This window comes from Tympanuchus pallidicinctus, unplaced genomic scaffold (genome assembly GCF_026119805.1).
Source record: "Tympanuchus pallidicinctus isolate F22 unplaced genomic scaffold, pur_lepc_1.0 scaffold5, whole genome shotgun sequence".
Lineage (NCBI taxonomy): Eukaryota > Metazoa > Chordata > Aves > Galliformes > Phasianidae > Tympanuchus > Tympanuchus pallidicinctus.
The window spans coordinates 61,970,645-62,114,823 of record NW_026294769.1 but is presented as its reverse complement, the minus strand read 5'-3'; the positions used below and the strand labels follow the sequence as shown (position 1 = coordinate 62,114,823).

At 40.3% G+C, this 144,179-nt stretch overlaps 3 protein-coding genes across 6 annotated transcripts in view; 2 read left to right on the top strand and 1 right to left on the bottom strand.

Annotated features, from left to right (window-relative positions):
• The window catches only part of RAD21 (RAD21 cohesin complex component), a 23,342-nt gene extending 20,126 nt beyond the window's left edge, over positions 1-3,216 (top strand). For all 4 annotated transcript variants that reach the window (XM_052703632.1, XM_052703633.1, XM_052703634.1 and 1 more), the window contains one exon: positions 1,395-3,216. In XM_052703632.1, the coding sequence (XP_052559592.1) occupies positions 1,395-1,586 (192 nt within the window). In that variant the 3' untranslated portion in view covers positions 1,587-3,216. The remainder of the gene's footprint in view (positions 1-1,394) is intronic.
• A 25,523-nt stretch (positions 3,217-28,739) lies between these two features.
• On the bottom strand, positions 28,740-32,205 carry UTP23 (UTP23 small subunit processome component). Its single transcript, XM_052703652.1, has 3 exons — positions 32,000-32,205; positions 30,082-30,256; positions 28,740-29,223 (listed from the first exon to the last, which is right to left on the bottom strand). The coding sequence occupies exons 1-3, from the start codon at positions 32,185-32,187 to the stop codon at positions 28,846-28,848; spliced, it is 741 nt and encodes a 246-aa protein (XP_052559612.1). The 5' UTR covers positions 32,188-32,205; the 3' UTR covers positions 28,740-28,845.
• Positions 32,206-43,043: 10,838 nt separating this feature from the next.
• EIF3H (eukaryotic translation initiation factor 3 subunit H) lies at positions 43,044-124,080 on the top strand. Its single transcript, XM_052703648.1, has 8 exons — positions 43,044-43,201; positions 65,455-65,611; positions 107,353-107,520; positions 108,965-109,064; positions 110,481-110,630; positions 118,281-118,401; positions 121,073-121,205; positions 123,821-124,080. Exons 1-8 carry the CDS (start codon positions 43,082-43,084, stop codon positions 123,916-123,918), a joined length of 1,047 nt encoding a protein of 348 aa, XP_052559608.1. The 5' UTR covers positions 43,044-43,081; the 3' UTR covers positions 123,919-124,080.
• Positions 124,081-144,179: the final 20,099 nt, after the last annotated feature.

Sequence of the window (144,179 nt, the reverse complement as noted above, 5' to 3'; positions counted from 1 at the left end):
CCCAGTGAGATGGGAGACAATATCAGAAAGCTAAAAACAAGGAAGTTTATGGTTTGATGTAAAGATGGAGTAGCAGGTGAAGTGTAGTTGATTGCACAACCGAAGCAAAATAGGGAACTCGTTCACTGCTTCCCACCAGCAGGCAGATGGTCAGCTGTTTTCCAGTGTAGTAACGCAGTAACTCGAGACACGTCCCACACTCCCTTCCTTTCCCCTTATCCCCTAGATTTAATTCAGCATGAATGTATGGTATAGAGCATTAGCTGATATTCCATATCAGTTGGGGTCAGCTGTTGTGGCTTTGGCTACTTTTAATATCTTTTGCATTTCCCAGCTTTCTTGCTTTGGGGGAAGCATGAGAAACACAAGGCCTCGATGCTGCGCAAGCACCGCTTAGCAGCAGCTGAATCATTGGTGCTTTATCAACCTGTTTTGATCACAAATTGAAGACATGGCACCAGATGAGCTGCTATGAAGAAAATTCATTCTGTCCCAGCTAAAACCAGCTGTCAATTTAAAATCATTTTTAAAGTGGACAGATGTTTAGTTGGTAATGTTCCTTATTTTTTTTCCTCTGTTTAATCATGGATTTCTTACAAGAGCTTCAGAATTTGCCTTGAGCCACATCTAGCTTTGTTTGATTGTCTCCTCCATGTGCCCAAAAAAGGATCAGACTGGATAGCTGAAACGTTAAATCTGTAATGAGACACAAAGTTAGGACCTGCTTAATATGAAGTAATTTCATTTGGCCAGCTTAGTATCTTTTCATCTCATAGATATTCCAAAGTAGATGGCTCTGTTTTAAATTGAAGATGTTAGTAGTTGTTCTAGGCTGCATCCTTTATATTCTGGCCAAGACTTTAAAAAAACAAACAAACAAACAAACATAAACAGCTTTTGGATACTTTCTTTCAGACAAAGAGGATTTTTAGAAATAAACAGGCTTTCACCCAGGGAAAATGATGCCTCTTCACAGAACCTGAGCTCCTGAATTACTTTTTGAAACAACAGTTCATGATTCTGTTTGGTGTTATTTTCATTCTGAGAGATACAAATAGAAAATAGTTGTTCTGTAGTTGAAAAAAAGAAAAAAAAAAAAGTAAGCCACTGGCTGCTGCTATCCAAAGGCTTTGTGTAATACTGCAGTGCTTCTGCAATATGTGGCCTCAACACTGTTGGTTTTCTTTTTTTTTCACCCATTTTGGGGCTCTTAGCAGGTTTCATTTAGGTAAGATCTATGTGCAATTTATACACATGTTGTAGTGTCCCTGCCCAGCGTTGTGTCACAGTCCTTCCTGGCATCCCTCAGATGATAACAAGCAGAATCTTGCCAATTGCTATTCATGCTTGTATGCGTTTTGTAAATGTGCCTTATCGATGTTTGTGTTTTTCAGAGAGCTCTTGCTAAGACTGGAGCAGAATCCATCAGTTTGCTTGAGCTGTGCAGAAATACAAATAGAAAACAAGCAGCTGCAAAATTCTACAGTTTCCTGGTACTTAAAAAGCAGCAAGCTATCGAGCTGACACAGGAGGAGCCTTACAGTGACATCATAGCGACCCCCGGTCCCAGATTCCACATTATTTGAATGGTCAGACACAGCAGAGCTAGTGTTTGTTCACTAGTGCGTACGTGTATTGCCCCTTCTGTAGGGCCCTCAAGACCATCGCAGCAAACTTAGATTTTATTGTCTGTATAAAGTCCTCGTTGGGTTTTCTGGGGGGTTACCTGGGTTTTGTATTTTAAATCGACCACTTAAATTTTTAGTGAAACTGCTGGGGTGGGAGGCTTGAGTTCCAGCTGCAGAAACCAGGCAGCTCAAGGACCCGGATGAAGATTGTGCTAAGAATGCAGAGCAGATGTGTGCAATATTGGTGCATGTAATGTTTGAGTATCATGACAATGTCTTACTATCATTTGACTAGTTAATTCAGTAGTGATATTTTAAAACCTCTACAAGTAAACCTGAATGGCCAACCTATCATCTGGTTAAAAACTGCCAAACTTGTCTAAAATGTTCGGTCTGCTTCTCATAGTTGTGGTTTTTTCCCCTTCCTTAGATCTCTGTGCATACTGTGGGTCTCTTACAGCTGCCAATATGAAAGGTAGTGCCTGATACGTCAGCTTGCTTTGTCACTGCATTTTTGCAGTCAGATTTTTGTAGCCCTTGATGCTAAGGGGAAACGGGTGTCTGTGGAAAGCCCTTCCTGGGAGTGACACCATTGCAAACATGAAAGGACTGAACGTGTGTTAAGCATTTTAGATGAAACGTAACTTTCTACTTATCACCTCATTACGGTCCACTACTGTTAATGGCTAATTACTGTTAATAAGCATCAAGTGAAAACTCTAGCCATTTCATTTAAACCTTCTAAGATATCAAAGTACTTTAGGTTTGTTAGAGCTGTATATAAACTCCAGACTTTTTAAAACAAACTTCTAGATTGTAAATTATCTGATTTTTATGAAGCAGGCTTACAAGGGTAAGGATAAAAAGTTGAACAGATTGCCTCTGTAGAGGTATGACATTCACATACCACCTGTACTGAAAGGGCAACAAGCTTGAATATACAGTGTGAACGGGCATAATTCTGCTTAATTGTGTAGCGTATTAATGACTCTTTGGATATATTTATGGTTTTAGTATTGATTTTCCAGTAATGCACACTCCTGTGTTCCAAACATTTTATCAGATTTGCAAGAGAAGTCCCATTTGGTTTTACATACAAACAATGAAGCTTTACTGTGAGATCAAGTAGTACCAGAAATTATGTGAATATATTGATTATGGAAACCTGTCTTAACTTTTTTTAGGGCAAAATTATTCACACTGAAGGTTCTGGTTTTAATGTGGGCACTTTGTGGTATAATTTAGGGACTGAAATTTCAGTGTATACAGAAGTGTAAAATTATGTGAATGTTTAAAAAAAATAATAATCTGCGACTCCATGATGATCATGTTTTAATAATCCTTGGAAAAGTTAATTGTATAAAATTACTGCAGCTTTATTTTCAACATGATGTGCCTGTAAAACCATGGTTTTCCCCTTTGTAAAAAGAAACATTGTAGATAACTTGAATGTTTAATTATAGAACAGGTCATTCGTTTCTCGTTACACTTTTTAGTCTGGTTTTGTTGCTTTTCAAGGATGATATTCTTGAAAGTAGTTGATGCTGTTATGTATAACTTTTCTAATAAAAGTTGTGTTATAAGCTGTGATGTGTGAGCTCCGTATGTTCTTTGAACACCTTTCACTTCTGTGAAAAGCAAGGACCTTGTATTGCTTATTTTGGTATTAGGAGTGGAAGTATACTGATAGAGCTGCTGGAGAGATTTAATGCTTGAATGTGCAAATGGATTTCCTATCGTTAGGAAGGAGAACTGACTTCAGTGGCCATCCTGTGGTTTTGTTCAGGCGCTCTATGCTAGGAATGTCTGTGGAAAATTAGAGGAGGCTCCATAAAGTGATTCATCTCCATGCCAGTCCTTTCCGAATGCCAGAACGTTTCCAGCCTGAATTCTTTTAGCTCTGCAGTTCTCCTTCTTCTAGAATTGCCTCTGTGAATATGTCAGTGCTTCTGAAGATACGTGGTCCTTGTAGATCCAGACGCTTGGATCCAAGCCTGTAAAAGCAGCAGATCTCCTATGGAGTCCCTCAGGTTACCTGCAGAGCTTATGCAGAACCCAGGGTAATGAATTCTGTTTGACTCATGCTGTCTCTGGGAACTGAAGAACCAGCCTGGATCCAGTAAGGTAACTTCATCACACAGAAGTGACTGTACTGCTTCTGAGTTTCAGCCACCTTTGGAAGCAACGGATTCTGTTTGTACTGCAAGTTTGCAGGCTGGCCCATGTTGAGCTAGGTTGAGTAGGTGTGTGTGTGTGCAGCTTATCTGCACTGGACAGTCAAGAGTTGTTTTCCATTTCTTTGACTAAAGCGCTGTAAGGAGGAGATACTAAAGCATGGGACCAGAATGAAAGGTGGCTGCTCTGGGGTTTTCTCTGGTTTAGGTTTATGACATCTTTGTCAACAATGTTGCACTTTATTGCACCTCTCACTCACTCGCTCACCACAAATTGATTTTACAGAGATGTATTGCTGGTGATACTAAACATAATCTGAAGCAATCTTTGCAAGCTCTGCTTTGTAGTGCAGAGGATTTGTTACGTGTTCAGCATTATTGAACATGGCCTGCATGTAATATTGAGAAACAGATTTCTTGGAAAGCAGGTTTCACAATAGTATAGAGATGACCTATTGAGCAAGGACAAAGGAATGCTGATAGACAAAGCAGTTGCTCTGATATGAGCATTTGTTGTATCTCCAAGAGATGTATCTTCCTGATCTCACTGTGCAGATGTGCACTGCAGCAGTGCTGTTGTGCAGCATTACTTTGTTTCTCTTTACGAAGATACTGGAGTATTTAAAACAGAATCACAGAATGGCCCAGGTTGGAAGAGACCTCAAGGATCATGAAGCTCCAACCCCTCCATCACATGCAGGACCACTAACCTCCACATTAGATACCAGACCAGGCTGCCCAGGGCCCCATCCAACCTGGCCTTGAACACCTCCAGGGACGGCGCATCCACAACCTCTCTGGGCAGCCTGTTCCAGCACCTCACCACTCTCTCTGTAAAGAACTTCCCCCTGACATCCAACCTAAATCTTCCCTCTCTCGACTTAAAACCATTTCCCCTTGTCCTGCAGTTATCTACCCTTTCAAAGAGTTGATTCTCCTGTTTGTAGGCTCCCTTTAAGTACTGAAAGGCTGCAATGAGGTCACCCCGCAGCCTTCTTTTCTCCACGCTGAACAAGTGCAGCTCCCTCAGCTTGTCTTCGTAGGGGAGGTGCTGCAGCCCTCTGATCATCTTTGTGGCTCTCCTCTGGACCCTAAAACAAAACTCCCAAAGCTGTAATCTGCCTTTTCTTACAGTTACTCTTCAAATAACAGTTTGAACAATTTTATGAGTCAACCAGTAGCATTCAGTTGGCTTTTTACCTAATAAAAACTACTTTCCTCGCTGTTTAGTGAGCAGCAGCATCTTCTCCAAGTACTTCTCCAGTCTTCCTACATGGAACTTAGGCATGATTGGTACCCTTGCTTTAAAATGTTCCTTTCTGCTTTATCGTTCAGGCTGGAATGTCTCCAGCTTGCTTGGCTACAACAGTTCCTTTCCCTCACTGGTGCAGAACAGTGCAGTGAATGCCTTTGTTACTGCTCTGTCTTTGCAGGCAGCAGGTTTGTTCTCTCTAAATCTGAAGTATTTACAGCAGTGCTTACTATCCACACACTGCTCTCCAAATTACTTCTCTCTGGTGGGTAAAAGGAAAAGTAGTTCATAAATCTAAGGGAAACATTCCTGCAAAGGGATTCGGTTGTAAAATTAATTCTCTCCTTGCGTGTCTGACCACCAAAGCAAAGACTGCTTTGACCATACCTTGTGAGAGCTGTTGTTGTTCCAAGTGGGTTGAAAGGAGGAAAGCGAGGCAGGGAGTGTTACCTACATCTGAAGAATTAAATATCTCTTTGCAGGATAAATGCAGAGGACTTTTTAACTCAGAGAATTTCAGCTGATTTTTAACATTGCTAAAAGTATTGGCTGAAAGTATCATTGGAAATCACACTTCAGTTGCTAATTAAAGCACTTTAAAATCCTGTTGAGTGGCAGCTGCCACGTGCAACTTTGCTGTGGGAACTTTGTTGGAGTCACTGGGATAGTATTTGGGATGTTGGGCTGAGCTCATCTTTCATAAGCCCTTCCTTGATTGCTTATTTAGCTTTGGCCTTGTGCACTGGTATTGTTCTACACCTGCAGCTAAAGGAGGTCAGCCTTCAAGAGGCTGTTTTCCACTCCCTGTTGCCATCCAGCTGCTGTGAATGTGCCTCTTTGTGGTGGTACATAGGGAACATTTTGGGGGGGAAGCTCTCAAGTGTCTACTCAAGAACTCAGTTCACATTCTTCCACATGTTTTTAACCATTTTTCTTTCCTTATACCTAAAAACAATAGCCTAGGTTCCACACTGTGAACTCTGCCCTGTGTGTATGTCAAAAAGCGAGAAGATGAGGAAATAGATTATCTCAACTCGCACAGAAAAAAGGACAGGACTCTGCTGCTAAACTGAGAGTGAGCTGAAGCCACAGGGGAGATAAGAACAGGAAGTAGAAAACAGAAGTTTTCCCTTGCTATTCTCACAGGAGCTCTTCTTACATTTGTGTTACTTGAAAACGTTACGTGCATAGAGTCCAAAAAACTCCAGAAACACAGCTAGGAGAAGATGTTCATTCTAGCCAAACGTTAATGTTAATGTTGTGTTATAAGTCAAGCGCCAGAAACTTTCTGGGAGAACACACCCTCCAATTTCATCTGGCCCCAGCTTTTTCCCAGCAGCCAGGAAGGAAACAAGCAGTCGTTTGGCTGCCATGAGTCGGCTCTCTGCATGTTCTTTCCCTGCTCTCCCCCTTTTCTTGCTTGCCCAACTTTTGTTTTCAATAAAAATATTGAACATCAGAACACAGCCTGAATCTAATGCTGAGTAATTGAGGACTGTGCGGCTGACCTTTAATCATGGATGTTTATAAACGTTGTTTGACATCGATCAAGAATGCTTGCAGTAAGAAATACTGAATTTGCTCCTGACGCTTAACATTCTTCTAGAGCAGATGGGGGCTGGAAGCCAGTGTTGTTCTTTATGTGAAGGGCTCTTCTCTGAAGTAAGTTGCTCTGCTGCCTTCTTGGAGTAGCTCCCTGTCTTGCAATGCCCAGGTACTGCTGGCAATTAGTTGTACCCATCATCTATATTTGGGGATGGTAGAAACCATTCAGGATAAAGCCCACCAATAGAGATGTGTTGGTTTTTTTTGCTTTTCAGCTGGATCAGTTCCTACATGCTCCTCGCTGGGCAGCCATACAAAAACCTGTGCCAGAACAACGCAAGGAGCACCAGGCGGGAGAAGAGAGGAGGGAAGGGGTGAGCACTGCTTTTTTAGATGACTGTGCCAACTTTACATGTGTGTTAAATTAGCCTCAGAAAAGTACTCACTGTCATGCTATTTGAATTCAGGAGTCCCAGCACTGGCCACTACTGGCATATTGATATGTCTACCATCAACTGGTGGAACGCCATTAATATTCTGCATTTTTGAGGCAAAAGTTGAAACTTGGGATATTTTTATGACAGAACTCAAGTCCAACCTGTGCCAGACAATGCATCTGTGCTTCCTATTCATTTCATTCATCTCATATACAGTCCCCACGTTAATTTGGAGTAAGGCAGAATCAGAGTCAGCGTGCACTGCCCATCAGATGCTGCACATCGCAGTGGATCAGTGACCGCAGCAAATGGAGGGCGATACTTTAAACCATCCCACTGCTGAGCGTTCTGAATGACAGAAAATTCAGGATAATCTGTTGTTGTACAAATGAAACTGCTTCTCATGTTCCTTGACTGCAGGACTGATCTCCAAAACAAAAGAAATGCTGATGTTTCAGGAATAAGAAACCACAGTCAATGTTGTGAGAAAAAAAAAGGAGAAGCAGTTCAGCATTTGGATACAAAAGCTGAATTTGATGCTTAACATAGGAACATTTCTCTGTTAGGTCAAATAACGGATGGGAAACTGAAAATAAGCAAAATGGATGGTTTTGAATTTTGTGATCGTGTGAACACAAACTTGCAGCCAGTCCTGATGAAGCTGAGGGAGGCAGCAATGAGCCAGAAAAGGCACAAAAAGATTTGCTATGGTGGCTGCTCCTTAGCAACGCAAGCCACAGCTTTTCTCAATCATTTCTCAAGGCTGAAATAAGTGCAGAAGACACCGGGTGCTTCCAGTGCTTAGTTTCATCTTCACATCTGTCAGAAGTAGTTCCAGTTGGTTTACTGTGGCAGTCTGCTCCCTGCAGCACGGATCGAGGCTGGTATCTCTGTCGTCTTTGTGCTGAGTCTGTGGAATTGCACAGCAGCTATGCAGAGCTGAAGAGGTAGTACTGCTGTTGAAAAGGTTTCAAATCAAACCACTGAACAGCACACCTGCTGCCTACACAAGGAACGAGGAACGTATACAGAACACTTAACCCACTCCTGGCTGGTCTGTGCTGGAGCAGCACTCACTCACCCCCTCCCCCCCCCCCCCCCCCCCCCCCCAGTCCTGGTTCTGTAGTTTCTTTGGCAGTGGTGACACAATCAGCAGAGCACAGCAGATGTCAAACAGTTTTTACTGATTACCGACAAGTTTCTTTTGATAAAGCCCAGCTGAGTGAGCAGTTCCAGCTCTGGTGCACAACTGCAGTGGGTATTTTTGATGCAGCCCATCCTAGGAGCCAGCACACTCTGTCCAAATGCCCAGAGCCATTTCTTCAGGGAAGTGGCAGATTGCTCCCAACATGCAAAGCCAGGCAAGAAGGCTGGGCCTACCTCAGAGCTTTAGATCTGCCTAAACAGGTTTGCATGTATACTTACCTAAATTGTTTTGCATTTATGGCACCCTTTGTTCTCATGACCCAATGCGTTATGAAAAGCTATTCTGGTTTGGTGTGATGTGCAGATCATTGACTTCCCCAGGGAAATGCAGCCACCACTACAACCAGCCAGATGTGCTGGGCATATGGGCAGTGGAACTGTATGGTTCTGAAGCCCTTGGGGTGGACTAACAGTGAGAGGACTGTGGGTTTGCATCCCACAGAAGGGGGAGGCAGAAGGTCCACCATCTGTGAGGGGAATGCAGCAGGGGAAAAGCAGTTTAGCTGCTTCCGTGACACCCATTTGAATGTCATTTCCAGGAGCTGGGACGGGGATGTGATGAAGACATCTGCCTTTTCAGAAGGCTCACAGGTGCAACCATGAATGTGTTTTATCTCTTTGTCCTTTCCTCAAATCCTTCCTCTATTTCTATGGTCCCTGAGATCCAGTTTTTCTGCTGTAACTCATTTTCTTGCTTAATTTCATGTCCAAGACTTTTTCTCTCAAAGGACCAGATTTCTGGATCCAAGGGTTCCTGTGCTTACTCCCAAGAAAATCATTCTGCATTGGAAAGTAAAGCACACCATTACCTTAAAAGAAAATAATACATAGAATCATAGAATTGTTAAGGTTGTAAAAGACCTCTAAGATCATTTAGTGCAATTGTCAACCCGTTACCACTGTGCCCACGTCCCTCAGTGCCACATCTACCTGTTTCCTAAACACCTCCAGGAACGATGACTCCACCACCTCCCTGGGCAGCCCGTTCCAACACTTCACCGCTGCTTCTGAGAATAAATTGTTTCAAATATCCAACCTGAACCTCCCCTGGCACAACTTATGTTTGCCTCCCCTGGCACAAGAAGCCATTCCCTCTTGTTACTTGATAAAAGGGACCAATACCCATTTCACTACAATCTCCTTTCAGGGAGTTGTAGAGAGTGATAAGGCCTCCTCTTCTCCAGACTGAACAATCCCAGTTCCCTCAGCTGCTCCCCATAAGATTTGTGCTCCAGACCCCTCACAGCTTCACTGCCTTTCCCTGGACATGCTCCAGGGCCTCAATGTCTTTCTTGTACTAGGGCCAAGTGCATGATCAAAACCTGCATGCTGGACAGAATAAAGACACAACTCATTGATTTCAGCGATAACCTCCTCCTACCTCCTAAGCGTGGTATTTCCATTTTTATATATTAATATCTGGTTTTACTTAACAACTGAACAGTAATATTTTTAACTTATCACTTTTTCCTCACAGGAAGATGAGATTGGTTACAATATGCTTGGACACATGGCAGTGCAATATGTGTGATTGTCATCTGAGATGAAAACGGGCACACGGTGTTCATGTCTTTGTCTGGTTGAAGGAGACAATACTGTTTGAGAAACGTATCAGAGCTGTAAGATTCCTGTGGTGTAATGGCTGTGGCTCACACATTATTTCTGAGTTAGATAAAACCTGGCCTGAGCACTGTGCTGCCAAAAGAGAAAACGTATGCTCTGATACTGTAGCCTCCAGTTTGATATGGAGCTGCCAGCTACTGTGTTCCCTGACAGCCACACACCTGTGGTTTGCCCGCTCCATGGGAACTGATATTTTCCACAAGACGCAAAGTATGTGCAAAGGTTTCCACCTGAGCTGCAGTTGGCAAGTTGCCTGCAATATGAAGTGCCCAGTTGTCTTCCTCTCCAGCAGAAGAATTTCCCAGCCTGTCCTACTAGAAAGCCTGGTCGGGGCTGACCAGGGTGAAGCTCGTGTGAAGAGAGCCATCAAAGTGGTGAAGGTGCATACTCGGCCTTCTCACCCCTGTATTGCGTTGACTTAAGTATGTCCCAGCTGCAGGAAGCCAAAGCTCTGTTTCCCTTTACCTGCCAGAGGGAAAGGAGAGCAGTAAGGTGGAGAGAGCACTCTGTTAGGGTTAGGGACCATGTCACTTGGCCAAGACTTGGAGTGGAGTATGAGGACAAGGCCTATGGAGATGGAGGAAAAACAGTCTTTATGCTTTGTAGTAGGAAAGTGAAAACTATGCACTTCTAAGAGAAGTCTAGCTGGTTTCATCTGCACATCGCACTCATACAGATGGGAGTAGGGAATGCTTGCCCATGGCTGTCTTCCAGCTGCTACAATGAGTAGCGACTGGCTTTAGATGCAAAGGGCTAGCTTAAACTGTTACGGTAAGTTTGGTACCGGCATTTACAGCAAAAATAATGTTTTAAAGATCATTGGACCAGCCCGTCACAAGCAGTATTATTTGAAAACTTCAGCTTCTAATTAATGCTGTCTAAAATCATTCTATTCTGAATACAGGGTAGAAAAATCCAATTTAACTGAAAGGTACAGCAGTGAGGTGTTACGCATTTGAAGTTTGATTGCACAACTAATTAACTTATAATTTGACAAGTCATCAGTACCATACGAAGTCTGCACATGTTTAAAACCTTCTTCTATTAATAGATCCTTAGGTCCCAGTTAAATGTAGTAGAAGTATCTAACATTCAAACCAATCCCTTGAAAGCTACAATTTCTATGTATTTTTAACTCCAGTCACCTTAATTAGATTTTTTTTTTTAAGGCTTACACTTTAGAAGCACCATAAAGTCTGGTAGGTATGAGTTCTTGATGAAAGCCATGTAGTGGTGGCAGAAGACCAAGAAATTAAGATTTAAAGGAGTTAATTTCCTGCTGACTGAAGGTTGTGTATGAGGTCACATGCATTTATCTTCCATCACAACCCTGTATTTCCTTCTGAAAGGGGAAGGGAACACGTCTCCATGGTACATCTGCACTGATATTTTAATCTGGGAGGGCATCAGGGTAAAAGAGGAGCTAAGAATCTAAGTGATCCAGAGAAGGAGCTTTAATTCTTGAAATATTTAAAAAATTATAAGATGAAAGCTGCCCATAGAAAAATTTCTGTCCATGCTGCCATGGAGGCACCCAACCTATTCTTTCTGTGCCTGCTCTCATAGAAACTTTTTCCACAAGTCACATTCCTGAATATTCTGTTAATGAATCTGCAAATGTAGTCACTTGGCACTCCGTTGTTTTTCTCTGCACTGGCAGTTTGTTGTTTCTTTCAAATGTTCATCTGGCTCTGTTTTGCTTAATCATGGTGTCTCCCAAAGGTCTGCACTGATGAATTTCTGCATTCATACCATATGCTTTCTTTGCCATGGAGAAGTTCAGTTGTATAGCAAACAGACTTTGAAATTCTTTCTATTCCCTTCCTCCTGTTCCCTTTAATCTGAGAGGTCTTGTTGGCAGAAAGGTCTTCTTCCACCCTTCTCAATAGAAGTAGTCCATATCACAATTTGGATCTGTGGCAACACTTTGAAAGGAATTGCCTGTTCCTTCTAGGTTCATCTTTGTTAACCAGCTTTTTTTGGAGCCTTCATTTGAAGTCCCAAAGGCCAAGATCATCCACACACTCAGAAAGCGGTGACAAAAGCAACCAGACTCCTACTGAAGGAGCCATGCTTTTTATTTACTGCCAGGTGTGCTGGGGAAGCAGTGCTGCTAAGCAAGGAGAGGGCTCTGAAGGGTTTAGGAGGCTCCAGGCAGCTAGAAGATCGGCACTGAGCACAGTCCCTTGGGAAAGGCCAAGCCAACTGCCCTAGATATAATGACAGACAGCAAAGGAAATCACCCTACCTCCTTGGCTGATAAAAACAACCAGTAAGAGCTGATATTCTAGATGGAGAATTTAAAATCTCATTAGCTATTCTCCAGTAAGGAAACAGCCCAACAGGGACAGTTCTTCATGACAAAATCCTTAGAGGTCTATTTTTCCCACACTTTCTTTTGATTACTCTCACTCCACTATCATAAACTCCCATACTGGGGCATTTCTGACAGAGAGGTGCCATCAATAGCAACTCTTAGCTTAGTGAAGTATCACAAATCCACCTCCAATAGCATAAAGGATTTCCCTCTTTCATTTTCCCCATATGAATACCATGATACAGTGGGAGCAACTTTCAAATCATGTCCCAGTTTTTCAGAATCCTCTCAGATTGTCCATCAAGTTAAAGGTGTACATAGGCATTTTCTCATCCAGGTGCATGCAGGGCATATTCCCTGGTACAAGAACCTATCCAGTGGTTGCAGCTCTAGGACATATGAAAAAACCTGGTGCATTTGGTCCTAAGAGAAGCTCACTCCAAGGCAGCTGTGTTAGGAGATCTGGGCAGGGAGCCATTTGTGCTGTCAGCGCACCGAGCACGACGTGCACCTGAAGGGTGGAAACAAGATCAGTGCTGTTGACATACACTGGGGTTGGTGACATTGTGCAGAAACACAGGAACTTGGAATGGCTTGTGTTGGAAGGGATCTTAAAGACTACCTATTTCCAACCCCTTGCCAGGGGCAGGGCTGCCACCCATCAGCTCAGGCTGCCCAGGACCCCCAGATCCGTCTGGCCTCGAGCACCCCCAGGAATGGGGCACCACAGCTTCTCTGGGCATCCTCTGCCAGCACCTCACCACCCTTGAAGCAGAGAATTTCCTCTGAAGAGAAGAAGATTTCATATTGGTCCGCAGCACTGAGGTGGATATCTCAAAACACTCCTGGTGGTCAGAGTCCCACTAAGCAAGTCCCACCACAGCTGAAGGCCACTGGTGATGTCCTGCCCTCACCTTTTTAAGTCCACTTTGACTGAGAAGAGCACTAGCTGCAGTAAATAGCATTTTGTTCTGAGACATTAACTATCTTTCAGGCAGTGGTATCAAATCTTAAGTGACTATATAGGCATTGCAAGAAGAGTGGAGGATAAGACTATGGTTACATATCCAAGACATCAACTCCAGTTTGTTCACTGAAGTTAGAGCTGCTGTATTATTTTACAGCATTTTAAATGTTCACAGATGTTTTTCATATGCGCTTTTTCTGTTACTAGGGATTTTCTAGTTGTATTATTTTGTTTTCTTTTGTCTAGTTTTACAGCCACTTCCCAGTGTTCAGGATGCTTTAATATAAACACTGGGCTCACCTGTAGGATGTGCCCTTATAACTTGGCTGTCAGTTACACAAGCTCAGATTTTTCACCAGCTGGCCAGACTTCTTCAAGCAGACCAAAGAATGTTGCATTAATATATGGGAAGAGACTTAATCTACTTTTATATCCATTTTCAATAAAACACAATTTTCTCTGAAAGATCTGCCTAAAACCTTTGTCTCCCAGCTTGAAATATATCTCTGAAAGTAATAAAATTTTCCATTACACCAGCAAAGTAGTTATTAAATTTTATTTCTGCGAGTATCAGAATTTCCTATCCCTGGAGGGATGTCTTCTGTGTATCACTGCGAACCTGATAAATGAAGTACAATGAATCCAACTGATGTCACACCATCACAGCGGGGTTATTATGAAACGGGGCAAAAGTGTCTTTACAGAAAAAGGCTTTTATGTTCTTAGGATACTCGGAAAGCTCTTGCAAAAATCAAGACAAACTGTTTTACTCCTCTATGTGAACATGACGGTTCGCTATGTACTTCAGTTATTAAGACAAAAAAAACCCTGTGATGGATGACAAGACTACATACAAAAATAACAGAGCTAGGTGATAAATCCATAGTGCATCTTTTATCTACTTTCTAATACTCCATCACATTGGGAGTTTCTCATTTAAGCCTCCTCAGCTGTTGCTGTCTTCCTTTATGGTGGTGACGGGTGGATGGTTGAACTAGATGATCTCTGTGGTCTTTTCCAACCTTAATGATTCTATGATTTGGTGATCTTGTGTTTTCCATTATTAAACTCAGACTGTAGAACAACAGAATAAGTGTGGTATCTTGTCACATGAAACAAAAACTGGCTGAAATGGAAGCTGTATTGAAGGCAGTTATTTTCCCATTGGGTCCAGTTCTTCCATCCTGGGCTGTGGGACCTGGGATCCTGGGCTCCACTGGAGATCGTATTCCACAGGGTTGGCTCTGTGTCAGTGCTTTTTGGTGCTGGGACGGACAGAAATGGTGTAGTGGCTGCCCACACATTTGGTGTTTCATGCTCTCCTTATGCTTCACTGTGCCAGAGAAGTTTAATAATCGAACTCTGTTAACCATCCAAGACAGCAGCCAATGATCCTCTTCAAAGGATAATCATCAGCATAATGGTTTAACACAAGACTAACAAGTGACACTATCAGAAAATATAAAGCTGTTTTGTCAGGATTAAAGGAAACAGTGGATGCTTCTTGTGCTGGGAAAACACAGCTAACATCCAGACACTATCATTATAAGGCCATGTAAAACTGAGACGGTATGCGGCCATATAAACTGAGGCAGGGGAGGTTTAGGTTAGATATTAGGAGGAAGTTTTTCACACAGAGGGTGGTGAGGCACTGGAACAGGTTGCCCAAGGAGGCTGTGGATGCCCCATCCCTGGAGGCATTCAAGGCCAGGCTGGATGTGGCTCTGAGCAGCCTGGTCTGCTAGTTGGCGACCTTGCACACAGCAGGGGAGTTGAAACTAGATGGCCATTGTAGTCCTTTTCAACCCAGGCCATTCTATCATTCTGTGATTCTGTGATTCTATGATTCTATGATTCCATGATTCTATGTGCCAGTTGGGTCGGTTAACCCATGAGGTGCCCTTTTGTTTTATCTGGCAAGGGTTGGGGGAACCCAGATTGGGCCTCCTCATCTGACACATGGCCTATACCAAGAGTTTCTCCTTCCTCTGAAATAGATATCTACCAAACACCAAAAGTGGATGGAACTAGAAAACAGCAGTCCGGAGGAGGAAGATAAGTTCTTTATTTTTTGCTAATTGAACAAGATAGATGGAAGAGGTGAGTTATTCCCATGCTAAAGAAAGGCAAACAACTTGCTGGTCAAGGAGAGAGAACTGGCTGTTGCCCAGGATCACAGCTCAGCACAGATAGCCACGTGTGTTTGCTTTCCCAAGAGTTCTCTTATGTTTTGTTGTCCTATTCCAGCTGCTGTCTGCTGGTTGTTTCCATGCTCAGAAATAGGGTCAGGGCCATTCTCCTCTCAAGACATTTGACGTGTTAAGAAAGGCACCTAACAAAAACCTGTCCTTGAACCCTGCACTCCAGATTTCTTTTAGTCAGGTTGCTCTACTCTTTTTTCCCCAGGTACCTGGGAAAAAAATCTTCTGCAGTAAATGCATGCAGCTGCTCTTAAAGAGCAAAAACAGAATCATAGAATCACAGAATGGCTTGGGTTGGAAAGAAGTTTAAAGATCATCCAGCTCCAACACCCTGCTGTGGGCAGGGATGTCACCAACCAGACCAGGCTGCCCAGGGCCCCCTCCAATCTGACAGATATTGGATCCTTCCTTAAAAAACCTCAGGCAAACTGGTATCTCCCTCTTCCACTCGGATGTGACAACAGTTTCACTGTGGTGGGGTCTCTGACACTCTCTGGATGTATCTCAGTTTGACTTTGTTAGAAGCAAAAATAAATTGCTTTTGGTGCTGCAACATGCCATCCTGATATACAGACACTTGAGATTTGTGTGTAGTATGGTGACTGGAGATGCCTCTGGAAGAAGTCTCTCCGGTGTTAGAAACAACAGCAGCTCCCTCAGAAAAGGATTAGGGGATGTAGCAGTCTCTGGGGAACAACAAGATAGGCTTATGCTACCATTGCACAGGGCCCAGCCCTCCCTTTGCTTGGGAGCAGACCTTGGGGGTGCATGGGGCAGGGATGGGTCTACTTCTCTCCAGTACTCTGCTGCCATCTTGAGACCCCCAGCCCCAGCCCACACCTTGAGTTCTGATGCCCAGCACCAAGCCAGGGCTACCTCAGTTCTTCCATTATTCCCAAAATTATTTGCTGGACTTAGGAGAGGAGAGCTTGGCACAGAGAGATGCATAGCAGATAGCACAGATCAAGCCAAGGAGTAGAGGGGATACCTCACACCTACTGAGTCGTAACCAGAAAAAAACATCACGCTTTCCCCTCTACAATGTGTGCTGGTTACAGGGATATGCAGCTCAAATTGTGATAGTAGTCAGGAATGTTGTAAAATCCATTTGCAGGTCACATCTCACAGGCAGGCAGGCTGTCATCAGCTCTGTTCTTGCCGTTTCATTTCCACTCGCTCTCATTCATGTGGAAAGATCCTGGAGCGCCTTGGGCTGCGATCTGTTCGGTTCTATTTTTGGCTGTCTCCTTGCTGAAGGAAGGTGATTTCTCACATGTGCTTGTTTTCCAATTATCACTTGTTGAGACGTACCCCCTGGCCACATTACAAAGAGAGTCAGGTGGCAAGCACATATTTACAAGTCTTTATTCTAAGGCACAGGGTTACCTTTATTGATCCAAGCTTTGAATTGAAGCTGCAGGGACTCTCTGGAATCACATTTCTCATGGCTGAGTTGATCCATCCTCCTTCCCCTCAGAGGATTAAGTATCTGGTGTACCTGTGTGTGTGACTGGAGGAAGGAAGGTCCGCTGTGTAAGGCTTAAAATAACTAGCTGTATCCTACAAGATGCTGCAAAGATCCCATTGTATGTGATATTAAACAGGCTTTTTTGCAGCTACCACTCACGCTCTGCACACCACGCTGCAACCCAGCTGCTTCCTTCATCTCAAAAGCTTAATCTTTTAGGTGAGGAACATTAGTTTGTAAAGCACTTTATCAGGAAAGCACAGACTTACAAGGGGATGAGCGGGTGAGCCAGCAGAGCAGTGGCCTTTCTGTTTGCTCTATCCACTAACAAGATGCACAGGATTACCTTTGAGCTCTCTTGGCAGCATAAGTTTGAAAATTGGAAAAAGCGTGACGATAAATGAAATACTCCCGTTAGCAGAGAGCAGATGGACTTGTTTTGCATGAAAAATTAGCTCAAATATTGACAGTATTACAATACCACATCCAATACAGGAAAACAAAAGTGTTCTGCACCAGCTGCTGGCCAGCCACACAATGGTGAGAGCAAAGCCACCGTCCTTCCCACCATCCCATGTCCCAGCCACCAGTACCCAGTGTCACCAGTGGAACTGTGCTGCAGCAGCCGTGCTGGCAGTGCTGCTCCCTCCTGCATGGCTGTGTGGGAGCAGCGTGGAGTAAACACCCAGCCACCAGCAGCCCTGCGTCCAGAGAGATCCCAGAAATGGCACAATTCCCTGTGAAGGCTGCTGAGAGGAGGGGATCTGTTTTGCTGATGCTGTCAATGTTTCATGGCTCGTAACCTTTGCTTTTTTTTGGCAGCCATTCTGTCCTTTGCACCAATGTGGTCAGCAGCTGTCTATCCTCCTTGAAACTCGAACAAATTTGACATTTTCCTGCAGTTTCTATTTCTTTTGTGAGTAATTTATCCCAGGGTCTGGGATCTCTAGTGTTTCTACCAGCTGTTTTCCCTTTCCAGCTGTTTACACCCATCTGATGGAATGATTTCATTAGAGCAGCTTCAAGCTCACTGCACTCAATTGCCCAGATTCTTTTACAAGTCACTGAGATGCAGTTCATTTTTCTTGCTTGTAGTTCTGAAGACTGAAACTGAGCTGCACCAACATTCCGTTACATGCTAGCTGTTTCTTCTCACTTACAAACACCCTACTTCTTCTAGGCAAGCAAGACACTCGTTCTCTCCCTTCTTTATATGCAATATTAGAATTAGAAAATCAGATCTGTGAACCGACTGATAGAGTTTTTAATGTCTTAGTTCACATGTTCAGCCTGTGGTAGTTTGTTTTGGCTCTGGTTCATACCAGAAAAGTAAGGGATATAAATACGATAACTGTAAGGCCAGAGAAATGGAAGAGAGAAAACATATTTCTGAGAGTACCAGAAGGATGCAGAAGGCAAGGGTAGGAGCTCTCTTTCTAAAACATAGAGACAGTAAAAGCAGAGGTCCTGCACTTCGCTTTGTACCCAGTACTGGAGATTTCCATGAACAACAGCTAACAGAAAGCATGCAGGGAACGACACAAAAACTACAATATTGCTGCAAAAAACCTGGGCAACTAATTGCAAAGTTCAGTAATTGCAACTGCCCCAGACAGCTGGGATGGAAAATGCCCCTAGAAAGTATGATTACTCTCTCCACCAGAGGCTTTCTTCGAAATTCCTGTACACTAAGTGGACTATTTCCTTACCAAGCATGACAGAAGGCAAAGCTGATGTAAGGTGCTGTCTACGTGTGAACTGTAGCCATTACTGAAAGACACTCTCCTGAATGGTCTGACACATGGTACTCAGTCTACCAGTAAGAACAGTCGTTTTATCCATGCCTAGATCATATTCCTGAGCAGTTTCAATCTGTAAGCATTGAAGTTAGAAATAATTACATGTTTTAACAGTGTGTTTCTGGAAAAATAAGTAGCATGAGAAAGCAGTCCTTTCTTCCAGTTCTGCTTTGTTTTCTGTGCTTGCTTCTGTGCCATGTTTGCTCTCCACGTATTATGTGAAGAATTCATACTAATCTGAGAGAAGAACCAAGAGGCATGGAAATACCTTGTTTTAAATTACACCTACCCTTGGGCTTCTGACCCATGGTGTAGTCTGACAGAATAAACTGAAGTGGTTGATTTTATTTAAGTGGATTTTCTCAAAAAGAATGAGCAAGAGAGTTTACTCATAAGGCAGTGAGGTTTAGCCCACTCCAGTTTTGCCAAGTTAATTAAGAATGGAACAACACAGTGATTACATCAGGGTTCCAATTAGGGCTAAATCAATAAACCAATGGGTTCAAAGCGTGATATCACTAAATTAATGCAGCAGGTAATCAGACAGAAATACAAGGTTGGCAATGCAGGGAACTGCCTTGAGCTAGCCCTGCTTCAAGCTCTATTGAAAGCAAGAGACAAAATTCAAGGAAGAGCAGCTTCCTACAGCTGCAGGCTGCAGTCCAACCAGCGCATGAAATATTTTATCCAGTGAGGAGTCATTTTGGTTTGAGGCCCATGCCAAGGAGACGTGGTAATCCCGTCCCGCTTCATTTTAAGGAAGAGTTTAGAGAGTTTGGAGAGCTCTCCACTGTTCGTCTTCGTGCTCGGCTGCTGCTAGGGTTATCTCTGAACGCCACGACTGTCAGAAACTTCTCAGAAAAGAATCAAGACTCCTTCCATGAGTTCATTGGCTGTGATGCAGACAGGAGCCCAGTGCTGCACCACAGCTTTTCCCACTCCCCAGGAACTTGTTCCCACCAGCAGAAGGCCAGGCGATGCCCAACCTGTCTGCCTGGGCAGCTCCTCCAGCAGTTATTGCTCATTTTATTTAAAGCCCCTTTAAATTCAAGCTTTCCTATTTCTCAGAAGAGAGGCTGCAGGCTCTTTGGTATGGATGCAGCTTTCTGGCTGCACCGCCTTTATCCAAGCAATTTCAGGGGAAGAAAGGCTGCAAAGCCAAGCACAATGCTACTTTCCAAACACTTCACGTATTTGCTTCTCAGAGTGCAAGGAAAACAAGTGAGTTTTTATCTGTGCAGATTCAGTTCAGGCTTCACCAGTGAAGTTCTGAGAACCAAATTCTTAAAAGATGCTTTGATGCTTACAGATATTGGCAGTTGACTCATAGGACATTTAGTACTGTTTTTTATGGTTGATCTGTAAACTTTTCAGTTGCTAACTTTCACTCAGACCTGTGCCCTCAAGAAGTTTAATGCCTAATAAGTGGGTGCAATGACTAAATGAAAAATTGTTCTACGGGCTTTCCAGTGCTTACAAAATATCTAGTATTAAGCAGCCAACTGCAAAGTAGCCAAATAGATACAGGGTATCTTTCTCTACACTTACCCATTTTGAAGTACTGTTTCAGTCTAGATGGTGACCAATAGTTAAACATGGCCTTAGGAATTTTTAAGGGCACTATCATATACTCAAGATGCAATACTATTTTCTGTCATGGGAAAGTTATCTTTGCTTTTATTTCTTTGTGTGTGACATAGGGTAGAGAATTATGCCGCTCTCGTCCATCTTCAAAGGCACATGGCATTACAAGGGAGAGAGGGCCAAGCCTCTCTTAATCCAGATGCCTCCACACCTGATGCAGCACCGTCAGCAGTAATCCATCAATAATCCCTGTCCTAGTGCAGAAAAGTTCTTGTGGTCACCAGACCACGCAGAACTGTTGGAATGGCCAAATGATTTATTCCAGCTGAAATCATTTTTATTGTGTGATGACTGGGAGTGAAGCCTGTAGAGCATAAATACATCCTATCTGGCAGCCCAGTCAGGGCTTTACCACGACTGGGTAACTCCTGAGGCAGGCAATGATCTCCCTGCCATGGACTTCTACAGGACAAGTGAAAAATATGAAGAAAGTCTGGTGTGTTGTACTGAATTCAACATAATTTTAATGAATCAAAAATAAATCCATGATAAATTCATTAAGACTTCTCCATGGGGCTTCCAACCGACATCCCACAGCCAGGATTTAAGGGTCCTGAGACAAGACCTAGACGTTTTCCCCTTGGATGAGGCCCAGGGAACATACTAGCAAGATAAATGCACATGTCTCTTCCCATCTCTTTTCCTCCTCTGTAAAACATTTAGGCTTAGATCTTCCCTGGAGATAAATTGGCACAGTTTCACTCACTGCAGTCGAGCAGCAATGATTTATGGAGGCCCTATGCATATTAAATCACATCAGTTATGGCAGAAACAGAGGGAATATTGCAATCCATGCTCCCTTCTGGCCCATCACATCCCCTTCAGTTCCTGGTGCTCAGCTGAATGGTGTCCCTGTCCTCAGCTGAAAAACAGACTCTTCTTATGTTTTCCCACCCACTCACCTGCCTGTTCCTTCTGGTCTGGGGACATAAAGCCCCCTCTGCTCCTGAGGGAGCAGAGCTGCAACCCCAATTTGGGTAGAAGTTCAGTGCCCACATGCCCACCTTGCACAAGTCAGCCTGGTCCAGCTTACCTCATTAGCACAGGCAAATTCAAGGCTCCATACAAGATTTTGGGGTTTGCATTAGCAGACCTCTGCAGTAATTAATACAGAGGGCCATATGCTGATTCTGCAGAGCCCATTAATCACTTTTGCTGAGACACAGGGAGTGTTTGCACAGAATTCTCAGAGATTATCACCCTGGCTCCGGGATTTGTCACACTGCATTACAAATGGTGTTTTAGTGAGCTCCTCAGGTCCCAAAGGGCCATAACCTGTCTGAGGCAAAGTCAAATGTTGTTGAGCAGCAGAGGTTTCCCAAGAAGGAGCTTATCTGTTCCAGATTGCTTGGTTATATAAATAAGACCTTGATATGAGATAGAAACACAATTAATTCCTCAAGGACTACATTTGATAATGGCACTGAAATTAATCTTCAGTGGCAGAAATAGCATTTCAGGGAGTCTAAGTAAAAGCCTATAGAGACATCCATTCTTCCACCAGAAACACTAACTTATTTTCCCTTTTAAAAGAATTATTTTGCTATGTTTTTATCTTTTTAACCTTCTGATACTTCCTATTTCAAGGTATTTTAACAGGGGCTAATGAGTCTGTGGTTTTCCTGCCTGAGCAGCAGGCTGAGCAGATTACCAGCTTTCAGATCCGCTCTCCCAGTCAATCCCAACCTGGCAGCAGGAAGAACCAAGTGTGAATTAGTTGCCCAGCACCACTGGGGAGCTCATCCAAGAAGAGATAACAGGTTATCTCCTGGGGTGGCTGAGAAACTCATGATTCTCCAAAGAAGTGCTGATCACAAACCCACTCCTGCACAGGTTTACCAGCCAGGCAGCCAGTGAGGATGATCAGAAAGCTAAGAGACTGCTGAACAGTACATGTTTTCATGGGTATGCTATACATTTCTCATCTGTTTGTTCTGTTCCCAGATACCCTGCTGAAATTCCATTGTCTCAAGTTTTTATTAAAAGTAAACTTAGCAACTAGATAAACTTCCTTAAACTTAGAAACTGTTATTGTTATCAATTAATTTTTTAGGCTAGACCATCTTTTCAGGATCCAATCTACTTATATGTGTAAAGGTACCTTTTGCACTCCCCAAACTTACAATCCCCACCTGCTAAGTGTCAGCTCTGTCCAACTCACAGGGGGATGAAGATGCAAAGGCCATGAGGATCTGGCTTTGATGCGGAGATGTTGGTGTAGAAGTCCAGCTGAGGAGAAGCAGTGCTTACATCACTCAAAAATACCAAACTGGTGTTGGTTACTGCATGGTGGAAGAGTAGGCTGTCAAGAGAAATGTGACCAGGGATTGAATGCACAGCTTTGGCTCAATGACTGTGAAAATGCTGAGAAAACAGAACAAAACAAAACAAATAAAAAATGTGATTAAAAAAGCACAAATGTGAAAATGCAAAATTATGGCTCGAATCTTCCTCAGTACAGTGGTGCCACATCTGTTCGCAGTGGAGGTAGGTCTGTGTACAGTAGGAAAGTAGCTGAGAAAGCCATAATGAAGTCAGAAATGTAGTTTTAAAAAGCATACATGAAAGAAAAGTTTTGTTATTAAGAAGTTTGGTGATAATGTATTTTGAGCAATCCTACCACCTGCAGCTTGAGTCAGCTAGCTACTTCAGAGACTATTGGAAGGCACAAGCGAACAGATGGTGTGTTTTTGACACCATCAGGTAGTGGGCAGTGAATATTAGTAAACTGGCAAGTATCCACTAAAAATTATTCCAAAGCAGATAATTAAATAAGTTATAAATAATGACAAAAAGAAATCTCACAGTTGAAAAAGGAGTGAGGGGAGGAAACAACATTTTTTTCAGATGAATTACACAGCCACATTTCTTACCTTCTTCTATCCTATTACACATAGAGACCAATTAAAAATCTAATTAATTAAACATCCCTTAGCTATCCTACATTACTGAAGCTAATTATCTGACATTTTGATATGGTCAAGCATATGTAATAACAACGTTCTACTTCATATTAGCATTAAGAGACAACTACAGACTTGAAATCAAGATCTCCGGTATCACCAAAAGCCAGACAGGAACAAGACTGCTGATCAGCGCCAAGGAGTGATTTGCACAAATGCCATATCCCCATTTTACTTTCACTCTCTTCAGTGCAGAAGCTTGGCAGGCCTGTTTGAGCTCTGCTTGTATCCTAGTCACTGATTTCGGATTTCTTGGGCAAATTTCTCTCTGGCTTAAACTTGACCTCAATTGTATTCTTCTTGTTTAGGACAGCAAGAGATCTGTCTTTTTTTCTATACAACATAAAAAGGAAACACTGCAACTTTGTTAGCATTCTACCAATGAAGCTGAAACCTCATACCATTCTTTTATATGCATGTTAATTAATAAAGAATATCTCAAGTAGACAAGCAGCTCCCATTCTGAAAACTCACTGTGGGCACTGAGAAATGAGATCTGTAAGTAGGACAGAAGTACAGTCAGAAGAGTTGGAGGAATAAGTCTATTCAGATAATCATCTAAATTCTACAGTCTATCAATCATTGAGTGAAGACAAGCCTCATACCATAGTGTTAGTTCAGTAGTCAGTTGACTTTTGTGTGCTAGTGTTCACAACCTCTGCAGAGCCCAGGATCTCAGGGAAATATTTAAACCATCACTGCACAGGCAAGGAGCCAAGACACGTCCACAGGTAGAGGACATCCATGGGCACAGAGCTCAGGCAACTGAGGAGAATGTGACAAAGCAAGAGCTGAATGCAGAGCTCCTCTTCTCAGCTCCTTTTCTCCCCTCATGAGCTGTAGGCTTCACACCAGGCTGAAGAAGATCCTTCAAAGTGGAAAAAAAGATGAAAGAAAGGAAAAATCAGAGCTTTATGCAGCCACGAGTGGCATGGGAAGGGTGAGTAAGGAATGACTGTGTAATGATTCATCCATTATATGGGCTTTCTGAACAGACAAGAAAAGATATTTCTAACAGAACAAGTTGAAGCTGTATAACTCCTTACTGCAGAAAATAACAGCAGCAAAATGCTAACATGGTCTGAAGAAGAGACTAGACAAATTAGTGAAACCAAAAGCTATTGTGTGCTGTTAAAACAAAATACTTCTTTGGGGTCAGGAACTTGCTAATAAATTGTGAGGAAGTCAGAAAGTAATCTCGGGAAGTACTTCAGAATTGTTTTATCTATTTTCATCCCATCCCTGAGGAACAGCTTTCGGTTGCTCTTGGTGATGTGATGCTGGGCTCAACAGATTTTTGGACTGACTTGGACCAGGTATCCTTATATTCTTAGGAACTGGCAGAGAAATTAGAGACGGAAAGAGGGAACCAGGAAAACTAGACAACTACAAAACTGTTTTGTCTTTTTTTTCTGCAAAACGTTCCAGTCAAAATGGGTGCCAATTCACAAAGTAAAATACTTCCACATTATTTCTCCATGAAAGCCGGAAAGAGAAACCACCCCAAAGAGTCAAACCAGTAGCATCTTTGGTCTCCATGGTATGAACATGGCAAAAAGATCATTGTGGATCAGTCAGAAGACAAGACTGCAACAAAAAACTTCAAAATCTCCCATGGAGTTCCTGGAAGATAAGACTTAAAAACGCATACCACCTTTTTGGTCATGATTTCCAGAGCCAGAAGAGCCTCAGTGAATCCCAGTCTCCCACTGCCAGTACCCCTGGGAGAAGTGGTGGCACAGCTAAGGCTCCTTCTGGCCACAGGATCTGCCTGCTGGGCAGTGAGCCACAGGAAGCCTCAGGCTGCCTCTGCAGAAGGATTTGGCTGCAAACCTGCCAGTGCTGCAGAGAGTAACTGAAAAACCATAAAGGCCAGGCATGTTTGGCATGGGAAGATGTATGTTCTGTGGGAACTGCATTGATGCAGGACCTGTGGAACTGCTAGCCAGCCCAGCTCCCTGTTCTGAAGGTGCAGAAGCCGAGTCAGAAATGGCCGTGCCATTTTCCTAAGGGAATTCAAAAGAATTCAGAATTTGTTTCTGGTTTATTACTCTGTTCCCTACTCACAACGACAGCTCAGCCATTTGTAATTCATCTTTCACTAGTGACCAATCCTTTCCACAACTTCGTACCCAGAAACCTTCATGTAAATTTTCCTCTCTTCCTCGGTTTCTTTTAAACCCCAGTGACTAATCTGCCGTCTCTTCTCCCGTCTCCTGGCTCTGGGTTTTTAGCCTGGCTCTTGTTAGCTGCCTGGTTGTTTCCCTTTGCCACACTCGGAGCACAGCTGCACACTCCCCCTCTCAGCTCAGGAAGAAATCCGGCAGTGCAGCCCCTGGAGAGCCCAGCCTGTCTCCTCCTTAACAAGCTGAAGCAACTTCTGCAAATGACAGACTCCCTGGGCTGGCAGCTGAGTTCTCCGAGAAAGATTTGGGACTCAGAGCGTACAGACATAATAATCACCAAAAATGCATCACCCCTCCACCCCAGTCAGTCCACCCCTCACCATCAGGCATCGTCTCTCTGCCACTCCTGGCGTTCTGGGTGCAAAAACCTCGCTTTCTGTCATCTTCTCTCCACGCACTGCAATCTTTCTCTCTGAAATTGTAAATGATAACACCTGCAGGGGCTCTTGTTTGTTCATTCCCCGTATCTCTGCCTGCTCCCTGTGTGAGATATTACGCCCACGCGGAGGTATGAAATATGCTGCAGCTTGTTGGGAAACTTCTGTATGAAAGATGCAGGGAGTATAAATAATGGTGCTGCTCTGACATTCTTCATCTTGTGTCTGACAGAACGTGTTCAGCAAACTACAGGAACACGCAGAGGCTGATGGAGAAGTCATTCATGCCTTATCACTGCAGCTGAAAACAAACGAGCAGGACTGCTCTGGACATCCCATTTTCCTTTCAGCATCAGCACGCATTTATTTTTCAAGTCATACTATATTCATATTTACTTTAATGATTCATAAACGTCCCAGGTTCCAGAAGCTTCTAATTAACTCATCTGTTTAGTGTTGTTAACACGCTTAGGGAGTGATTTATTGTACAATACCAGACCACACCAGCATATAAATCCAGCCAATTGAATTGGCAGACAGTCCAGGTAAATATCTTCTGCTGCTGCGAGATGAGGCTCTGTCCTAAATACAGTATTAATGCTCTGCAGACTGTGGCTGAAGCATTATTTCTTCTTCTATTACTGTGCACATGCAGCATACACTGTACTCAGCAACACCGGTTATCTGCCTCTTAAAAAAAAGATTTAATGAGGTACTACATAGGGTGGAGGTTATATAGTAACCCTGTCTGAAAAAAGAGCAAATCAATAAGCCCAAAGAAGTTTTCTCTCAAGCTCCTTTTCATTTACCTCTGGCTTTCTGTGGCTTTGAAGACAAAGCTATTCTCTCTGACATACTGCAGCAAAATGATCCTTTATTAGAAAAGTCACTCTGGGGACACTCATTCTGGAGATATGGTCAGATCACCATTTATTACTCTGATAAACAAGGGAGTGGGCCTGGCCACCACAGCTTGGGGCAGAACGTGCAGCTCGAGCTCTTATAACAGATGGAAGCAGCCCAACAGATACCTCCACAGTGGTGTTCTACACTGCGCCTGGGGATGCTCCCAGTGATCTGCACCCTCTAACATCATTAGAAGGACTCCAGCACCATGTGCAGTTGGACCAGTGAGCTCCATCAGACCACTGCTAGGGCCAGTGCCATCCCCTGGGGCAGCTCATGCACCAGCTCAGACCATGAGGACCAGCAGGGCTGGGTGCTACAGGCTAGCTTGAGCATTACTGCATTAGGAATATAAACAAGCCTTTCAGTTTGGGCCTGGTGGACCTGTTTTACTTGGAAACATTTTTTTTTTTAATCAAATTTCAAAATGTTGTGATTGCCTCTGCTTGCTGCCTGGGCAGGAGCCATCCTCCAGAACTGAGAGGTGTGTTATTTACCTTGCCGGTGGAGAGCTGCAGACAAATTTTATAGCTTTTCTCCTAAGACCTCATTCCCTTCTCATTCCCAACGGCAATATCATGACTCAGTCTGTGTTAACAAAACACTAAGGAAACACAGGCAAATGTTTTTTTAAACTTCTTTAAGTAGGAGTCATTAGAGGACTGTTAAAGTATTATTTCTGCAGTAATTATGTTAATTTTTTTTTGTCTGCCTATAGTCTTGTATTTAAGTTTTGTGGTCCAACTGCACTGAAAGGCACTATTGTAAGAAATTGTGGTGCATTTTCTGCCTATTTTTTAAAACAATATTTACAGTAAAGCTATTATTTTTAATTATTTTTACTCAGAGTGGGATTTGGAAGTTGAACCATCTCTGATGTCAGCTCCAAATTCTACTTTCAGCAATGCTTTCTGGAATTACGTTTGGGAGGGGAAAGAAATACAAGCAACACTAGAGGAGGAATGTGAAACAAACTACATTGTGCCCAAACAAGTGAAGGAAGAAAGGGGACAACTTGCAAAAGGTGATACATGAAGGAAACAAGCTGCACAAAGGAGTTCCTGTGACTTAGTAGATTTCTCCTCGGCACTCACTATTAGTGATCACTGGAGGAACAATAACACAATGAATGTGACTATTTCTGATCTTTAATTGCAACTTTCATCTTGAGTACAGTAACCTTCCTTGCTGTTTCAGTTTGTAGCCAGTATTGAGGTGCACACAGCCTCTCATTTTGAACAATAAAAGATCTGGTGCATCCTTAACACCGTGCTGTAAGCAGAGCACACTGGTGTACCCCTCGTGCATAGGCTTTAGGGAAACCTGCAACTCCATTGCCCAGGCTGATTTCTTAACCTCCACGAAACAACTGCCTCTGCAATTTGAAAAGGCAACAGAAAGAATCATATGTTACAGCTACACAGAGTTATGTAAGTACTTCACATATTTAAGAATCTGTGCAGCAGTACAGGAGTCTCCTCATCATTAATCAGTGGGCTATCTCTCAGGACTCCTCCACAACAGTGCTAAGCTGTGATGGCATTAAGTGCAAGCTGGAGGATCACTTCAGCATTTTTAATTTGTGTTCTTCTGATTTAAAATAGGAGAATAAAATAGAATTAATGATGAGGCTATAATAGGTCAGGTATATCAATGAAATCACATGCCCTACAAGATCTCCATAGTAAACATTGTGAACAGACATATCCGTTCCTATGTTTATATAGGAGTTTATAAAGCTTATAATTTAGGCTGGCAGTGATTAGCTGAGGTCACCCAGTCATTCTGCAAGTTAACTTTTGTAAAAAAGCAGCCCTGCAAACAACACAAGTAAACAGCATACCAAAAACCCATACAAAGCCCAAGAAACATGTCTAAAAATTGTTAATTATCACGTGAGCACTCTGGCAGGAATCAAGATGCTGTAGAGAATAATGGAACTTGAGGGCTCCTAAATATATTGTTGCATGCCCAATTTCTAAACAACAGAATAAATGAAGACAATAACCTGCGAATGTTGAAAATGCAATAATAAGCAGAACCACCTCATAAAAATAAGTTTTAATATAAACAACTTAATTTCAGTTATTGCAAATTAATCCCACTCTGTGCAGAGATCAACCAGCGTCCTGCGTTGTTCACAAAGATGGGTTTATTCTTTCTCATTCTTCTGCACTGACAGCACAGTTTCTGTTTTAACCCTAATTCGCTTTCTTCTTCTTTTCTTCTTTTTGGCAGGTTTCTGGCTCTCCTGTGTCTTCTTCTTCTTCTTCAGACAGCTGAGAGGATTGGGGCCACCTGCCTTTTTACGTTTTCTTCTCTTTTCAACTTCTTGCTTTGCTAGTCCTTCTTTTTCTTTAAGTTGTACGATGCTTTGTTTCTGGTGCTCTGGAACAAGCTGACTGGTCTGCAAGGTTTGAACAAATGCCAAAGACTTAGGAGAAGGTTTGTCTAGCACCATAGTGTTCTGAATAATAAAGAGGAGAGGAATGCCAGCCTTCTTTTTCACTTTGTTTGCTAAATCCTGGTCCTGTAAAATTAAATACTTCAGTCAATATTTTGAGATTAAACAGCATTTGCAATTCAAATGCACCTACTTTTAATACAAAACTATAAAGATAAATTACATTATGAAAAAGATAAGAAACTTAATCTACTAGATATACCTGGCAGGCTCTTTCAGAACAATTTACATTAAAATTTTCCTCCCTCTGATAAGCTGTACTTTGTTGGAAAATATGTTGTTTCCTTTTTTCCATGCTTGTGTAAGCCTACATGGATTTTTTTGAGAAATGACATTTTATTTCACTCCATAACAAGATATTTAAAACTCTTCGTATCATACATAAGTAGAATAATTCTACTGTAGGCCACTGAATATATTGCATATGTTACACCTACAGTCCCAAGAGTAGACCTAAGGAAAAAAGAACCTTGCTTATCTTATTTGTACACAAGTTCTATATTCCTTAGATATGAAAAAAATAATAATAAAATCACTTAAAACTGCACTTCTATGGTGCTTTAATTCTAAATTCACTTATCAGACTACCGTGCACAGCAGTATGGGACAGGAGACGCACATGGAAGCAATTTGCAAGCTGACATTCATTACTTTTTTTCTTACATGTTACTAGGTAGTTGGTATATTTTCTCCATTTTCTGCTATACTAAGCAACGTGCCTCTTTGGTAAAACAAACAGGTTGTTCAAATAATACATAAGATTCCTATTTTATAATTAGCAATTACGTTTTAGAGTGAGGAAAGCTTTACAAGACTGATTTCCACAAACTATACACGAATCTCATAACCCAAATTTCAATGCCCTTACATATCAAAGGATCACACCAATTGAAATGCAGTTGCATCTCCCATGAGCATTTTTACCTGAGTAGCCACAAAGAAGTGATGAGGGTTGCCTTCCTCAACCATGGAAAGTAAACAGGCCGAGCCGCTCACAGGATCCTTGTGGTGAGAACAGCTTCGAACTTGAAAACTTTGGGCAATTAATTTTGCCCCATACAGTGCTTTGCCCAGTGATTCCAATTCTTTCAGAATGCATCTAAAACCCAAAACAGTGATTTCTGAACAATGAAATAACCACATTTTTTTTCAATAGCAAATGGTTGATGGTATGAACGATGCCACTCGTTCAGGCTCTGTGAGCTACAAATGGCACCCAGTAATCTGAGTGGAGTAACCAACCCGAATGCTTCAGCGACACTTCCTTGGTTCCAAACAAGATTAACCACTAACAAAAGTAAGTTACATTAAATGGATTTTAAAACATTTCTTATCAATGGCACTGATAAGTCTTTACTTTTATGCACATGAACTGCTACTTAACAAATAAAATTACTTGAATTAGCATAAATTGATTAAACACTACATGGAAGTTAAACTCTGCATTAGTATCCATCACCTTGCTTTAGGCTTATGTTAGAAGCCAAATGACTCAAGCAAAAGGAGATTCTCCAAATGATTAAAAATCTGGGATTTTAAGTCTCTACAACCTCCCAATTAGACAACAAAACACAAAGCTGAAGTCCTTCTCTTAGCACAGCTGACACGGGCAGGCACAGGATGGTGTAGCAGTGCACAGTGAAGCTATCTCAGATCATAACTGGGCGAAACTCAGGAGAGAGCAGGTGATGAAACACTACTACATGTGGAATGCAGTAGGAATGTACGGCCTGATCTTCATGGCCTTTTCCAACCTGAGCAATTTTAGGATTCTATAAATGGCCTCAAGCTGCATCAGGGGAGGTTTAGGTTGGATGACAGGAAAAACTTTACAGAAAGGGTTGTTAAGCACTGGAATAGGCTCCCTAGGGAGGTGGTTGCACCGACATCCCAGGATGTGTTTAAAAACCTTTTGCATGAGCTGCTCAGGAACACGATTCAGCAGAGGGTTGTTAGAGTTAGGGTGGTGTGGTTAGCTCATGGTTGCACTCAGTGACCTTTAAGGTCTTCTCCAACTTGAGCGATTCTGTGATTCTATGATTCTTGAAACACAGCTTCAAGGATACGGTACTGCAGCAATTCATCCAATTGTGCGTAACAAAGTACTCTGCATCTTTTACTTACTTTACTATGATCTGAGAAGTAACTGTAAGATGTTAAACAAAACTATTTTTCTTTCTAAAGTTTAGCCTTTGGGGAGAGTCTTTATGGAGACTTGAACCTGTTCTTTTTATTGTGTTCCTTTTCTCCTGACCAGAGAGCAAGGTTATTTCCTTGGGAAAGCTCTGGCCATGCCACAAAGGTGATTCCTCATCAACTCAGTGTGCTGACAGCAGAAAAAATGAACCTGTTCAGCCTCTCTACGTCCAAACAGGTAAAAAAGATCCACTGATATTGGTTACAGAAGGGAAAAAAAAAGTGACATTTAAACATGACTGGAATACAGTAACTCCCAAACCTTCTAAAGCTAAGGGCATGACTTGACAGCTTCTTCTGCTTAGAAGCATGGGTCAGTTCTGCAGTGGAATCGTGTTTAATTTTTATCCATCTGTATAAATCTTCCTGATACTTTCAATACTCGCCTCCACGGCGGGCAGCTTCAGGCCTCCATCACTTGATGGAACAGCACAATACACACATGCCACCTCCAGAAAAGCAGCTAGTTACGAAGGAAACTCGCTTCCTAACGGAAGCTCACCGCAGCCCGGTGCCTGAACACCCCGCCCCACAGCCATGGACCCCCGCCCGGCTCCAACCCCACCTCCCCTCCAGCCACGAGGAGGTGCCGAGCAGGCGCCAGACGCCCTACGCACGCGCAGTGCGGCCCCCGGACGCGCAGTACCGGGTGGTGCAGAGCTGCGTGGCGCCGCCCAGATACCCGGGCAGCTGCTCGCGGATCTGGATCTTGTTGCGGAGCGCGGCGTGGCAGAACGTGCCGTCCACCAGCACCTGGAAGGGCTCGCGGAACTGGAAGTTGTGCCTGTAGAAGCCCATGTTCTTCTTGGCGTGCTTCTGCCGCGTGATCTTCATGGCGGCGCCGCCGGAAGCCGGGCGGAGGGGCGGGGCGTGCCGTGCCGTGCCGTGCTGTGCCGTGCCGTGCCGTGCCGTGCCGTGCCGTGCCGTGCCGTGCCGGGCTCCCGCCCTGAGCTGCCGGGGCTCTGAGGAACGCTTCTTTTTTTTCTCTTTTTTTCCTTTTATTTATTTATTTATGTATTTATTTATTCTCCTTTTTTTTTTTTTTTAATTATTTTTTTTTAATTATTTTTTTATTTTTTTCTTTTCCTTTTTCGTTTCCCCTTTCCCCTTTCATTTGCAGTCCCAAAGACTTCAACATTAGTGTGGCACAGTCATGCGTTGCTGTACTTTTCTCATGCAGAATTATTCGGTGCCCACTGACAATGTTAGGCTATAGTAGGTATATCTATGTTTGAAATGATTTTTATTCGTGGCAAATAGAGAATTTAATTTCATTGTACTGTGCAGAAGCAATAATTCAGACATTGCACAGACTGATTCTGAGCAGACAATAAGTGGCAGTGAGAAAACTGAGCTTCACTCCTGTATTTTGGGCAGGCAAAAGGGATGGAGTGTCTCAGCACCATAAAAATAATCAGACAGAATGGATCACAGAACCACAGAATGGCCTGGGTTGGAAGGGACCACAAAGATTATGAATCTCTAAGCCCCCCTGCCACATGCAGGGCCACCAAACTCCCCATTTAATACCAGACCAGGCTGCCCAGGGCCCCATCCAACCTGGCCTTGAACATCTCTAGGGACGGGGCATCCACAGCCTTTCTGGGCAGCCTATTCCAGCACCTCACCACTCTCTCTGTAAAGAACTTAGAGACATCTGGTTCTGCACAGGTATGGCAGGAGACATCTTAATGCCAGGGACAACTGAATTGCAAAGAAAACGTGTTAGCTCTGCGTAAAACGGTTGTTCATAGAATCATAAAATCACTAAGATTGGAAAAGACCTCTATGATCACCAGTCCAACTGTCTTCCTATCCCCATCATGCCCATTAAACTATGTCCCTCAGTGCCACATCTACATAGTTCTTAAGTATCTCCATGGATGGTCACTCTACTACCTCCCTGGGCAGCCTGTCCCACTACTTCTGTGAATAATTTGTTTCTAATAGCCAAGCTGAACCTCCCCTGGCACAACTTGAGGTTGTTACCCATTCATTACCACCTGCAACCTGGTGGTTTTTTTTGTTAGGAGTGGGCATGGGGAGCATCTGCCTCCAGAAAGAAGGGTTCCTTAGAGTTAAAAGAAACTGAAAAATAATGCAACTAATTACTAATCTTGAGTTCTAAAGCTTAAATGGGAGAAGTGTTTACAGGATGAAAAGTGTGAAGAGCAGGTGATTGAGAGTAAGATATGTGTTATGGCTGTGCTGCTGGCAGTATTTTGCTGTCATTATGTCCTTTCCAGCAGCATTCAGGGAGCAGTTGCATGTGTTCATGAGTACCCTGGGCATACATGGGCACATGCCTTATGCTATGGGCTAAATTATATGCTGAATTTGTTGTTCTTTATTAAGGTTGATTCATGTTGCTGACCTATTCTCATACTGGCTTGGTACCCCAATTCCTCTAATTACATGGTCTCATAATTTAAAAAATCAGATACACTCAATAAGACTCCAGAGCAAAACCTTATTTGATTAGGGTTTATTTATTTTTAAAGCTTTTTTTTTTTTTTTTTTTTTTTTTTAAACCAACTTAACTGCCAAAGACAGGCAGTTATTCCTTATTAAGAACACTTTACCAGAACATTGCACACCAGAGGTATCAGCTAGAATGCCGAATCTGCAATGATAACAGCTGCTATTACAAAATGGAGATAAAAAGAAAAGCAAGTTAATGAGTTTGAACTAGTCATCACTTTGAACTAAACACAAAGTAAGATGTAATCCAAAGTTGGGTGTTAATACCACTGTAATGAGGTATTTCCCCCCTACTCAACTGGTAAATAGCATGATCACAGACAAGTTGTAATGCAGTTGGTATGTGAAATGCGTTCAGAAGACAAACAGGTGAAACTTGAAACTGACTTCTTCATTTTGCAGAAAACAGCATGAATGGTGTCACTGAATCACAGAATCATTAAGGCAGGAAAAGATTCTAGGACCATCTGATTTGACCATCAATCCATCCCAACCATGCCCACTAAGCCATGTCCCTCCGTGACACATCTTCACCTTTTCTGAACACCTCCAAGGCCCGTGCCAATGCCTCACCAGTCTATCTAGGAATGTTTTTCTAATAGCCAACCTGAACCTCCCCTGGCCCTACGCCATCTTATGATAGACTACTTGCAATACCGTTCAGTAAATAGTATTTCTCTTCTGAGTAATTCCTATAGGATATAATTTTAATGTATTTTAAATGTTAAAAGTAGTATCTGTAAGAACATCAACTTAGTACATTTTTTCTTCAACATTTTGTTTGATATTTTGATAGTATTTTGTGTGTAATAAAATCCATCATTTTCCTTTCAAAGTCAGTTATTTTATTATGTCCCTGAAATGTGTAGAAGGAATATTTTAATAAGAAACTTTAGGATCTTATGTGAGCTGCTGAATGCAGTGGTCTCTGACAGCTAGAGATTGTTCTTTCTTGGCTGCTGAAGTGTACATCCATTGGATATCCATGTGTGCTGGCACAGGCACCATGCATATAACACTACCAGAAATCATATGGAATTTAAGTACAGCAAAGTTCTGTACCCCCTTTCTAGCTGATCGCTACTGAAATTCACAGTTCACACTCACATTCAGAGATCCCTCAAAAAATGGCATGGCCTTCCAGTCCATCTGACAATTATATGTGGGCCTCAGGTTATATGTTAATTATATGTGGACCTGTGCAGGTCCGAGGTCTCTGCCTTCTCATTGCCTAATTCAACTTCAACCTTGCTCCTAGATTACACATACACAAGATTTAATTAATGTAGGACAGCAAATACACCCATTGCTCTCTAACACACTCATATGTCCCCGTCTCTCTGTTTGCTGGCTGTATCTTCTGGCCTTGTGAACTCTAGCTGAGGCACGCAGCTTTCATGTGCAGCACCTGCTTACTCCTATATCCACTCTGATCCATATGAATGTCAAAATTTAGGCTGGTGCTCTGCAAGGTGGCTCTGCACAGTCCCTTTAAAGGCCCACCAGTTTGTAGCTGAAGAGTTCTGTTCTTCACTCTTGTGTTTGTTACCACCTGCTCAACTGGTAATTTCTGTGCGTCTGTCTGTGTGTAACATTTTTATTTTATTTTATTTTATTTTATTTTATTTTATTTTATTTTATTTTATTTTATTTTATTTTATTTTATTTTATTTTATTTTATTTTATTTTATTTAAGTGAGCGTTTGATTGAAGATCTAACAGACCACTTGCAGTAACAGTAGACTGCCTACCAGAAGAAGCATCATCGTGGAAATGAAGATGAAAAGAGAATGAGAGGTGCAGAAGCACGACCACCATTAACTGACAGGAAAACAGCTCCTTGTTTTTGAAAGACATGAAACAGAATTTGAAGCGTGGCACTCCTTTGTCTGAAATGCAGGCCTCAGAAAGAATACTGCCCTACAGTTCTAATCTAAAAAAAAAACAAACCCACAACAGTTCCTATTACTTTTGCAATAATGTTTATACGCTGCGGGTAAGTATTTATGGAAATAACTATATACAAATATACAGCATTTATGAAAATAAGCCATCACACTGTAGGAGATCTGTATATACAAAATGTGAGCAGGGCTTGATACCGACCTTCCCAAACCTAAGCAATGATGAATCATAGGAAATTGAGCTTCACCACTTGCACACAAAATTACTTGCACCAGGAGAGCGTTAGCCCTTTTCAGAGAAGGCCATCTCTTGGCATAAAAGAGTTCAACTCTTGATTTGAGATATGAGGTAAGGCAAGAGTAAACTGAAGTAACATGAAATTGCTGTGACATGTGGATTACTTGAAGCTATAGCTGTTCTTTAACTGTTCTGGAGCTGTTCTTTATCAGAAGAGCTTTGATGTGGGCCTAATAACAAAGATTTGCCTTAATAGCTGGCACTTGGCAAATGAGTGTAGCTTGGCAAGGAAAAGATCTCAACTCCCGATTCTCTCAGACTTGTCCTGTGTCAGACCTTTTTAATCTGAATGTGTTGCTCCCAGGCAAATGTTGTGCTGTGCTCAGTGGTTATCTGCAGTAAGTCCTAGCACCAGACATGCTTAGATACAAAAAATGAGTTGATGTACAAAAATGAAAAATTACGATAAAGAAGCATACAACAGTAAAGCATTGTTGGAATATATGTGAAAATACTTTCCTAAGTGTATTTTAGAATTTTTCTGACTTATATGGAGGCCGCAGAAGTTTCAGCAGCATTTAATATGCTAAATTGTATTTGTCAGAATGTTTATTATTCATTGCTGGCTGCTCCTTTCATCACCTTGGGGCTAGTTTTGAGGTTTTGAATTTTAACCTTCATCACATAAATTCATCTTTTACAGTACTTATTTTTCTATTATCTCCTGGGAATGCAGCATCTGGATTTCTAATAAACATGGCAGTGGCAATACTGGCTTTTCTTTACAGATTGGTATGAACTCATCAGATGATAATTGTATATGTGATAAAGCTTTCAGAACCTTACTTCAGTACTGTTACTGTACTTCTTAACTAGAAATTATTTCTGGGATAAATATCCTAACTACCCATCACAGGACATCCTGCATGAACTGCCATGTGAACTGTATCATAAATAGTGCACATTTAATGCAGAAGTTAGGATATGTGCTGTCACTACATTCTTGTGGCTTTCATGAGTAAGAAAACGAAGACAATGGACATCTATATAGGCTTTTAAGTGACTGCTTAGAGGAGCAGATACATGGAGAATGCTATGGAGAACAAAGATGTCACGGGAAACTTTAGTTTTCTTCCTAGTGCTGTAAGAAATTATAGTACAGGAAATAGTGAGATTCTCCACAGCTTCTCAAATATTATACCAGTCTTTTTAATTTTTTTTTTTTTTTGACCTTGAGCTAGATTTTTAGGGGTGCTAAATAAAATCATACCTCAGTTAACAAAATCTTTCATCTTTCTGAATAGATACAGTGATACACATCAGTTCGGTTATGCAGCATTTTTGGCTGATGAAGCTCATTAAGATGTACATGCTAAACAAATGTTTTCATGCTGCTGTAAGTACACACAAGGGCATCCTTTGAGAGCAGCCTTTCCTCCCTGCACTGTTCATCAGGATGTGCACTCATTAGTTACCATTCTGCTCGATGCGTGACATTGCAACAGTGGTTCCCCTGCACTTGCAGAGCTTGTAGATGAGACTGAGGTAAAGTGTGATAGAAAAGTGCCAGAAAAATAGGAAGTCTCTGGTACACAGAACTGGAATGTAACACTAATTTTATGATACCTGACATAATAGATAGGTGAAGGGAAAGAAGGAAGTGATGCTTTAAAGCTCGTCTCTTGAGCACATGAAGCTGTCCATTCTCATTTTGAGCAGAGCATCCCTCTCCCCCTCTTAGTTTTCTTTCTGATGGAAAGTAAATCCATTTATTTTCATTTGTTTCTTTATGTCTTGTTCTCCATGGAGAAGGTTGTTTTGTGTGTGACAGTATGTGTGATATTGAAAATCAGAAGGTGCACCACTTGATTACAAAGATGGGGCTAAACAAATTGACATCAAAAGGTGAAATCATGTGGTTCATTTCTTTCATTTCTTCTCTCAGATAAGAAATTAATTTTATGGCCCAAATTCTGATTTGCGTGAGAGAATTCTGTTGCATGAGATACTAAGAATATATTCTCAGCCTTTAGTTGATATAATTAGAAATCAGTTAATTGGGAATAGAAAAGTAGAATCTTTAAAACTTGGACATGAATGATATATATTCCCCATACTTGCCCAGTTTTCTAACACGATCCTACCGTAAGAGTTTGGTTGTGCTTAGCAACTTCGAGGAAATTATTGCAAATAACTATTTTCTTTGCTTTACAATGATGGGAAAATAGATATTAAAAAAAAAAAAATGCAGAGAAAAAGTTGAACAATGGGAAGAAGAAAAGTCCAAAGAGAAGTGCTCATAGTTTTTAAATATTTCCCTCATGTGCACATGTACCTTATAGTGCCCATGATATCTGCCCCATATTTTAATGCAATGCTTTTACATTTATTCAAGCAAGTGCTAAAACGTTACCTGTTTAAAAGCATGGCTAAAAGCAAGTACGACCTCTGAAACCTACGTGCTTCATGAAAAGAAATTGAATTTTCAAAGCTCACATTCTGCCCTGAAGTTTCTTTATTGCATTTGATGTTTGTCTCCAGGGGTTTCCATGTGGTTGCTGCCCCCACCTTTACAATTGTTCTATTACTGCTGAACCTTACTACTTTCTATTCCCTATTCCAATAAAAAAAAAATCCAATAAAACCATTTCTTCACGTTGATTCTCAAGAAGAAAATTACAAAAAATTACACAATGCTTTCCAGCATCGGCACCAATAACATCTTTTAAAATCCCAATTTGCCTTGTGACAAATCCTAGTACTTAAAAGTTCTTAGACACAAAATGCCCATGCGATCATATAATCATGTTCCAACATTTACAAACATTTAACATCACTCACAGTAAGCACTGTCTGAATATTTGACTCATCAGAAGATGATTATTTATCAACGACACAGAAACTTGTTGATGCGCATGCATACGCATTCAGAGGACTGGCCTCAGTGAATTGCGTCTGGTGAAGTGATTTATGTCTGAAGATGATACCAAGTATATGAATGAACACATGTATTCTTAGGTTAATCACTGTCTTTTTCAAGTTTATTTCAATAGCTGATGCTTGGATCATTGTCAGTGCTCCCTGAAGAATGTGGCATGTTAGCAGCAATTTGTCTGGCCCAGGTTATACCTCCTGTTTGGTCTTAGAACTGAGACACCAAAAGGGGAACAACAGTGCCCTTAGATGACTCATGATCACATAAAGGCAAAATGAGTCAGGGGAACACATCTCAAACGACCACTGAGGGTCACTGAGGGCCACGTAATTCTGCTGAACAACTCTGCGCAGGCACAGATGGCTGGGGAAAGAAGACAAAAGGGGATGGAGTATTCTACTTGATTCATTTGATCAATATGTAGGTAGGTGTTCTGTATTGAAAAGGTGGAGTAATGTAGGACAGTATGTATACATAGCTTGCATGAGCAAGAAGGAGATGTGCTTGACCTGTAGATATAACCCATCTGACACCCAGCACAGAAACAACAGTCTCTCCTCTCTAAACATATTGTGTGTTTTGGGAGTGCACGGCTGTTAAATAGTAACAAAGAGAGGCTGGAGAATTCTGCCTTATTTATCAGCAAGATAATTAGCTCTCTTATTTATCAGCCAGAGGTGTTGCATTTCCCTTAGAACTGAAATGCAGATGTCACCAGAACACAAATGGCAGAAAATCCAGAATTACATAGGATTTACACACAATTCAGCTTCCTGGAGCTGGAGGAGGTGTGTGAAATTGACTTTACGTAGCACTCGGTGCTTCTGAACATACAGGTTCCCTGCCTCTTTGATTTCTCCCCATGCCACGGAAGAAGGCAGTGAACAAGACGATGGGTGGATGCTTGGCCAGGGTCAGTGCAGGCATGAGGGGCTTTCTTGGATTGTCACCCTCCCTTATGAGATATGAGATGGTGTGTGACCATGAGGCTAATGTTGAGACGAGAATATAAGAAAGGAATTTCAAAAGGAGGAAAGACACCGTGCCATTTGGCACGTGCAGGAATTATGGAATGAGCTTTGCACTTGAATGTAGGGACTAAGTACAGTCTTGTGTTCACTGCAGTGCTCCCAAGTGCAAGCCTTACCTTACAAGGGAAAGATGCTAGATGGTTACTTCGCTTCTATGTGATATACTCACTTTCTAAGGCAGAGTGGGTATATTACATGTAATGGCACACTGAAAAAGGACAGCAATATACTCCTATGTGCCAGCTGCCTGTATGCTGTGGTGTTTGGAAATTTAAGCCTGAATACTTCATCTCTTCCAGAAAACAGCCTTTCTGAACTTGAGACTTCTGTAAGGGTGCAAGGTATTAGAAGATAATTTTAACTGGGCGTTAGGAGAATCTGTTGCCACCAAGCTGAGGAGATTATTTTAATACAAATGGTTTCTGTTTGCAGATAACAAATGTTGTTTTAGGTGATTATAGCTATTAATGCAACTTTGCATTTGGGGTGCTGTTGACTCTTAGTGCAAGTACAGACTGCTATATGTGTATCCTAAGTGATTCTTTTGTATTCCTGTACACTTTGTGATAATGAAATGAAGGTATTCATTATACTTCCAAATACCTGGAATTGCTCAGAGGGTAGGGAGAAAAAACACAGAATTCAGACACAACTCATTAGCCAAGTGGTAACAAGTCATTGCAGGTTGGCTGATCTCTGAAACTATTCATGTGAATGGTCTTAGCCTGAAGCGTGTACAAAAGTAATCCAAGTTGGTTTAGCCCTTAAGGTAAAGTCAGTCTGACAATTTGGAAGGGATTACATCTTTGAAGCCTTAATCAGATTATTTACATTTAGCAGCACTTGTTCTGCTCATAGCATTGATATGGTGCAGCAAAGCTGTGGAGGCAAATGACACATCTGAATTATATCAAGGTTTTTATTTAAGTGGGACTGGAGAATAAAAGGGCTTTGTTTGGTTCCATCTGCCTTTTGACTTAGAGTATAATTTAAAAATGACTAATGGAGTTTGTGCACTACTTGAGCTTTCTAAATTATTTTGTGATGGAAGTCTTCTGTTCTGTGGTTTTCCTGAGTAGCTTGGGCAATGTTACTAATTCTTTTTTCAGCTTGACTTCCTTTTTATGTTCTCTTTTACAATAATTCAGTATTTTCAATGGTGAATTTCTCGTGGCCTTTAGCCTCTCATGATCTGAAGAGTTCTAAATAGAAGGAAGTTGATATTTTTCTTTCATTTTTCACATTAATCATAATTAACCAGATTGACTGAGTTGTTCTGGCAGTGCACTAAATGTGAGCTCTGTGCCAGTCTCTAGAATAGGGCTATTTTGGTGCCCACAGCAACTCTTTGAACATATTGATGATCCGTGCAGCGGATTTTTTTTTTTTTTAAATTAAATGGAATTTTTGTTCAATATAGGCAGGAATAATGAATCACATTTGTGTTATTCAAGTAGTTTTCATTCCTTCTCAGTTTTCAGGTCTCTATGAATTTGCCAGTGGTAAAGCACAGTGTGTCTACTGACAGAAGGCGTGTTTTTTATTTTTAAATATGCTTTGCCAATACCTTTGAAATAGCCCATAGATTTCTAGGAGTCTGTAGGCTGGCCCTGAAAACCACAGTATTACCATAATACTGCTTTCTAATCTTAATTTTCTGTAATCAAAATCTATTTGATCATATGTGTAAATTAAATCTGGTTATGCAAGTGTATATAACAGTACTGTGAAGCATTTATATTCAAGCAATTAATTAATTTTGTTCTCTAGAAAAACTTCAAAAGACAATGCTAGTGGGAGTCAGCAGTCATGGGAGCCTGTGAAAGGTAGGACTCAAATCTGCAACACCTAAACGATGGTTGAACTCATTGGTCACAGGATACTACTATGTAATTTGGGGTTGCTGTTGCATCAGCCTCTGACCAGTTTTTCGGAGCAGTGCCCTTAATCCAGTGTGCACACGCACACTTCAGTTTCTTTGGAGCACATCTGACCTCACTAATGATGTAAATTTTAAATGGGACTCTCAATCTCCATTTAACAGCTTTTCCTCTGGGAAATCTAAAGTGGGCCTTATCTCACCCAACTTTATACATCTACTGTGAGGAGTTCAAGGCTAAGTTGGGCACCTAGATTTCTCATCTCAGTCCACGCAGATCCAGTCAGTGATATCAATGGCATTTAGGATATGATTTCCCTGGTGGGTGTTATGTTGTAAGCGATTCTTTGCTTGAATCTGTTCCAGCCCTCATGCAAGCAGCTGGTAAGGATCATTCTGTGTGATGCTAAGGTCATTTTATTGGAACGAACGCTGGGCATGTGTCTGCTGGAAAATGCAGATACACCTTGGCATTGGCATTGCAAAATAAGTTTCCCTGCCCCACTTAGAAATTACCATCAACCACATGATTGAAAAACTTCACAGTGAATTCCTACGAGATCACGCATTTGGCACAAGATCTGGAGAGGTTTTGATGTTTGGTCCATCTACTTTTCACAGCCAATTTCATTTTTCAGAACACGAGGGCAGGGTTTGGCGTACTTTAAAAAAAAGCATCAAATGAAAAGCAGCAATTGACTTTTAGTAAATCACTGAAACTCTCAAGCACAAAACGAGTTGCTGCTCCTTCAGGGTTTTACTTCTGTCTAGGGTCAGGATTTTGTATCCCAGCTCAGCACGCCGAGCTGTTCTTTATGCTCAAGACGGGCACTCACGTTAACTGCATAGTCTGCTTTTTCTTTTTTTTTTGAAGTAAAGTCCTAGGCTTTCACATGCATTTTCTCCCAGATTTCCAGTAGAAGGAATCTTCCCCCTCGGCAATAAGCGAGTTTATTAGACATAAATCCCCCCCATCGAGCAAGACTTTCCTCAAATCTTCCTGTTAAGTGCCCAGACGTAAGTTTACGGCTGACCGCAAACTCCCACCCCACTGCCAGCCGCTGAGCCACAGCCGGACGAGCAGTGCGACACGGCGGTGAAGCTACACCCCCCTCGCACTGCAGCAGCCCCGCGCATGCGCGCTTCTTCCTCTCCCTCACCTGGAGTTTCCGCCCGGAGCCCTTTTCCGGCGTACCGCCTCGGCTTTGAAGCTCACTTCCGGTGTTTCGCTTTTCTCTTTCCGGTTGGTGCGAGGGAAAGATGGCGTCTCGCAAGGAGAGCTCCGGAGCGGCCGGCGGTGGCTTTGGCGCCTCAAAGGGCAAAGGCAAGGCTGCCGCCACGGGAGACTCGGCCGTCAAACAAGTGCAGATCGATGGACTGGTGAGTGGCGGTGCCCGGGGGGCAGCTGGCGGCGGGCGGGTGGGGTGAAGGCTGGAGCCGCGTGGAGCTCCAGTGGAGCCGGCCCGGCCCGGCCCGGTCTGTGCAGCGCTGCGGGGGCTCCGTTCTGTCTCGATTCCTCCTCGAGTTGCCGCGGCCTGCACTCATCCCTTGGGGGCTGCGAGCTGCCCTACGCGAACCGGGGCAGGCTCTGGTGCTCGCATTCCCTGTTTCCACCCTTCGTACCTAGTGCTACGTGACGCCAAACGGGTGCCACTGGGGAGCACATGGTGGAGTTTTCTTGATCTGTCTCTTGTCTCTTAACTTCTTTGATAAGCTTGCCCTGCCTACTGTGTTTTATTAAAAAAAATAATAGTAATAAAAAAGTGAAGCTGTCCTAATGGTGGTGACCATGCAGGCTTTGAGCGGGAGAGTGTTTGCAAAAGTTGGTTTTTGGTTTTGCTGCTGGTACCTCCTGTGTCTGTTGATGTATCATACGCTTGGTAGTACTCAGGATGACACAGTGGGAAGAAGAGGTGATTACTTCTACTTCTTAGGAGTAGAAGCACTATTTATTGCTTCTTTGTCGTCTGGGTGTCATTGAAACAGTGTGCAGCTGAAGCATGAAGGAGAACCACATACTAGGAATGAGAAAGATTATGATTTGTGGGTAAGTACAGAAAAGCGTGCTGGTGTCTGTAAGGGATAGTCCCCACTCATCCCAGAGTCATGCAGCTTAGTAAATATTTAAGACTACAGAGAGTGATTTATTTGTTTATACAGAGTTGTGTGATTGAAAAGAGAGTACTTGAATTTCTGTGTGTGACCATTTCTGCACTACTGTGTTCAGCTGCCTGGGGCTTTGGTGCATGGGGCTTTGTCAAGGAATAGTCAATACTGACCAGTCACAAAGCATAGTGTTAAAAATATAGCAACTGACAGCAGACTGCTGTTGTTGCAAGCAGGTCAGAGTCTTCTAGAGACCAGGACAGTGGTGTGTATGTTTTTTACAAGTTTGAGGGAACAATATAAACATATTTGAGGGTAGGATACTTCTAGATTGGATTTGTTTCTGTCATAATGAAGAAAAGAGAACAGATGTGTAATCTGCTCTGTGAAATTCTGATCACTCACATCAGCTGTGAGTGACCCTGGTGGTCTGCTTCTTGTCTGTCCAATGGCTTTGGATGCTTTTTACTTCCTTGTTTTTGCTTGTCTTTGTGTGTGGTAGTATCTCTTTTATGGAGATTAGAGCTGAAGCTGGCTTACTGAAAATTATGGACAGCTTTTGCTGTTCCCTTTAGAAGGCATCTCAGTGGATTTAAGGAGCTTTCTCAGGTTGCAAATTGTGATTCTCAAATGTCCATGATGTCTGTGAAGTTTTAGCATAACTTCATTTTCTTTGTAACCAAAGTGCCTCCCATTGCCAGTCTTAGGACTGTTACACTCAAATTCTACTTGGATGTTTCTAGTCTCAGTGTCTCATTTATATTCTCACAAAGTAATGGGGATTTTTCAGTCTTGCATTAATGGTGATCAGAATAATTACGTGCCAAAACTGGGGATGAATTAGTCTGAGCTAAGGAAGTCAGTGATCTGTTTCTCTCTACTGGTGCCTTATCTCTTGGCAGTGGCATAAGTAATTCTTTCAGACAGGCTCACTGTATAGGCTGCTTTGGTTTTGCTTATGCAGTATGGAATAATCTGTCAGTATTCTGTACGTGTGAGAAAGTGAAAAGGCTTCTAGGAAGTCTGTTATTTCAGAGGAACAGTAAAGTACTAATATTTTTTTTCTAATGAAGTTTTTCTGATGATCCCTCCAGGTCAGGCCTCACCTGGAATACTGTATCCAATTCTGGGCTCCCTTGTGCAAAAAAGACAGGGATCTCTTGGAAAGAGTCCAGAGGAGGGCCACAAAGATGGTGAAGGGCCTGGAGCATCTCTCCTATGAGGAAAGGCTGAATGAACAGGATCTGTTCAACCTTGAGAAAAGAAGGCTCAGGGGTGATCTTACTAATGTTTATTAAGTGTCTTCAGTGTGGGAGTCGAGGAGACATTGCCAACCTCTTTTCAGTGGTCTGTGGGGGCAGGACAAGCGGAAATGGCCATAAACTGCAGCATAGGAAGCTCTGCTCCAATATGCGAAGGAACTTCTTTACAGTGAGGTGACGGAGCACTGGAACAGGCTGCCCAGGGAGGTGGTGGAGTCTCCTCTGGAGATGTTCAGCACCCTCCTGGACACCTACCTGTGTGACCTGCTGTAGGGAGCCTGCTTTGCAGGGGGGCTGGACTCTACGATCTCCGGAGGTCCTTTCCAACCCCTACAATTCTGTGATTTTCTAGCAGTTTTTTTCTTGTAAAGTCAAGATCTCGCTTGCCAAGTGGTGCTTATATTTGACTAACAGCTTCTGTATTGCAAGATAATGATATCTTAAGTATTCTATTCCATTCTTATTTTACTTGCATAGAACACTTATCTTGTTTTCTCTTTTTATATGGCTGTAGGCAAGCAGCTTTTTCTTGTTTCCTCTTTTTTTTTTTTTTTTTTTTCTTGAGAGAAATTATCACTAACCTGCTCAAATTTGTCATGATAATGGCTACAAAAGGATTTATGAAGCATCTTCAGTATTATCTGGAATTTTTAGAAATGGTAGCTGTACATATTTATCATAAATGTCCATTTGCAGTAGGCACCATTATAATGTAAGATTGAGACAAAAGAAAAAAAAAAAGACTGTTTTTGCTGCTTGAGTTATAGTAGGTGTTTGGACCAAGCTAGAGCACTCACCTCCTTATCATAAAATGGCTTGGGTTGAAAAGAACCTCAAAGATCATCTGATTTCAACCCCCCTGCTATGTGCAGGGTCACCAAACACCAGACCAGGCTGCCCAGAGCCACATCCAGCCTGGCCTTGAATGCCTCCAGGGATGGGGCATCCACAGCCTCCTTGGGCAACCTGTCCCAGTGAATAGTTTCTTAAATTTGTTTCTCCATTTGGGAATCTGCAGTCTTTTCTAGCTGCTGCAGACTGCATTTTAAAGGCATTTTTGGAAGGTAAACTTGTTCTTCCAGTAGAGTCTTCCCTGCTCGGCTGTCTGCTTTCATGGAGTCTGTAGGAGTTTATTTTTTTCGGAGTGAAATCACTTTGAAAGTGTAGATGGTAAAACTTGATGCGTGTGACAATGGTAAGATTTCCCTTGATAGGGAACTAAGCAAATAATACCTCTGGCTCATTGCCTTGCATCACTGGAACTTATTTATCTGATTGATGTGGTTACTGCAAACTGTTTTGTAGTCGTTTTAGAAATCCAGAACTAATGTCACCTCATTATCATATTCTGCAATTTGAGAATGTGACTTTTAGCAGAATTCAAACCTAAAAGCTACCTAGGTTTGTTATTAGCTCTTGGAATGCTGGATTACGACCTGCTTGGTGACTGTTAAGGGCTGCAGGGCTGGATATACCAGCTGCATTCACAGTTGATTGTAACTACATTTAACAGCGGGGGCATCACTTGAAGATTGGAAACATGTCTTGCCTCTTATATATAACTATTTTTTTCTTTGCTTGACAGTAAATTGAAAAGCAATGAAACATTCTTTCCCTAAGCATTGTATGAGGAGGAAAAAGGGAAAGGTGTGGACTTGGAGGTGCATGTGTTTGAGAGATAGGGAGGGGAGCATGGAAGGAAAGAACAAAGGCATTCTTTGGTGTTGCTCACGTGTAACAGATTGACTCCTTTCTTCCTTGTTGATTGGAGTGGTAGCAACGGATGCACCAAGTATTGCAGTGGGTAGCTCAGTAGGTTTCCTGGAGTCCTCTGAACTTTTTATATAAATAGTGCTGTCCAGATAAGAGCACCATATTAAAATGTGAACACTGAAGTAATTCTCACGATGTTTGGGTGTAGTGCAAACACGGCTGTGCAAAGCCTTGTGAAGCCTTTCTTTCATGTTTATAAGTTTGCTAGTTTCTCACTTTCACCCTTAGCAAAGACTTCAGATGTCACTCCTTTGACTCCAAGGGGTTAGTAATTATTACATGCTGTTTGAAATAAATGTACAGCAGCTTGTTTTTATTTATATATTTAAATTGTTTGCTCAGAGCTCTGAATTCTTGGAATTCAACTGCAGGAATTAATCAGATTTGGTTCACTGATCTTGTATTCCTTCCCTTCAGTGAGGAGCAGTAAATTTCAAGCTGTAGGCTGATGAATTTTAGAATGTTGATAGCACTTATTCTTTTGTATGGAAAGAAATTTTTAGGCTAATGGAGTAGATCTGGCCTTCTTTTATGAATACGTATCTGTGCGGTCAGGTGACTTTGTGTTAATCAGTGAGTACTTCTGTCTTTCTGTCCAGAAAGCAAGGGAGATGACTTGGTTGCCATTGGATTCCCATTAGCAGTGTCAAAATGCAGAATATAAGTCTATAAGTACGCCAGAACTTTTACACCACTCTTGTCCTTGCAGATCTGAGTGTCAATAGCCAGGAAGTTCTGAATTTGTAAAGTTGACTATAAACATTGTTTATGCAGAACTTCTCAAGTTTGACATGCTAATTTAAATTGCATATGCATGTAAACTTTTTTCAGATGTTTCCAAAAACTACATCAATATTTTCTGGGAGCGTAATTGGTAGTGCTGTGCTGCTGGTTTATGCCAATGGCTGTATGGAAAGCAAGTTTCATCGAGTCCAGAAGAATTTCTTCATGAAGAGGGTGGTTAGGCACAGGCTGCACAGGGAAGTGGTGGAGTCACAATCCTTGGAGGAATTTTAAAGCTGTGTGGATGTGGTGCTTACTGACTTGGTATAGTGGTGGACTTGGTAGTGTTAAGTGGTGGTTGAACTTGATTATCTCGAAGGTCTCTTCCAAACTAAGTGATTGTGATTTTTATTTTTATTTTTTTTTCTGTATCTTCACGTTTGCTTCCTTAACACTAACAAATGATTCTCTTTCTCTTTCTCTTTTTCATTCGTTATGCCCTGTACTCATTTGCAAAAAGTTATCTTCATGGTGTAGTTCTGCTTTTTAGTTTTTGGTGTTGTTTCATGGTATGGTCATAATGGTAAGTTGTTCATGGTTCAAGATATAAGTACACTTGTGGGATATTGCTGTTTTCCTTGGAGTGCTGCTGTTTTCTAGTCCTTTTGTGAATATTTGAAATAAGAGAAGTTGACGTTCTTTAATTTTGTGCTTCTCAGATTAATGGTAAAGGTACTTTAAGTTCTTGCATACTGTCATAAAAGAGAATGAGTTCTGCAATTCTGGAAAGCTCATTTACTAGCAGTTAGCCATTATCTTTTAAAGCAACAGTCTTTTTCACAACAACAGTTCTGTTTTTGCCATTTTTATTTGGCCTCTTTTGCACGTGCACTAGGAATGCTGGCTGTTTGCTCTGTATTGCCTTTGCACTTTATCTCACTCAGCAAAATGAATAAATGGGGCAAAGGGAGCAGCAGGAGAGTAGCAGTGAGCTAAGATGAAGGGAACTTGTTTAGAAAGTCTTGTGTTGGATGGATCATTACAATAGAAGCTCGCGATGTAACCTAGTTTCAAGTTTGTAGCAACTCTTCAGCATTTGCACTGTAACCTTTATTTTCAGTGGAGTAGTTGTAGGTTATTGTTTAGGCTCAGTATAATGCTGCTTTACTGCAAGAGTCAGGTGGGTGGCTGTAAGGTGCTGGGTGACTTCTTCATTTCTCTGTTGTTTCCCATTGCTTCATAGCCTTATCTTGCAAACTTGAGCTCCTTGGGTAAGCTTATAAAAACAAAACTCTCAGGCACCCTATGAGGAAAGAAAGCAAGTTGAAGATTGTTCTAAGTTTTCCAGGAAGTGTTACAGCTCTAAGAAATTCTGAATTTCCATTTAACTTGGGAGACTTTTAGAATGCTCTTTTTGGTGACACTCCTACTCTTGTTCTACTGAGGTTGCACCAAGAGCATCTTCTGCATATTTCTGCCTGTCTCACAATTTCAGTAGGAATGTCAGGCAAGATGCAAATCTGTAAAAGCAGAGATGATCCAGTGTACCACTCAGAGACATAAAGTCAGGCAGGGTGAATAACACTGTTTGCTAGATAAGCATGAAATCTGATGAAATGTAGCAATGAAACAAATAGTCAAAAATGTAGATACTCCATGTGGTGGACTTGTGTGTTGTGCGTGTCCACTAGTATGTAGATAGAGGGTATGTGGAAACTTTCTCCCGGGAAACTAACAGCTGTGGGTTGGGCAGAAGGGATCTTCTAGCAAGGGAAGTGTACTGAATGCTAGTATCAACTATGGTGATTTTGTGTGTTTGTTTGTTTTTGTTAATCACGTTTACTTTTCAAGTAGTTAGCAGGAAGTGTGTTGTTGGGAAGCTGTTTCATTCTTTGCATGAGGATGTCCTAGCAGTAACAGTAAAGTGAATAACAGTGAAGATCGTTTTCTTTTGCTGAAGAAAAATTTCTTGTCCATCTAAGTCCTTAAACACCAATATGACTTCGTAAATTTAATTATAACCTGCTAAATGTATCATATGCATTCCAGAACTACGTTAAGAAATGCTTTTGGAGAATAGCATTGACTAGACAGTAAAGCTTTCTCATATGTGGTTATGGCTCCAGTTATACGGCTATGCAATAGTAACAGGACAGTGCATTAATATGTTGGTTGTTTTTTTTACTTCAGTAAAGAACATATTTCTTTTTTTTTTTTTTTTTTCTAATAAAATACTGTGTATGAATATTCTGTACACGTAGGCTTATTGATTCAAGAGAAGCCTTTCTGGATAGCAGCAGGTAAGGCATGCCTGCAGGCTATCAAACAGCAACACGAAGGACAGAGGCACTTGAGTATTAACAGTTATTACTCAAGATGATGTTCCAATGCCAGGTAATACTTGTTCCAGCTACTTAGTTATCTAAATATGTAGTTAGGCATGCTTTTAAAAATATGTGTAGAATTCAACCTTAAGATAGCCTTGTCTATTTATTATATATATATATACACATACATATACATAAACAGATTGTCCAACAAGTAACTTTTAACCAACTTCTTAATATATTTCTGTACTGCGACTATAATGTTGATGTTTCTTGTGTGAGATTTGACAGTTTAGTCCAAAGCTGCTATTTTAAGCTTCACTACATTATCATTGATTTGGAGATGACGTATTGTGCCTAATGGTTTGTACTCTCATCTGTAGTGTAAAAAGCATTTTTGTTTGTTTTATTTTCTAATCTACTTTAAAACTTGTTAGCCTTTCTCAAGACAAGATCTCAAATTATTGAGCTATTTTTCTGTAGTTACTTCACTCACAGTCATAGTATTTGCCTGTTTCTTGTTTATTTATTGACAGCCATTTTTGCCCTGAAATCATATGGTGAGTAGGATTGTATTCTGACTGTAGATAGGGAAGGCCTAGTTAGCTTCTTGGGTAAGAGGCTCTTTATGGCAATTAATCTGATTGCAGTAAATGAGAACACAAGATAACACTTACAGAAAATCAGTTTCTGAGACTCATTTTGTAAACGCTTTTTTAAGCTCTTTTTAATGAGAACTTCCAACATGCTCAGAAGGAAAGCGGTACATTTCCATAGTGTTTGAGCATGCTTCGTTGAAAGTTGGTAATAAGCAAAGCCTGGATTGAATTGGCTTAAAAATCACTGACATTTTCTTATGTTGTGAAGATTACGCTTTTCCAGTTCTTGTGCTTTCTTCACTTCTCCTTACACCTATTGTAAACTTTGTAAAAATGCCCAGGCTCTGTGCTCTGCCTGCTGTTCTCTGTACAGCTTCTTGACATTGCACTGAATGGGCTTTTAGAATAGTGTGTGTGTCCTATAGGCTCTATTTTCTTGTGTGTGTCCTCCAAAAGAGCCTGAGTGGCATTTTGAATTGAATTGTCATCTATTTGACTTGACCTGTTTCCCTGAAAGTTTAGATCAAATTAAGTTGTGATTGAGAGTTAGCGTATGATCTGAATACTATCTGGATGTCTTCATGGCTCCCAGAATGGTAGAAAAGATGCAAGTATTCCATATTATTTGTGAGATATATATGTGTGTATGTATATGTTACTTATCTTGAAGTACAATGAGTTGCATGAATATAACAGAGGGAATCTTCTGCCATATAATCCGTGCTTGTATTCAGAAGTGAAAGTGTGGACTCCAGTTGAAAAGTAAAGAGCCTCATTGCAGTAAATCTTTGGGCTAAGTGAAGTGCCAGTGAAATTTGGAGACTTCTCATTGCTTTGGCTGGTGAGAGCCCTTTTTCTCTCCCCTTCCTGCACCATGTAGGTAAGTTCATTGGTAATACTTCAGTAGTGCTAATAGCACTCTATGGAGAGTGGCTTGCTGTGACTGACTTGTTGGCATTGTCGGTGTGTGTGATGAGGTTCTGGTAGCAGAGAGGCTCCAGAAGTGGCCTCTGTGTCCAGAAGCTGCCCCATATCAGGCCAGAGCCAGTTTTAGCTATCTCCAAAAGGGATTGTCTGCTGTGCAGAGCTGAGCCGTGAGAGATGCTGGGAGAGCCTTTGGGAGAGCAGGTTTAAGAAAGGGCCGGAAATTGCTGAGCAACAGCAGCTGAGAGAAAGAAATGATAAAGATGAGAGAAACAAACAGCCCTGCAGCCACCAAGGTCAGTGCAGAAAGAGGGCAGGAGATGCTCTGGGAGTTGAGCAGAAGCCGTGGGCTGCAGGGAACAGGAGGTATGGGGCAGCTGCTCCCCCTGGGGACCCACACTGAAGCAGTGTGATTATGAAGGATGATCCCCACAGCACAGATCCACATCGGAGAAGCACTTGAGGGACTGTAGCCTGTGGGAAGCTCACACAGGATCAAGTCCAGGAGGATGACATTCTGTGGGAGGAACTCCACATGGAGCAGAGGTAAAGAGTGACCACGAAAGAGTGGCAGAGACTACAGCCCTTATTTTCTGTTCCCCGGAAGTATCGAGGGAGAAGAGGTAGAAGAGGATGGATGGGAGAGAGAAGGTGGTTTTAGTTGACTTTTAGTTTTGCTTTAATCTGTTAGTTACTGGCAATAAATCTTACTGATCATATTTATGGTGAGTCTGTTTGGCCTGTGACAGTAACTGGTGTGTGATCTCCTTGTTGCTTTCTCAGCCCATGAGTTTTTCATTGTATTTTCTCCCTGTCCTGCTGAGGCAGGGGGAGGGGAAATGAGAGTGTCTGTGTGGTACTTGGCTGCCTACTGGTGTGAAACCACAACAGTTAGCTTTGTCTGTTACCAGAGTCACGGTTTTATAAATCAAAGTGGTAAAGAGTTGAATGGAATGTGCCAAAAATATTATCTGTGTTCTTTGTCCTTCTTTTTACATTGTCACATTCCTATTTAAAGCAAACAAAAGATCGGTTTGCTGTTTTATTTATTTACTGATTTAGTTGTTTTCCTAACCTAGTGTTCCTTCAGTCCTTTGTCTGTGAGTAGTTTCGTCTAGCAAGGAAGGTTTTTGTTATTTTTTTTTTTTCCTAAACTCTTGTTCTTGCTATTGATTTCATTCTTAAATCTAAATACTATTCCCTCTGAGAGTTCTTAATCTAAAAAGGACACAGTAACTACATTGTGGTGGTTTGAGGATTAAAATTTCAGTGTTTCATCTGAATGGATAACAGGTATACATGTTAACAGAGCACAAACTTTAAATGATTTGTAAGAGTGCACTTGTGCACTCAGCATCTACTAAATGTCATGGTAAGTATACTCTGGTGAGGAATTTAAAGCTAAAACATCTGGTATCACTTCATACTGTAAAACCAGTGTGCTGACAAAAGGAGTTAATCTAAATGTGGAGGTGGTTTAAATGTGTTGGACAGTGTTAGGCTTCAGGAGTTGAAGGGGAAAATAGTATTTCAAAGCAACCTTTTCTTTCCTGTGTGCATGGAGAAGTAATATGTTGCTCTCTGCGTTACTGTCATTAACACTTCAAGTCCTTGTTATTTTGTTTTCCTTTTATATGTATATCAGATTTGTCTCTTGCCTTGTACTTAGGCATACTTCACAATTGGAAACAATGTGTTCTACTCTTTTGCTACTTATTTTGCTGTTTTAAGGAGCGTTTCCACCAAATATCTTCCAAATTTCCTACATCTTCATGATCAAGTTGTTACATCTGAAACAAAAGAAGTGGTAGGCATCACCTCTGTCTTATTTTAGGTGTTGATTTTGTCTGAGATACCTAAGACTGGAGAGATTACTGTTGCTGGGTTTGTTGCTGAGATAAAACATTGTCCTCTTGCACACTGAAAATGTTATTAAATATATTCCTCTGTTTTCACTTTATTGTATGCTTAAAAAACAACAACAGCAACAAACCTTGTAGTTTTCGTGTAGTTCAGAGAAGTGCACAAAATATAGCAGGCCATTGGCAGCACGACAGCAGACAGAGGTTTTATGCTCTTCTGTGTCATAGGACCTTATCTTTCAACCTTATGGGAGGTCTTAGAAGAGGTCACCTTATCTTTTTTCTAGTCTTTGGAAAAAGTCAATATATTTTTGACTTATTGTTGCTGTCATCTTTTCTATTAATCTTTCATTGCCACAGATGCTTTTTTGGGTATGATTTCTTTGCTTATTGTTTTTCCTTGTCTATGCGTTTGCTCAAAATGCATTCTTGATGGTACAGTTTAGAGCATGGTGTTTCGTGGTTTGTTTTTTTTTGTTTTTTTTGTTTTTTGTTTTTTTTTACCCCAAATCTTCAGACTGTTAAGATTGCAGAGATGTCATCTGCTTTGATAACAGTGCTTAGCAGTTAGACTGTGAACTGCGTGTTGCTTAGTATCAATAGAATGTAAAATGCTTTCATATGTAATTGGAAAATGTCACGCTTGTATAGTAAATCTAGTAAGTAATTCTTGTTGCTATTTTGTAGGATTATTCAATAATCTGAAATTCAAAACAAAGAATTAGAAGCATTTGACTTGGATAATATCTTTTTAGCATGCATATACAAGATTGCTTAGGAGTAAGTGCGAGAGTATTCCTGAATTTCTTGTGTGTGGATGCTTATTTCAGATAAGCTTTTCAATCATTTCTATGGGTTAATTTAATTTTTAGGTTAATAAAGTGAAGCTTATTTGTTCATATTGTTTGTTTTGGAGTTTGAAGATGCATCTGAATTTTGCTGTGTGTATGTGATGAGAGGCTGCCTCTGTTACTAAAAAACAAAACAACAATTTTGGTCTTTTATTGGAAAAAGAAAGCTGGGATGTTGTGTTGAACATATAAGGATTGCCAGTCCCTGCATTTGTTTTGCTTAAATGTTGCATCCTGCTTTGCCATCCATTTGTTGTAAGTTCTTCCTATTCTGTGGAGTCCCTGTTCTAAGATGATCTGAGGGCTGGAGCACCTCTCCTATGAGGAAAGGTTGAGGGAACTGGGCTTGTTTAGCATGGAGAAGAGAAGGCTCCGGGGAGACCTCATTGTGGCCTTCCAGTACTTGAAGGGAGCATATAAACAGGAGGGGGAATGGCTGTTTACATGAGTTGATAGTGACAGGACAAGGGGGAATGGTTTTAAACTAAGACAAAGGAGGTTTAGGTTAGATATTAGGAGGAAGTTTTTCACACAGAGGGTGGTGAGGCACTGGAACAGGTTGCCCAAGGAGGCTGTGGATGCCCCATCCCTGGAGGCATTCAAGGCCAGGCTGGATGTGGCTCTGGGCAGCCTGGTCTGCTGGTTGGTGACCCTGCCCACAGCAAGTGGGTTGAAACTAGATGATCTTTGAGGTCTTTTTCAACCCAGGCCATTCTGTGATTCTATCTATGCTATAGTAATAGCCACAGCTATTCATATTGAGCAAGTGTGTGTCCTCTTGATGTTAAGGATCTTTGTTGTAGAATGTAAGTTGCTTTTTGTCTGTTGTTTATGCTGGTCTGAGGACGCTAAGCAGCCTCCTTCATTAACATAGAACACTTAAGGCTCGGTTATTTTATCATTACCATATTGCTGGTGCTGAAAATGAACTGTTTTCAAGTTTGTCAAATTGCAAGAGGACACAGAATAAATATTTGGGAACAGTCTGAAAGCTGTACTGTTTTTTCCTTTGGTTTTCTTGGTGATAAAATTAGAATGATTATTTTTAATCTTACTGTTACAATAGCTATTATTAGAAATGGAGCTCACTTGGAAGTGGTTTTCATATGTCCTTGTGGTGGTACAAAAAGCAAGTATCTCTGATTGATGGAGAAGCTGAAGATAATCAAGAATACCTCACTTTCTTGGTGTTTTTTTTTTTCTATGATTTTTGGATTTTAAAGCATGGAAACTTGAAAATAAGTCATTCTTTGTTCTCAGAATTACATAGCCGTTTACTAGGATGGTCTTTCTCCATCTCAGCCCTTTAGCACATACCCTTTCAGGCAGATGCTTGGATAAGTGCTTGAGCATGGAAAATTCATTGTGCAAATGTTAATAAACTGAAAGAATTATACAGAATGGCCTGGATTGGAAGGGACCTCAAGGAACTTGAGTCTCCATGCCTCTGCCACCTGCAGGGCCACCAACCTCCACATTTAATACTGGACCAGGCTGCCCAGGGCCCCATCCAACTTGGCTTGAGCAACTCCAGGGACGGGGCATCTACAGCCTCTCTGGGCAGCCTATTCCAGCACTCACTACTCTCTCTGTAAAGAACTTCCCCCTGATATCCAACCTGAATCTTCCCTCCTTCAACTTAAAGCCATTTCTCCTTGTTATCTACGCTTAAAGAGTTGACTCCCCCCCTGTTTGTAGGCTCCCTTCAGGTACTGAAAGGCTGCAATGAAGTCACCCCGCAGCCTTCTTTTTTCCAGGCTGAACAAGCCCAGCTCATTCTGCCATGGAAGTCAGGGCCAGTAAAGATTTTACTGGCTACTTAGAAGCATCTGCTGAGCACACTTGAAAATGGTGATTTATTATTATTTTTTTTTTTTAAGAGAAGCACTAATAGTATGTGCACTGCCATTATGTTGTGCAGGTTATGGTCTTTACAAAAGATGAACTGTCGTGAAAAACATAGCGTGCCCTCTTCCAGTCAAGCTGTTTTTTGAAGTCCAAATAGGAGTGACTATCTTGCAGTTTTTCTTTAGCTTAGAAAGGTTTACAGTTTGGTACAATCTGATTGAAGGATAGCCTGTTTTAATAAGATTGTCCACTGCTGCTTTTGTCTGTCATTTTTTAAATCAATAGGAAAGTATTGGAAGTTGATGCTAAAGAGTAAACCTGCTTGCAAATACGCTGCTAGCTAAATAAGGACTCTGAATATTTCAGTGATGATGATTTACTTATACACAAAATATGTCAAAATACAGTTGATATGTATATTTGTGTAAGGCTCTGGAGTATCAGTTGGAAGATGTTGAAACTTTACCTACTTCTGGTGTGCTCTAAAGGGCGCAGTTCATCAGCTTTCACTCTTGAAATGAAGGTTATGTATTGAAATCGTTAAAAATAACTATAAATTGTGTTGGCAGTTTAGAAAAACTGTCTAAAATACGAAGTTTTTCAGCTTTCAAAAGGTTGGAAATAGGAGAAATAATACACTTGGTAGTACTGCTGCTATGGTCTGTCCCACTTGTAACTAGCAGGATTTTGGACGTTTATTTTATTACAGCCCTATCACTGCCTCCTAACAGTGTGCTAATAGCATCTAATGCCCTACTGCTTGCAGGATTGAAATCCTGAGGCTGTGTTACAGAAGTCTTTCTACAAGAAGGCTATTCTGCGGTGCCTGTGGCCCTGGTGGTTTCCGTGGGAATGAATCCATGTACTGTGAAATTTGTTATGAAACTTTGCATTGCAGAGAAATTCGTTATACCAGTCTGTGACCACAACAATGGAGAGTTTGAGTGCACAAATGTAATCATGCATTTTGACTTATAGTGAGACAATACTTATACTGATGGCTTGTGTGCGATCATAGAGGTGGTTGTTAGCCTGAGTTGTGTAGTCTAAAAAGCTAAATTAAAATGTGGTGGGACAAAAATCAGGAAGAGATGGATCTGTTCATTAAAATACACCTTGATCTAACATTTGATGTGTTTCTGTGTTTTTAATGAACTTTTCTCAGCTGTTTTATGACCTCATTTGGTGTGCTGCAGTTTGTGTTCAACTTTTTTCCTTTGCAAGAGCAAGCAGCTCACTTGGTTACAAGTAAATGTAGCTTAACAGTAAATATTAAACTTAAACAGATTTTTCATGGTACTACAAGACATTAGCTGATAAATGCAAGTTCCTGACAGAGTCAAAGGAATTGCAGCCTGTGGCAAACCACTGAGCCTCTAACAAAACCCAGAGATCTCCCCTTCTTATGTTGTATTTATACAGAAACAGGATTTTGTGCCTGTACTGCTTCAGTTCATCAAGCTAAATTCCACCTGCCTATTTGTCAGTAGCATTTTTACATCTTTAATATATTTGCCAGCATTCCTTCTAGTTGTTACCAATTTATTTCATATTTTATGTAAAAACAGCTATTTCTATAATTTGGTGGGGTTTTTTTTGGTAGGCTTTATATCCTCAAATCTCTACAGTTTTTGAAGTATCACAGTAATAAAGTGAATGAAAAATTGATGAGAGGTTGTGTGTGCTTTTGTTAAATACCTTTGTGTCAATTCACCTGTCAGTCTTTATCAAGCCTGTACTTGCACTGTGTGAATGACCACCACCTTCAGAAGATTGTGGAGGCCAGAAGGTTTGGTCAGGCTTTACCTCCTGTAGAGGAAGGCCCTGTTGTTGTTAGACTGGATTTCTGTTTTGCTTGCTGGGAAATTCTGGAGCTCCTGAATTGCAGCATTTGAAATTACTTTCTGCTAAAAGGAGAAATAATGAAACAACTGAGAGAGTAGATGCTTATGAAATATTTTACTTAGGGCATTATCTTGTGGTAATTTAACCTTTGTATACAGTTCGAGATGTCTGTTATCTGTGGCATGAGCTCTTCATGTTCTATGGGAAGTGGAGAAAAAGAATGTCTTAACTTCTCTACACTGAACAAGGGCCCACTAAGAATGCAATATATCTCCACGTGCTCACTGATGTCCTGCAACCCTCGGAGCGGTGGCCTGCCCCTAGCCGACTGCCCACAGCTGTATGGCCTTCCATGTGTGCTATGGAGTAACTGCTGGCCTAATTCTGGCTCTGTCCATTTCCTGCTGCTGGACCATCATGGCAGCAGCTCTTCCACCAAGTGGCCTAGCTGTGCCTAGTTGTGCATGTATCACTGGGAGACAACCAGACTTTGGTGTTTTCTTAACACTATCTTAGCTGAAACCAGTATGGTAAGATAGAGTATTTCTAGCTATGGCCAAGATTTTATGTAACCAGTTAATGGTAAGGAAGGAGTGATAAAATGTTATTGACCTGTCACCAACTTTGAGTTGTGTGTTGATTCATCCACTCAGTAGCAGGGTATATCCTCAATTAGTGCTATGTATGGATTTAATCACCTCTTCTTCGTGCTGTTGCAGGAAAAAAAAAAAAAGAAAGCATCATCTCCCTTAATCTTCCTTAAAGCCCCAGAGCAAGCAACCCCCCCAAAAATCCAAAACAAACAAACAAAAAAACCAACAGGAAAGTGGTGAATTAGAAAGTTGTCATGGTTCTATGTTTTTGTTTTTTTGTTTTTGGGTTTCAGTATTCCACATCAAAACATCATGTAGTGTACGGGGCATTAAAGTGTCACTGCCCCAGTTCCAGCTACCTATCCCTGTACATTACAGCAGTCACGGGATCTGGCCCTTCCGGGTGGGGGGGGGGGGCGCTCTCTTGCTGCCTGGCAGTGGGTGCTGGAGGTGCTTTCCTAGCTGTTCCAAGCTTTTCAGGTTTGACTCGGTCCCGGGAACTCTCTCTCTTATCTTGTCTGATTTATTAATCTCAATTTCAATTAAATTGTATATATTGTGTTATCTTGTATTCCAATATTATAGTAAAATAAGTTTTCCTCCATAGATTGTTGCCGCTGCTCTTTTCCTCCCTTCCTTCCTTCCCATTTTTGTAGGACTGGGGTGGGGGGGAGGGCAGAGGCCTGCCGCCCCTGTCACGGACATAGATTGATCTGGTCAACTCTGTGACAGATTTTTGGCGCCCAACGTGGGGCAAGCTGCTTTTTAGCTCCGGAAAGGTATTATATAGGGCACGGTAAGCACAAGCCAAACCCCAAATAAGTTGTACCTCCTTAGATTTATATAAGCCACAGTCCCTGACTCAAATACTGGCTTAGTTTCTCAGGATCCCACAGGTGTTCAAGAGTAAAATCCCATGACACTGCGGGTCCCTATGCTTCTAAAACCTTTCCTAAACCTCTCCATATTCCCTGCAGGTCATCATTCTCTAGTTTTGGAGGAGACTCCCTATTACAAATGCGTTGGAGTACATTCAGGAGAATTAATGACACGCACACCAACATGAGTATTAATTCAAGATTCGTAAAACGTTTGACAAACCGAGAAGAAAAACCAGAGACTGGTCTGAACATCGTGTTGTTTGTAAAATTAGCTATTCCATTTGGGATGTAGTTGTTTGTGAAATTAGCCATTCCTTCTGGGATGTAAATGTCAAAATTCAAATCATACCACAAAAGTATAAGCATGAGATGAAGCAGGAGGTAATATGGAATGTCATCTAGATCCTTCTGGTGCCCTAGCAGTGCAGTATAGTGATCATATTTAGATGATTTTCTTCAGCAATGGATTATTTTGTGCTTTTTGAAAGACTTCCTGCAGTTAAATCTTCTGACTTCTTCAGCTTTATAAGCTAAACACTGTGGTGCCAGCTGATGTAGTAACTCAGCCAGGGAATAAAAAATTTTGGATAATTTTCAGACACTTCCAGTTCCCAAAAGTATTCAAATAGTACAGGAACACGTAGTATATAAATATATTTAAAATTACAGTTCAAATCTAGTATTTTTCCATTCAATTAAAATTAATTTATCACAGGATTTTGTACTGAGACAAAACCTACAGAATCCTGTGATTTGTAATTTTGCCTTAAAACAGATGCAATATCCATTATATGAGGACCACCTCTGATCAGTGTGCTTTGTTAGTAGTAGTTGAATTCCAGCTTCTGGAAAGTTCCAGCCTTGCGTCAAAAGATATTTTACTATTCACACCTGATTGAATTGGTATGAAATGGCATGCAGCATTTTGCTGTGCTTCCTATGGAATTATGTTTTGAAGCACCGAGTTTGTCAAGTTCAGAAATAAGACTTTAACATCTGGTATTTATTAGCTGTTGAGTGACATAAAATGCAAGTTTACTATTCCAAGAACTGCATTTCCAAAGGCTTTCTAAAAGTTGGTATTAAGACATTAGTCAAAGGGTGAAACGTGAAACGTGGGCTTTTTGAGTCCTTCAGTTGAAATGATGAAATGATGCTGTATGTAACAGTGTGGGCTGAACTTGTTGCTTATCAACAAGTTCAAGAGTAAGTTTATTTTTTTTATTTTTTCCACAGCTACCTTGCTTTTCAAATTTACCCAGTCTTGTCCGTTTGGCCTTAGCTTTTTACAATGTATTCAGATCAGAGGGTTTGTATTTTACCACAGACATTGTTACAACCAGAGATATTTATCAAAGCCATTAATTCAAGATGTCAAAGATTGCAATAGAAGATAAGTGTGTGTGTGTATATTAACTTCTGGGTTAAGATTGGTCTAATGGTTGTAAGGGCCTTTATTCTAAAAGCAAACTGGGGATGGGGAGCAGGTTCCACTTTAAGTACTTCTCAGTCTTCTGTTGTGAAGCTTCATATACAGCAACAAAAAGGCTAGGATGCAGAATTGTAGAACTGTTTGGGTTGGAAGGAACTCTCACAGGTCATCTAGTCCAACTCCCTTGCATCGAACGGGGACTCCTACCACCAGAGCATGATGCTCGGAGCCCCGTCCGGCTGGGTTTGAATATCTCTAGGAGTGGGATGTCCACCACCTCTGGGCAACCTGTTCCAGTGCCTCGCCACCCTCATAAGAATTTTCTTCCTTATATCCAATCTAAATCGACACTCCTTTAGTTTTAACACTTTAGTGCTCCAATTAACTTGAAGTTCTTTGTGTGTATGTAAACATCTGTCACCGTAAACATCCAGAGAGAGCATTACATGTATTAGACATGTTTTCTTACAGTGGTATCTTTAATTTCTTTGGAGTTTCTTTTTTTCAGGTAGGAAAGCTGAGATACTTTGTTTCTGTCTTATCCAGTGGTGCTACAGCCAGGTGATAAATCAGCTCAAGGCAACTTTTGCTTCATCAGCTTCCAGAATTTGTATTTTGTAACTGCAGGATAAGTACTTATCTGTTCTCTGTTAAAACATCACCTGGTGCTATTAACAAATGTTAACATTGCCCATGTTTCACTGTATCTTTCTGTAGTTTTCTCTCTTTTCCAGCTCTCCAGGTCTTTGATAAAGACAAAGCCATTCCATGCTTACCTGATTAATGAAGTTTAATACCTGAATAGCCAATTGATTTTTTGCCCAGCACAGATTATGGATTTGCTTTTTGGTGTGGCGTGTGCAGAGAAACGCCACGGAGGCTAGAGTATATACAACTTGGTATGTCTCCATTTGGAAAGTATCAAACAGATTAAATAGCATTTTCTCCAGAGTGGTTTTAATATGGATTAAGTAGATACCAACATTTAAACTTCATTAAAATTCACCAACATCTGTGGGTTTAGGACAGTACAATTGCATGAGTTAGTTTCATCGGTTCAGACCTATCCTTTTATAGAAGTACATTGGCAGTTCTGCTCTCTTGAACATTTTCCATGCTAGGAGTTTAAATGAAATTGCCATTCCTGATGTAGCGGTAAACGTAAAGGTTCGTGGTCCGAGCTTTAAGAATTGCTATGGGAAAGGTTCCAGGACTGTGATAACACGCATTCAAAATGTGTCAGCCACTATTACCAGTAAAAGCTTTCAAGACTTTTGCCAAGCTAAATATTGATCACGGTTTTCCCTCGTGTTATTTAGTGAGAGGATGTGGCTGTCATGGCACCATCTGTATTTGATGCCCATGTCAGTTATGATCTGTTTGAAAACAGCTCAATAACATCACTATTTACACTCTCTCCCCAGATCCTGGCTACTGGTGCTGGTGGTTGTGCTAATAAAGCTTTCATAGGTGGGAAACACTGTTAAGCATTCAGAAAGGTTTAAATACATGACTTAAGAACATAAATCAGCTTGTTTCATTGTGTATTTAGTGGGCTACCAGTAACTCTGTTTTGCTTAATTTTGTATCTCTAAGAAACAGCACAGGTACTGGAAATCTGGTTTTAATATAGGCACCTTCAGCTGTCTGGAACAGAACTACATATGAACTTTCAGTACTTTGATTTGGTGTTTTCTCTCTTCAGAGAAATACAGACATGTGTATCTTAACATATTCTTGTCATTACAACTGAATGTTTCCAGGATCCCCACTGTTGAGGTTGTCAGTTCATGGTAAAGGTATTGCTGTATTAAAATACGAACTTTTGAAATAAACAGCTGTGCTTTTGTATTATGTCCAGTTGAAATTGCTCATACAACTAAAATATGCATCTTTGAGCATTTTTAATGGTTACAGAATGTATTTCTTTCTGTAGTATGACTTCATTTTTAATGGTTGAGCAGTGCTTTGAAGATTAGAAACACTGCTAAACAGCTAGCGTTTTTTTTAATTAATTAAGGATTAATGGCCATTAAAATTTGGCAAGTGGCTACTCCAAGAGATTGAATTGCTTTGGAATTTTTGAAGACTACCTTTACAATGCTGGGGTACTTTTGAGGTTTAGTTAGTAGCTGTTTGTAAACCCACCCTCTTCTAAAGAGCCCTTGTATATCTTAGTAAATGCATTTAGTATGTATGAAATATTAAGCTATGCACGTGACTGATTTCAGTATTCAGAGATGCTGGAATTTAAAATCTTTAAAAAACAAAGTTTAAATATGTGTTTTTATAGTAAGTCACATTGCTTAATGTGTTTTGTACTCCAGTAGGTAGGCAGCCTTTAATAGTTGGCGAGTCATATTCTGTAACTGCATTACTTAAATGACGGTAAGAGCTGAAATGTTTTTTGTTACTTTTAATTTCATGTGGCAGTGGCGTAGCAGTGATGGTTCTGAGGGTACTTAGAGCAGCAAACCTTGCATTTGAAGGTCTGTTCTTAATAGTGAAATAAGAATTTCAGTGCCTATATCTGTATCGGTCATACGGTATTTTGTTGGCAAGCTTTTCAATCCCAGTTGAAGAGCCTGCTCCACTAAAGGCTTGTGTGCTATGCACTAAATGAAACTCTCCAGAACAAAGAACAAAATGAAAACAGGGTTGACGTGTCATCAGGTACATTTCTCAGACTCCTTCATTTATTGTTTCATAAATGATTTCAGTAGCTAATGTATTTTCCAGTGCAGTCATAAACCGCAACTTCTGCAGCTTGTTAATGGGTGTGAAATTGAGAGAAGCGAGTTTGTGAGCTACTTCTTCTCTACTTTACTCAGACTCCTTTAGAAAACAATCTTGTGGGTGAGCCTAAATTGGGGTCTGTGTCTCCCTGGATAATAGTTGCTGTGATTTTTCAGGTTGGAGATAGAAAATTGCTGTCTTTGGTAACAACTTTGTTGTGTTTTGAAGTAGTTGACTAGCATTTGAATCCCTAGTTTTATCTTCCTGAAAAATATTGATGGTCTGTGACAGCCAGTGCTCTTTTTGTTCGCTGCTGTTTTCTGTGAGCAGATACTCACAGAAAATGCTGTCAGAAATGCTGTAATAAAACTGACATAATATCAGAAGCTCTTTTGGATTGGAGTCAGTAGGAAAATGGGAATTGTAATGGGAACAGTAAATACACACAGAAATCTCAATAGCAAATGAGGAGAAAAATACGGAAAAAATGAAGCTTTTTGGGCTGTATATTGAGAATAGTAGTGCAGTACATAAAGAGCATGGTATGTTGTAATGAGTCTAGTCCTGAATTATTTTTTTATGAATTTCTTGAGTGAAAGATCGAGTTTATGGCAAATATATAGCAAATGTTACATTTAACAAAATGCGACTCAGTATTATTTATGTGTTGGCTGTGTGATAACAGATATTTGGTGGATCGATATGGTCTAGCTCGTGTTTGCTGCACTTCTTTAAAGTGTTGCAAAATTCTCCTTTGCTTTCAGTTCTTTTCCATGAAGGAAATCTATTTATAATTTTTTTTTTTTTCAAAGCACGTTTTTCTTCCATTTAATCTATACTGCAACTCTTTAATTTATTAAGAGTGTTTTTCGCCAACTGAGGCAAAGATTAAGAACAAATATATAAGGACAAGCTAGGAAAAGATCTATGTTACTGGTATTTAAATATAAGCTTAAACAACCCTCAAGAGGTTGAGCTGAAATCCATTATAGTGGGGGATTTACCAGTGAATGTATTGTAGCAGTAGTGTAACAACAACACATTGTCAGACATTTTCTGGTGCATTTTGCTTGGGTGGGTGGATTGGGATTTAGTGAAATAAAATCCACATGTGATGGACCAAGGATAAGATTTTAAGGTCTATTTTTGTGGTAACCATATCCTGTCACGTTCTAGTTTTTATTATTAAACAAAATTTTATTTGTGCAGTGAATTTCTGGTAAAGTAGCATTTCTACCATGTAACTATTTATGAGTGATGGTTGTTTATACTGTTCCATTTCTTTTTGTGTTGCCTCATGAGTCGTTCATTGTAGAACTCAAATTTAGGAAAGGAAGTGAGAAATATAATAAAAAGAGAAGGAACTTATATTCCTTTTAATCATTCATTACTCCTTGAAATATGTAGTTCACAAGATACAGATTGCTTGACTATCTGAAGTAAAATTGCAATAAGGTGCAGTTTTAAATGTTAGTACGTTTTCTGCTTTAAAGAAAAAGAATCCTACTGGTTTCTCCGTAATTACTTTCAAGATGTTTTGGTAATGTTTCTTTGAGAGCTAATAAAAATTAGAGCAAGAAGATAAAGTTGAAACAGACAAAGAAACATAAATGAATATTTCGTTTTAGGAGGGTATTTCAGAAAAATGATTTAGAACTGCCTTTTTACTTCATTTAGTGGTCTTTAAATTCCCCAACATTTTAAGAGTGGCTGTTGTTTAAATTGCCTTGAAGATACTGGCATTCTAACTGGTAGCTCGCTTGTTTTGCAGCTCTAGTCTATGCAACAGTTAAAAGAATATAGTTATGAGTTTTAAAATTGTTGGGGGAAAAATGATTACATCTTATGGTTTTCTTGTCTTTGCGTTTCAGGTCGTGTTAAAGATCATTAAACATTACCAAGAAGAAGGACAGGGGAATGAAGTGGTCCAAGGAGTGCTGCTGGGTCTTGTGGTGGATGACAGACTTGAAATCACAAATTGTTTCCCCTTCCCTCAGCATACAGAAGATGATGCAGACTTTGATGAAGGTAATGGCTACAATTTTTGCAGAACTTGTGGTAAAACACCAGCCATATTTGCAAAAAGTGATTTTTTTCACCACGGCCAGTGGGTTCTGTGTGATCAGAGAGTGTTTTTGTTTTGATTTGAGGCATAACTGCTCTACTTAAAATGCCATCTTGCATTTCCAACTGCAGCATACGGAAAGTTACAGATAAATACTATAATGTATATACACACATTGTAGAGTAAGACTGTCTCACTGAAAATTACATTTGTTTCCAGTATAATTCATGTATCCATTTCACAAAAAGACTTACAGTTTGTATATCCATGTATGTGTATATATGTAGTCAAGCATGTAGATTGCCTCCCTGTGGATTTCTTTATATGTGTTAAGTGCTTACTGAAAGCCTGGAAGGCAAAGCTTTGTAAGTTTAAGAACCACTGGTTAACATGAAATCAGTATGATTTTTTTGCTTCTCCAACTAAGCTACAAATAGTATCAGAGGTTTACATCTGTCTCGGTGCTTACTTGCTGGCCTAGCAGGTTTTTTTATTTTATTGTCAATATAAGTTAACATAGTTGACCTGACACAGAATTATAAAATCTGTAAAACAAATTTTAGAGGCTTACAATTCTAATCTTTGCACTGTGTGTGTGTATACATCTAGTGATGCTGGTAGAAATGCTTCTTTGTTAGGTTTTAGAGAAGAACAATTTGACTTCAAGAGTAACTGAAGAGGCAATATAATCAAAGGAGTTGTGGTTGGAAGCTTGATTCTATCTAATTTTGCTAATTCAGTTTGAGCAAGATTAAGTAGTGTTTAGGCATAAACTCATTTTTCTTATAATGAGATTAGATATTATTAAATTAATATCTTATTACAAAAGAACCTTGAACTGCCTTTAAAACAGAGATTGTTTTAAGACTGTGCAGCTTGGTAAAGTTTCTTAGCTGCTTATTGCTTTTGTTGTTTTGTTTTGTTGCTCAGAATTTTAAGAACAGCAAAACAAGGGAATGTTAATTGTCTTACAGTAATATGGTACCAGAGTCAGAGCTATATTTTCTTAAAGCCTAAGAGATGTTTTAAATATTATTTTTCTTCTGTATCTCTTCAAAGGTTTAGAGTGAGCTAAATTTTTAATTGGAGCCTGTGCTTTAGTTTTTGCTGTACGAAAAGACTGTTTTTTTTCTGTGTAGCCAATAGATAAGCAAGCAGTGAAATAACGTTCTTAGTTTCTGAGATGGATTTATCTCACTATGACAACCGTATTGAAGCTGTAAGTCTGTGATCTTATTGCAAGGTTCAGCTGTTCCTGCTTGTAAAAAAAACATTTCAAGAACTCTTGTCAGTTTTTCTTTTTCTCTTCTCAGCAAGCAGGCACTTATCCTGGTATCAAGTAAGGTGCAAAGGCAATGCTTGTGGAGCTTCCCATACCAGGATGCCTTAGCATATCAACCTTCTGTTCCAGTGCTACAGAGGGAAGAATAAACTCGAGCCAGCATAGATGGCACGTGTAGCATTTTAACTGCTACGTGCCTAACAGCAGTGTGGAACTGGCAACCGTGTCAGCAGAGCTTTCCAATGCTGCACTATGTACAAAGAGGTTCTCTGCCTTCTTGGTAAAATAGTTGAGCAGGCAAAATCATTCACACACTGCTCTTGTTCACTCTGCGTTAGCTTTACTTTGGGTCTCTTAAGCACTTTCACTCATGTGGAGGGGCTAGAGAAGGTGAAAATCGAAACAAAGTGTCTCTTGAGGTAGCCAGCTGAGTGTTAGATAGCTTTTTACCCTTGGAATAGAACTGTCTTCCATCTCCTCAATGTGTCTTGTTTGTTTTCCCTGGAGCTGTGCTTCTCTATGCAACTGTTTTGCTGGATTTTCAAAAGATTTTTTTCTTTTAGATGCAGGTATTTAAGCAGAGAGATCCATTGTTATCTGCTAGAACCTTAACATTCACCATGTTAAAACCCAAACCAAACAAGACTTGTATAAATGAGTACTACTGGTTTTATGTGTCTACCCAAATTCAGACCAGAGATACTGAGGGAAAGAAAAAGTGTCTCTGCGCTTCAGTACTTCCATCACCCAGAAAGATACTGAACTTAGTTTACTTCGATCTGCATCGTGCTGTATTGCCTTTTCCTCTAGTTTTCTTAGTGTGTCTTTGGATTTTTCTCTTTTCTTTTATCCAGGATACTGGAATAGAAACAATTCTATTTGCAGTGAAAGGTTCTGGGCCTGCAAAATACATTTCACAGAATCGCAGAATTGTAGAGGTTGCAGGGGACCTCTAGAGATCATTGAGTCTAACTTTGGTCTGCCAATATCCTGCCTGACTTTGGCCATGCATGATTGTGTGTTAATGCAGGGACCACAATACCCCAGCTGACCTCCTCCTGAGGGGGGAGCAATCATGCTGCAGTTATCTGTTCCCAAACACCAAATCTGCTATGGTGAGAACTGGAGGAATGCACAAAAAATAGTTTATTCTGTATCATCTTGCAGGAGCTCTAGGAGTAGGTCACATGTAAAACACACGTTTACCTTTTGCTCTTGAGGTGATTATTGTTAAGACAATGAAGTTTATGTATGGGAGGGTGATATTTCAGCAAACAAATTGTTGAGTACTTAGCAAGAAACATGAAAGCTAATGATTTGTTTTTAAAACTGAGATCTGATATAAAGCACGTTTTTGAAGGTGCTAAGAAAATGCCCTTAACTTAAACTTGAAATAGGTACTTAAATGATGTTTAAGAATCTGTGGGATAAAGATGGATTTCTAACTGTTGTTAGCAACAGCCATTACTTCAAATATGCTTTTATTTAAAAAGGTGACATTTTGCTTCAAATATGCTTTTATTGTAAAAGGTGACTTTTGCTTCTCACTGCTAATATCTGAACTAATAGTAAATTTTGACTATTTGCCTCAATGTAATTGCTTCAAAAACAAAATTGACAATTTAAAAACAAAAGTCACTGCTTTTTTTTTTTTTTTTTTTTTTGGTGTAAGATGATTCTTCGGATTAGTTTGGACTATTTCTAGAAAGTATAGAAAAGATATATATATATATATCTATTTTTAGCTTCAAGTAGTTCTTATTAAAAATCTGTGAGGGCTGTCTAACATTTACGAATCCACAGGTGTTTTTCATCTCAGAAAGTTTCTCTTGCAGTGTCATCTTCCTGAGATTCTTTTTACAAAGTATAATTTTTTGTAAGATTTTCCTGTCAGGGAAGTCTTAAACACCTACAATGGCCTGCTGTAGCACAATATTTTCCAGGGAGACTTTCAGCCCAGCAATCTGTGTAGAAAGCTGTAGGTGAAGTTTAGTTGATGATGTGTGAACTAATGGAGGAAAATTGCCGAACTGGTATATGTTGTTGAGTCTTCAGCAAAATATGCCTCAGCACAGGCTTTGATTTTAGGGCTGCTCTCTAGACTCCTGTTCAGGCTTTTACTTCCAAATGGCTTTATTTCTTTATTCTCAGTGCACTCAAATGCTCAAAAGTATTGAAATGATTTCTCAAAACAGAGGTCTTTAAGTTGGAGAAGATACTTTCATGTGACGTCCTCCAGGTTTTCCCTAAACATGAGTTGAATCTAATGATTTCTGCTCTAAAGATTTGTTGGTGAAAGCACTGCTGTGAAATGAGCAGTACCCACGCACATCTTTGTTCTGTGAGGTTAGTTTTCTGAGAATTAGTTTCACTTTAGGGTACTTCAAAGCTTTTGTCTGTGCTTAGTTTTTCTTTCAGTTAGCATTTACAAAGAAGTTGTAAGGCATGGCATTAATATTTAAGGAAGAAAATACATATTATTCTTGACTACAAATTGCTTCTGCAAGGGACATGTTGTGTTCTGTTCTTCTCATTTCAGTTAACTCGCTTTCCATGCAAGGAATACACATTGCTTTTAAATAGGAAGAAAAGCTACATAGCAAATAACACAGAAGAGAAAAATGATGTAATGTACATTTTGAAATTCATGATAAGTTTTGAGACACTTTATTTCAACCTGAGATGTTTTTACTACCTTACTTTCAAAGCTAAGATAATAGATTAAGTGCTGTGGTAGTTGTGCCAATAACAACTTTGAGACAACTGTGTAATCATGTATTAAAAAGAAAAAATTCTAGAATGTTAGAATTTTCTTGTAGCTATGTGGAGTTTTCATCAAGTTCGTTGTGAAATACTGCAGATGGAAAGGTGATGTCTTCACTTGTTTGAATTTTTACTTCCTCGCTTGAAGGTTAATTTTGTTTGTCAGCTTTCAGAAAAGAGCTATCTCAGGATTCTTACGTTTGAGTGTATCTTGTTGTGTGTAGGCTGTATTTAGTTGTGCTGTCAGTAATAACTAAAATAGCAGGGTGAGCGTTTAGCAAGAATGTTGCACGGTTTGCTATGCGTGTGGCTGCAGTTCAGCCTCCAACCCAGGGGCATGTGCAGCGACACGTATATCCCATGAGGTGGTTTTCAGGGTTTGAAGCAGACAGTGGCAGCAGCAGTTGTTAGTGCAGAGCCCTACCTGCAGCGCTGCCAGCACTGTGCCCTGCAGTTATGCGGTGCTAGAGGGCTTCACACGGCTGGAAGGAGAGTGCTTTTGGAGGAGTTAATTTAAGATAAACATCACACTGGGGCACGCGTGCTTGAATTGGTCTCACTGCAGTGAGACTGAAGTGAACGTTCTCTGTTCAGGTTCCAGTCCCGTTGGAGGAGCCGTTCTGGACGTTAAATCTCTTAAAGCTAAGCTTGTGAGCTGCTGCGTTTGACGTTGTAGGTCCTTAAAAACAGCATTGCCTGAGTTTGTGCTTCCCAGCGTCACAGTGCGCAGCGTCTTCTCGTCTTCCACGGCGGGGTTCGAAGTCTGTGTGGAAAGCAATGCGCAGCCATGCCCCGCATCTCGCTCAGGCCGAGCGCTGCCGTCCGCCCTTACGCAGCGGGATGGCGGCCGTGCGGCGAGGCTCTGCTCTCCCGCGCGGGGCGCCGCCAGGGGGCGCCGTCATCCCGCGCACGGCGGCCGGGAGCGGAGCGTTGCAGCGCGGGGCCGTGGCGCCCCGTCCCGTGCCGAGGTCCGTCCGTGTGCCGCCGGGCGCTGCGGAGCTCCGCACGCGCTGCTCCAGCGCGGGGCTGCGGCGGCCGGCTCTCCTCTCCCGTTCCCGATCCCCACGCGTTTAACCCCTCGGTTAGTGCGGAGACAGGGACTTTTGTTTATGTGGGCTGTGTCAATTTAAGAATTGCGTATATACAGTTGCATATTCTGTTCCTTTTCTTGGTGCTAAATACCTTTGCTTGTAGCGCTTCTGGATTCTCGAGTGGATTCCTTCTTGCTATAGAAATAGTACTTTGCAGAGGTAGATAAATCCTTTTGTTCAGCGTCTCATTTTGAATCAAAACTGAGGAATTGTTGTGCTCTTTTAAGCACAGACGTATTAAAATTGTATTTAAATCCACGTCCGTTAAGATGTGCTGCAGAAGGAGTCGGGGCAATTTGCACCAAACACAGGAATGCCATAATGCCTTTTATCTTACTCGAAGAAAATGTTCTTTGTGACATTTTTCTTTGAGTAATTTTAAAGATGAAATACTTACATCTGCCAGATTCCAGTAATTCGGTCCGTTTGTTTGATTTCTGTAAGCCACCCATGCAGTGGATTTCATTACCATATTTAATAAACTCGTAGTTATGCTGGAATTTACTGAAAACTGTACTTCAGAACACTCATTTAATAGTCCTAAAGAGGAGGTGAGAGAGGGTTCTCAGTTGCAGGGAGCAGCCGTGCAGGTAGGGCTGTATGCAGCAGGCTGAGCAGCACTGCACCGTGCAGCCCTGGCGTTCAGGTACTCACTGCATGCGAGTGCTGAACCTGAAGCCAGAAGATTTTTCCTTCATGGTTTGTGTTCCATCTCAACTCTATTCTTCATTTATAACCACGATATACAATTGTGCAGCTTGCTAGATGAATATTTCCTATTTTATAACGCTTGCAGAAGCACTTTTTTTTAAATGTAATCAGTAATATGAAAGCTCAATTTCTTTATTTTCTTCAGGTTAAATAAAAAGCTACAGACAACTCCGTGATTTTGTTTCTTCTTGCAAATGCAACGGGCTGCACTCTGACTAAAAGTGTACAGAGAAGAGTAAGAAGAAATAAAAAAGTATATTTAGGTTTTAATATGTTCTTTGTTTTCACATAGTAGTCTATAAATTTTATGATAGTCATTTGGAAATAGAAAGTCTTATGCTTAATGCTTAGTAGAGATGAAAAAAATTACAGGTTATTTTCCCTGAGTACTCAGAAGGATTTTCAGAGTTACTTTTTGGCGAATTGCACAGAATCTTGAGGTTATTTGCTTGTTACAAATTAACCTAATGTGTTATTCGTTCTGTTTTGGGGGTATGCAGGCTTAATATGGAAATACTGTATATTCTTCCACATTTAAAATCACACAGAAATGATCTCCTGTTTGTATTTTATCATTAACTTATGGTAACCAATATCTAAGGTGCTAGTTTGTACTGAATCTGGAGTCCCAAGTAAACCTTACAGCTCCTTACAGCTGTTTTCGTACAGTTTCAGTAGATTCATATCTGAAAAGATGTTAGTGTGAACATATGGCAACAGTGAAGCGTGCTGCCTTTTTTTCAGATGTGCTCTATTTTTTACTGAGCATTTGAGTTTTTCTATACCACAGTTTAGTCGAAGTCTGGATGTAGCCATTTGTTTTTTAAGAAAACAGGTTTTTTTTTCAGGCGAATGCTGTAACATACAATAGGCGTCCTGGTAGACAGACAGGCATGTGCTCAACTGTCACACTGAGGTCGGTGCCTTCTCTGAGGTGCCCAAAAGTTAGGCGAGTGGCAAATAGCTTTAGGCTACCTCTGTGCCTGGCAGATGAGCTTCTTGCAGGAGGAAGCCCAGACCATGTGAAGACAGTGGTGTCCACTGCAATAAAACTTGCTTTTTCATCTTTCGTTATGAGTCTTCAGTCCTAGACAACATGCTGCAGCAATGGAAATTTCCATTCTGTTTGGCTGCTTGGATCGCTATCTCCACTTTGTGTGTGTTTTGTTGTGGTCTCTAGCATGTCCTTGCTTAAGAGACTGATTTTCATTTGATTTTTCTTCTTTTTTTTTTTTCTCTTTTTTCTTTTGTGGTCCCTGTGTTCCCCCATGCCTTTAACTAGCTATGACTCTCAGTTCATTTGTTCTTTTGGTAACACTTCTAGTGTGTCTGCACCAAAAGAAGGAGAATGATCTTTTAACACCTTCTTACTTGTTTCCATTCTCCCCCTCCCCTTTCCTTTTCTGCTAATGCAAGTATTTAGCCGTTTCCTTCCCTGAAGAATGCTGCAATAAACTTGAGGGGGCAGAAGGAAAGTACAGCGAACTGCATAAACCCCCTGTGCTGGAGTCTTATTCCAAGAGGCAGAATAAAAGGAATGGAAATAGCAACAACAACTCAGAGCAATACATCTGAGTAAAAGTGATAAGAATGGGTTGAAATACTAAGTAATGGTAAATTAAAAATGTATCAATCTTTTTTGTTTGTATTATCTCCCCTATCAGATATTTTTTCTGTTCTGTGACCAGACAGCAGTGCTAGCGTTCTTAAGATATCACCTAAAACACTATTGATGCTGTGTGGTGAACACAACTGTATTGTCTTGGGCGTAGTTTAAAAAATTAAAAATTAAACATTGAACAGCAAATTTCTTGCAAAAGTTGCATGGAGGTCATGGAACAGATTTTTATAATCTGACGGTTGCTCCAAATGGTAAAGGCTGGGAGCAGCTCTGGGATGTGTGCGGGGAAACAACATGTATTCCTGCAGGTGGGGGACTGTTAGAGTAACAGCTTCTTATGTGAGATTTATTGTTCTGAGGAATATGCTTTTTATCTTACAATGCAACACAATTATGACAACTTTTTAAAGATCAGTTGGGATGTTTTAGTGAGCAGGAAATGGCATCGGATGATTTGTTGTTGTTTCTTGCCTAATAATGTGTTATGGTTTTCTCACAGCTGCATAACCTGAAGAAATTAGGCAGTGTTTTATTTGACAAAAAATGTGTATGTTGTCAAGGTATAAAAGGCATTAAGCCCAAGTCGTGCCATATTAGTGTATAGTGTTTATATTTATTTTGTTAATGGACTGAGCCCTGTTACTGGCCCAGGGTTCAGTGCTGAATCTTGAATTAAATACTTAAGCAGTAGAGGTGGTTGAAATCCATTTTTGTTAACAGCAAACCTACTGAAGCAGTGGAGTTGAAGGGATAAGCAATCAATTCACAAAGCTTGCTAAACTGAAATGATTTTCTAGAGAAATATTTGTCTTTGATAGAAAGGAGAAAAATCCTCAGTAGAGCTTAGATCCAGCGTATAGAATCTTAATAATGACAAAACTAGGGAAGTACAAACTAGTTTAAAACTGTGCTGAGAATGGTCTAGGTGTGCACAGCTGCAGAAGGAGTAGTTTATATCAGCTTATATGTTTTTAATTTCTCATCAGCCTACCTACCCAATGTGTTTATGGGAGATAAGGTTGTTCTTCTAATTGAAGGACGTTTGCTTTATTTTGGTTTGTGGTGTATTGGTTGAGAAGTTTCTGTAGTACGCAGCTTCTTTTGTTTCACTGTTTGCTGAACACACAGTTTGATTTCCTTTATTGAATTATATGCTTGGGTTCAGCATAAATTAATGCAGTAGAAAAATACACATTAAAATAGATTGTTTATTCTCTAGTAAAATATTCATACTTTTTTTTTCGTGGGTTTGGTATGATAAATCCTTGATGCAGATATTTATAGCCAACATGCGGCACTGTGGAGCTTTATTCAATAATAGAAACGAAAAGATTTCTGAAAACTTTCAGGGGGGAAAAAAAGACATGTTTTTGTGCAATATATTTAGGTCATAAGGGACATCTGTGAAGGATAATTTTTTAATACTTGCTAACAATCCTAATATAATACGGTCTATTCATCAGTCATATTGTTCCTGACTTGGCTGGTGTGGATTTTAGTGATTCCCGATGTGCATTCAGACTCTCTTAATTGCTAGTTTCTTGCTGTTCTATCTTATTGTTTTGTAGGACAATGCATAAACGGGCACGGAATAATCAAAATGGTTTCCCTGGCCATATTAGGCACCTAACAGAGATATATTTGCTGTGCAGTGTGTGCATGGTTTTGCAAGTGGAAGTTTCCTTAGAACAAAATAAATCTTGACATGAAAATAATGCAGCAGATTTGAATGCTCTCTTCAGTGTGTGTATATAAATAAATCATCTGTGTGATACAAAAGCTCTGAGATATAACATTTATACTGGAGAGAAATTAGGGGGGTAAGTTAGGGAGGCAGTGAATTCCGGGATTTTGGAGGTCTTGATTAAACTGTTAAATTGTGCCAATTTAATGCCTTTTGGCTTAGAGGGAAAAGCTGGTTCAGATATATTCGCACTCTAACTCAGATCTAATCTTAGTTCACATGAACTCAGAACAGCACTTAGCTGCATGGTGTTGGGATTCTGACAAGGTGCTGGTAATGTTCCTCCAACTTGCACATGCAGGGCAGATAGTGAGATGGGCAGTGCTGAGCTTTCTTGCTTGAGAGGAGAGGTGATGGCACGCTTCTGTGCTTTAGGATTTAACGTTAGTGACAGGGGAAGACTGACTGGCTGAAGTCTGGCACGATTCCTGAATGGTACTTGCAATTAAACTTCCATACAGAGGTGGAAAGGGGTTTTTCCATTATGTTCTTTGTGCAAAAATCTTGACTTTGTAGTGGTTTATATACCACGATCTTACCTGCTGAGGAAGTGACAGCTGTTTAATATTTTGGGATAATCATTCTTATAGATAAATATCCTAATCCAGCATCTCTAACTCTCAACTGTTTGTGTCAGCGAAGGAACAGTAGTAGAAATGGGGGCTGTCGCAGCAGGTTGGGGGGGAGCTTTCCTTATAGCCGGATCCAGGTGTTGAATCTCTTTTTAAACCTAAACCTTAACCCTCTGATCGATTTGGGAGTAAACAAAAGGACTTTATTTGCTGGATTTGTCACACTCATTTTTAGTCAGTCGTTGTAGCCAAGCACAACAGGTTGTCTTTAAAAATCCCACATAGCTGCAACACGTGAAAATATTTTTTTTTGTAATTCCTTGGGTGATTTTTAGTTCTGCCTTAACAAGCCATGTTTAATAAAATTGGTTGGAGCTATAAAAGCACTAACAGCGACCAGGAATAAATCAGCTTGTGGCTGTTAAGTCAGTTGTTGAGTGCACTTGAAAGACCATGGTATATGCAAATGTTGATTTTATTCAGGGTTCAAATCTGTAGCTGCATAGCTTAATTAAATAATTTTACCAGACTTGATAGTTGTTCTCTATATTAAATAGTTTAAAATTTGATTCATCTCTGCAGTCTTGATTAAAAACAGTTTGGCAAAAGCTTCGTGCAAGCTGCTTTACTTGGTGAGCTTGATGGTGAAGCCATGCATTTCACAGAGCTGCTGATTTTCTGTGGCTGCAGTCGGGGAGAAAGGAGTGAAGGAAGACAGTTGGAAAAGGAAATCGAAGACGGTGTTGTAAGGATGCAGTTTGGACACTGGGTGCCACTCCTGGTACACACAGAGGCTCGAAAGCCTTCCTTGTACAGCGAAACAACAAGCGCTCTTAAAAATGGAGATCTTTGCTCATAAAATTCTGAAGGCCTTCGTCCTCAGAGCCAAGTGTTTCCCCTAGCTGGAAAAACATATTCCTCAGTCCTACGCAGAGTAATGAAAGCTACAAGGGCAAGATTTCATCTGTTTTTTCTTCTGTCATCATAATGGGAATGATTTTCTAGGCTTGATGCTTTGCTGTCTGGCTGCGCAGCTTCCATCATAGGCAAGAAAGACGCAGTCACAGCACCAAGTATTCAGGAGCCAGACCAAGTGCCACAGTTCTCCTCAGGAATAGAAAGAATAACTTAAAAACAAAATAGGACTGAAAGGTCTCCCTCAAAGTGTGTGTATATATACACACATATGTATACATACGTTCTGTGTTTTTTTATTTTTTTCCATGGATTTATTGCTTGTTAGGAGAATACAGTGTTTTGTAAAATAATCTGATGGTATGCTGTGATGGAAAACCAGATGAAAGAAATGGCTCAGGTTCACTCAGGGGTTGTTGGACTTACAGAAACTAGATTTGGAGGCATGCATGATAGTTTTTTGATAGGCACTGAGTGCTGAAGGTAAGAGGAGTGCTGAGGAGTGGGAGTGAGGAGAAGCATTCAGATCTAAACTGGAGCAAGGTTAATACTGCCATTCTGAAAGCCATGCAGCTGTCCAGCTGGGATGCAGGCTCTGATTTATGCCTTGCTGTGCCTGGAGGCATCAGCTGGCTCTAGGCATCCTAGCCCTTCTACAAACACTTGTGCTCAAACTGTTGAGGAAAGGCATAGGAGTTGAGGTCTTCCACAGGAGCGTTGGCCTTTATGTACCTGGCTACTAGAAAATGAGATCTCAGTTCTGTTGATGAGGGGGGTTTAGAATGCTAGGACAGAACACTTAGAAAATGTGAGACATCTAAGGCTGATCTCTGTTGCAAAAAATTTGCCTGCTGTTTTGTTTGAAATGGAGTTAAGATAATGGATCAGAAATTGAAATGTGCATGGAAGGGGTGGAAAGCACGACACTAATTGAAATAATGAATTGCAGGTTGAAGGATGAGGGAGTTCTTTGTAAAATTCAACTCTGATATAATTGTGTAGAGTTAAAAGCAAAAAGTCACTCTATTCTCAAATGTAGAATTCTGAGATTTTTCTTTCACTTTTCAAAATGGCATTTGAGAAAGGGGTTCCTGTTTCTTACACTGCTCCATTGGACTGAATCATCCAACCTCTTCTCTTACAGTATTGTTCCAAGTGAAAAAATTGATATATTTGGATGCGTAAAGAGTGAAAGAGAAGTCATCCTTTTCTCTGTGTGTTTTTGTATTTGAAAAGTAAAAACTTTGAAAACTGTTAAAAGAGTCAATACTTACGAATTTAAACTTCCAAATAAATTCTCTTAATGTTGCCCTTAAGTTGTTTTGTGCTTTGCAGGACAAACTCTATCAAAAAAGCTTTGGCAAACATGAGTCATTTGGTGCTACTTGTAATTAGCTTAGTCTTAAGTAGATGGTGAATAATACAAAGCCGCACTGGTTTTTGTGGTTTTGCTAACTGTGGAAAAGGCCTGACTTATTTTAAAAATTTTTTTTTTTTTAATTTTTAAATTTTAATGAGACCTTCTTATCAAAAGACAGCAGATACATAAGCAGAGCCAGATATGAAGGAATTGGCAGCAAGCCTCCTTTTGTTGACACCTGGAAATCTAATAAATGGACCAATTGAAGTAATGAGTATGGTGGATGATAGGCTGGAGCCACCTGGATTTTATTAGGCTACTTGGTGCTTTGATCACAACTTGAAACAGAAAGTTGTCCGCTTGTAATGTTAGCATTCCAATTCACTACAAATTTTAATCTGACTCAATACAAAGAAGGGCTATAAAACTCAAGACATGACTCAAATCAGAAATTGGTATGGGGAAGATGTTCAGCTTGCCCACCTCAGCACAAACCACCTGTTGAACAAAGTTTGTACTCTCAAAGTGGAGTGGCAGATGACTTTCAGCTGGAACACATCTGCTTTGAGCCATGGAGAGCATCGTAACCTCTCACACTTGCTGTGAGCAGATGAAGGAGTTCACATAGTGCGCCGGGCTGCATCTGGGGCTAGTATGGGTATCCATAGCATGTCTTGATGTTGCGTGCTGCAGCTGCTGTAACAAACAAGTGAAGCCGCAGGGCTTTGACTTAAGACAGCAGACGTTCTGGTCCGGCATTGGGCTCCCTGCACGTGCTCTGTGATGCAAGCATGGTCCTGGTGGGCTTTCTTTGCATTCCCTTTGTGTATTTTAAAAAGCACTTTAATATATATATTAGAAAAAAAAGATGCTTAGATCTCTCTTCTCACAGATCTGTCTTCTCATCCTACTTGCTCTTAGTAACAAATTAGTCTTTTTTGCCTGTTCCCAACTTAAGATTTTCATTAATTAGGAGGAAGTCTTCAGCTAATACGCTGTTTAGAAAGCATCACGATGAATGAAGTCTAAGTGTTAAAACTGGTTATGGACCCAATGGACATTTTGGAAAGTATGCAATTAAAATCTACACTTACAAAGATAGCTAGTGATCCTTTTGCTTTCCCCTGTGCTGCAGCTTTTATGCAAGTTAGATGGTATCTGGCAGCATATCCATTACACGCAGCTGACAGAAGTTTCATGGATCTCCTCGTACGGCAGCCAAAAACCTGATGTCTGTATGCAGCTTGCAGGCTGCGTGTTTGTGCATACAACCTGAAGCTGCACAACACTTGAACCAAATGCCCTCTTTTATGCAGGAAGGTGTAGGTAGCTGAACCACAAAAGTGCACTGTGTCTAAGATGTCTGCTGCAGGGCACCTCGCCAACCTGTGTAGTAGAGAGTTTAAATGGTTGTAAAGCTGCCAACGCTAGGTATAAGGTGGGATAAGAGAATGATTTGTACCTGGAGTGTGAGATTAATACCCTGCACTTGCATAGCACCTTTCACTTGAGGGTCTTGTCACACTTTATGATCAGTTAATTGCCTCATAACCTCTCTGTGAGGTAGGCTATCACTAGTTTACAGTTAAAGAAACTGATGCATAGAAGAATTTAAGTAACTTCTTTGGGATGCCTGGGTAGCTGTGGGAGAAATGTGTGAAGTTCTTCTCTTGCTAATTTTGGAATGCCTAATATCACAGCATCTAATTTCCCTTAACAAAAGGCAGGAACTTAGCCTTGCTCTTTCTAATTTCTCCTGCTCTTCAGTTGTGGGGTTCCTTGTCTGTGCTTTTCTCCCCCTTGTCCTTTAAACTGTGGTCTTCCAGGTGGCAGCTGAAGAGAACTGTTGGAAAGGGCAACCAAGTGCTCTTTTAGGTGTGAGTCTAAAGAACTGTAACTTGTCCATCTGCTTTAGATGCTGAAGAGTGGCATTTTGACATGGAAATATTTTGAATCTTTGGACTGACTTCTCTACTTCTGAACGCACAGGTATCTCAGAGCTGCTCTCCATTGTTTTTGCCACATTGAGAAATGATAAAGCAGTGCTGTCGTGCCTGATTTCTCTTACTCCTGGCACTGGAGGTCTGGCAGTGCAAGGTGCTGCTGATGGGAAGCCATGGCTTTGTCTCTGCTAGACCTCATACACATTAAATCATGGCAGTGCTGTTTCAGCATGTGAGTACACCTCTGTGGTCCAAAGAAAACTTTTGCAGTTAGTAAATTCCTACTTGGCCTTTTTCACGTTAGGAATAAAACAATCAGAGCTAACTTTTTAATCGCTTTAACCACATTTGTGTAGAATTCTTCTGTATCTATACTGGTTATAAAGCCAGGAGTGAGTAGAAGTTGCTGTTCGCCAGGAAAGGACATATGGGGTATTTATCTGAAGAGGTGCTGGAGTATGAAAATTAAACCTATCATGTATGGAGACTGTGTTACAGGCTGCATCCTTTATAGTATGTATAACATGCTATCTTTAGAAATGCAACTGAGAGTAGTAATTCTTAAGATAGAAAAGTGCTTCAGAATGTTTGGAGCTGTGACAACTTATATTTTGGTTTGAAGTATGCATGGATAAAAACTGGACATATTCTTCTCCCCTCACCCCCAGCGTAATTTCCTTATTACGTGTACTGGTTCTTGCTAGTAATGGTTTTTATTTTTGAGACACTGGAGAGTGAGAAGTGCTGAAAGAAAGCTGGTATGAGCCATCTGCTCAATAAGCAAAACACATTTTTTGACCTCGGCTTTGGAGAAGAAAAAAGTAAGCAGGACTTTCCCTTAAGATACTGGTGGACTTGACAAGACTGATAATTGGTTTTAATCATTCTGTTCAGCTGCTTTTGCCTTACAGAAGAAGGTAGTTTTTCTTTGGCTTCTTAATAGTCAATAGTGCAGCTCATGCTGCAAGGCAGAAGCAGAAGGTCCAATATTCAAGATAGACAAAGTTTTTTGGTGTGATTTATGTGTATTTTTATCCCAGACTTACATTTTAGTTCTTCTACTTTTTTTTTTTTTGTCTGCATCTTTTTAAACAAAGTTACATAGCACTTCCACCTTAAAATAAGAGCAATTGTAAACCTTTTTTAAAAGAAGATTTACAAAGCTTGTCTTTGTTTCTGGAGGCAAGGATTATATGGCAACAAGATGACTGTTGTGATTGGAAAGGTAATGTGTTGTTTCCAGGGAGGAAACTCTCAAGAAACATGAGTTCAAAATCAAGCTGAGTAGTTCTGTGCTAGATGCAAACACTGGCAGTTTTTGAAAATGCTACTTTCACACACTGACTGTAATGCATTGCATACAGGTCATACCGACCAGCTCACTCTAGGTTATCATACCTCCAAGTAAGCTAATTAGGGTCACATTAGGTGTGTAACACATTCCAGAGGTTTGTACTGGTACACTTTCAAATTTGCGTGAGTGATAACTGAGCAGAGTTAATCCCTTGTCTTGTAATTATACCTGCAAACCTTTTGATCATAGCTATTTTCTTCCAGTGTTTAATGGTGGTACTTCTGCTTTCAGGATGTAATTAAAGAGCAAGCGTTATTGAAGCACCTGTTGGTGGAATCTCAGTAAAGTTCTTGTTGTCTTCATCTGAAGAAAACTGTTGTTGTTTATTTGTTCTGTTCTGTGTAGTACAAAATGGGGGGTATTGAGGGATTTTTATCCATGCTACTTACGCCTGGGCTTTCTTTCCTCATATCATGCATTTTTCACTGCTGGAATGGTACTGATGCATTGCCCAATTTTCAGTGCTCAGTTAATTTGTCACACAGAAGATAACTGACTCTACTGGCCATAAAATTTGTTTTATTGCCAATACGTTTAAACACTTCTGATTAACTTTTATTGGGGTCATTTTATTAAATTTGATGCCTGTGAGTATCGTGCTGAGTTAAAGATTGCTACTTCAGATGCCACAAATTTTATTAAATTGTTATCCGAGAGCACGGTGGTTCTTTGTTCCTGGCCTGGATATCAAGTTTATTTGGAATCTGGCACAAGAATATGTTGTTTTCTTCTTTTGAATCAGTATCATGCTAAGTCATAGCGCCGCCCAAATAATTTAGGCAATTATTTGTAACAGGAATAAAAACCCGGAAATATTTAAAAGCTTGGGGAGCTCATTTGAAGAACAGCATCGTTTGCTCTTTTTCTTTTACAGAAGGGCTTACAAAATTATAATAATGCCCAGTAACACTTAATTTTGGAGGTAACTTTATTGTCTTTACAGAGGATAACACAGCTGACCTATCTGAAATGCACATTTGTTGTTTCTTCTCACGTTGCAATAAAAACAAAGTTTTCAGTAATTAATGTGTAAGAGGGATGGTTTTTCTTTTTTTTTTTTTTTCAGACTATATAATAGCTGAAATAGCTACTTCTAGTGCAGCTTAATTAGATTTTACTCCTAAGCAGAGTGGTGCTCACGGTGACTCAATATTGATTTGAAGATTAAGTGTTAATTCTTTAAAAATGCATATATACATTTTCATTTTTCAAGAAACATCTCTGTTATAAGTAATGTTCTCATTCTTATTGATAATTCATTTTTGTGCCATGTAATGTAATAAAAGTTACATCATGAAGTCTTTAAAGTAGGTAGTAATTAATTGATATCATAGCAGTCAAATGGTATTATAAAGTGCATCCTGCTGAGGGATGGAAACGTGCCAAAGAGTCATATACTGCGATTGGAACAGGCCAGGTAGGATATTAATTTTAAATAGTAAATGGGCTATGAGGCAGTGTTTACCTACTGTTTAAACTAGGAAGAAGAATGTCCATGGTAAGCTTCTTTGGGGGGGAAAAGAAACAAAAAACTTCAGATAGTTCGGTCCAGGTATCCAACAAGAAATAGGCCAAGAAAAAATGATAGAACAAATGAAAGAATAACTGTGAAGAGATACGCAGAAGGTGGTTGTTTGCTGCTTTCAGGTTGCACAGTGTTGCATAAGAAAGTGAACAGGCAAAGCTGAAGCAGCAGGGACAATAGAAAGAAATATAGGGGTTTATTTATAAAAGAGAGATCACAGCAATGAGAGGTGAAGTTATTCAGGGAGATATAATGTCTTTTCAGTGGTGTGAGTTGTAATTTGGGGTTACCGGGAGGGAAACGATTATGGGAAGTGGAATTTATAAGGCAAAAGTATTGGTCTTTTTGAGCACGGTCTGTGAGTGTAGCCTCCCTCTTTATAAAGATAAAGGCTAAAAATGGGTAAGTTGATTTCCGAGACTGTAAAAATCCAAGGATTTAATTCAGTGCATAAAACCAGCATTTGTGAAATTTGATGAACTGTGTGGTAAGTGATTATTTTACCTCCGCAAGGGACCCTGCGGACCTTCAAGTTTTTGACACTGAGGGAAATGTGTAATTCTTTAAAATAACTCCTGCTGCTAACCTAAGTAAAGAGAGAACTTTCATACAGAAACCTAATATGTGTGTGCCTTTAGTCATGCCAGAAGTGCAGTTATGATGTTTCATACAGGCTTCTCTGTGGTTCCCAGTTGCTGAATATCTGAGTGCAATGAATGCATTTCACCATAAATTGGTAATGGTGTGTGCTTCGTGGGTGAAGATGATAGTAATCTTTTGCCTTGTGTCACCTAATCTGATTTTTCAATTCCTCAGTTACATAAACACTACAAAATCAAAATGTGGGGACCTGCTCCAGAACATTTGGTGATTTATTTTTTTAATAATAATTTCTATTTTCGATTTGCATCCTCTTTTGAGGAATTTCTATTCAGAATTTCTATTTTATAGACTAATTCCTCTTCATATGAAACTATGTATTTGCTTTCACACAACTCTTCCAATTAAGACGACGAGCTATGAAGCACCTTATTTCTTGAGCATTAAATAGTTCTTCACATGTCTGCAGTATTTAATCGTGCCATTATAAAACCAACTGGAGAATGAGACCTGAATGCCTATGAACATCGCATTATCAGAATTTTGGCCTGCCTGCACTTTTTTTTTTGGTAGGAATATTTAATTTGATATGAAAAAGTAAAAGTAAGAAGAAAATAAACTGAAGTGAATTGCTATCAGTGGATGGCTTTTGAAGAAGCTGAAAAAGAAAGAAAAACATCTGGCAGGCAATGGGTTGTGTAACTTGTTATCGGAAAGAATCATCCTTACCCTCCATTAGAATACAGTGGACAATGTTATGAGCAGTTAGAGGAATATGATTTGCATGTCAATCCAGAATGAATAAAGCTTGTAGTTCTTACATCTGGTAGTTGCACTGTTCCTTGCAGTGGACAGAGTCCAAGTGCTTTAGGGTGTAGGACTGGATCCTTTTCTTTAGAATAAGACTGTTACCTATGCCATCTTTTGAGAACTAGTTTCAGGTGATTAATTGGTAAAACGCTGCCCTGCAGTTGAACCTAATCTAGTCATTTATGCTGTGAACTGAAGCATTCCTAATAATAATAGAAATAATAATATAGACTGTTTTTTTAAAAAAGATTTCCTTAAATTTCCTTAAAGTGACATGTAGGTTATTCTGGTATCGTTAGTCATTTGGATATATGGTAGCTATAGCTGCTGTGGAAGTGATGAGCAATTGAGACTGAGGGAGAAGCTGATGAAGATGGAGAAAGGATGGGGGCAGTAGTTTATGAAGTCCTTCAATAATATCTCAGAGGGCAAACTGAATTTATTGGGACATCTCCCTAGGCTCGTTCCTCATTTATGAGGTGGAGAAGCTTGGAGGCAGCAGTTCAGTTGATAGCAGAGCAGATCTCAACTGAAATTTCATCCCATACTGAATATGTGAGCGTCTGATCTGACTGTAATAAAGGTGCATCACTGAATGGAATTGAGCAACAAATAGTAAAAACAGATACTTAATGCAGGGAGTAACTAATCAGTTCAACGTCAAAAGATTGCTGTGGTGCTGCACCTTCACGCAGAAATATGCAGGTGAAGTGAGGGTGAGATCTATTTTACCAGACACAGGAATCATTTCTCAAAGTATAAGAGACTTGCAGTGTAATTCTTCTGTCAAAATGAGCTACTACTACAAGTTCTCCCTGTGTTTTAGCGGACACGTTTTGATTATTTTGCTAAAGACTGATTGTGTTTGTTCTTCAAGCACGTTTTAAACTGTAATTGTACATGGTGTTCTGCTGAGATGTAGGAGACTATGTCTATGATTGGGGTTTTCATTAGATAATAAAATAGGATTTTGAAAATCTTCTACTCTCTGCAGTACACTTGTGGTACTCCTTATGGTACCCCATCCTTATTAGTAGCCAGTGTAATCAACCGCCTCTCTTCAAATGCAATACTGTTTTATCTCTTGTTTTTATGTACCTAAAAGCTGGGTCTTTCAAAGAATTTTTAAAGTAATTCATGAACAACTCTCTCATTTTTCACAGAATTGAGACTTTTCCCCCTATGTTACACATAATGCACATGATTTTAAAAGTTGTAAAGAGATCCCTTATTTAGGTAAGTGTCCTACTTCAGTGGTGTAGCAGTTAAAACCACCTTACAAAGGTGGGGCCAGAGAGGTTGCTATTTGTCTTACAGTCTTTTTCAAGACCTTACAAGTGGTCAGCTTACATTTGTGGTAATAACACCTCCTTCGCTGCCATCTGCCTAATGCTGTGTGGGTGCTTGTTAATATGGTTGCATAGAGCTACTTACATAATCATTGTGAATACTTGTGATGGAGCTATTAGTGTAGTGGTCGAAGCCAAAGGAAAGAGATTTCAAATTTAGGATCTGGAGACTCTCTTGGAGAACTGGGCCTTTCATTTGTTCGTCTGTCGTTCCTGTATATAGGAAAGGCCGTGTTTGGGTTTGTGGTTGTTGAACTGTTAAGGATGGATCTGGGATCAAACTGAAGAAAAGCCCTGTGTGCTGACTGTACACACTGTAACCAGTGTGTGTGGTGAGCTTACATATTGATAAAGGCAGGTTTTCTCATGCAATCTGAAGCTTGCTTGGGTTGCAAGAAAGCAGTCAGGCATGTCAGATGAAGAAGGAACGCCAACTGGGAAGAAGAAAATGTACTTGATGTTTTTTTATCAGTTATGCTATGTAGAGTGGTAATTGAAATGGAGAAAAAGTAATTTCACCAGAGCTGGTAGGGAGCATTTGTTCAGTAGGAAGATGCTCAAAGATGCCACGTCTCTAGGAGGGCATAGAGGTGTAAAGTGGTGCTGTGGGAAGCCTTCTGCTGTTACCATCTTATCTGCAACTGTCAAACTCAGTTTGGGAACTCAATCCTGCATTTGCTACAGAGTTCTATATACACTTCAATCCTTTTAATTGTTTTGCTCTTTTACCAGACTCTCACATAATGAAACTTGTAATAACAGAAGAAACACATTTCACAGCTGCAGGTTAAGTAGTCTTTGTGATTTGTCCTGTCCGTACTGAATTCTGCGGGAGGGAATGTGCTCTCTTTGACAATTTCTGTCTTGGCTTAGTTCATGTAAATCATGATTGGTCATAGGGTGAAACACAATGTATACTCTCTGATTTGATCCTACTTGGCCTGCTGAGAGCACCACAAACCTGTGTTGGAGGGGGTGGTTGGTTGCCCTAGGGATGGGGAGAGGAATGCAGAATGGCTTAAAGAGGAGCAGGTCAGTGATTTGAAGCCCTGTGATTCTACTTGCCTATATAACTTTTCAGAGGAACCATTTCCTATTAATCACATCTTGTGCAGAAATACTCAAATTAGTAATATTAACTCCACGCAGTAGACCTTAAGTACTAACAAAGTCTTTCATTGCATGATTTTCTGTTTCAAACTGTATTTGAGCTTTCTTTTATCATCAGTGTATTTCTTTATTAATGCACGCTACTCCCAGGATATCTGTTTTTAGTTGACAAAGCAAATGTTTTTTCTTTACACAGATGACTTTCATAAAAAGATTTATTCTCTCAGAATTCTGACATTCCCTTTTTGATAATTTGCTGCATAAATCCTGTGTTTGTATGTAGGACACTGAAAAAGGTTTTGTCTTCCTTTGCGTTGTGGACTGTAGCAAATTAGTTTTAAGTTAATGTCACTGGGCTTTTGCTTTGAGTTCTATCTATTTTGTTTCAGCTTCTCATAGGTGGAAAACAAGTTAAGGTTGTACATACGTATTATCTGATAAATTCTGTGAGTTCAGGATGACTTTAAATATTCCATTAAATTTTACTTTTATTTAATTTTTTTTCTTTTGCTTCCCTTAACTGGTTATAGTTCTTGTTAAGCTGTGTGTTACCGGAGGAGCAGATCACTGATTCCACTGTCATTTCAGAAGCAAATAACTGTTGTTACAGAGAGACCTTTGTAGGTAGTGTTTAATTTAATTGTGTTCTTACAGCAGTCTTCTGGCTGTTAGATTTCTGTAATTCAAGCGTCTGTCATTCAGAGCTCAAATCCCTGGCAAAGCAAACCTTTTGTAACAGAGGTACTTATATTGTGGCCTGGAAGCAGTGGTGTATTGATTGAGTTGGATTGTTTCAAGAATGGGAAATTAACCGTAACGTGTAATTTACCCTTCCTTTGTTATTTTAGTAGTACAAGGGTTTTTGACTTCTGTATTAAAAAAAAAAAAAGGGGGGGGGGGAGAGGGGACGGTGTTGTTTCTTGTTACAGTACTCTTATTCTGGAAGGAGAGATTTGTTTACCTGCAGGTGAGTTTCCGTAAGACATTCAATACTGTCTCACAGCTGAGGGCAGGAGGGGTCCCTGCTGTATCCTGCACCAGGCTGTCAGCCCAAGTGGTTGTGTGGCCACAAACTGACAGAGATTGGTTTGTAGATCTGGTGGAGAGTGAATACAACAGATTGATGCAGCTCAAGGAGCTGGAGGAAGAGGCAGAATGGGACCATGCATTTTAGCAGCTATTATTGGTAAAATAGGAGTGTGAAGCAATATCGTTTTTGTTCCTGGATTATTTATTTATTGTCTGCTAACACAGTGGAAAGCTTATTTTTAGCATAATGATAAAGAGATCTAAACATGACTTGTATGACTTGTTTTTCTCCTAGCTAAAAATCTGCATAATATGTTAACATTGTTAAGAAAGTAAGCTCTAGCAAAATGTCACCATATCACAGCTGGAGATATATCTGTCAAATCATGCAGACAACTTGAGCAACTGTTGTGTTTCTCATTAAGGGGAGAACTCCATTTTAGCTCACTGACAGGTTAGCTCTTTAAATGGAACTTACTGTGAGATTCTTTCAAACTGCTATGCAGGACAAGGTGGTGTAAGCAGATAACGATTTATAGATCCCAGTGTACAGATTTCAAAGGGGTGTCCTTGTCAGAATAATGTTTTTCTCATTTGTACTTTTTTGTAACAGCTGATCTTAGTTACAAAAAGCTTTTGCATCACTCCTGTCTTCAGAGTGTTTTAAAGACGCACTTGAAGGTAGATGATGTGCAACTGTTATTTGGAATAGAAGTTGAATCTTTCTTGCTTTAAAAAAAAAACAACAAAACAACAAAACAAAGAAACAGAATAACAAACGACCACAAATAAACCCAAGCTGCCCTCCTCCTGGCTCCTGGTTTTCTTTATCAAAAGTGGTCACTTCCTTTATCCGTTCTTCCCCTGGATCCTTTCAGCGCATTTCTGCAGGGTGTCAACAAGCAGGACATGAGCTATTATCAACACCTAGTAATTTGGTATGCTTGGTATCACAGCTCTATTCTGCATGATAGATTCTTGGTATAGTGCATGATTTATGTCATGACACTACTGGCTTATCCTCATATCTTCCATGGCCAATTTTTAATCTCAGTTTTCCCTTGTTGATCACGTTACATTCATCTGTTCCTTGTTTTTGTCTTCTGCCTTGCATTAAGTACGTGTAAAATTTCTCAATTATGATAATGCAGGCTGTTACACAAAGGTAAGTAGGAGAGGAGGGCCCTGTACAAAGAGAGCTTTCTGCACTGACTTGTGTTATCATGTGGTCTGATCAGTGGAAAAGTGTTGGTGTACCCGTGTTGGCTTTAAACTTTTTAATCACTTTCAATGCTAGTACAAAATTTTTATCCAGAAAAGATGAGTTTGGGTCTGGATGTCATTTCTTCATCATCTAAGTTAAGTTAACAAAATGCCCACTAGAGTATTTATTCTTCAGATTATTGTCCCAAGTTTGATGTTTGAATTGTTTAGTGACCAAGCTGTGTTTCCACTGCCAGTAATGTTCCTACCATCTATAACACTGTGTAAAATGCAGTCTCTCTTTCATCAGTACTAATGGAAGTGAATGATAGTATGAGGTGATGGAAACATTTTATTTCCTAAACACTTCTCAGTTTGCCGTTGATTTCAGTTACTCCAGAGGACTGATCTTTCACAGCTGTTGCAAAATGTAAGTGGTTTTTTTCCCTGCTGTGCAGATATCTGTCTTTTTCTAAACTCTCCGTGGCACAAAAGGGTCTTTTAAAAATGTCACAAATACAAAGCATTTTATGTTGGCATTAAATGTAAACACTTTGCAATGGTTGTTTATGGAAGAAATTGAAAGTTTAGGAGTGAATGGGTAAAAAAAGATAAATATTGAGCAACCTTCTTATAGAAACAAGAATGTGAGTTACACATAGTTTATTTCTTAGGAAATATCTTACATTCAATTTTATCAGTTACTGTTTGAAAATCCTCGAGGCTTCTTTGTTATACGATTACACTTACAGTGCTTCTTGCTGTCTACTCTTGGCTTTTTAAAATAAGTTTGGTTACACAGAGGTGTGTGGAAGAGCTAATTGTTGAAAGTTTACTTGTAGCCTAGGGCTAGAGAAAATGAGATAAAATTATGTATGTGACAAGACAAAACTGCATGCATGTGTATCGGCAGTCATACATATGGCTGGGTTGTTGCAGATGTGTAAAAACTGCCTGAGACACTCTAGAATATATAATTTTAAATGTGAACTTTACTTTTAGCAATAATTTTCCACTGAGGTTTAGCGCTGGACGTTAATGCGTACATATGGAAGCACAATGTTGATTCAGATGGAAGAGGAAATATCAATTTAGATTGAGGAATGTGTTCCTTATAATCCTCCCTGTTCTCAGTTATTCTTGTAGAGCTTTGCATAGAGCTTGTAGCTATGGTGCGGGAATACTAACTTCAGTAGCAGATGTGAGCCTGCAGCTTATTACATGTTTCACCAGATGTTTCATTTATCTTTAGGGCAACCTTCTGGTTTGTTTTTTTTTATATCAAACACTGTGAGAAATCAAAATTCAGAATGTATTTTAAACATGTTATGAACATTTGGAGGTAAAGGAACCCTTTTACAACCTAAAGAAGCATTATAATGTATCATATTAAATATATATTTCTTTTAAACCGTATTTTGTCAAGATGCCTTATTTCTTGTATTGATCCAATCTTTTTTACACTAAGTGTACTTGTAAACATAATATAACAGTAAACAGAGCAGGTTTTGTTTGTGAAAACTCAGTCTACTTCCATATTTTTGTATAAATAGTTAATTCAGTCTAATATCTTACATATTTGGTAAAATTTGAGTTGAAAATCTTCTAGTTGGGGAAACCTCAGCATTATAGTAATAACTTAGAATTTCAAGTAGAGACACGTTCAGTTGGTAGTGGCAGAAGAAAACTCATCTTTGGGATGTTTATGTGGCTCACTGCACAATGGTCACTGCCCAGCAATGAACTGGAGGGCAGAAATTCAGCTTGTGTGTTCTTGCACCTGCTCGTATACTTAGACCATGTGCCTTCCTCGCCATGTGTGAGTTATGAGGTGGTCCTAAAGCTGCTGTCTGTTCAGTGTCTGTTAATGAAATACTTGGAACTCCTGCCTTGTTTTTCAAGAGTATAGCAAACCCAAATTTTGGAAGGCTTTACCAGTGAAAACTGTAGGGACAGCAAGCCTATAAAGTTCATGTAGCAATTTTCTTAACCAGGCATACTTGGGAGCTTTGCTCACAAGAGATTTGCTCTTTCTCTGCCTTCTGTCTTTGCTTCCATGGCAGTTTTAGATCCCTGTAAAGGAGATATCCCATTTGTAAATTTAATGAACTAGCAGGCCGAATTATTAGTCAACGTCAACTAGAAAGTAAGTTGGAACAAGGTACATTCCTTGATTCTCTTCTGTAGATCTGAATATGAGCTCCTATGGATTAAAAATAGTAATAACGTGTTGTCCGACTTAGCAAAATCAAGAAGGATGAAGTGTAATTTATGTCTTGAAATGCAGCTTTGGAAAACAACAATTCTTTACTGCTCTTGTCCTTGAAATGAGAAGTACAGAGAGTCATTTCTGTAACACTTCGGATTGAGAGTTTGTGAGCTCTTGTGTAACATGAAGCAGATCCTAACAATATACCATTCTCTGGATGTAATCTCTTGTTTGTGAATCCCTCGTTTGTGTGTCTTTTTCCTTTAAATTTAGTTATAAAACCTTTCTTTAACAGCTACAGCGGCCTCCCTGGAAAAATTAATACTAGGAGAGTAATTTATATACTTAGAGCTGTCTTTTAAAACAACAGCTGGCAGCCAGAGCTAGTGTGATGGGATCAGCAATTGCTCCCCAAAACAGAATTTGGAAGTCTGGTTTAAAAGCTGATTAGTGTATCTTTACACCTAGGGCAGTGCTCCTGTTCCTCCTGGTGCATCCAATGTAGCCTCCAGGGAAACGAGTCTTGAGAACAGACTCATTGCCATGTGAGTTGTAAGATTAAGATGTTGGAAAGAGAAGAGACCAGATTTCATTTCTGCTTTAAGAGATGGTGGTGGAACAGGCAAATGTTCAGTTTGAACATTACTGCAAACTTACTGAGCTGCCTAAAAATCTCATGGACTCAGCTCTCTCATTGCGAGTTTGCAATACGTTTCTACACTGGCCTGTTTACTGTGTGCTCCTGACTTGCAGGACTATGTTGGGGCCATTCTTCACAGGCAGTCCTTCCTTCCTGAGGGGTGGGCTGTGGTTTCCCAGACCCTGCAACTGGTAATCAAGAAAAGTTATTTGCAGAATTGTGACTGTTAAACTTGAACAAAAACTGAATTAATTTACTACGCAGAAAAGATGTCTTTGTTACGCTGTTGACCAGTCAGAGTTGTATAGCAAAGGGCTCTGCCCACATAGCACAAGCTTTCTGACAGTGCTCTCCAACAAGCAAAGCTGTTACTCTCTGTCTTACTACAGAAAGGACTTTTTTTTTGGCAGTGCATTTGAGTATATTCTTATGATAGAATATGGAGGAGGTGTTAGAAACACAAATTGCAGTTTTTGAGTAGGTGTTTGGAGACTTTGAGAACGGTATAAACATCACTTTCTTCTGAGGCAGAGAAAGTGTTTGATGAGGATTGCATATTTCCTGCTAGCTCTGGGTATTATGATTGTGTTGCATAAAAATAAACGAAACGGGGAATTTTAAAGTAATTATTTCAATTAAACAGAAGTTGAGCTTATTTTTACTGAATTATCACCTTTCCAGATCCTTCAGTTACTGGAGTTTGTCTCATAAAACTTCCTTATTCTGAGCTGCTTTCTGATATGTGTATATATCTGTGACATGTGTAAATGTTCATTTTTCAGTGAATTACTTCAGAAAATAGCTTTCTTTGTAATTTTTTGCAGAGAAAGGATATTCAGCAGTTTATCTAGATTTTATTCTGGCTGTAATATTATTTTTCAAGGGAATTTACTGCCATTGCCATTGATAGCTGTAACAATATCCCTCCATTTTCTTGACTTAAATGCAATTTTAAACAGTGGAGCTCATGGTCAGTGTACTGAGATGCTTTAACATTTTTTTATAGTGTATTTCTTTCTGCCTTTTTCCCTTATCTTTTGAACAAAATGAATTCTCTAGGCCTCTCCTTTCAAGTTCTCTTGACATTGCAGTTCAGTGTTAGTCAGTCTTTGTTTCCTTTCTGTCCTCTGACAGTTCTGTATTTTCATGTTTGCCCACCACACTGAACTGCAGTCCCAAATCTAAATGCAGTTTGCGAAACAAAATATTTTTGGACTGGTTTACCCATATTAATTTTTTTTTAAAACAGTTTCTGTTAACATCTTTGACAGTCATTGAGGGTGAATAAAATAAATATAGTGTGTGGCTGTTAACCAGGGATTTTGTACCTATTGTGAATAGTGTCATGCTTGCATTTGAAAAAGCATTTTGTCTGAACCCTTTGAGAATTATATAGGGCTCTGCATAATTGCTTTTAACATTTTCAATAACTAACAAAAAAGTTGAACGTATAAGGAAAATAACTGCTTTTGAAACAGAAAATGTTCTCTTTGAACTTTCACAATATGGTTGGTTGTTTGTAAAAGCATGTGTTTTACTCAAACCAAACTTGGATCGCCATATTTTTTTCTGTAGTGTGTAACTGAGCTTTTGTGATCTTGGCCACTTCTTTGTGACTTGGATTAGCATTTTGTGTTCTGTTTATTTAATTTTTTCCCTTCTGTCTCTTAAAAGGGTTCAAATTTAGTAAGGTCCAATCACAGATTCAGTGAATAGCTGAGATTGAAAGGGATGTCCAGCAGTCTTTCTTTCAAGTTCCATGCTCAAAGCACAGTCAACTGTAGGGAGGTTACTCAGGGTTTTGTCCACTTGATGATCTCCAAAAATGAAGACTCCACGGATTCTTTTTGAGCAGCTCTGCAGGCCTCATTATTATGGTATCTTTTATTTAGAGTCTGTTTGATCTGTATTCACAGAATCATAGAATGGCTTGGATTGGAAGAGGGACCTCAAAGATCATCAGGTTCCAACCCCCCTGCTGTAGACAGAGTTGCCAGTGGCTAGGTCAAGTAACAGATCAAATTGCTCAGAGCCCCTCCAACCTGACCTTGAACACCTCTGTGAATGGTCCGTTCACAACTTCTCTGGGCAACCTGTTCCAGTACCTCAGCACTCTCTGAATAATTTTCACCTGGTGTCTAATATAAATCTTACTTCTTTTGCTTTAAAACCATTTTTCCTTTTCCTACCACTACCTACCCATGTAAAATGTTGATTTCCCTCTTGCTTATAAACTCCCTTTAAATGTTGGAAGGTTGTAATTAAGTCTCCACGCAGCCTACTCTCCACCAGACTGAATAAGCCCTGCTCTTTCAGCCTGTCTTCACAGGAAAGGTACTCCAGCCCTCTGATAATCTTTGTGGCTCTCCTCTGGACCTCTCCAAAAGCCCCATGTATTTCCTGTGTTGCCTCAGACCTGGATGCAGTACTCCAGATGGCACCTCAAGAAGGTGGAGTAGATAGGGACAATCATCTCCTTTGCCTTCTGGCCACCCCTCTTCTGATGCAGCCCAGGATACTTTTCGTCTTCTGGGCTGCAAGCACACATTGCTGGCTCATGTTAAGCTTTTCATCTGCCAAGACCTGTAAGTCCTTCTCTGCAGGGCTACTCTCAAGGAGTTTTTTTCCTAGTCAGTATTCATATCTGGGATTACCCTGACCCAAGTGCAAAACCTGCACTTTGCTTTGTTGAACTTTGCATAGGCCTACCTTTTGTATTTAGCAAGTTCCCTTTGGGTGGTATCTCTGCCTTTTGCTCTGTCAGCTATACTACTCAGCTTGGTGTCATCAGCCAACTTGCTGATGGGCCACTTGATCCCATCATCTATGTCATTGGTGAAGATGTTGCCCCATCCCTGGAGGCATTCAAGGCTGATCTTGGTGGGTTCCTGGGCAGTCTGATCTTGTGGTTGGCAAACCTGTCCGTGGCAGGACCTTTGGCACTAGATGATTTTTGAGGTCACTTTCAACTCAAGCCATTATATGATTCTATATTAAAGAGTACCAGTCCCAAGACAGACCATGGGAGACATTGCACGTCACCAGTCTCCATCTGAGCATAGATCCATTGACCACAACCCTCTGGCTGTGACCTTTCAACCAATTCCTTATCCACCAGATAGTCTACCCTTCAAATCCATATCTCTCCAATGTAGAGATAACGATGCGATGGGGACAGTGTCAAAGGCATTGCAGAACTACAGGTAGATGACATGAGATGCCTTCCCTTTGTCTACCAATGCATCACTCCATCATAGAAGGCCACTAGATTGATCAGGCATGATCTTCCCCTCAATACTAATCTTGATATGCTTTTTAAAAATCGAAATATAATTTAGGTTTGTAAATATACTCCAGTTACGAAGACAATTTGGCAGTCTGGAAAGTGTAGATACCATTAAGTGATGCAATGATTTATCTTTTCCTCAAACTGGGCTGTTTTGCCCTTTGGCTGCATTTAGAATAAATGGTGAATGCTGTCCCAAGAGCTTAACGTCTTCAGAAGAGAGGCAGGATTTGAAAGAATTGATTTATTCTGTGCTCATTGATGAGCCCATCAGCTGATCAGTAGCGGAACTGCAACCTCCTGCCCCTAGTTCTGAAATTACCCTGTGCTTTTTGTCTTACTTGTTAAAGTACTGGTTGTTGTGGATCTGCCCTAATACTTCCCAACTTGAGTTTCCCGTGCACAAAACCTACTTTAAGTTTATAACTTCCTCCTTGGCACAGAGTACTTTTTCTGCCTGTTTAAACAGGGTGTGAGTCTAGTTTTTGGCTACTTTAAAAGAACAAGGCACACTTAGATATAAAAGTTGCAAGTGTTATGTTGCTGAAATATTAGCTTTGGTTTGCTGAATTCTGCTGTATGATGTTACGGACCCCAGAAAGGAGAGAAATTCATCCTAACTCTCTGTCTTATAGTTCAATCTAAAATCCAGGAGTTTTACTTGCTGCATAAAATGCATTAAATATTCTGAAACTGTTGAGGATCTTTTTTTTTTTTTTTTTTTTTTTTAATTATTAAGAAATTGTTGCATCTGAATATAGTCTATGGTCTCAAGTTGTCAGATGCCCAAGGCTGCTTGTGAAGAGGCATGACTGCCTTTTACCTCAAATATCCAGCCACTCCTGTTTTTATTGTTCCTCTCACTTCCCTATGGAAAAGACCATTTGAAGCTTTTCTGCATGGTCTGTAACATTCTGAACTCATTGTTTGTTTGAGGGAGCATTGAAGGCTTCACACTGACAATAGAGTACTGCTAGTGTTAGCCTGAACGTTGGAACCTCCACTGAGTAATGTCACTGTTAGTGACATTCAGCACATACCTTGCAGTGTTAAGCCTTCTAAATATTGCAAAACTATGCTGGGAAATGGAGTTCTCTTGTAATACTGAGTTACCGTGATCTAAATGTGCTAACTGTTGGTTTATTATCTGAGCAGTGCTATGAAACTGTGAGCTTTGTAATGCTGCAAATGAACTCATGCAGCGAGGCTTCTGTCTTGTTTATTACTGGGCAGTGGTCTTTTAATTACTTACTGTTGAACCTAGGTGTAATAGTAATAGATTCATTTTTATGTCTTAATTTTTTGTTATGTTTTTGTTTTTAATTTAAGTCAAGGCATAAGGTATTTAGTAAATTACTTGCTTTACAATGCCCTTTTTCCACATGTATATATGAACATGGTGATATTAAACCAAAGTGAATAGCATAAGTAATCCATGTTGAAGTACAGTTTTTTGTATATTCTCTCCTTCTTCCTCTTTGTGTGTACACATATGTATACACACAAGTGATAGCAGTGAAGCAGCAAGTGGTGATGAGGAATCCAATTTCCTTGGGAAGAAAACAGGACCTGTGACAGTTTACTATTCAGTGTCCAAGACAAAATTAGAAGTCTGATAGAAAAATATGAGGTAACTTAGTGGTTTTGGGGAATGGTAATGCAGCAGAACGGTTGGGCTGGATGTGCTGTGGTCAGTTGAAATGTCAGTTAGTCATACCGGGTTTTACTTTCTCCACATCTGTGTGGAAAGCTTCTGAAGACTAAACAATGCTAGCTATAGAATCATAGAATCTTACCTAAGTACTTCAGTGGTTTTTATGTGTTAAATCATGTGTGTTCTTGTAAAACGGCACTGTGGAGCTGGAAAAATCTGGCTGTCTTGTTCTCGCATCAAAATGGGGTCATTCTCAAGTGTCAGTGTTCCTTTCAGGACTCTGCCTGCTGGCTTTCCTGGGCACCCATAGGTTTGCTGATCCTGTGTTAAAACATTCTATTGGAGTTGTTTAGAAATCTTCACTGTTATGCCTGATAACATAAACTTCTTAAATGTTGAGTGCAATAAGACTGCTTCACTAGCTAAATGTTGCACGTGCTGCCTAATGAGTAGCTATTGTGGTGGCAGTGATGTGTTTCTCAAACATCAGTGTTGGAGTTGACATAAGAACATAGTTTCACCTGAAGAAGCAAAATAGGCTTCTTCAATTGGTCAGCTTCAAACTTCTAAAACATGTTGTTTTCTTAGTGGTTAGCTGTATGGGATGATACGTGTTTAAAAATTTGGATGCTGTCTGTTCTGGATGACATTTTTCTGGTTGGAATGTCCTATTACTCATCACTTAGGCTTTTCTGCAGCCATGGTCATTAAGTGGTGTTTTTTATCTCCGCTTTGCTGCTGATGCTTTTGCCTGTTGTGTTGACATTTACATAATGTTGTTCGACTTTGGCAATCTGTGGAGGCTGATTTCTGCAGGCAAGAGGGATTGCCTCTGTCAGAACTTGATTTCACCTGCTGTTTTTTGGTACAGCCAACAACATCCAAAATCATTGTGCTGTGCCTGTTGGCAGGCAAGGCTTACTAAAATTGTAGAAGATTTCATGAGATGTGAAAATGTCTTACTGTCTATCCAGAGCTTCTTAGAAGACTTCCAGGCAAATTCCTTCACAATTCTTAGAACACTCTCCAATACTCCAAAATGTTCATTTTTTCAAATCTCTCTAGATGTTAATCAGAGTCTTTCATTCCTCAGCCCACCTACAGTCAACTTCCTTCGTGTTGCTGCTAAAACCTATCTTAAGACAGAATTTAGAACAGCTCTTGATAACCAGTGTGCTACAATAAAACACCAGTGTAATATGTATCCCTTATGAATATTTTAGTATATTAAAAAAAAAAAAGGCAATAATTTCATACTTTCAGTTCTGGCTCTCATTAGGCATCAGCTAAGTCTGGATCCACAGCTTCCACATATGCAACACAAGAATTTCATTTCATTTATAGAAATACTTAGCTGGAGGAGTTGTTCCGTTAGCCTTTCAGAAACATGCGTGTTAAGAGTTCTTGTGCATGGTAAAGTTTGGCATTTTTTCCCCCCTAGTTTTTAAGAACTCTTTAAAATTCAGATTCATTCAACTACATCACCCACTATCAATGGGTAATTACCCATTATCTTCTGTGTAGTCACTGGGTCTGAAGCTCAAGCAGTGAACAAGCAGGGAAACTGCTCACAGTCCATCTCAGAGCTTTCTGTGTACAGGCTGAAGAAGAGCATTGTGGCAGGGATGGCAAGTGAAAGGGATTGATTAATTTTATCTCATAGTGCTTGGCCCACATCTCGTAGTGGAGAGGTGTTTTTGTATCTTGTTTGGGTTCGGCTCATGGTGTGTGGATGAGCGGTATGCTGGTCATGGCTTCAGGACTTGACAGAGATGAGCGCAGCAGGACAGCTGGGATCCAAGCTAAGGTATCCTTAACTAGTGCTTTCACAGCTGAGTGGGATATCTTAGTCCTCTGCATCACGGACAACTGAATGGCCACATGCTGTAGGGGATGTGTTACAAAGAGGTGTCAGTGTTGTAAGAGACCTACCGAAACATCCTTGTGACGCTGTTTATTGAGGTGTTACACAGAGTTCCCTGTTACTGCTTTAAATGAGGGGTGAGAGTTAAGTGCTGACTGTAAAGAAAGAAATGAATGCAGCATTTTACTACTGTTTAATTGGTGACTAACAGCACCTGGGCTGTATAAAACCAGTAGGCTTTGTACAATGAATGTGAAATTTGGGGTTGTGTGGGGTCTCTTCTTTCTTCCCGTACCTGTTAACTGTTTCTGGCCTGGCACCCAGTGGGTTCCTGTGCTGTGCCAGTGGGCTCCCAGTGGAAGACGCTGTAAGCCTGAGGCAGCTTGTCTTTTCTTCCAAGTGTGCTTAACACATTTGTAAGCTAGATACTTGTGTAATTTTGATTCAAAAGACATGTGCTTAGGGGGGTAGCAACCACATTCTTCCTATGCTTTGCCAGAAATTAGAACTTTTCTTGACTTATCCTCCCTGCCAAATGTTTTAACAGTGTTATCCCTGCATTATGGGCTGATGGCGGTCGTGGAAAACAAATAGCTTGTGTAATTTCCAACTGAAGAAACAGTCTGTAGCAATGAATTTTCTTTTGGTAAGCTGTGATTTACTGTAAGGACAACCCATGAAAATTATTTTGTGAGTGTGATGTCTGCTTCAGTGTTTGGACCGCATTTTGCGAGCTTGAAAACAGTGTGAGGGATTCTTCAAAACAAGATGTGTGGATATTTAATACCAAGCCATCAGAAAACCACTTGCTTCATTGTATCTGGTAAAATGAGAAGGGTGTTTTGGCTGTAAGCAAGCTGCTGGAGATGCCCCTTCTCTCTTGCCATGCTTTTGCAATGCAAAAAATGGTACAAAATGATATAAGTTAAACAAAATACCAAATTTTACAAAAACACAAAATCTTTTTTCTTTACAAAGAGAAGTGGAGGGATTTGAAAGCCTCCAAATCTCTTAGGTGAAGTCACAATCAATTTTCTTACTGAAAAGTTCTTAACAAAATGAGACTTGCTTGTGATGTGTATTGTGTAACACTATGGATTTTCAAAATGCAGCAAATTGCTAAGTTGTTTCCACTACATTGTTCTGATTCTCCTCTCAAGTTTTTGGATATGAAAATTTGTTGTTGTTTTTTTAAAGGAAATAACTATGTAATTCATTAATCTTCAAACATTTCCAGTATTTTAATGAATATATTAAATATATTAATATATAACAAATTAGTAAGAACTGAGAGCATTTTTGTAAAAGAGAGTTTCATAAGTATGTATTGGATCATATCCATTAAATCAGTTTGGTTATGCAGGGAAGGAATTAGATTCTCACCATACTTTCTTGTCTTGCTGTGTTCTTACTTTCTTTGTAGCTCATTAGCACTATGGTAGGTACATTGCTAATATTTTGTAATGAGTAAAGAAGAAAAAATCAATGACTGATAGAGAATATTTTGGGAATTTGGTCTCTTAAAAAAGTATAATTTTTTTAAAGGAGGTGGTCAGTTGAATAGCAGATTACTGTACCTAACAACAAGACTTGTTTTTGACCACGCTGGCTTCTTTTCATAGAATCATAGAATGGCCTGGGTTGAAAAGGACTTCAAATATCATCTAGTTTCAAATAACCCCTACCACAGGCAGGGTCGCCAATGTCTACACCAGGCTGCCCAGAGCCACATCCAGCCTGGCATTGAATGCCTCCAGGGATGGGGGCATCCACAACCTCTTGGGCAACCTGTTCCAGTGCATTACCATCCTCTGTGTGAAAAACTTCCACCTAATAGCTAACATAAATATTTTTATACTTTTCAATCATATTTTGCATTTTAGCACCTAGAATCATTTTCACTGGACTAAAATTGTATATCTAAAGGCTTCAAGGTGCTGAAGCTGATGGGGAATGCATTTCTGGTAGAAAATGCATTTATTAGGAGTTTGGTTTTTATTAGGAAATGAGATGCCATCTTATTTTCCTTCTACAAGGAAAGCAAGAATCAGGCTGTCCGGATGGCAGTTCTTACCATAATTTACTGCTTTCATGACAATGTAGTTGCTCTTCGGAACTTTTTTTCTTGATGAAGATTTTAATCTTGTTTAAAATGCATCTTCTACCAGTGTACAAAAAATAATAGTACTAAACTATTAATACTTAAAATACTGAGAATGTTTATCAGCCTTGAAGAAAGAGATTGAAGATTAAGTGATGAGTGTTTGTACAGTATTGTGAAGACGTAGTTTGTTACATACGTACATGCCCAGAAAACCACTCCAGCTATATGGCAGAAAACCCTTAAAATGTATTGCATTTGTTGTTGGACAGTTCTTTCTTAGGGATCATTGTCAACAAAACAGTGGAATTTGCATTGCTTAATTTCATCTTTAACTTCAAAATGTTAGTTTAGAGTGTCATTCAGCATTAAAAATGATTTTAAAAGACTGTTCTTCTAATTTAAGACAATTGTTGCAGTATTTTGGGAAGTACTGTGTTGCTTTTATCCTTTAGAATACTGTTGCACACTTCAAGAGACAATTTTGGAAGTCACCTTGACAGTCTTGCCCATTTCTTCAAGGTTCTTCATGAGGTTCCAATGTACTTGTTCAAAAATACCGTGAATTTCCATTATCTTGAATTGCAGTTAATTGTGCGGTCAGTAAGATTTACTTAGCTTTTCAAAGGCTTATTTGAGTATTCACTTACGTTCTAATGAAATGATTCGATAGCTTGATGAGTTTGATTTCCTCCTTATTCGGTGGTTATATGCTGAGGCTGGAGCTCCATGTTTCCTGACAGCGAGCGCTGGGTGCGTGCCAGCACATGTGCAGGAAGTGGCGTGCTTCCATTCGCTGCTTTCCCATTGCCCTGTCACGCACACCGCCGTGCGTGGGGTAGCTGTGGCACTGAGGGGATGTGGTTTAGTGGGCATGGTGGTTGGACTACGTCATCTTAATGGTCGTTTCCAATATTAATGATTCTGATTGGAACTGGCATTAAAGATAAAGCTGCTTGCTGAGCTTACACAATTAGCAGTAGCAGTATTAAAAAGTTTTCCCTTTTTGTTTCACCCCTTCTTATTTATAAAGTTGAAGGCCTTTTGGCTTCAGAAAGTGTTGAGACACTATCAAATCTTCCATTTCTGTAATAATCACCTTTTCAGAAGACAATTTACAGAGCATCAGTAACACAAATGGAGATGATTGCTACAGATTTTAATTTCAATTTGTCCCATGATCTCTACTAAGAAAAAAAAAAAAAAAAGAAAAAAAGCAGCCTTGAGAAAGCATGTGTTATAATAGCACGCAATTTTTCTACCTGGGTTGCTGACTTACTAAAAGGTAGCAATTCCTTTAGAAAAACTTAATCCATTTTGGACATGCGTTTTCTGCCCCCACTTTTTTTCATCCTGGATTATGGCAACTAAAATGAAGTTGAATTCAGCCTTTTGACTCATTTTTGTTTTTGTGGTCTTTTGATTGACTATGACTCCTGGACTTTTGCCTGTTCTCAGGTGATTTTTTCCCAAACAGATATTCACAGGTCCTGGTCTGCTTAGCTTCCAAGTTTAGAGGAGATCAGGTGCTTTCAGCCCACTGTAGCAAAAATTCATAAAATGGAGTACTGTTTTGCAACCGATTTGATATTTCAGAGGAGGAAATGAATATTATTGAGGAAGGCAATATTTACTTTTAATTTTTTTCACCCTGAATAGGTGAATTGTTGAGTTACTCCACTTGTGCGTTTGTCTTGGGAGAAGTTGGAAGTTGGATATAGATAAAAATCTGCAAATACATGCACGTGTTGCATTCTTAAGCTTAAAATATGTTTCAGTGGTATCTAAAGGCTGTAGTAATATACTGCTATCACTAGAATTAACTGTTTTCTTGGTTCTCCTTGCCCATCCTTCATATTTTTAACAAGAATAAGTTGGTTGTGGTGGTAATTATGCTTGCATTTTCAAAATTTGTGTTATCAATAGATGCAGTCTTTATGATTCATAGTTTTTTTAGGCAATTAATTGGGTTTGTATGTGTGGAGGGAAAAAAAATAATCTGTTGTCTCCATAATTCTCTGAGCTTAATTACATTAAATAAATCAATTTTCCTTCTTTTCAAATGCATATACTAGTTCCTTGAACTAGCATCTGCTAGCTTGTTTTAGTCATTGAAGATACTGTGTGATGCATACATGTGGTTTGGCAAAGTTTAATATGTATAGGAAAAAACAGAATTTTTTTGTGCTGCTAAAAAGTACCATGTAGAGTATAGCACTTGTTTAGTATGCTTGCTGCCACAGGGTAGCACTTCAAAAGATACCAATTAATTGCCCTAAAAATATTGCACGTTAGTAGCGGTGCTGTAAAAAGGATGTTTTGGCTGGTTTTCAATATAATTTGACCAGAATAACTAAAATTGGCTATGTCTATGTTGTCAGTTAAATCCAGACATGTGTTAGAGCAGGAGCTGGTTACTGTGGCTTTTGATAGGCTTTAGTTTCTGTCTTCTGATTGTCCGAAGTCTGGCAAGAAAATAATATTCATCCTCAGGTGGTCTGGGCAGTCCTTGGGGGAGTCCAGGGGGTGAGCTGCCTCTAAATTGCTCTTGAAATTGCTTGATGTGCTCTCACGAAGAGACACACATAATTTCTTCTCAAGTTTGTAGTTGAAGGACCAATTTGCTGAATGCAAGGCAAGTCAGACACTTAATTGTGAAATGCAGGCTTATGCAGATGTTAGTGGTTACTGGTTTCTTGGGTAGTGCCACGCTGTGAAGAGCAGTGGATGAGCGAGGATGGCAGATCAGCCCACAGCATTGGTCCCGAGTTCTTCCACTTCAGAGACATGTCCGTTGCCACTCTTCAAAGCAGACTTCTTAACATGTAGAAACTTTAAAGAGTGTTTTGGAAACTGAGACCCTACACATCTAAGGTACCATCAGATGTGTTGGTTCTGGGTCATCTTTGATCAGTATTTCACATTGTAACAATTACCAGTAGTGTGAGTGTGGCCAGCTTGACATACATCTCATCTGACAGTAACTATTTCAGAACTGACTTTTGGCAACATGTACGTTGGTATGTGACCTCATAAGGGCTGGATTTTAATGAATTGTTTATAGAGAAAATAATATAATTTTGGAGTGTTGAATAGACTTGCATCATGTATGAGGCTGTTTCAGGAACACTTGTTTCAGAAGAGTTTGGGAAATAAGCTGTTATTTCAAGCAGAATGTGAATTTGCCAACTCTGGCTGAGTTGTCCCTAATGTTAAATGGGTCACCACATCAGTGTTCAGTTCTTGGTATCGTATCTTATCTATTATATGAATTTGTGTATGTTATTTCCTTGTTGTTAACCTTGAGGATATGTGTGTAAAATGTTAGATTGTTTCTAGTGTTGTTGATTTTTGGAAAAGAAGCAAATGTTGATGTTATTTGAGTATTTCCTTTATTCTTTTATGATAATTTTGTTAAAATTTAGTTTAAATCATGGAATATCCACTGAATAACTGCAATACTCTTTTATGTTTCTATTTTCAGTTAATTTTCAGGATTTTGTTTGTACAGACAAGTATCACTCAGATTCAAGCAAAGCACCCATACTGGACAGTTTTGCTTTCTTTTTGCTTTAAATTAATTATAATGCTTACTAGCTGCCTTATTTTATTTTCTTCCTTCCTGCTTCCCCGTTTAATTTCTTTGCAAGCAAGTGAAAAACTAACTAATTTTGGAGGAAATATGTATTTCAACGACAGTGAAAAAGGTCGTCTGTTCAAAAAATCCATTCCTGCCAAGTGTTCAGGAGTTAGAGATGCAGTGGGTGCATTTTTAATGCAAAAAGCATGAAGTGCAGGCATGTCTGATAGCTTACCTCATCATAAGGAAGCTTCTGAGCAAATAATTTGCCTAAAAGTGCAAACTTCGTTGCATTCTGGTCTGACTTGACCAATGCTTGGCCCTTTTCCTTGCTCATTTAAGCTCCAGGCATTCTTAGACTTGGAGGGCACCCACATTTCCAAACGTTATGGTTTGAAACAGTGAACTTCTTGTCAAAGTGCTTGACTTCCCCAAGTCATAGCAGAGTGAGGACTGGATAGAAGAAGACTCTTCCCTAGTTTGTACTTGACTTCTAGTTAAATACATGATGCTTTGTAGAGTGGGCAAAAGATGTGAAGAAATGGCAGTAATGATATCAGCAAAAGCAACTTAGGGACTGTTACACATTTGTGCAAGTTGGCAGCTCTTGGAGCTATCTAGCTGCTAATACACGTTATAAAACATGTATGTTTGGTTAAAAGAGTTTCCATTTCTCTCTGGTGGGAACTGCATCATGTTTTAATTTCTGCAGTTGTTTTCCCAAGGCAGAGATGTTAGCTATTGATGCTTTATTGGTTCTTTGAGATTTTTCCGCTATTGCCTTCATTATCATCTAACTGCTAACAGTCATGAGAGGAGGAACTGCTGACTTGAAATCTGGATGCTTTTCAGTGAGGCCTTTCTTCTACGTGATGTCTCTCACATTCAGTTACATGATGCTGTGTTTAGGACAAGAAGTCCTCCAACATAATTTTTGGGTTGCACTTACACTTGTAAGAGCATAACATACCTTTATTCAGATTTACAAGATCTGGATGTTTTCCTTGGGTGTTCCCTATCTTTAACATCTCCTTAAAATCTCTTAAAGGAGAAAATACTGGAATGGGTTTTACCGTATGATTTCAAAGGAATCTGTGTAGAAAATACTTTTTTTCTATCGCTTCATGGCCACTTCAACTTTGACTACGTCTTCGATTTGAAGAAAATCAGCACTGCAATTAGCACTGTAGATCAACAGTCTAAAAATCCTCCTCTATTTTCATTTTAAAAAAAAATTTCCTCTCCTTCAACTGCTTTTGAAAATCTTTCTGTTTTTTCTTTTTCATGACTTCATCTAGCTAGAGAGGATTTAACCGTAATTTCATGTCTTTGCAGGTCATGTCAAAAGCAAGTCTTACTTGCTTTCTATGCAAGTTTTTTTTAAAAAAACTTCCATTAAACCAAAATAGCCCATTCTATCTACATTTTCCACATTTATTGAATGTATATTACGCTTTTTCTATTTAAAATTGTGGTCATAGCAGCAGCATCGCAATTTTGGAAAAGAATTGTGTTCTGTATGTTTTAATTGTAAAAAGTAGGAGAAAAGGAAAAAAGCCGACCAAACCTTTAAATGTGAGGACTGTGCTTTTCTGACAAGCTAGATCTTGACTTTGTTTTTGTTAGAAAAGTGGGAAATGTCTTGAGACGCTACCTGCTGAACAGCGGGGGCTGCTGAGTAAGGAGGATTCCTGAAGCTGTCCTGTATTTCTGGAAGTTATGCAATGAAAAGGGGATTAACGTTTATTTTATTTCAGTCTGGCGAGGGGAAAGGTGTTGGTAGCGACTGTAAAGGAGCTGTTAGATCGGTTCCAGTTAGCTGGCTGTCCTGGGAAGCAGTGACACCTTTAGATGTGCCGCGGCGCAGTGGCAGCCCTGTGGCGCGGGCCTTTCTGCATAGGTGCGTGTGGCGTTTCAGACTGAACCTGGATGGTTTTGCTGTGTTAGCTGTGGGGTGCTAGGTTATTGTTGGTGTCCTGGGTGAAACGCAAATTGTAAGTCATTTATACCAAGGCATCATGAAATAGAATGCAGGCACCAACGTATGCTGATGGAAGAAGTCTGCAAGTGCTTATACAAACGTATGTAGATTGCTTAAGACATGTAATTTAAAAGGGTTAGCAGACTGCAGAATTTAGTTTGTGCTTTGTGTGTGATAAGTTGGAAAATGTGTCCGTTCTTGAGAAATGTCTCCTCATATCTTAAAAGGATGTAATTTTTTTTTATTCTGGAAATGATATAAAGTGGGTTCTGAACACTTAGCACGTTCTATTCTCTAATTAATTTATGTGGCTTTCTTTTATAATGAATGTCATATTTTCATCTGCGCAAGGAGAGCCCATGGGAAAAAAAAAAAACAAAAAACAAAAAACGCAGAAATAAGTGCATAGGATGGAGTTGTTTTTGTGAATTTGGAGCAGCAGATAAAACTGAAGGATCATGTAGTGCTGTTGCATCTGATTGCCTATCGTTTGGCTGTGAGCACTGGCACACAGAAATCAGCACTCTCATATACAGTCAGCAGGCAGTGTCTGTCTAGAAGGTCTGATAGGCGATAAGCTGTGTGGATCTGCTCGATCGGAGCGTGTTAAACATTGCTTAAACATTAAGCATTGCTCTTCCATCATGGTAATCTGTCTGAATGAGGTGTTTGGTAGAAATAGAATTTGTTCATGGACACAATAAAACATTACAGCTGTGGGTTTAAAAAAAATACAAATTAAAAAATCAACCTTTCTCTGCTAAGATAACACGCTCTGTATGTATGTTATGTATAATACTTATCTCTCTATCTTTATATATATTGCATATACATATATGAAAGAAACACTGTTAAAAAGTCGAAGATAAATGCAATTAAATTTGTCTGACAACTATAGCGGGTGCCTCAAACTGTAGTACTGAAAATGTAGTTCTAAACTGTGAGGAGCACACAAAGTTCTTTCCTATTTTGTATTTGCATTAGATGATTTTTGGATCTAAAGGAATATTATCTAATTCCTAACAGTACCGTGATTTAAATCACTATTTATTTTGTTATAAAATGTAAATTACTACTGGTTAATGAAACCTGGTATCTGCGATTTTTTATGAATGAGCAAGTAATACGCACTGCAAATGAGACGTAACAGTTTGTTGATCGCTTTAGCAATTAAGTCCAGCTGAAAAAAGAAAGTCTGCTTGCTTAGGCTAGTCTTACCTTCTGAGAAAGCCCTGTATTTTCCTGCAGATAGTCTAGTTAGTGCAGGAGCACACTTCTATGCAGTGAATGAAAGAAAAAAACAATGAAAAGAAGTAGTACAATTTAGTCATTGAATATTAAATGCTCTCTAGAAATAGTACAAATTGTGTAAGTTTACTTTCTAAACATAATTTTTATTTAATCCAGTTCAATACCAGATGGAAATGATGCGGAGCCTTCGCCACGTAAACATTGATCATCTTCATGTTGGCTGGTACCAGTCCACATACTATGGCTCTTTTGTCACCCGTGCCCTCCTGGACTCCCAGTTCAGTTACCAGCACGCAATTGAGGAGTCTGTAGTTCTCATTTACGGTTAGTATGAGGTTTCCTTTATTATTCTTTTCCCCTCTTAATATTATTACTACTATTTTTGTATTCTGTCTTTTGCCTGTAAGAGTAGCCTGGCAGGCCTTTTCAAGTAAATACCAACCCTGTGTCTACGGCAGCCTCAGCAGCAGCTAAGTCTAGACAGGGTTTCCTTCTTTCTGTTTATTTTTCTTGCTATCAGAGCCCTGATGTGTACGTTTTGGAATGCTGGAGTAGCTGCTTCATTTTTATTCCTTCATCTCCCCTCCCTCGTCAGAGGGGCTGGTGGAACTCGACCAGATGTCTAACAAACCCCGATTGCTAGCGTGTCTGGCTCTGTACGTGACTGACCAATCATGACACGAATTGCCAAGTTTTTTTTATACCTCTGACAGAAGCATACAAAACCTGGACTGTTTCTTAGCACAAAGATTTTTTTCTTTTCTGCCTATTTAATGGTGTTTCCTCAAGCTCTCCAGACCAGATGTTCTGTGCTGTATCAGAACCGTAGGCAATTTAACAGCTTTATAGCCTCCCCCTCCCCAAACACTCACAGTTTGCCATATCTGGCAGACTTGCATATAGTTTCCAGCTGAGAAGTAAATGTAACGTCCTGAGTATCTGTCAGAAAAAATACTAATGAATACGATCAATCTTATGAGCTGCCCCAAAATTGTTTCAGTATGTTAACAATTGGATTACAGTAAAGAACAAGTTGTTAAAGTATACTTATATTGGCTGGAAACATTGCATCATCAGACCTTGATGAATTTTCCACTTGTTTCAGTCTATTTTGGTTTTTATTTTATCACCGATTGCTAAAAGTTTTACTGCGTTAAGTTTCAGACAACATGAATGTTAACACAGCTTTTATTCTAATGTTGGCATGATTCAGCCATTATCATGCAGTAAGTGTTAAGCTTCTTTGTCCTAGGAATGTAACAGTTTGTTTAGAAAATTTCCTCCTACATTCAGTATAGTGTGTCACGGCAAAATTAAGCATTTTATATACCAGTTACATCGCTGTGCACCGAGCAGCTGGGCAACTTGATCTGAATTAGCTTATTGCTGCTCAGAAATGCTATTTTCTTTAAAATGCTGCTTAACGAATATTTTGATTTACTGCATAATGACTAGAGGGGAAAATATTTATTTAAATGAGGTCGCTGTTACATAAGTTATGCGGATAGTTCACATTAAGAAATAGAAAATGTGAATTAGACCTTTAATGGGAAAATAATGTTATGGGTAGGAGGGTTCTCTATCCCCACTGTGTTCTCCAAGTTATGTTTATTAATCAACCTCATTGTACATAGTTGTATTTTACATTTCAATATGTGTTGATTGTCTTATTTTTCCAAGACGACTATTTATTTCTTTGCTTCCTGTTTATAAATTATAAAGTAAGCTGGAGTTTATATTAATATTCTTCCTTTGTTTTTGATTATAGATCCCATTAAGACTGCCCAAGGGTCTTTGTCACTGAAGGCGTATCGGTTGACTCCCAAACTGATGGAAGTTTGCAAAGAAAAGGACTTCTCTCCAGAAGCGTAAGTAATTGAGAAGAATGATTTCTGATGATCTTCCTAGATTATTTGGGTGCAGGAAGGTACATGGGATGATGAAATACAGTATTTTTAAAATCTCATGTAACAGCACGTGCTGGGAAACTGAATGTGTTCTGTGTGATGGTAGATGTGTACTGATAGAGTCATGGAGAAGGAACAGAAGTCAGTCATTGGGCACTTAAATGAGGGCAGGGGTAGGGGGGACTTGGGCTCATTTTGGAGGTGGACAGGCTGGCTCTAAGGAACATGGCAAAGGCAGCTGTGTCTGGGAATAGAGTCAAAAAAATATATTAAAAAAAATAAATAAAAGGAAAAAAGAAAAGAAAGGGAGGAATCAGGAGAGAAGGGGAAGTAGAAATAGCTGGTCTGTCTTTGAGCTGGTTTTTTTCAGAAGGAAAATTGAACAGGTATTTTACAATAGCTGGTCTTTTGTGTTTATTCCAAATTAACTCCCCCGTGTGGACACAGTCTTCTCAAGTGAAAGGTAATTAACTGTTTCAAAAGAATAGTTGCTTGTAGTAGATGTAGGCCTGAATTTTCTCCTTATTCCCCAAACAGCTTGGTGTTCAACAGCAAAAGCACAAACACTTGTTAAACTTTATTCATTGAGGAGAAACCAAGTAACTTCATTGCTCTGTGTCTAAAGATAACATTTGCATAATGAACAAACAAATCTGGTCCTCAGTCAAAAAAAAAAAAAAAAAAGGCAAATGTTTTTAAGATTCCATACGCATTCAGAGAAGTTAAGGATTTATTTACTTAGAAACATATATCATGCTTTTATTTCCAGATTTTATGAAAGGTGTCAGTATCTATTTTATTTTAAAACACGAACAATAGTTGTTATATTTTTTAAAAGTGCACTATAAACTTGTATTTTAATATCCACCATAGAATTTAATTGTTCTGAAACATGGTGTTTTGTCAGTCTAATTTTCATCAATAAAATTCTTAATGATTTAGCTATTGGGGAAATAGTTTATTGTTGTAGTAGTTATGACTTTAAAGCTGTTTTGATGTTATACGGTAACTGTTCACTTCTGTTTAAGAAAATCTGATGGCAGGGAAAGTAGTGAAGTATTTTGGAAGGGGCAGAGTTAATCCTGTCAGTGCAGTCTTTTGCTGGAGGCTTTTTCATGTAAGTAATGTATTAGCGAGCAAAGCAGCTGCTTGACTTCTGAGAGTTTTTGTAGAGCAGCTTTTCCTACTCTTTGTAAATGTGAGGTTTTGCCATGCAAATGCTCTCTAACAGAGAGACCTGACTTCTGCGTGCAGATGGAGCTCTGGAAATGGGAAATTTTAACAAAATTGCCTATTTAATGTAGCTGGAGCAACAGTTTAACAAAATGAACAACAGGTACTGGTTATTTTAATAAATATTTTTAACTTGTTTCACAGTTTGAAAAAAGCAAATATTGCTTATGAAAACATGTTTGAAGAAGTGCCCATTGTAATTAAGAATTCATACCTGATCAATGTGATGTTGTGGGAACTGGAAAAGAAATCTGCAGTAGCTGATAGACATGAATTGCTCAGTCTGGCTAGCAGGTAAGTACTTGTTACAATAATGGATGTATTTTTATTCGCTTTCCCAAGCCACAGTTTAACACCTTGGGTGAAATCCCAGTCTCATTACAGCCCATGGAAGCTTTGCCTTGACTCTAATGGGGTTAAGACTTTACCTTCATATGTTTTTTGCTGAAGGAAAATCTGCGTGGTAAAACGATAGCATTAATTCTAGGACTAAAATCAGTCCGTAATCTGTATTTACCTGTACTGCTTGAACTATGTACCCCTTTCAGTAATGCATATTTTCTTCACTTCAGAAGAATACCAGTATTGAGAAAAATTAAGGCAAATAATTCTGTTAGGTAATCCTTAAGTGACGCTGTTAATAATTTTGATAAAAAATAAATCACATTTGTCTTACTTTAGTTGCAGGATTCATTAAAAGAATGGTCTGTCTGAGAAACTGTAAAAAAAGCTCAGGCTGATGTTGGTGGCAGCCAGCATTAATGATGTCGATAATTATTTAAGTAGCTTTTTGTTCTTGTAGCACTTTGCCCCAAAAGTACATTTACGATACAAAAGAGGCTTCACCTAGAGCAGTGTGATCAGAAATTTGATGGTAGTTAAATCCTACCTGACACAGTGTAGTTAATTTGGTTATTATTGGGCTGATTGAAAAAAACAGATGCGGAAAAGGATGCAATATCTTGTTGCGTAGGAATGGAATATATTCACTAATAGATTTTTGGAGTGTAACACTCTTTTTACCTTGATCTGCCAAGATTCTGATCTCCACTATTGACCCTGCCAACCAAATTAGGTCCTTTTCTTCCCCTCGCCATGTAAAGCTATTTAAGATTCCATGTTGCTAGTAGTCCATATGTTGCTGGAGTTAGCAGTAGTCTTCAACTCCATTTCATTCTGTTTTCTTTTCCAGAGGTTATGTTCACATACTGAGGGATCTGATGTTTTTAGAGAAATTGGGCAAGAGAGATTGGATCTAAGGCTGAACTGTGCTTGGGAACTTACAGATGTCACAGGAGAATATTTAGTCAGTAATTTGTCCAGTTTAGTTGCCGTGTCTGGAATTAATCAGTAGGTAAAGAATTGTTGCTGAGATGTGCAGGCTACTCAGTGTCCAGGCTTCCTGTCAGTCTTTTTGCGATGTCAAGGCTTTTGCCATGAGGAATGGGCAGGTACTGGATGTGAGAGATGAACAATTCTTCACGAGCTTTGCCACTTTACCATGAAAAGGAGAACTGTGATGAGGACGCGGGAAGGTGTGCAGGTGACTTGACAATGTTGTCCTTTATTGCTTCTTGGACTTTCCTCCTGTTAAAAAAGACTACTAAGCAACCTGGATCCTTACTCAGGCTGCTGCTAGTCACACAGTACAGTTCTTTAAATGGAAATGAGTCTGAACAGATCACAAAACACAGGTGAAGTTTTTCACTGGCTTGTCATCTTTTGGTAGTAACTGTGCTGTACTGCTACCTTGACTCAAGCTAAAAGACAGACATTTACAAGTTAGTTTTCTTATTGGAATGGCAGTGTTGGGTTGTAGCCTAGTGCAAGACAGGTTTTTGTGGCAGTCCTTTCATCAGAGAAGTGAAGGAAAAAAGAAGCTCTCCATTTGTGCTTAGGAATCCTTCACAACAGGAGAATAAAGGAGAGCTTTTTTCCTTTTAGAATCAAAGTGTATTTTCAATAGGTGTTTTCTTAGAGCAGTATAGCACTGTTCTTGACAATGACACAGGTGGAAATGGATTCTTGATAAACCCGGTTAAAAGTGACTTTTCAATTAAAGGTGTTTCTTTGAACTTGCATAGTTACTATCCTTTACGCTGGCAGCAATTTCTTCAGCTTACCAAAGACTACTGCTTCCCAGTAATGGGGAATTAATTCAGCAGATTCATCAGTTTTCAGCTTTGCCTCTTGAGCTGACTTTCCTGGTAGCATTCTTCAAGCTCACCTGGTCTGTTGGAGAAGCTTAAGGTGCTTAGTTTGATTTGAAGCAGACGAGATCTTGTAAATTATCCCAGTGAGTTTATTTGAAGATTATTGTAAATGCATTTGTTGTTTTTTTTTTTAATTCTTTAGAGCTGCTCTTAGTTATGTGGCAGGTTACGTTCAGTGACATTTTACATTAGTGTGCATCAACTGGCAAGATAGCAACACTTTAATGTTCATTTATTCTAGGTAGAGTGGAGAGTGATTTACATTGCTTGCTTAAATATTTAACTCATTTTAACTTGAATTCAGTTACCAAGATTTCTGTCAAACAATATATTGCCTGAAGTAGGGGAGTTCAAATTACCACTATTCTGGAGTTTTATTTTCATTTTGTATTTCCTTATTTTTGTCCTTGTATAGGCTGAAAAATCAATATATCAATGTTTTAAGTTTTGAGGTGTCTTCCTCATTGAACTTCTGCTGCTGCTGTAGATTTAGTTGGCAGTAGCTTTAAGACTACTTTATTTTAGGTAAAGTGAGATGGGTTTTTTGTTGTTGTTCATTTTTGGTGGCTTTTTTTGGCTTCTTTTTTTTTCCCCCTGTCCTTTGGGAGCATCCCTGAACCTTTTTTAATCTTCTGAAGCAATGGTTTTGGCAATGAAATTATTTACCCTTGGTTCTTCTCATCTGGAGTGTTTGTTTCATCAAGATTCTCACATGTTCAGCCACCCACCTTGTCTGAATTTGAAGCTGTACCTATTTGAGGTACTTTGAATGCACCTTAATGTCTTTTTTCCTTTTGAAGTAAATTTGTGATAATTGTATGAAGTAGTTTACTTTTTGGGCATAAATCTGTGTTTCTCTTGTGAATTGTGAGTTAACTGGAGTAATCTCGGGAAAGAAGTTAAAGGTGGAATAGCGCACAGCTAGCAAGTAATAGCAAGTAAAGGCCTTTTTGCTCAAACTGTTATACTCCTGCTACCCTTAAGGACCAAAATGTCTTGTGAAGACCTTGGAATGCTGCCAATCTTTTGATAGAAACTCAGGAATTAAAATCCTGTCAGATAATGTTCCAGATCTTCAGAGAAATAATTACAACCAACTTTCCCATTCTCATCCATCTCTTCCCTGTTCCATTGATGATCTAGTTTAAATTAAAAAAAGCTTTTTTGTGGTCTAGCTTCATAATAGGGTTGTTCTATAATATCTCAATTTGTCTCAAGCAATTTTTCTAATAGTGTGCGTCAGTGGAAGCAAACATGTGCTGAACATTTACTGCAGTAACATCTACTTGGCAGAAAGATTTTTCAAACATCAGATGCGGTATTTTTACAAAAGTGACATAAGGAGGGTTACTTTGGCATTCAAAAATAATGTTAACCTTTGTTCACTGTACTGCTTGTTCAGAAATCTGTGTGTTTAACGGATTATTAAGATAATTATGAAAATCTCTAATTTGCAGATGGGGGAAGCTGACACACAGAGGGTAAATGTGTTGCCCAAAGGCACACATCAAAGTCAAAATAGAAAAGGGAATGGAGCTCTGAGACTCCTGACTTACATATCTCACTCAAACAAAATCCTCTTAAAAAGAGCACAGGTTGTATTCAGGCTGAAATGTGGAGATGTAAACAAGTTCTTCTGCTAAGCGGTGGGAATGTTCCTTAGAAATATTTAATCAAAAAGATGTGCTTGGCCCAGCAGTACCTCTCTAATCCACACAATGCTGTTACCCTCAGGAGGAGAATGCTGTGCAGAGTGGCACCTTTTCCCATAAAGCAGTGACAGAGAGAGGGGCCTCAGCCCAGCTGATGAAATTGGAAAACCAGAGCAGTAGATAGGGCTCTTCTTGTGCTTGCCCTTGCTGTTCCCTGTTCTCATTTTCTTTAGACAAGATGCAAATAAATGGATCCTGCATGTACTTTATTTTATGATAATTTCAGAAGGCCTTTCTTTTTGGATTCCTGCAGCTCCTGTGTTACCATCCTCCAACATGAAGTGCGTGGATCAGCATGGCAACTCAGATCTCAGAGGCTCTGCTTCCTTTTGCAGCATGGGTAGCTCAGCTTCTCTGAAAGTGCAAACTGTGAGGCCTTACAAGTCACGTAGAGAGAGAGAGAAAACTAATGCCTGGGACATGGGAAGCTAAGAATGATGGGGATTCCTGCTTCTTTTTGAAGCTTTGGTGGCTAACTTGAGGATGCATTGTGGGTGTTTCAGACCTTTAGCGAGTACGTGTGGAGTCCTTTCCCGATTAAAGATGCTGAGGGAAATGTGGGCTTCATGTGTAGCTCCGTGCTACGAATCCTACAGAAGTGGAGCCAGTTGAGGTTCCAACCCCCAGCTGCTTGCATCATTCCTCCCTTCTATCCCCATTTCATCTCTGCATCCCTCCCGCCCTCAAAGATTTTTTTATTCCCTCATCTGTTTTGGAGTACGGCTGTACAAATAGCTTTGTGGAATAGACTGGTGGAAAAAGTCAGGCTCCCACTCTTCTTCCCTTCCAGCCCTTCCTTCAGTCTCTCTCTTTCTCCCCCTCTGTTTAAAGAAACCCCAACAGAGGGTGTTTTTGCATTTACAGTAGAGCGTTTCACTGGAACGGTTTAAAGTGTGCCCACGCAAACAGCTGAATCCATACAGCTGAGAGTGCTGTAATCCTTGGGCAGAGGGAGAGGCAGGAAGATGCTGATGCTGGAACCTTTTAAACCAGCTTTGCTGGCAACAGCAAACCATACCTTTGCTCTTCTAAAATATATCCACAACGGGAGGCTCTGGTGGTATGAGCATTCCCTCACGAAGAGGGAAGCTTGCATTCAGGTCCTTTAGCCAGATCTGCATCCTAATCATAGAATCATAGAATGGTTTGGGTTGGAAGGGACCCCTGCTATGGCAGGGAACCTTCCACTAGACCAGGTTGCTCAACAGGATACACTCATGCAGTGAATGATAAATGGATGTAATCTGATTACAGGTAATGCTTTGTTCTTCCATGGAAGCTAGACCATAATACTGCCAAAGGCAAGGCTCATCAGCCAGAATAACCAAGTCACCTATGGATTAGGGCTGTCCACTCACAGCTTTCCATTTCTCACCCTCAGAATTATTTTAACTTTATTTGATAAAAAGAATTGGAAGTAATTGTTGTGCCAACTATTTGAGTGTATATCTTCCCTTTTTGGTGAAGAGTAATGGGGGGGAATAGGGAATCAATTATAAGGCTGAAAAAGTGCACAACACTAGCATGTATACAGTCACCTGTGTGGACTTTTTGATGCTTGCTATGATGGCAATCCTACAGCTAGGTATTTCTAATAATTTTTTCCTATGAATGTTCACTGATACCTGAGGTTGAGTCATCTCCTAGTGCTATCTCAACACATCTCTTGAAAATGCTAATTCTGTATTACTTGTGCTCACAGAACAATTTGTTGGGTGCTGAACTCCGTGTTGTCTCCATTTCACTATCACAGAGACTTTTAGGAAAATGAATCTTTATGGATATGTGAGCAGCAATTACTTGCACTTTTTTTTTTTAATTATTGCATTAAAGCGTATCAGGCATTTAGGTACCATGTAGTGTAAGTTTTGATATCTTCTATGGGAGTGCAGAAGGAAAGGAGATACCTAAGAGAGCTTTTGGGCTGAGTAAGTGTATGGTGAGTTTTATGGGCTGGAGCAATGCAATTTAACCTTCTAAATCTCACTCATATAAACTTCTGCTGAATAAAACGTACTTAAACATCGCATACAGAGTTTTATAAATTGTTTCCTATTGGCCTTCTTATATTCTTAAAGAGATGATGGAGTAAAAGAGAGTATCAGGCACATGAGACATAAGGAAAAAGCAGGTCCTGTATTTGGAGCATACTTATCACTTCATGTCTCAGTTCACATCTGTTTAAGTTATCTGTTTTTAGATTTTTGTTTCCTTGGCAATGAGAGCAAACATTATATTACTGCAGTGTCTTAACAATAACTCCCTGTTTCAGTATTCTGCTATACTAAGCTGCTCCTAGAGAGATTCACATAAAATCATTCTTGTAACCAGCTATATTTCATAAGGGCGCTATCTGTAAAATAATTTTGTATTCCTGATGGCTGCAAACCCTGTAAGATCATTAGTGTTCTGATAATATCCAGTTCTTACACTAACTCAGTGTAATATAAACTCTGTAGAAAATGAAAACATGTACACCCATGGCCATGGCAATATTCCACAGTTCTGAATATCGCAGTGCTTGAAATGCTCGACTGAAAGAAAGAAACCCTCCAAGGAGTTTAAAAATAATTATTACAGTGGCGCCTTTCTTTCTGCTTCGTAGCTGAAATCTTCCTCACCATTTGCCCCTGTAGGCAACAGAAGTTTAAGACTATGGCTTTAAATAAACTGTGCTCAGAAATTACCGGTCCAGCCTTCTGTTGGGTAAGCAGGCAGCTCAGCTGGTGAAATAGCTGTTCTGATTCTTGTGGATGAGGGCGAGTGTCTTGAGCTACGTTCCCAGCAGGTATCTTCTAGTGCCTCTGTATATTACAAGCATCTGTCTACAGTTCTGAATTCAGTGGGTTTAGTATTAGGTGTCTTGTTCCTTTTTCACATTGCGCTGCTATTTCCTACTGGCTCTTTCAGTTAGTTTCCCCGATCCATAGGACTTAGGATGGAGTGAATGCTTTGTAAAAGGCAGTAGGAATCTCAAATAATGGGGAGAAACGGTGACAAAGGGATATGATTCTGACATAGAAATGCACCAAACTGCTTTTAGTTGAAAGAAACTCCATGAATATTAGTGGATTTCAGTTGAAGAGGAGAAGAATGAGGTTTAGCTGCTTAGTCCTTGGTCTTCAGCCAGGTTGTACTGGGTGTGGCTTAAATTTGGAGCCAGAAACCTAGCTTCTGATCAAAGGGATCAATACAGAGCAGTGAGTACCCTTCTTTTACTGCACTACCCTGTAAACACAATCTAGGATGAATACTGTCTCCATGGGCACCACTCTTTAAAGTTCCAAAACTTAAACTTGGAAAGTATACCTTAAGTTCCTGCTAAATACTGAACCAATTGCTAAAAACGGTTGCAATAAAAGTTGTTTAACAGACTGCATTTGTCTGGCCAAGGCTGCAGATCGCATAACTGGAACTGGACGCACCCAGCCTAGATGCTTCCATGTTGCCTATGATATGGAATGTGGAATTGGCTGGGCTGGATGCGATACTGCCTCTCAACAGCTAAAATCGAGTGATGTCTGCTGAACCTTCCAGGCATGGTTTGATGGTCTAGCTAATGAGAGAGTCCTCTGAAGAGTATTTAACAATCCCTATTGAGCATTAGAAACACTGAAAAAAAGCCAGAAATAGCTTGAAACCAAACTGAACACATCTTCTAGAATGTTTTTCAAGGTTGTGTGTCACCACAAAGGCATCAGACTTTCTCTTTTAAACATTTGACCTGAATCCATAAGTCTTGTTAAGCAGAAGGTTTTCATAACTAGGAAGTTCTTTGCAAAGACCAAAACATTTAAATATCATATTTGTAATGTGGCAAGACACTGTAGGAGGAGAAGCCAGGTAGAATGTCTCCAAATACATGCATGAACAAAAATAACCAGGAACGGAATAAATAAATACATGTGCAAGCTCTGCCATTAGTGCAGAAAAGTTTGTCAAATAACTTGAATTTTCAAGTTATATGTATGTATATTTGTAATAAATTCAGTCTTTCAGCAATGTTTTTTGTATTTCAGTAATCACCTGGGGAAGAGTCTGCAGCTGCTGATGGACAGAGTGGATGAGATGAGCCAAGACATTGTAAAATACAATACCTACCTGAGGAATGTAAGCAAGCAGCAGCAGCAGAAGCACCAGGTTGGTAACAGGGAAAACCTGAACGAGAAGACTTTCTCCATGAAATACGGTTTTGGGAGTGTTATCTAAGACAGATGGTTTTAGATTTGGGTCTGGATCTAAGCAAGATAAAATTTTTTCAGAAACATATCCGTTAAGTAGGGTCATAAAATGTTACAGCTAGTGGGGAATCATCAAATGAATTCAGTTGTGCTGACACATGATGGGGATTTGTCTGTCTTTGCTATTTTATGTGTTTGTTAGTGATCTGTGATAAAAGCAAAGTCACTTGATAGATATACTGTGGACATAAGGATTAGAGGATTAGTAAGTGGGATGAAAGAGCAGTACAGTGAAGTACAAGTGAAGTGTTCTGAAGCAAACTGTTTTAATACCATCGTATATAGTCCTCCAAAGAAGCAGTCCATACTGAAAAGACAGCAGAGTGGCCTCATCAGAAATGACATTTCAGTCATATTTTATGTCAGTAGATAGTGATACTGATCAGGTGGTGCTGGCTTTTAATTCCAAATGCCAAAAAAAGCTGCTTAAATTCCAGAAGACTCTGGTTTGGTAATCCAGAATAGAAAGACCAGCTATAGATACTCCTGCTTGAACAGACCAGATGACCTCAAGTCCTCTTCCAGCTTTCAACCATGCTGTGATTTCTGAGGCAGTTGCTTTACCAAATGCAGCAGCAGCAGCAACTAATGCAGTACCATGTCTAATTAGAGAAGAATGCTGGTAAATTGGAAAAAAGCTCTGTGGGAATGATTTAAAAGCCTTGAAAGCAATATTCTTGAATACAATTCACTTCATATAATAAATTCATGTGTAAAATGAAGGAGTGACCTGCTTACTCAAGAAGTACCTGCAAGAAAAATAAATTTGAGCTCTTTAATCTAGCAGACAGAGATATAACAAGATTTAATATTGGCCAGTTGAAATTGGACCGGGCTGGTTTACAGATAAAATATTGCAGCTATTGCTCCACAAAGTAGCTAGTTATTACAAAGAGTATCCATGTTTCATGTAAAATGCTTTATCACTGGCTATTTTAAATCAGAATGGGCTTTTTTTTTTTTTTTTTGCTTTTTTTTTTTTCCCCCCCACTTAAATATGGCTTGCGTAGGGATTACTTTAAGGAAGCAGTACGTGATCAGGGGCCTCTTCTGGCTTTGCAATTCCTGAGGACATAGACTCTTCCTGCATGTTATCTTCAGAAGAATTATTTTCCTTTGCTGCCTAATTTGAATAGAAAGATGGCATACACTTCAAAGGTTTTGTGGATAACAAGGGGATCTGTTTATTTGGAAAAGCAGAACAGAGTAGGTTCCATGGTGTCTCACTTCATTTCTTTAGTAACTATGACTGCTTTAGTAGTGGCTCATTGTGACATAGTTAGTGGTCTTAACTTCATTTTTAAAATGGAGTGATTATGATTAAGAGCAAGCCGTTTCAATAGAGAATAATAGGCAGACTGCTGAGAAGTGAATGGGGTAATGCAAAGAAAGAAGAAACTACATGAAATTCACATACAAATATGGGCATTTAATATTTTATTTTTAACAATGTCCAAAAAGATGCATTTGTCACTAGTACTGGAAAAAAAATTACTTCATTTCAGTATGCCACCAAGTATGAACTGTTCTCTTGTGCACAGATATGTTTAAGTAAGTGAGAGAATATACTCCGTACAATTTGGCTTGTTTATTTTAAAGTTTTTTTGTGTTGAATATGAGGACTTTGGTAGACAAAGCTTACAATGTTTACTCCTGGCTCTGACACCTGGTACAAAATCTCACATATGTATTTTTTGAATGCATGTAGTTCTGCGAGAACAAATGTTTATCCAACAGATGAAAAAATGATCAGCCTTAATTTTTATGAAGTTTTAATAATCTACGTGGAAAAGAGAAGTACTGAAAACAAATGTCAGTATATTTTAGTAGCAGATTAATTTTTACAGACTGCTGCTTCAGTGTGTCATTGGGTAACCTACAAAGAAATGACATCCGTGTGGCAGAATATATGAATAACCTGAATGGAGAAATGAGCCGTTACACTTTGTTTCAGTTACCACTTTGTGATGGTTTGAGTTAATACCTTTTGGCTTAAAATACCTTGTTTAATCAAGTTCTCTTTCCCTTTCACATTACTGTTGTTTAGACCTGTAACTGATGTAAAATTGGGTATTACCATCTTATACTTCTATAACTGTTTGAGGCAGTGGTTTCTCATATACCTTCATATTCTAACCTTGTTTTCCATTTTTGCTTGGATAAATGGAAGCTTTTATCTAACATGCAGTAATCTTTTCATCAGATACAGTATTTAACTCTGAAAAAAAAATAATAAAAATGATCCCTACCACTTCAGTGCCGCATGATTTCTTAGTGCCTCACTTCTTTCAGGTGCCAGCTTAAAGGAAGAAAATAATACTAACGCTTGTTGCCAGTGAATTGGATGCAACATTTGGGCTTATCTTTTAGAGCCTGTGCTACTTTTTCACTTGGTCATTTTGTTTCTTATACAAGGGGGTATTTGAAATTCCCTTGACTCTTTATCCAGTATGGATAAGAAAGGTTTTGAAAATGTACTTGCTAGTTAAGCAAAGAGCATCTGAAAATAAAAACTTAACCGGACTTCCAAAGCACTGCTGCATTCTTTTTCTGTTGCTTTTTTTTTTCAGTATCAGCAGAGACGTCAGCAAGAAAATTTACAGCGTCAAAGCCGAGGAGAAGCCCCTCTGCCTGAAGAGGACATCAATAAACTTTTTAAACCACCACAGCCCCCTGCCAGAATGGAATCACTCCTTATTGCAGGTAATGTTCCAGCAGTCTTTCTCACTCGTCTTTTCACGCATGAATGTTACCCTGGGAAAAACTGCAGTTGTTACCCTAGACAGCATCTTAATTTTTTGTTATCTTTGTCACTATGGTGTTATGTTTTGGTGTTGGTCTCGTTCTAAATTCTGCTCTTCGTTTGGTCGAAGGCTCTGATTGGAGCAAACTGCCCTTGTGGCTGAAGAATTCCAAAAGAAGTGGCTAAGATAAACAACTTCATTGCTAGTAGGCAGTCCTTGCCTCTGTTAGAAAGTGAATTTCCACACGTGGAACAATTCTAAGCCATCTAGGGAAGTAACTGATGCATGTTACGGATACTGGCATAAACATACATGTTTTTATGAAATCAGGCCACTGTGTTTAACCAAAACATCTGCATTTAGCTGGTATAAAATCAGGTTGATATGTTTAACTAAAATGGCTACATTTAGCTAGCATAAAATCAGGCCTTTGTGTTTAACCAAAATGGCTGTATATAGCTTTATACTTGATGTATGGAGACTTTCGTGGTTTATTTCTTACTTGGCCATCATAGCTAGCCTGTGTCTGACCATCTGTGTTTCATGGGTTGCTGGAAAAGGGCAGGAGCAACAACAAGAGACTCTTCCTGGCTCCATTCTGAGAAGCTGAAGTGGGATTTGAAAGGAGAGCTGGAGAAATGCCCTATGGAGCATGGCTTTTCTGCGCAAATTGGAGTAGCAACTGCTGCAGCCAGTAAGCTGCTCTCTGCACTCATAGCCCAGCTCCTCCCTCAACTCCACATGTTATGGGGTGCACAGCTGAGAGGCAGGAATCAACTGCTTAGGCTAGGAGCTTTGAGTCAGAGCAGAGCATGTGTCTGCCTTGTTATCTGCAGCTCTAAGTTACTGTGACCATCCCTAGGCGTTGAAATGACTGTTGCAGAAGCTGAGAACGTTGCTTTTAACTTCACATAGAATTGGGCCCACTTCTTTGATCTTAGTGACCAGAGTTCTAGGGTATCTATCTTCCATCTTCCCACACCCAAATGTGAATGAAAATATAAATGGGAACAAAGCATAGGTGTTTCTGGTTGTGTTTCACCCCCAGTCTGTTCAGTTTTCTGGTGTTCTGCAGTGTACAGCCACAGTTTGCTACAAAATTCAGTGCCTGCCCCTGAAAGAGCAAAAATAGCTGGGACCTCACAGGGAGCAGAAAACCTAGATGCACTGAAAGTAATATAAGTTTGGAAAATGTCACAGGAAATCCATTTTCTTTTTTAAACTATGGGAGGATTTTCAGCTTAGCTATCACCATTGTTCTGTACTTGAAGAAAATTAAACAGAAGTCTTGGCAGTTAGAATACAGAAAGTGAGTGATTTGACACGAAAAAAAATAATAATTAACTCTTCAATTTTGGAATGTCCAAAAGATTTAAGGTACTACTGGTATTTTTTCATACTGCTCCTTTTGAAAGAAATAATGTCCTTGATTCATTATTCAATCCAGAGTCTTTCAACAAACTGTTGTTTAGATGGTTCTGAACAGTTTTGAACAGTTAATGAATCCTAGTAGCAGTAAAGTATTTAAACACTCAGATTTAGCATAGCTTAGAATATGCAAAATAAGTGTGCACACGTGTGTTATGATAGTGATAGCTTAATGTGAATAATCTCTTAGGAGAAATTAAAAACTATTAAAGGAGAAACAAAGCTTTCAGCCAAAGCACTTTTCATTTCTTTTTTTTACTGCAGTCAAGGGAAGAATTGGAAGCATCTACTTAAATTCAGATGAAGTAAAGTTTGTGGATAAAGAATAAAACTTAGCTCTTTTGTCTCTGAGGCATTTAAAAACTTTTCAAATAGAGCATTAGCTTGAGAGTTTATTGGGCTTCTAAACAGTCTTAATTTTGATTAAACTGGCTTCTTGTTTTGCTATTCCTGGCTAACTAGGGAAATAACTTGAAGCAGTGCTTGTATAAAAGTGTTTTAATGGGCACATTTGATTTGTATAGCACTGACAAGTCTTCATACCCTGATGGCTTTTGAAATAGCTAACAAAGTGAAATATTAGGTGGAAACAAACAAACAAAAAAAAAAAGAAGCCTAGAAATTGTGAAACAGGGGTACCACAGTATTTAGTGTTAGTGGAAAATATTTGTTGTTATAACATTATAATGGGGACAGCAGATGTACAGAAGCAGAATTGAAAATCAGCTATACAGTATTTTTAGAACAACTAAATTTTAGAGCAACTAAATTAGCTAAATCATTAGTTAATATTATTAGGCTTATATATCATTAGGCTTCTGATACAGCTACAAAAACTGTTCTTTTTATTGTCATATATCTTCTTATTGTCATATCTTTTAAGAAATTGTAAATTACACAGTTGTAGGAAAATTATGAGATTTTGAGCATACCAGTTTACCTACTCTAATAATTTATTCTTCTTTCCAAACCTGTTTGGGAATGTTGATGATGTGAATTCCCGAGCATAGTGTATTCAACCTGTTTCAGTTGCTTCTCTATGATCCTACATGAAAGGTGATCTTGCTGTTTTTAAAAAATCATATTCTGGGGTGTCTTTTCTGAATTTGAAAATTGATGAGGTTTTAATCTTCTTTTTATTGACAGGTCAAATTAATACCTACTGTCAGAATATTAAGGAGTTCAATGCACAGAACCTGGGCAAGCTTTTCATGGCTCAAGCTCTCCAAGACTACAACAATTGAAGAAACTTTGCTATAGCCTTCAACAGAATGAATTTTACAGTTTAATATTGTTTGTCCTCCTGTTGAAAACTTTGTATACTGGGAAAAGAATGTTGTAAAACAATCAGCTTGGTTTGTGCAAAACTCTCCAGCAAGAAAAATAAAAGGCAAATTTTAATGATATTTTAGTATTTCCTTATTTGTTGGTCATATTGGACTGGAATTCTCTGTGGTCACTCAGGTTTTCTAAGTGCCTGGCGGTTATTCATACTTAGTCATAGCAAATAATACATATTTTATTTAGCTTGGAATCCGAAATAAAAACAAGTTATTACAAACGTTCAGCATAGCTGAGTTTACAGAAGAAATTTAAGATTTCCCAGTTTTGGTTGAGAACTTACAGCCATAATATGCTAGTCACTTGGAACAGTTGTCCATTTTCACTCTAATCTGTTTGGACAGTATGGTGCAGTGGACCTTCCATGTTGCAAATATCTCATAGGCTTCGCAGTTGGAACATGCAAATCAATATTCTGTGAAGGCTGATCCCCACGATGTCATGCTAGGCTGTGTTCCCATTTTCTATTGCCACCACCAACTAGACTGAAACCCAATGATCCTGCTGAAATCTGCACGGACGATGTTGTAGAATTGATTAACCTGTAGCAGGTAGTGTGGTGTAAATGGATGCCATGACTACACTGTGTTAACTTTACCATCTGCACACACACTTATTCCTGAACTTGAGCTACTTTGCTTTTTAACAAGAACATTAAGTGTTTAATGCATGGCAGTGCACTCATGTTACTGTTTTTTAAAAGAAAAAGAAGAAGAAAAAGTTATTGCCTGTCATGGTATGATGAGTCCTGAGAGCCTAAAATGGCTGTAAGAATTTGATTTTAGTCTTCTACAATGAATAACGTCTTCTAAATACAAACCTAGTATGGAAAATTTCAGCCTGCAAGGTGAATGTTTTGGAAAGTCAGAAGTGTGTGAAAACAGAGGATAGATTCGGAACTTATTTTTGTCTGTCTTAACTATAGTGCTTGTGGTATTTGTGCAAATATGTATGCAAATTTTGTTCAGCCCTCAAATATCTGGCAAATTGCCGGTCTGATCTTTTTATCTTGGAAACTTTAGGCACCCTTGTGTTTATGTTCCTACACTGAACTTATCTGAAAACAAAAATCTGTTCAACGTTCTGCTACAGTGCACGTGATTTTTGTTTTCTGTATAAATAATATTTAAACTGTGTTAATTTTCTAGTTTTCTGAAGGACCAGAAAATCCCCATTGCAGCAGACGTAGGAGCAGATAGTTAGGATAAGATGGGACACTTGAAATGGAGGGGAAAAAGTGATCTTCTAAATGACTGGGAATAAACGACTGTCTCTTTAGTGGCTGTATATAAAAAGTGAAGTAACACTATGCATACTAGGTCTGCAAAAAAGGTGTTAGCAGAATAAATGTTTAGGATAGATTCAAAACAAATTGTGTGTTTTGAATCCTTTAAGATTATGGATATAAATGAAAGTACAATAATCTCCTGTGTTAGAGTTTAACAAGATCAGTGCATTTATTATAGCTAAATTGAAAAATGTCAGCTAAAGCATATGGAGAAATGTTGAAATCTTCAGTAGAGATTCATGGCTTCTCTAGGTGTATGGATTTGAGTCAGATGGAGAAATGAGCCACAATAGTAAGTAAGGCTTAAATAGTTTTGGAGGTGGTTTCTGTCTCTTCTGTTCTGAATCACACTTTGGTCATCTGCCATGGTGCAATGAATTAGGGGAAGCCTACCTGAGCCAGGCAGGTGGAGTCAATTGAAGCTGTCAGTCTGTAAATGAGATTCAACAGCTGTGGGGATTAAGAATTAAAAGGGGCTATGTGTCCGTGCTGGGTTTGGTGTCAGCTTTCCTCACAATCAATGTGTTCCTGGAATTCAGCTCTTACCCATTCCCTTCCTGAAGTAGTAGAGCTGGCAGCTCATTCTATGTAGACAAGTCCTTTCTCATTATCACAGCACTATCTATTTTTGGTTGTGAAAGGCTTCTAAACGCATATGCAGTGACATTAAAATCTTTAAAAATCACCTCTAAACAAGTTAGAATGTTTTCTTGACCACTCATACAGTGTTTAGTCTTGGAAACAAATGTTTTCCCTAGAATGCCTGCTCTGGTCTCAATTTTCCGTACTTCTCCATTTTAATAACGCTAAGATAGTGAATTTTGATATCTGTAGTGAGCTGCAGTACAAAATCTTCTTTGCTCATGGTATTCATAGGCTTCTGTAGATTCCATAAAGATCACTTACAGAGAGGAACTGCATAGGAGAACTTTCTCATGTTGCATGTGACTGTTCCAGAGACGGTCGATAATTTTGCTGCCTGTCAGCATTGCCTGTTCTTTTTCTCATCAGTGAACCTCTCATCAACCTCTCAGCCTCTGCACTGAGCTCCCATCTCTGTTACATATCCACAGCTATTGTGTATGCACACAAGAGACAGAGTGTACAGCATTTTTTTTCTGGTTGCTTGATATTTGGAATCTTCACTGGTGTAGCTCTCATTTTATTGTGACAACGCCTCTGTTCCACTGCTACTATTAAGGTGCACTAATTGTACTCGAAACTGAGCCCACGTGAGAAGTGAAATACCATCTCCCTTTGTGGTAACACTAGCCCCATGCTGCAGTCACTGCTGTGACTGCTTGCCTACAGGGGGATGAAGTCCTTTGCACCCACTCTCTTTTCACATGCAAACAAGGCATAAAAGTGTTGGTATAAGGCAAAGGTGGATGCAAGTGGTGTTGCATAGATAAGAAGTTACTGTTCCTGTACTCGGAAGTGATGCCCTCCCTGAGGAGTCAGAGTATTGAACTGTGAGTGGACCTGCTCTTAAACAGCAGAATAGGTTAATCACAGAGCTTCTCTAATGCTCTGAAATGTGTCTGGGTACGTATTATCTTCAGGACAGGCAACAGGAAAAGAAGCCACACTTTGGACTATCTGCTCGGTTAAACAAATAAATAGATATAATTCACAGAATCACAGAACTGTAGGGGTTGGAAGGGACCTCCAGAGATGCATCGAGTCCAACCCCCCTGCCAAAGCAGGTTCCCTACAGCAGGTCGGCATGATGACATCCTTAGATGCCATTTACTGCCATGTTGTTAGCAGTGACTAATCCTTAATGTTTGAGGAAAATGAAACCAAATGAGAGAGAGCTTTTCTCTAATCTAGACGTACTTGGTGTGCCTTATCTCTACATCAAGTTATGAAGTGGTATTCCATTCTCCTTTTGGACCAGATTCCATCTTGTATTTGTAAGTATTCTGCAGCAAACTGCTCATGTGGAGGAAACCAGGGACTTCTATACCCAGTTATTCAATATACATTATCGTGTCCTTTCTTCTCAGTTCCATGCAATATTCCCCCAAATGCTTAAATTTTTTAGGACTTGGGTTTTACCTTCTCTGCATCCTGTTGAAGTTTGGACTTCCATGCAGAGTTGAGCAGAACTACTATAAGGCACTGCCAGGTGAGAGCAGGTAGTGTTTGTGTGGCTGTTTGCATCTGCACAGAGTATGTGATAGAGAAGGGCTGAGTCATGTGGATGTCCTGCTTTGTGCTAGCAGAGGTGCTGGATGGGGTTGGCCATGGCAACCTCTAACACTTGTGAAAAACATCTGATATCTTCATGTTCGTGCTTCTTGTGCTTTGTAAATTCCTGAGTGCAGAGTCATTAATCTTCTTGTTGGTCGTTCTTGCCAGATTTTTTTGCCTTCTGATGAAACAAATCACCAATGACAATCTGAGACATCTCTGAGGAGCAAATGCTATGTAATGGTTCTTATTTGATAGTCTAAAGGACTGAGAAAACTCTCGGCGCTCTGCTAAGGAGCCATTAGGAGCTGATGATGCAAATAATAACACCGGCCTAAATATGTGCAATGTATGCAGTAAGGGAAACTGAATTGCTCTCTGTAGATCTGCTTCACAGCCAGTGTGTCAGCCCAGGGGGTGAAAGATATACCCTTCCTTGTGATTTTGTATGCTGGTGCATTTTCTTCCCTTGGTTTTTATACTTGCTTTTAATTTCCTTCAAATTGTACCCACAGCTTGTTGATCTTTAAGAAAAAGACCATACTGCTCTAAGTCCTCTGATGTCTGTCATTATGTGCTTCACTTTGAGGTGAGTTCTTCTAGATAGGTTTGGAAAGATAAGTTAAATTTTTTGAGCAGCACATCAAATTAGTGGTGGAAGTTTTGGATCGTTGCTCCAGGTGTGCTCCCAAGTACACTTTTCTCATGCCCCTCATCTTCAGGTGTGAGGGTACCAAGTGCATCAGCACTGCTCAGAAGACTGTGGTACTTCTGTGGGACTTCACCAGACAGAGTGAATTGAAAGCTTTTCACACCAACTTTACAACTGGAAGGCATTTTGGGACTGGTTGTTATTTTTTTTAAGTCTTTCAATTGACAGAACAGATTGCTGTTCACAAGACTCATCATACGCTGAACAGTAGTGAATTGTGCAGAGCTGTAGAAGGTGTCTTGAAAAACAGCTTTTGCAAAAGGCTCCTTAGTGAGAAAAAGAAAATCTTACTTCAATTAAAAAGAACGTTTATATGCGGGGAAAAATGACCAGATCCATTTTACAATGATATGAAAAGGCGTTAACGTCAGTAAACAAGGAAGGGCAGCAATGTGTTTGTCCAGCACAAAGCTGCAAACTTCAAGAGCTTTGTAAGATGAAAAGGATGCATGCATTAAGGATTTCCGTTCTGTTTTAAATGATCAGTTTATTAATCTCACCATCATTGGTATTGGTGTTCCTTAAAAAGGAATGATACATCAAGCTTTTGAGTTTTTTAGTGTGTGCCTAGATTTGAGCAATGCAATTGTATGACTTCATCTTTTTTCATGTCTCTGTAGCTGGATGGACTGAGAGTCATACCCAATAGGCACAAAGCTGAAAGCTGATGGAAAAATTCAGAGGTGTCATCCCACAGCCAGTGTTTGCATACTTGCGTATCCTAACATTTGAAAGCTTGTATCTGAAAGATTTACAGTAGGTTTTGTCTGTCACTAATTTGTTAATTTGTCTTTTTGTTGTTCTGAAATCTTTCACTTGGCTTTTAACATTAGTAAATTTAATTTTTAGATTGCAGAATAAGGCACAAAAATATTTAACTGGAATGCAATAGCGGCAATATTTTTGTCTATTTCAAGCTGTGGTAATAAATATGCCTGAAAGTGGAGTCTAAATCATAATGACCAATTTATGTATTTTAGGATAAGAAGTAAACAATATGACGATCAAGGCTGTATTACACCAGATTGTAACACTTGAGCAGTTTCTGCTTTCGACCAAATGTGTGACTTCCATACGGATTATTTCAGCTTACCTTAGGCAAAAGGCATAGCATGTAGTCAGACACATCCAGTGTTACTAGCTGTAAAAAAACTGGTTTCCAGAAGGATTAGTAATTACGAGTTCTGGCAGTGTTAACAGCTTGTTTACATGGACTACAAGGTCTTACTTGATTTAATCGCTTTTAACGTGACTCTCGATGCCATTAGGCATCCATCAGTGGAAAAAAAGTAATAGCTTGCAGTTGATGGAAGAGCAGTTTCTACAGTTGCGTATATGAGCACATATTCATGGAGTTGCCTTGTGGCTTTTTGGTCTTCCTAGTTCAACCACAAAGAGCTGTTCCCAATGACTTCCACACACAGCTGCCGCAGAACCCACAGCTCCTCCCGGAGTCCCTTCTCCTCCTTGAGCAGGTGTGGGTCCAATCCTTACATCCCCAGCATAGCTCCTGCCTGGCCACACCAGCAGACTTCCAGCAGTGCTTCAGCCCCTGCCAAGTTGCTGCCTCAACAAAATGCCTCAGCCTACTAATCTACCACATTTTAGCTGAATTTGGCCGCTGGGTTTAGAATTTAGAGTGCTGTTAAGACAACACCGCTGTGTATGCCCTGTTTCTTTAGCAAAGCTCGATGTAAGCATTTGCTTGCATTGCTGTGCATATTGCAGACAAAGAGCAGAGGAGGCTGAGTACAGACTCAGGGTCACACGGAATTGGCATTGTCACGGGGTGGGTAACAGATTGCACCACAACGAGCTACTTGGAAATGAAAAGCTCTCGTTCGCTAATTGGTTTCCGTAAGACTTTAATGAATCTTTAATGAATCCTCAATGAATCCTCACTCAGAAGGGAACGTTTTCTAATTGGGAAGGATACTCAGAGAATTTAACTTTATGGAAAGGAAATAAGGGGATCAGTGAGAAGAAAAAGAGCTTCTGAATCGACACCGAAGCAGTAATATGCTCACCAAGTGACTGGATGGTGGCTGTCTACAAATTATGTGCATATATCCTAAGCATTTGTTGTAGTTAATGTTTCTTAATTGTAACGCTATTAGAAGACGCTTCTCTTGAATATTTATGTTATTTCGCAAATAAATGGTGACTGGAGTCGTACCAGCCAGGCATTTATCTGAAATTCTCATCCCCTCCATGTGCAGCTGCTGCTTTCTGTCCAGGGACAGCTGAATCTGCTTTGCTCTCACCCGAAGTAGGAGGGTTTCCACATTGAAGAGAGGGCCATAGGCCATGGGCTGAGCATTCCCAAAGGAGGAAACCAGCACTCTCGGCGAGAAGCTCATCCCCGCCTGTGGTCTCCAAGCCATAAACCTCCGACTCCCACCAGACAGTGGCTGCGAACTTGTCACTAATTACTGGAATCTTGGTGTTGGTAGACATAGGTGAATAATTTCCTTATGTAAACAGCAGCTCTTCCTGATACAAAACATATGGGCTGCTTCATCACTTGCAATTGCTGGGCAGTGGAGGTGTGAGCCTAGCAGGGGTCCTGTGTCTGAGCCCAGATTCAGCAGGTCGGATAAATGACCCAAACAGATCCTTCAGCTATGTGCATTAAAAATGGGTTCTGGCTCTTTTGTATTTATGGAGTGTAAGCTCCTTAAGACTGATGCCGTCCATGTCTGTCACATACATTTAAAGTGCTTAATGTGCTCAATCCAGTCCACGCTCAGGAGGTCCTTGATATCATTTGGAGCATATCTGCTCCAAATGCAATCTGAGCGTAATTGCCTGATTATTACATCTTATGGAGAAAATGATTAGCCATTAAAAGGTTGTATGCTGAGTAGCTGGATGAAGATTTCACTGACATTTCCAGTTTTTCCTCTCTCTGGAGGGCTCAAATTTCCAAAGTTTAGGAAAGCAGATTTTGTCTTACAGAGATGCCTGGGCTCTGAGGGCTGTGCTGGATGCAGTAATCCCCCTGCTTTAGAGCAGCAGCACATTGTGGGTACCTGTGACACAGCCCTGATAGCAGGACGTGATAACAGCTCATAACAGGTTTCTTTGCTACTTGCAAAGCAGTGAAGCAGGGCTGAGACCAGAGTGTGGGGATGCGAACACCCCTATCTTGTAAACCTATTGACCAGAAAAGGTCCTTCTGCCTAATCTCTCCTTAGCACCTGCTTTTAATTTCCTATGCCTCTTCATTCTCTAATTAGCACATCACTTCATTTTCATCCATAGTGTGTGCTTTTTCAGCCTTACTCCTTTAGTCATTGTCTGAATTTTTAGCAGATTTATTGCTGAAGTTCTTGTTTAACTTTATGGAAGCGTTTGAGCTCTTCATGTGAAACTGTAGTTTGTTTTCTCAGTTTTTTTTTGTTTTTTTTTTTTTTCCGTGTAACCTCAGTCTTGGAAATAGCTGAATCCCTTGAGCAAAAGCTTCCCAAAAAAGATCCCATTAGTCAGACAGCTAGCGTCAGGAATGCTCAGCCTGAATTGTTCAAAGTTATCCTGAAGCAGAGTATTACAATGGAAAAAGTTAAGTAGCCTCTGCATAAATGCGGCTACTTGTGCTGCCATTAATAACCTTGGCCTTGTAGAGAATGTTCTTGTGCTGGCTAAATTAGATTAACCAGTAAATTTTCTCCATCTTTAATGTCCATCAGATTTAAGACTTTTGGGCTTAAGCCTATTGCCACTAAAGCTGGCGGTAAAACTCTGCTGCTTTCTGTGTGAACACGGACTTTTCAGGAATGATGTCAGAATTCTGTACTGCTGAAATCTGTGAGCGTTAAAAATATAAGAAAGTGAACACTACGATGCAAAATTAAAGTGAATGGCCTTCAGAGTAATGTTAAGCAGGAACAAGGATATGTACGGCATTTCAGTCGGTTTCAATGCTGGCTTGTAAAGACCTTTAAGTATATTAAGAACACAGGAGTCCCCGTGGCTTCTGGTAAAATTACATTTTTAATATTGTAGAAAAAATGTTGTGATGAAGAGTTCAATTCCGTTTTTCTGAATGCTTCATATATATGAAAAATTACAGCTCTTGGGAGAGCTTAATACAATATCTAAAATCACATTCGTATTTAATGTTTTATCATCGCAGTTCTGCCTACTGCCTGCACCTTATTCCATCTCCCCCATATATGCTGTGGTGGTGCTCAGATGTAAATAGCTTTTGCCATTCCCTGGCAAGAAAGCCATTCTGGGGATAATGTCTGCTAAAGAACACCATAGCTGGAGCTGCTGCCCTTTTCAGCTGGTGATTGCTGCCCGTAGCAATGGTTAACAGGCTGTGTCCCGGGATCTTAACTGGTGCATTGCCTCTCAGCATGGGAATACGTGCTGTACCCCTAAGCAGAAGCAAGGTGTTTACAGTGCTAAAGCACTGAGATGTGTTGTTCTGTATCTGTACAGACTAGGTGACTTTTGTCCCCTTCAACTGAAGTTGGAAGCTTTGCCAACCATAGCCGGAGAGCTGGAGCCCATTCCCAGGAGAGAGAGCCGATATCCCAGTAAGTGTGAAGGGACACATTGACAGCTGACCCAAAGGTCTGTCCTCAAAATTGTATCTGCTGTGCAGGGGCCCAGCAAGTGCTCAGAAATGACCACCTTGCAAACGAGCTTTGTTCAGACTGCTCTGCTGAGCTGAATGGGAGACCCTCTCTGGAGCTTGTTTGCCGCTGGTATTAATAGCAGCAGTCTCATCTTGGTGTAGGGGGCTTTAATTGTGCACATCCCATTATTGCTAATGGAGTTCTGCACCTGAAGTCCTGTGTACGGAGATGAGACCATAAATCTAAGGTTACAACCTCATTAAGGTTGTTTATTTCATGTGTAATAGCTCTTCTGCCACCAGGATACCTTAATTCATGACTTTATTTGTCCCTCTGAATGAAACCTCCTCATCTCCAGATCACAGCTGCCTCTTCTGGGCCATGCCCTAAGTGGGCCACTCATACTTTTCTCCACTACTATTGCTCAGTGTGTCACCAACTCCTGGATACATCTTTAGAGAGTTACTGGTAGCCTGGTATTGAGTGTTTATGGGTGCTGGGACCTGCTGCTGGGCTGTGCCATTTATCATCAGGACTTACCACTACTTTTGGAGATGTGGCTGTACTCTGAGTTCTCCTTGGCAGTGACACCAGGAGGTGCAAGAGGGCACCAAGGAGAGTCACTGTGGCACATGGAAGGTGTGGGAAAGGGCTTTGAAGTAAAAGTGGGGGAAGGAAAAGGTGGGAAAGCCAGGAGAGGGCTGGGGGTGGCAGAACTGAGGAGGGGAGACATTTTCTGAATGTCAAAACCAGGTTTAAGTCTCATGTAGATGGACACCTTGGTCATCTTCCTGTCATCTTCCTGTTGTCTTTTCAGCCCTGAATCTCTTTTGTCTCCAAACGATGTTGTATATGCCAAAAACAGGGTCATTTTAACTTACCACAAATAGCAGATGACAAAAAAAATAAAGCTGTTTTATTCTAACAGCCTTTGTTTTGAACATTTTATTTTCTCAGCGGGGTGGTTTTGTTCACACTTGCCATCTCCAACGCAAGGCTCTCTAGGAGTGCTAGTAAGCTCTGTGTCCATCACTGTTTATCTCAAAAAGGCTGGCTTGCCAAAGAGATTAAGTGAAGTCTGAACATCCTAAGGAGGGATACATCAAGGTTAATGGTCTTTGGAGAGTATTAGTCTTTTCTGACACAAAAGTGTTAAAAAACCACAAAACCTGCTTGAGGCAGTTGGATGTTCACAACTGTTGTGCTCTCAGGAGTGTGTAATGAGGATGGGGAAGGAAAGCAAGTGCTTGTTTGTCAGTTATGCCAGCATACGTGGGGCAGAAGAAGCAAGAGGAAATGTGAGGAATAAGAAAGCAATAATTTGCTAGGGCAGATCCTGACTTCAAGAAATGCACATATATGAGGAATATGCTGAAGGCAGTTGTGAATGTAGATTTTAATATTGTTGTTTGGGGAAGAGTCCTGGGTGGAGGAAGCTGGAATTAGGTAGAAAATCTCTGATGTGGGCAGACTGGAGGCAGTGGTGAGCATTCTGCTGCAAGCATTTGGCCAGTGTTGGTGAGCTGGGATAAGGAAGCTGAGATTTGAGCAGAGATAATGTTAAATGGAGATGAAATTGGTGGAATGGGAAAGTTCTTCCTAGGCTGTAGTTATTCACTCACAGATACCTCCTGGAGAGTCAGTGTGTCCCTGCAGAACCTGAGCCCAACCTTCTCCAAAGCTCTGCATCCCCCACACCACCCGGGGGCTGCTGCTTCTCATTTTGTGTCTAAATCTCAAACTGGTTAAGCTTTCATAGCACTGCAGAATTTCCACTTTGCTTTGCATTCAATTTTCAACATCCGACTTGCAGAGTTAATTCACAAGAGTGATTAGCATGGTTTGAAACCATTTGAAGATAGATCCAGATGAGGCAGCAGCAGGTACTGAGCTCTGAAATATTGTCCAAACCAGAACTTTTTCCCTTGTTCTTTCCACTTCCATTTTGTTCTCTTATTCATTACTTAAGATAATTAAGACGCAATTTGCCCCCAGACACCCATTCTAGCTGCAGGTGTGTAGCACCCTGTGCAACTGGACCTGCAGCAGTGACCTCAGAGATTTTTTAAATCAATTTCATGGCTCAATTAATAGAGACAGCTCTGAGATTTCAGGTGCTCTGAATGTTTTTGCCTGCTGCGCTCTGATAAAGGTATGCCTACCTCTGGCATGGGTTCAAGGTACAGTATTATAGACGTAGGCAGCATCCAGGCACAGCACTCCTCTTTCCACCCCTAATTGAGACCATCACTTCCAGCCCTCCCTGGATGCCCCGCTGGCAAGGTGAGCCAATAAGCTGTCCTTGCAGTCCTTCAATTTGTGCGAGCCTGGGGAGAGAATGAGGGCCCTTCAGTCGAGGACCCTTCAGTGGAGCTGCGGCTCTACCCCTTTTGTGATAATCACAGACATTTCTCTATTAAAAGAAACACATTCAGACACTGGAGATTTGTACCAAATTTTGTTCCTCAGCGTTCATCTGGTTTATTGCTCTAGTGCTGTGCAGTTGTTTGTAAGGTTTGAGGTTTTGGTTTTGTTTTTTTCATTTAACCAAATCAGCACAAAACAGTGGCAGTAAAAATCAGGGCATTCTTATTTTTAACGCCATGCTTTGTGTGATGTTCCACACTAGCAGGGAATAAATAAAGGCATTCTGTTTCCCTGCGCAATGAGACCTTTCTGGGCACTCAGGTGTGTGCCATGTTCCACAGTCAGGGTACACCATAGCTCCTCTCAAACTTCCCTAGCTGTTGGCTGGGGCAGATCTGTGCCTGTCAGGACAAGCATTGCCAGGAGCCATGACTTAGGCGAACTCAGCACCCACTGCTGGGCCAGATCCTGCAGCACCATATGTGTGCCATGGTGAATATCCACCTGGAAATGGGCTCTGAGCTTCCTGCTCTAGCTGTAGGTGTCCCTGTTCATTGCAGGGGAGTTGGACTAGATGGCCTTTCAGGGTCTTTTCCAATTCAAACGATTCTAGGATTCTAAGTGTATCACACTGCTGGCTTTCCCCATGTTTTTGTATAGCTACAACTATTTTCTATTGAGTTTTATTAAGTGAGACCCACATACTTCTGCCAGTTGTGACCGTGTGGTCGGTTCCTCCGTAGCTGCTCACCCCACCCTTGCTCAGCAACACTTCACAGTCACGCTGTGTTGCAGATGAAGAATTAGGGTTTGAAGCTGGCAATCTGATTCCCATTAAAGCTGCATGGAAATTTGCCACACACCTGCCTAGGAAGCTGGAATAAATAATTCAGTGCTGCTCGTTGATACCTCATGGCAAGCAGATAGTTTGAGAACCTAGTATGGGGTAGGTTCATTGGTGCTCTGTCTGTTCACGATGGGAGGAGGAAAGAACCCAGACAGGCGTGGAGAGGTTAAGAACGGCTGAGGGCTGTCTGTCTCCTGGAGTCAGCTTCTAACCTTCCCAAATGAAGGGATTGACATCTGGTGCAGCTGAGGAAAGCAGCAGCGAGAGCGAGCAGTGAGACCCAGCTATGCTCACTGTGGAGCAGCAGCAGCAATGAGAACACAGCTGAGCTAATTGCTGCCTGCTAATAGCCATACAAGGCAAAAAGGAGCGTGTAAATCTTGGTGCCTGACTCCCATTTTCGGGAATACCTTCAGACTTTGGGCACAAATAACATCAGTCGAGTTTAAACTCTTCACTGCTTGGATCACTTCTGCACATAAGGCCACCGCCATCACTTGCATCTACTGGCCATCGGCTGTGGGAGCAGCTCTCCTGCAGCACTGATGGATTGCCCCTCTTTGGATGCAGCTACAGAAAATTGTTTAGAAAGCTGCATACAGGAACTGTGGGCAGAAATTTCCAGATGTAAGGCCCATGCTGCCTAGGAAGTTGTCTGGTCACAGTGCTTTCTTGGTGATTCCTCACTACTTTGTCATCTGGTGGTTGGGGTTTAGGGTTGGAGCTCACTGCTATTGATCAAAACTTCATTTACATAAAATCATATTAGTGTTTTTTTTTTTTGTTTTTTTTTTTGTTTTTGTGTGTGTGTGTCTGCAGCACCTTTTAATTACCTTTGTTCCTTCTTCTTGACGGTGTAGTAATCCCTGCCTCCAGGCTGGTGGTGATCTGTAATTTGGAGACAATATATCTGATTTAGTAAGAATGATGCACTGTTCCAATACATGATGTAGCCTGTCAAAAAAAATAATCTCATCTTGCATACAAACAGATTAAGACAGTATTAAGAAGTTTATGACTTGGAGCTCATGGGCCTCTGTGACAGCCCTCTTTCTCCTACCCTGCTGCCAAGCCCACATCTGGGCACTGTGAACAGTTGATCTTTTCAGTTAGTTCTCACCAAAAGCTAAACTGGTATCAACTCTGTGAAGGAGACACCTGTTAATCCTCAGTGACCTCTTCACCTACCAACTTGTCACTGCAGTTGTGTCTTGAGAGGAAAAGTATCTTGAATAGCATTGGATCTGCAAAGCCTGCAGAGCAGCCCTGTTGCAACACTGTGTGCCATACACCCATTGCAGTGGGATCCCAAATCCACGTCCTGGGAGAGCCACCAGGGGATGCAGACAGAAGGTTCCCCGGATGGGGGGTGGCATTCTCACGCCATCGCTTCTCAGCACTGCAGGTTCTCAGGGCAGACGTAAATAATACTGGTGAATTAAACAGAAGTGGTTTCTTCTATTAGGTAGCTATTGCAATTATTTCCAAGCTGTATGGCAATGAGATTTTCCGGTATGTCTGTGCTCAGAGGGAAACTGTAGGTAGGTCTGCGTGCTCAATTTCAGCATTTAATCTTGGGACAAGTAGTCTCTCAATGACATTACAGTATATTGTGTTTACGATGTCAAACTAAGGCCATTCTGATTTTTTGACTTCTATAAAACACCCCATATACTGTATTAGGAAATAGTCACTTTCTTACATATGATGTGCCAGGTTGGTATAGCGAGACAGTTTTGGTTCGTTTCCAAAGAAACTAGACTTCTGGGATTTTTTTTATTTCATTCCACCCAATGCAACCTGATCTACTGTGGGTCCCATGTGGAGTCAGTTTATGTGCCTTTGGCCACACAGCCCCACATGATTACTGGCTCACTTTCTTGGCTCTTAGAAAAAACTTTCAGGGAATTTTCGATGCTACCCCCAGACAAGGAGAAAAGGGGAGCGTGCTGGTCCTGGTTATGCTCACAAGTGGCAGGGAAAAGCACTCTTCAAATAAATGGTTGTTTTAAAAACAGTACCCACAAACTGTGTTTTTCCTATGTCTGAGATGGCTTTTGATCGGGGAAGGGTTGGGGAAACAATATTCTCACACTCCCATTTGCAGACTGGAACAGACCTTGAGACAGAAAAATCTGGTTTACCAATAAAGTCTATCGGCCGTACATATGAATGTACCCAGTAATGTGCAGGAGGTCACAGCAATTGTTCCCCAGACAACCTGTGGGGTTCATTTTGTTACTATTTCTCCATATTTGTTTTCATTCGGTGATGTCAGCAGGCAAAATTTGAACATAAAGGGATCCTTTCACCTCTTATTTAACTATTGGATGAGATCTGTTTCCCTGGCTGCAGGCTTCTGCTGATGGGCTCCGTTGTGCAGGGGATGCCAGGGCATTCCTCACCCCACTCCTGGGCAGGGGATGGAGGGGATGATGACTGTGCTGATCCCACAGGAGGTGAATGAAGCAGCACCACTGCCAGCGTGGTAACTCTGCCCAGGGGGCCGCCCAGCTCAGCAGCGTCTGGTGCTGACCCCACTAATGCTGCCCACCAGGGCAGCTGGGAATAGGTTGGAGGAAGGTTTTAAGGAAATTTGATTCAAGATGCAGGTTTTCCAGCTTGAACCTATTATCCCTGCTGGTAGCTTCTGCATGATGGACAGGCAGCAGGGTAGGAGTGGCACGCTGCCAGCCGCAGAAGAAAACACGGGCTCTGGGTGCTGCTGCGACAGCTCTGTCCTCTTTCACAGGAGCTAAATGAGCGTTTCTCAATCTTTCAAAATCAAAGGACCAACTAGCTGTTTTGATGCAAGCAACAGCAGCCAGTGCACGAGCTGTGCCTGTGGGCAGGCGCTGAGTGCCTGCCAACTGTGTGGGATGGCACGTGCAGGAGTTTGGGGTTGGATTTTAATTATTTTTCGGCAATCAGTTCATGGACCACCTTCTTGTATGTTGTAGGTTGCCTGTTGCCCATGGGCCCCGCAGAGCACTGCTGGCTGGGTGACTTGCATTGCTTGCATAGGCTGCACCAGAGGCATTATAGATGAAGGATTTATGTGCTGTTACATATTCCCTGAAATAATCACCTGTCTCGAGTACTTTGATAATGATAAGTGACTGAAGTAGAATCTGAGTTCCTATCTAGTCATACATGCCTTGTTTTGCAATTATCCAGCTTCACTGAACAGTTTCCTCTTACAGGCTTACATTTAGCAATTATTTCTTTGCGATGACCTGCATTAGTTCAGACACTGCATCTAAGATTTTAATCTAATGTGTGTATTTCAGGTGAAATATTGAAAACTTTCCAGCATCTTTTTTTTTTTTTTTAATGCATTAAATGAAGGTTTTTTTTATATTCAGCATGAAAAAAAATATTTAGTAATAAGGGCTGGCTTCAGAGTGGCTGCAGACAGGAATTTGGAAGGTGGATGCTCTCTCTTTAACCCATCTCACCATATGAATAGAGCTGCACAGGAGCTGAGCATTAAGACCATCTCATTGTGGTCTTGGTTTGCTGGACTCCTGCTTTGGGTAGGCTAAGGACTCTCTGGTGGCCTTAAGGAGGAGTGGTTTTCTGCTTTGGCTTCTCCAGGTGGGGACGTCCTCGGGGTGCAGGAAACCCTGGAAGGATGGCTAATGATATGGTAATGACAAGGTAAATCAATTACTGTGTGTGAAAAGGCTAATTAGTGAGCAGGTGACATTTTGCAGCTGGCTTTCAACCTGTTTGCTCAGGCCAGTTTTTCAGAAGTGACTGATAGGCTGCAGTGCTTGATCTCTTGAGTAAACACATCTCATTTGGTGGGTAACAGGCTGGAGTGATGAATCTGGCTGCTTTGCAGCAGAGCTGAACTTGCTTGCAAACAGTTGCTGTAAAAACATTTGGGGCATGCACTGCATTTTAAACACTGACATTGCAGCCATTTTTGTTGCTTTTGCAAAACACTGGAAGAGACAAGGAATGGAATTACAGACTTCTCAGTCACTCTTTGGTTTGTTCCTCATCTTGAAGTGAATTTTTCATAAATGACATTATTTTCATTTTCTTCTGATTTCATCTGCTGCTTTGGATGTCTGATCTGGTTCATGTACTCGATGTACGCACAGTTCTTAAAGTAGAAGAATCCTGTTATTCTGCCTTAAACACAGCCCATTCCCAACTATAGCAACAGTGATTTTACTTGAGGAGCAGTACTTTCTGCTCTGCCAAGTGCATGGCTGGCAGTGACATTACTCCAGTCATTGGACCTCTATGTTCTCTTCGTATCCATAGCTAAGGAAAACTAGATTAGGAGTTGAGCTCAATCATCCTTATGAATTTCTTCCAACTCAAGTTATTCCATGATTCTAGGTCTGCCCTCAGAGATGAGCAAATAGGATATTTTCTGGCCAGAGAGGATGGGGAGGAAAAATTTCTGTACCTGCTCTATAGGAATGTGAACTCTCTTGTAGCCTCCTTAACAGTTTGGAAAAGAGGTGGTACGATGGTTTTCTTGCATGGCATGGCTTGGTGATGATTATTTTTCTTAAAGTGCCGTTTCCTGTGAGCAAGGAAGAATCTCGGGTTTCATTTTGTATTAAAGAAAGTAATTTTCTAAGCAGTACTTCGTGTTTGTTGAGGAAAGGCTTGAGAGAAAAACTTCAAGGCTCAAAACCCAAATCACAGAATCACAGAATCACAGAACTGTATGGGTTGGAAAGGACCTCCAGAGATCATCAAGTCCAACCCCCTGCCAAAGCAGGTTCCCTACACCAGGTTGCACAGGTAGGCATCCAGGCAGGTCTTGAACATCTCCAGAGAAGGAGACTCCACCACCTCCCTGGGCAGCCTGTTCCAGTGCTCTGTCACCTCACTGTAAAGAAGTTCCTTCGCACATCTGTGCAGAACTTCCTATGCTGCAGTTTCCAGCTGTTTCCCCTTGTCCTGTCTCCACTCACCAATGAAAAGAGTCCGGCCTCAACATTCAGCCCCCCACACCTTAGATACTGATAGACCTGGATGGTGATCAAGAAATGGTGAACAAGAAACTCAAAAGGTATTATTACAAAGACAAACAAGCTGACCAACCTGACAAATACAAAGCGCTCCTGATCGGGGCTGGCAGCGCTACTTGTTGTAATAATGTTGTCAGTCCTCCTCTTCCTTGTCTTCTAATTTTCTGAATGGCCTATTTCCGAACACTCTTCCTCAGATGTGCTTGGTGCTGGTGAGGCGCTGGCCATGAGTGCTGGGTTAGGATGTGCTACCCATTGTGGTTGCTCTGCAGCCTCCCTGATTGCCTCTGTTCTGGGTCAGTGGTAGTCAGAGGCTTGGGAGGCTGCCAGCTCTCCGTCAAGCTGATCTGCTAGGTTTACAAATATACCTTACACTTACATCGATCTAATTGTCCTCTGCTCCGACAGAGCTGATGGCTATCAGACTCCCCAGGATGTCCCCTCTGCTGCTTCTTGGCTTCCTCTCCATAATTTCTGTACCATGTCTATCTCTATCATCGCTAGAAGAGCTCAAGGCTGAGCTGGAAATGGAGATACTGTGGCTTTACTTAGGGGATCTGGTATTGTTATTTACTTTCCCTCTGTTTCCTATGCTAATGGCCATTGCAGCTCATGTTTTATTTCAGTCTGACATTTGACAATTCGTTTAAGAATAATGGATGTTTAATTTCAAGCTTTGCCTGGAAATATCCACAAAGCTTATGCTAGGAGTTGCCAAATCCAGTAGCCCTGCAGAGGAGAGGCTGCTGCAGCTCCACGTCCCCCAGAGAGATGGAGTGTCTGTTCCCAATAGATGCACAAATCCTTTCCCGGCCTTTGATTCCTCCCCTAGGCATCCCATAATAAGTATTACACGATTCTAGAATGCTCTTTCTTGGCGTCCCATAATAAGCCCCATCTTCCACAGCAAAGACCCCCTGGACAGTGTGGTGCCCCAGAGAGTCCCCCATGGACCCATCACTCTGGGTCATACCCAGGATGAGATTGATGTTCTTCTGGGTGCCAGACTGGGGACTCACGTCTCTGATGGGGGCACTGGAGCTCTTCTGTTTGGTGGGGTGAGACGTGCACTGTACAACTGAACGGGTTATTTCTGGAAAAAGATATTATCCATAACCACTGGAAATCATAGAATCAACAAGATTGGAAAAGGACCTCCAAGATCATCCAGTCCAACCATCTACGTACCACCACCATTTTCCCACTACACTATGTTCCTTAGTACAACATCTAAACATTTATTGAATACCTCCAAGGATGGTGACTCCAACACCTCCATGGGCAGCTCATTCCAGTCTTTCAGAGAAGGTCCTAATGTCCAACCTGAATCTTCCCTGGCACAACTTGAGGCCATTCCCTCTAGTCCTGTTGCTAGTTATGCGGGAGAAGAGGCCAATTCCCATTTGACCACAACCACCCTTCAGGCAGTTATAGAGAGCAATAAGGTGTCCCCTGAGACTCCTTTACTCCAAGCTAAACAATCCCATCTCCCTCAGTCGCTCCCCATAAAACTTGAGCTCCAGACCCTTCACAGCTTCAGTGCCCTTCTCTGGACACACTCCAGGGCCTCAACATCTGTCTTATAGTGAGAAGCTCAACACTGAACACAGCACTCAAGGTGCAGCCTCATCAGAGCTATGTACAGAAGGGTGATCACTTCTTTGCTCCTGCTGGCAACACTGTTTCTGATACAAGCCAGGATGCCATTGCTTTTCTTGGCTACCTGGGCACACTGCTGGCTCATGTTTGGCTGAGTGCTGACCAACAACCCCAGGTCCATTTCTTCTACACAGTCTCCCAGTCACTCTGCCCCAAACCTGTAGTGTTGCCTGGGGTTGTTTTGGCCAAAGTGCAGAACGTGGGCACTTGGTCTTGTTGAACTTGAGTTTTCCCCAGATTGGCCATCGCTTCAGCACATTCAGGAATGCTCAAGTGATGTACTAGACTCATGTCCTTTCTTCATATTAAAGCAAGACGGTTGTGTTTGTGGTCCCAAGTCACTTCAGAACAGGGGGGCTGAGGTTTTTTTTTCTGCAATATTTACTCCTGTTTTGACTAGTATTGCACAAGCCATAGATTTTGCACTATGAAAACTTCTCCCATTGTAACAATTTATGGTGAAAATGCAGCACATATTTTAGACAAATAGAGACTTTGAGTCAGGACCGGATAAATAAAGGAAAATGCATCACACCACTTAGCAATATGTTCCAAGAGCAACTTTGCTCTAACAGACGGTGATTTGTCAAAATCCACTATCTAAAACCTAATTGAAATGAGTTGTGCTGATTGACAGAGTTGTAGTCAACAACATTCAGTGTAGAAATAAGCAGGATATTTTTTTCTCTGTGTGCTTGTTAGATTAAAGAGCTCTCAAGGATCAGAAGATGTGTCTCTGTCTAAGGAACAGAGGCATATGTGAGTGGTAGGGTGTAATTTCCTACCCACCTCCAATTACACTCTCTTGTGATCCATCTGTCTGGGAAGCTATCAGGTATTGTGTTTTATAATTGCTGCTTGTTAAAAATATCATCATAGCTGGAAGTTTAAAAAAGGAAATCTCAAAAGGCACTCAAAAATGAAAGCAAGGATACTTTCAGGAAAAAAAAAAAAAAAAGGAAAAAAAAAAGCTTGTAATGAGAAATAAATTAAAAATGGGAATACTTTGCACCAGGACTTGATTTGGAAAAAACAAACAAACAAACAACCAAAAACCAACAAACACAACATGTAGGTCATTTCAATGACACAAGAAATGCATCTATTTATGAAAATGTTTTCTGTCAAGAAAGTGCATTGAAATGTTTAAATGAAGATGTCTCAGTATAATTGTAGAATTGCATGGAGAGGAGTCCTTTGCCTGTTTAGGTGCAAGACTGAACTCCAGGGTTTAATCTTCGTTAACAGCTGTGTTCAACTCCCTTCATCTGGAAGAAAAGTGGTAGATCTAAGTGCCAGGAAAGCTAGATGCGAAGCTAAAGCAATCTGGGTCTCCCTATATAAGTACCTGATTACCCATAGAGCTACATTTAGACAGGCAGAGCAGGTGCCTCAGCCCTGGTTTTCTCTTCAGGTAGAGGGAATACCTTTAGCTCCCAGCTTCCATACCTGGATTTCCTTCCTGAAGAAAGGAAAGGTGGTGGCTGAGCATCTGGAGCTGGGAACTGG

Excerpts from the sequence above, each read along its gene's own strand:
- EIF3H (XM_052703648.1), top strand. The coding sequence starts at position 43,082 with ATGGCGTCTCGCAAGGAGAGCTCCGGAGCGGCCGGCGGTGGCTTTGGC. Across the intron at positions 43,202-65,454 it reads AAGTGCAGATCGATGGACTG|GTCGTGTTAAAGATCATTAA; the intron begins GTGAGTGGCGGT and ends TTTGCGTTTCAG. Across the intron at positions 65,612-107,352 it reads TGATGCAGACTTTGATGAAG|TTCAATACCAGATGGAAATG; the intron begins GTAATGGCTACA and ends TATTTAATCCAG.
- UTP23 (XM_052703652.1), bottom strand. The coding sequence starts at position 32,187 with ATGAAGATCACGCGGCAGAAGCACGCCAAGAAGAACATGGGCTTCTAC. Across the intron at positions 30,257-31,999 it reads ACGCAGCTCTGCACCACCCG|ATGCATTCTGAAAGAATTGG; the intron begins GTACTGCGCGTC and ends TTTGGGTTTTAG. Across the intron at positions 29,224-30,081 it reads ACTTCTTTGTGGCTACTCAG|GACCAGGATTTAGCAAACAA; the intron begins GTAAAAATGCTC and ends TTAATTTTACAG.